Below are 141,752 nucleotides of genomic sequence, written 5' to 3'. Positions count from 1 at the left end.
GCCTGTAGCTTCTCTAGCATTCTCTCTGTCAGCTCCCTGGGAACAGCCTCAGATGCATTAGCAGTACCCTTCTGGTTCCTTCCAAATTATGAATATTACAAACACAGTAGCTCACTGTTTCCTGGAATAGCTTCACTATCTGAAATTTCCACTGTTTCAAGTTAGAGAATTCTGAGTCTTTTTTCCTCTGAATGCCAGACCCTGTTTATTGACTAATATTCAGCTGTTCTCAAAGGGGAATGGGAAAAACTCAGGTTTATGATGCTGTCACCTGAATGACTGCAGAGCTTAACACAGTGCAAAATCTGAATTAGATATTCCAAATTACTAAATTCACTTCCAGTGACTCACTGGAAGTATTGGAGCTTTAAAATCTTCATTTGGTAGTAAAACATTGGCACCCAAGTGTTTCCACGAAGCTGACAAGGGAGGCTTTTGAACATGGGCCAAACAAATTAATTTTGGAATTTGAAATAACATCCATAAGGATTTTTTCCTATTTGTTCAGTTCTGGTCACTGTTTCTTACTGACATACCTTCTGACTTGAAGTAGAAGTGAAGACTCTTTAAAATGTCTCACAATTATTCATTTATGAAGTGTGGGACGGAGCACTGAAAATTGAGATTTTTGCCTTAAAAATGTCAGTGCAGGTGTCTTGACATTCTCCATTCCCTGCCATGTATCCCAGGAGCAGGGGTTTGCTCTGCCTCCTCTCCATGGAGGGCTCAGCCTTGGAAACTCCAAGCACTCAAGTGTCAGGACACTCAATCCTTCTGCAGCTCCCAAAGAAATTATTCCGTGTACAGACCAACCAAAACCAATAACCACCATATTCCCAATACTTGCCTTTTGCTATATATGGCTCACATGGTTTTAAGCATTTTCCTGTAGCTTGCAGTTCCACAAACTTTTAATTCCAAAAGCACCACAAGATCCCTTGATTCCAGGAGACTTTAGGGGAAAAAACTCCATAAGCAGCAAGGAAATCCAAACCATTCCCAACAGCACTGGAGTGTGTCCTTTACATTTCACAGCATCATCAGGGATTTATGTGCCTTTTTCCAATCAAGAGAAAAAGCACATTTACTTTGGGCAAAGTCACTTCTGACAGCCTTTTGCCACAAAGCAAAGATGATTAAACAAAACCTTCTTCGGAGATGGTTCCTAACAGGGCACCCTGCTTGCTTGTCATGGCAGGAACATGCCAGAAAACACAGGCTTATGCTTAGCAAGTAATCTTGGATTTCACAGCTCTAAATGCAATTTTATGCCAGATTTTTGTCACCCAGCCTTCCATTAAAGCTCAGATATTAGCAGTGTCAGATGCCAGGCGACCTCCCGCGACCCCTTGGGAAGTGATTGCCACTAAGCAAACAGTTTGATTTCTTTGGCAGCCTCACAAGTGATTCCCATGGGGATGGGGCTGCTCTGAGTTCATCCACAGCAGCTCCAAACCACCAAAGGCCAGCGAGGAATCATCCATACAGCCCTAATTTTGTACAGGAACCTATAAAAGCACCATGAACTGAGCACAGCTTAGCTATAAATTCTCTTGCAGCCTGGCTTTTGTGTGTGGGTGTCTCAGGTTGGGAGTGTGTATTCTATTTCCATCAGTTAGACATGGGGCAGTTATTTTCTGTTCATTGGGCAGCTTTCTTTATCTCTTGCACAACCAATCCTCCCTCCAGGAGATCTCTTCTGTTAATTGAGTGTCCCTGCATGGCTGATAAAATTCCATCATCCAATGGGGAGATGCTCCGCCCAGGGGAGGCGCCAAGCATTCCTGCCTGGATACAATCTGAGGTTTGGGACACCACAGAAGCCTTCCCCACGGAATTCTCAGAGAAAAACCAGGCCCATCTACATCCCCCCTGGAGCTTCAGAGGAAAACTCCCCCCTTGTGCAGGATCCCTGCTCCAGCAGAACCACAGCTGGCACTGCAGGACGGCTGAGCCACCATGGGATGGGACTGTGCCACCACCCTGACACACAGGCTGTCACCTCCTATTCTGACTCTGGCAGTGTTTTCTTTTTTGGGTTTTTTTTTTGGGGGGGGGGGGAGTTTGTTTTGTTTGTTTGTACTATTGCATTTGTATTTTAATTTTGCTAGTAACGAACTGTTATTCCTATTCCCATCTCTTTGACTGAGAGCCCCTTAATTTCAAAATCCTCATAATTCGGAGGGAGGAGGTTTACATTTTCCATTTCAACGAAGGCTCCTGCCTTGAAATGTCCTGAAATGGCTTCCTTTCAAGGAAGGCACCTGTCTTTTCAAACCAAGACACTGGAGAAGATTTCAGCCCCCCACAGCTGCCAAGGCAGAGGTGGGCAGCCCAAAGGAGCTCGGTCTGTGGGCACCCCTCCTTTCTTCAGGTGTGTTTCCAACAATGAAGTTGCTGCACCAATCCTCCTGCAAATATTTTGGCCTTTGGCTCACTTTCCCCACACACCCCCTTCAAGTGCCACTAAGTTAGAGGTGAAAAATAGGACTTGGAGAGCACATTTAACGTAAGTAAAGAGATTAAGGGGTTTATCTGTCAACACTGGATTCCAGATGTTTTTAAATTAAAAGAAAAAACAGGAGACTAAGAGAGATGTTAATTATAAGCTCTTTTCTTTCTTTTAAAATGCTTTAAAATATTGCTTAAAATACCTAACTTTTTCTGTAGGTTTTGGAGAGGATTTAAAAAAAATATCAGCATACATTTCAGACTAAACTTCAGTGTCTGCACTGAAGCTTGAATATGTTTCTCCTCATACATAAAACCAGAGTTTCTTTGCATAACCAACATTCAAAGAAGAGTTATTTCATAGAAATCCCTACGTATGACTTTACTAGTGCCAAAGCTCAGGTTCAGAAAAATATTGAATTCCACTGGTTTTCATCCTTGACTCTCAATTTCCTAGTCCACTAGGAAATCCCTAGTCCAGTTCTAGGAGCAATGAAATCATGGACCTACAGCTGGACCTACAGCAAGCTCCTGTGACACAGTGAATAAGTTTTAAAAAATAATCTGGAAAGGGGATGGGACTAATTTAAAGACAAGCAAATCCTAATCATGGTTAAATTCAGAATTAAACCCATTATAAAAAGAGGAGCATACCTCTTCTGTTTTCCCCATCTTCCATGTGGAGGACATCTAATTTAATGTTCCTTGGGGCTGTACAAGTGGCTTCTGGGATTTACTTGATCAGTTTGTGCTGAATTCTTACTGCCAATTTCTCCAAGAGGAAATCTTTATTAATGTCCCATATCTAATACAGGTTTTGCTCCTGCAGGCTTCATATCCTCTGAAAGGCAGAACAGAAGACAGGACTGAGAGGTTCCTTCACTGCGATTTCCTTGTGGAGATCCCTGTGTCAGGCACATCAGATGGCACTTTCCACCCTCCTCTTGGACATGAGTGCCATCAATTATCCTGATGAAAATGGTGGGGAAAGCTTGTGCCAGCTGAGCATTTCATAGCATTTCATTTCTGATGCTGCAGCACTGGGACAGATGGCTTTGGATAAAAATAAAAGAGCTCAAACCAGTGGTTCTTGTAGCACAGTAATTCCACTGAGACTGGGTGTTCTGGCAGAGCAATCATTAATTCTCTGACAATACCAAGCAATTTTGAGCAGTTAATGGCCTGATACAAAGGAGCTGAGAAGTTAATGTTTTCGGGGCTTTTTATTGCAATGATTAATTTTAACAGGAAAGAGCCCATTTTATTTCCTAACTCTAGATTTGGCTGGTAATCCCCAAATTTGGGGTGTGTAAAGAGAGATAAAAGCTGATTCATTATAACATTCTGCAGGGATTGTATGGAAGACAAAGACATAACCCCTGATCTATGTTCCCTATGAACACATGCCTTGAAAAATTTGGGGGTTTCCCACAGGATTTTAGGATGTTTTCTAGATTTCTACCTACACAAGTCAATCCTGTTAGCCAGGCCAGAACACTGAAAAAGCATAACATTTCCAAATGCTGGGCCAGCCTGATGATGGAGGGCCTGAATCCTGCCCCTGATGCACAGTTCACTGGGTCAATGCTGCAGTGAGCTTTCCTAAACCAAGTCAATTTTACTGACTGCAGCCCCACAGATGGTTTATTTTATCCAAATTAGTGATGTTTATTGGAAAAGGCCTCACCATCTCTCTTTCTACCAGAGAATTAGCAACATTGCCTGAATTTGGGATATATTTCTTCATACATTTAATATAAACCCTGCTGGCTCTGCTACTTGTTCCAGAATCACAAATTCTTGGAAAACTTAACTGCATTCTGAGTCCTTTCCTCTTACCTTTGGATCTCCTTCTTGGTCCCATATTATTTTCCACAAACCAAGTAACTCTACCCCTCTCCTTGGCCAGGAACAGTTGTTGAGTCTCTCTGTGAGCAGCAGCACAGACAAAGGTTTGATCAGAAAATCTGACCAGCAGGAGTGATGAGAGGAGGCTGCAGAGAGCCCCCAAACCCTTCCCTGGAAGTCCTAAGCAATTCATAGATATTTCAGAATTCAGGATTCATTCTCTCATAAAAGAGAGAATTTAGAGAAGACAACCAATGTATCTTCTCACTGTTGATGGTATCCCAAACCAAACCTGCACCATCTCTCTTGTGTCCCCTAATGAAATACCTTTCACTGGGCCAAAATCCAATTTATTTTTTTTACACAAAGCCAGCTGACATCTTGAGTTCATATGAGGCACGCTGTGTTTTCTCTGGCATATCCCTGAGCCCTGACTTCATTACTTTATATTTATGTGACAGCAAAAAAAAAGCTTATGCCATATGGATGCATTGGGGCAGGAAAAAGCAACCAAACTCTGCTGAAATCAATGGAGTTAACTGGAAAAAAGCACTGTGTATGAAGCTGTGGAGCACTCTAGGAAGATGAACTCACAGTGAAGACTCAGAGCTGTGCAAACTAAACTGCTTTATGAGGAGCTTTGGATGGAGTACAAGCACCTCTCTGTGTGTTCTCATGCCTGATAAATCTGTAAGTGGATCTGCCTCTCACACATGTACAGCTGGAAGAACACTCAGTTTTTAAATCTTCACTTATTACAAAGCATGGTGATCCTTCTTGCGGTCCCTAAACACGTCCATATGCTACAGCAATTTCAAACTGAACTGAAGGAAGATGTTTTTCTCCTCAAGAGCTCAAGCTAGAATGAGAAATGGGAGGGTCTTTGTGTTTGAGAGTGAAGCCTCAAGTTCAAGTCAAGTCATTGTGTTGGCTGCTGCCCTTTTCAGCCAGATGCACTAAAACAAAACTGACCCCAAAACTGGAGCCATGTCCCCTGGACAAAGAACATCCTGTGAGCTGGAGGCACAGCACATCTGGGGGCCTCATGCTGCTGCTGAGTAATGTATGACCTGGGGACACTGTCATTTTGTGCTTAACAAGTCTCCAGGGGGAAAGCTGACATTTGAAAGGGAACCAAAAAGCTTCTTCATGTGATGCCAAGGCACCCTCTCCTGTTTCACTGGGAAGCGGGAGCATGTGAGCTGCACAGACATGAGCTCGTGTAGCTGGGCTGATGCACAGCCTCCCAGCCCCAGTGCCAAAAGCCTGTGCCAAGACACGTGGCATCTCACAGCACCTTTCATTTCTAGTTCTGTCCCGCCCAGATCTCCATCAAGTTATGGATTGAAATAGTAATCAAGGTGGAGGGACAATCAGAGACGCATCACAGTCACTGCTTGGATTAGTTCATTAGTCTCACAAACTCATGGTGCACTCAGGTGAACTCATTAACTCATTTTTTAATTAGGAATTTCCCTATAAGCCATTCTTTGCAATCTACTCACCAAGAGGTTTCTTGAACATTTCCAGGGATGATGACTCCATCACTTCCAGGGAAGCCTGTTCCAATGCCTCACCACCCTTTCAGTGAAGAAATTAAATTGCCTGAGGCTGAAAGCAGAGAAAACCTGTCCCCTCAATACCCAAGGGAGGGCACACAGAGACTGTGTGGGATGCTCCATTAACACCAGAATTCCTTCACATCTCCCTTAAAACTATCTTGTGCATCTTTGGGAACGTTCTAGATCACTGAAACCCTTCTTTCCAGCTCTGCACAGTGGAAGATGTCCAAGCAGATGTTCAGACCTGGATTTTGTCAGAACTGCTCTCAGTTTGTGGCATCCACAGAGAGTGACCTAATTACTACCAGACCCCTTCAGGAAGGCAGCCTTGGCTGCTTGCATGCAGAACTGAAAAACTTTCCAGAGCAGAGAAACCATCCCCAAGACAGCTAAAGTTGTTTTCTGTCCCTGCCACTTCCAGATGAAGCACTTCTAAGAAGAGGTTTCACTTTTTAAAAGGAAGCATGTTCTCAACATGGTTTTTATAAATGAAACCACATCACTCCTTCAAAAGATGACAAAGGAACTCGCATGCATGATTGATGAAATATCCAAACACTCTTACAGGGGAAAATGTAACAAACACCCGGGCAGATCATAAGCAACACGTCCCAGAACAAGGCCTGACAAACAGCACACAGCAGTAATTCACATTTAGAACCTGACACTGGATATTTACTTAATACGTGTTTATTTTAATTGGAAATAAAGGAAAATTGGTAATGAGTCTTTAGGTAGTGGTACAGACATTTCCAAGTGTCACACAGGCTGGGGCAAGCTAATTATTATTTGGTGCGAGGCATGAGACCTCCCTGGATGTGACAGTGGAGGAGGAGAGCCATTGCTTTGGGTACAAAACTCATTTTGATGACACAGTCAGGTTTTCAGCAGTGCTGTGCAGACTCCCTGTGTGTCACAGTCAAAGCTGTGAGGTGGTTTGCTCCCTGAGAGGGTGGGAGGCTGCCAATCTTACAAAAATAATTTTTGTTATTTGCAAACGCAAAAAAATTGCTTTAGGCTGGCTGGACATGCCAAAGCCTTGATCAAAATCATGTCCCTTTCATGGGGACAAAAACATATGTTCACATTATCCCAAAAAGAAACAAGGGGGCATGGGGGGAGAACGGGGAGGGAATCTTTTTATCTTGGTTTAGCATGAAAATACCATGCATGGCTGCCAGTTGTTTATCGGCTTTTTCAGATCAACAATATGTTCTTCCTTAAGGCCTTTCATTGAAGAGCTTTCTGTTAGTCTAACTTGTATTAAATAACCAAAACCAAATGGGGAACAGTCTCAGGCTCTGCACTTGTCACATGACACTGCTGTTTAAGGAGCTTTTTTGGTCACCAACTCACAGCAAGAGCATTCTGGAGAATCTAATTCATAAATTCTCACTGGTTTTGCTTTGAGGTACTTCCCATGTGATTCGCTTTTTCTTCTTTTCCTGTGCCAGAGGAAGGAGCACAATTTTTTGCTTGGGTCAGTCATCTCCACTTCTCCACTGGGTAGTTCTGCTGCTGGGCCCTCTTTGGTCCCTTCTTTACATTGTGTGCCCAAAAAGTAAATAAAAAATTATTAAAAAAAAAAAAAAAAGCCATAATGGGGAATTTCAAGTCATGCCAAGAAAATCTGATCTTGAGGGAAGAAGCACCAGGGAGAGGGAGAGATCAGGGAGAGAGTCAGGGTCTGGAGTCAGGGAAAACAGCCAAGCAAAGAAAAACAAGGTGTGCTTATCTTCTGAAAAACACACCTATCCTTCAGCTTCAGAAGATCTGCTGTGAACAAATACCATGAAGGAAAAGATAGCAGTTTGCACAGGGAGAAGAATGAATCAAAACAGGGGTTTAACAACTCTCTCCTGTGTTCCAGTGAGGGCAGAAAGCAGTGAATGCAAACACCCAGGATGTATCCCAGGACAGGAAAGCACACAGGATATCTATCAGCTGGTGTGACTGTGATCACAGGGCTCTGTCAATCATTAAGGCAAAGCATCAGGTGTTCCTTCCTGCCCAGGTGAGTTCTCACACTGCCTTGTGGCAGATGGATGAGCCCCGAATGGCCACAGGCACAGGAAGCCATCGATGCTGTTAAACTGATGCTGAGATGGAGCAGGATAAGGCTGTGAAGGGCCAGCATTATAGTGACAACAGCAATCAGGACACTAAAAAAGGAGAAAGCCATCAGTCTTCTCTGTTTTCCTCATCTTCCAGGTGGTCCCGAGCTTTAGGCATCTTTATAATTTAAGGGTCACCAGAATGTGTTCTTTGATACTCTCCATCCTTATGGCAGGGGCTGCACCTGATAACAGGCACAGATAAGAGGGGCAAAGCGCCTCCAGTTCCTGCCAGCACCTGCTCCCTGTGCACAGGGAGGTGTCACAGCTCCAGGCAGGGCTGGTTTGGGCACTGTCAGCACCTGCAGGGCTCAGCCCTGACTCTCTGCTGCTCTCAGATACAGAAGTTTTATGTCCTGTGGCCACTTCCAGGGTGCTGGACTTTGCTGGATGGGGACATTTATTCACCAGACTTACCCCAGCACATTCTGACCAGCCGGCAATCCAGCTACATTACACATTACACATTATTATATATCATTTACATGAGGTTTGAAACTGTCCATAGTCCCCCTCAGGTATTTTGCCAAAATGGTTAATTGAGAAAAATATTATCTGCAATACCTCCTGACAAAAATGACTGGAAATTGACAGTGTTCAATTAACCTGAAAGAAACAAACCACGCTGAATTACAGCAAGTGAGGAAGTTAGTTCATGTTTTGAGCTCCTTTTGTCTTTATTACCAGAGCTGTGGCTTTTTTGTCCTAAGAGCTGTCTGTCAGCAGTGCTCCAACAGAGGGCTCTCCCTTGAATTTCCATTGAATATTCTCTTTCTTGAGAGAATTTGAAATACATTATTTAAAAATAAATAGCCAAGACATAGTTAGAGTCAGTGCAATTGAAATGAGCGCACATAAATTAAGAATTATGGAGACACTCATGTTTTAAAAAGGAAGATTTACCACATGTCTTAGAAAAAAGATGTAAGCCAAAGGACCTGCAGTTCTTACTCTGCATTTCTCACTCCCCCTGCCTTCCCCAGTGTTTCTATGCCCAAGTACCTGCTAGCAGAGTGAAGAGCTTTTCTTTTTTGGGCCTTCCTCAGCTTTGAACTTGGCTCTCGGGTCTGCTGGTGAGAATATGAGCATCATAACTCCTATTTAGGACAGAAATTGTATCTAGTGAAACTATGGGACAGTTCAAGATATTTAAAGGCATCACACCCAGTTATTTCTCTGTCATTTCATCAAACACCAGCATGGAGGGGAAGTGTAAACAGTCTCCATAAGGAGCAGGATGGATGGACACTTCATAACTCTCATTTCCAGCTCAAGTCACAACAGTGAAGAGTTAGAGATGTTTTCCAGCAGAGCAATAATCCAACTCCTTTAGTATCAGGTGTAGAGACAGTATTCAGTTCTCATCAAGGGAACTGAGGGAAGGATAGAATAAATGGATATTTGCCCTCTGTCCCTGTACAAGGCTATAAAGAGAAGCATCAGAGAAGGATGAGCAATAAAGCTGTTGAACAACAACAACAACAAAGGATGCCCAGTTTAGCAACGTTTCTTACCCTAGAAGCAGCCTGGAATGCTCCAGAGAAATTATCTCCTCAATTCATGGATGGTGGCTGACATTCTGGCCTCCATTCCTGCAGCACTTCTGGGCAGATCATCAGCCTTATCTCTGAGCTTCCTGCCTCGAGTCACAGCCCTGCTGTTATTCAAACACAGTTTTGTATTTAATTTAATTTCCTTGTTTTTGTTTAGCTTTGATAAAGGAAAGGAAATCTTTTCTAATCGGCTCAAAACAAGAGCATTGACTCAAGAGCAAGTTCAATGAGCTATCAGGGGCAACAGGATGCTAATGGCTAATGCAAAAGTCTGAGAAAGAGCCATGGGAACAAAAGCCACTGGAGAGAGAACAACTTGTCCTTTAAATCCATGGAGGGGAAGTGGGATGTGGAGAAAAGTTCTGAGCTGAAAAACCACTGCAGGAGGGGCTGTGACAGAGCTTGAGCAAGGAGCCAGGGTGAGCCGAGAGGGAAATCACAATGCAGTGAGCTTTGGGGAATCACAATGCAGTGAGCTTTGGGAAATCACAATGCAATGGGCTGAGCTTTTTGTGCAGGTATGAAAATATATACACATGGGATAAATACATAAATACACCTGATAAGGGTTTGGTTTTTTGTTTGGTGTTTTGCTTTGGTGTTGGTTTTTTTTTTTTGGTTTGGTTTGGTTTGGCTTGGTTGGATTGGGTTGGGTTGGGTTTGGTTGGGTTTGGTTTGGTTTGGTTTTTTTGCTAGGCAAGGGTACTGGAAAGGAAGACTCACCTACACAATCACAGCACATCAAGGAATTTAGCCCAAAGTATTTCTTGAGTTGGAAAATGTCTCCATTATCTCCCCCCTAAGATGTAGTCACACATTTTCTCAGGACACCAAACAATCCCTTAATGTTGGTTTGATTGCACATCAATGTAGAATAAAAAGGTTTGAGAAATTGAAAATATAAAGGGGTCAGTCCTAGCAATCTAGGTCAGCATCTAGAGTTTGAACGTGGCAGAGAATGGTGGATACCTTCAGAGCTGACAAACAGCCACATGACAGAGCCTCATCCACAAGTGTTTCCAGGAGCTTCAGGGAGCTTTGGCTCACATCCCAGAATCCCTGCAATTTCCAGGCTAGCTGAGGACAGAAGTGCTCCCACAAGTGAGCTGCATAAAGAGTAAGTCCAAGTCATAAAAATATTGTGCTAGCAGTTGAGAAGGTTAGAATACAAACGCAAGTGGAGAAACAGATTAAGGTCAAACAGTCATATCAGAATTACCCCAGTGTGGTGCATTTACAGCTCCTTATCTCCAGCTGGGACAATTTTTTATGTAAGAATTCACATAAAAACCAAAGCTGCAGCCATCAGAACCCTTCTAATAATCACCAACCCCACTTCCAGCCAGATTGCTTCCTTTCACAGTTCTTGGTTCAATAGTTCTAACTCTCTTAGATCTTCCCAAGCAGATTTGCCCTCATTTTCTCACCTCCACTCATGTCTAATATTTGGGTCAGGTCTACCTTCTGACCTCCTCCATGCAAAATTCCCATTGCACTTTAACTGCATCATATCTGCCATTACAGAAACCCTGTTATGACATCCAGCTTTTAATGCAGTGCTAGTTACTTATTTACTACCTCTACAGGCTCAAAAATTCCCTGGCTCTTCCCATGGCTTGCTAAGACTGTCAAGGATATTATTTTATTTTTTTTTCCATTAGGGCATTTTTTTTCTCCATTGTTGCTAATTCGCATTAAAGGCCCTTGGTCATGCTCAGTCATGCTGTCTCTTTGATCAGCACCCAGGTCAAATACCATGAGAACAGCCTTCCAAGAGATGCTTGGCTGCTCTGCCTTCCATCATCTCTGCCAGCACGCTGGCCAGGGATTTCATTACCTTTACTATAATAGGTTCTTTACAGACTTCAAGCTCATCATTATTAAATCTTCTCCGCACATTTTCCCCTACATTCTCCCAGGGCTGTGTTCAGGTTATTCAGTGACCATTCTTCCATCTAAGTAGAGATCCATCAGCTTGAAGCTCTTCAAGGTCTCTCTCACTCTTTTGGACCTAAATGTTACCTGCAGAAAAAATAACATCATTATCACTCTTAACAAGCCTTGATTTCCTCTGAGGTGTTCAAACCCTTTAACATCAACATAACCTAGAGTATTTACTGACTCCCAGAAAATCATTCCCAATATGATCTTAAGCTAAAAACTGGGCTTTATTTCATTCAAATTTAAGCACTGTTTGGAGTTTGGTTTTTTATTTGCAGTACCTTCTGGTCTACAGCTCTCCTCTGAGCTGTATTTCTTCTCTCTCACGACAGTTAACTCACCACAATGGTCAAAAAGGAAATGTAAACCATTCAAATTCACACCATTCTGAGAATTTCACAATGAGTGTATTAATCCCACCCAGTCATATGAAAAGTTATAGAAATGATGCTTAAGCATCTCTCTGACTTAACTTTTCACTGAGGTCAAACAGAGCAGAATGTGCAATGCTAGCCATTACAATCAATTCATATTTGCACCTTTCTTATTAGTTTTTCAAGCTGTGCCAGACTCCTTTTCTAATTGAAGTCAATTTATGACAAATACACAATATTTCTTATACCTCCCTAAAAGCTAGAGAGCAAACATACTCGCAGATTAAAAAAAAAATTTAAAAAAATACATCTATATATCCTGATCACATTTCTGGCATCTCCTGAGCTCTTAATGGATGAAGTCTCTCTGTGAACAAAAAGAGGGTTTTTTATAAAGCAATTTGGACATATTAGGCTGTACAAAGAAGGGAAAATACTGCAACATTTCTTCCATTCTGGTTTCTCTCTTCTAGAGAATTGGGCATATTCACTTGGAAGTTATTCAAGCTTCCAAACCAAATCAGTTTCAAAAGCCTTTGAGTCTGTGTAGGCCCTCCTGTTTTCAATAATGCAGCAGGAACACTATCAGCCCCTGGTGCTTTATTGGTCCTGAGAATTGTAATTGTCTCTCAAAGCTCCTCAAAATGTGGTATTTCTACAAAACAGCTGAGCTCTCTGGATTACAGCCAGTGTCTCTTTTTTCCACCTCACTGTTGAAGAGATCACAGTGTTTTCTCCATTTCTTTAAAGTTACACTGTAATTTCCACTTTCATCCTCAGTCCTGCTCACTCATTTCTCCACACATGGATATTCTTGTAAAGTGCATTCCCATTATTAATCCCTCTCTTCTTCCCTGTCATCTCTATTGTGTTTTATTATCTGATGTGTCATTTAGCTCGTCCTCCACTTGTAATTCTCAGCATAAGGTGCCTTCTCATTCTGAGACAAACAATTGTCTTTGTATCAGCCCTCTCAGCCTCTTTACACAATGTTTCAGCTGTAAGTTTCCTTTCTATGTTTCTTTAAAAAATCTCTCATTCTCTATCAACAGATTTCTAAAACCTCAGACCTGATCTCAGGTAAGATCAGCAACATCTGAAGTTTCTGGATATGTCAATTATTTTGTCTTGAATTTTGTGATATTGTTTGCTTCAGAAACAGTCCCACGCTTCTTTGGATATCACCTTGTCCTTTGAGTAAATAAAAGTGTCAGACTGGCACTTTTATTTACTTAAATGGACACCAGCTCCATTTAATTTTACAAATGTCCTACTGCTCTTCACAACTGTTAGATATTGTAGAACTAACTCACCTCTAGTATTTAACAACATTAGAAGAGCACCCAGAATTCTTTCAAATTCCACATGGCATGCAGTTTTAATTTCATCAGAAGGCAACTATTTCTAATGTAACTTCATACAAATCATTATGAGCAAAGCAAACTTTGTGTTTCATCCTTATATTCTGGAAAAAAAAAAAAGAGACATTCATTGATAGCTTCAACACCAAGAACTTCTGAATCCTGTCCCTCATGACAAAAACTTTAGTCATTTGCCAGAAACACACCAAGATTCCTTTATTCTCCCACAGTGGAAAAGGCACAGGTCTGCATGAGTATCCCACAAGAAAGAGAGGAGATGTTTCAGAACACTTTATACATTTATATACTTTATGCATTTATTTATATATATATATATGTATATGTATATATCTGGGTTTAGAAACACCACTACAATGAACAACAAGTGCTCAGCTGAATGCAGGCAGACCAGTTCATTTCAGTATCATAATAGATCCCTTAATGTTCATTGCTGAAGTGGCTGTTTCTGTTTCACGGGACAAATTCCTACAGTTTCAAAGACAGGAGTTTAATCCTGGCATTGAGAAGTTCAAAACATTATTTTTGAACCTGTCCATTTTCTTAGTACGATCATGTTTTGGCCAATGAAAAACATATGAAATCCTACAGTTTATTTCCTTTCCTTTATAGGATTATTATTTTTTTGCTGTCCTGGTGCTTCAAATGAGACAACTTCTGTGAACCTTGTTTGGAAAGAGACACTATGTGCTTACACATCCCAGGAGTCCAAATTGTTCTGATGCTACACTTAATATTCTTCATTAAAAACAGCTGAACACAAATGTAAGAGATTAACATCTTTGTTCCTTAATTATTTGATCAATATCTGTGTATAGCTGAGATTATTTAAGTGGGGAAAAGTCAATAACCTTTTTAAATTATAAAAATGCTTTTAGGATTAAATCCATGTAAGCAGAGAGGCTCACAAACTAGTTTGAATCGCTTTGAATCGCTTCTGCTTATAGTTGGTGACACTTCTTATTTCCTGGGTTTTGGGAAAGCAGCACTTTCCCAAAACCGGAGCAAGACTGTATGGTGCAAAGTTGACTTATATATTTTTAGGGGTGCCAGAGCAAGGCTGTATAATGAAAAATTTACTTATAAAAGTGTCATTCAACAGGTCTGTATGCACAGTTGTGGTCAATGCTAAGCCCTTGACAAAGACAGAACTGAAATTCTGTGGATGCTTTGTGCCTACAACCAGTAGTTTTCTTTAAAAGTTGTTTTTATTCAGAAGAGTAGTCAGGAGCAAAAGGGAGGCTGAGAAAAGTTGCAGTGATTGCTTGAATAGAGAAGTGGCTTTTTCTTCTAGAAAGATCCAAAACAACATTTTCATAAAGAGTTGCAGTGTCTATTAAAAGAACTTTAGAGAGCAATTACAGTGCCTATGCAATTACAATGCCTATACAATTTGCAATTACAAATGCCTATAAAGGTTCTATGTTCTTGTTCAAAATCTATCTGGCTAGATTTGAGGGATTCTGGGACACCTCTTGCTCTCCTCAAGTTTTCATCCCCAGGCTTGCTAAGGATGGCTTTGTCCTGCCCAAAGCCCTTTCTCTGTTCGGCCATCCAGCCTCCGTTTGCCTCTGCAAGCATCATTTTCCCATTAGAAATGATGTTTTTATTTCTCTCCTATCATGCTGAGCAGTGGGGGATATTCCTCCTCCAGCAGCTGCAGTGCAAGGCCTCTTGCCCTGTGGGGATTTGGCAAACCAGTTGCAAACCCAGTGGAGCAGGGAGTGAGATGTGCAGAGAGGACGCCTTGACTGTAATAGCACACAGATCGCTCCATTCCTGCAGAACCAAAACCAGGCCACTGTTTTGCTTTTTAACAGACAATAGGCCTCTTTCTCCCCCTCCTCCCAAACAGGCCAGGCACAATAGCTCCAAAATGAAAACCTTTTGTGAGTGCATATTATTTGGTTTCAAGCTGCCTGGAGTATAATGATGATTTTTTCAGCTCCTTGCAGCAGCTGCCAGCATTTCTGTGCAAGGAGGTGGGAGTACTGAATATCTTTGTGTTTGTTATTTGCTATTATTTTTAATTTAATAAAAAAAAAAAAAAACTTTCAAAAGGCTGTTTAGGAAATTGCTGCCAGCCCTCCTGGTAACCCCAATGCATTTTCCTTATGGAAGGAAGTTCAGCAAGGAAAGCACCACTTAGATTTAGAGAACACTGACCTATTCTGTGCTACCACAGAAACTTGCAAAGCCTGGGGAGAAAAATGAGAAGTGGGAAAAAAGCCTCTCAGAAACAATAGAAAGACTCTTCTCAGACTCATACAAGAAATATTGTTATTCAGAAAAGAGTAAAACCCACAATCAATTTGTCTTCCTCTCATCCTTTCCCCCATCTCAGTCCTTTTCTGGCCTTTCCTGGAACTCACCTTTCATGCATTCCTTGGATGGGGTTATAGCCAAGTGTGAGTAAGCTCTAGTGCAGCTCCAGGTATCTGATTGCATAAGTGGTTCTGAAAGGTTTAAATTACTTTTTTGGGGGGTAAGGGGAGCAGTGTCAGTCCTCTTTTGACATCTTCAGTAAGGAAAAAATAGAACACAGTGGTTTTCTTTTGCTGTTGTTTATTTTTATTTGTTTTTTTTTCATTGTACCACATTTCTATAGAGATTTTTTCTAATAATTGAATCACTTCAATCCCAGACAGAACAGAGCAGAGCAGGGACCTCACTGGCTTGCTTTCCTGCCATGCCAGGTGTGATTTTGGTTTCTGGTCAAAGAATAGAGATCTGCCTTACAGGCTGCTGACCACTGAACCCAAGGGCTGCCACAAACCATATTTGCAAAGGCTGAATAAAAATCCCTCAGTATTCAATACTTTTGAATAAACTGTCTCACTTGACTACCAAAAAATAACTTTACAGCAAAACTAATGCCATACTTACAGCATGGAATAGAGATCAGAACTCTGCCTTGAGGTAAGGCTGACCCAGGCTGATGATGGAGTGCACCTCTGGAAAACACACAGCTGTGCTTTTTTGGCACTGATATTTATGGTTTGCCCTGCAAATATGGTTTATAAACCTGTTGCCTCAATTTGGTGCATGAAAGTGAAGCAGAACTGGTTCATTCTGGGGAAAGGAAGAAGATGCTTGCAAAGGAGTTTTAGTTCTAGGTTTATCCTGCTTGGAGAGGAAAAAGGAGAGAATGCAAACCCAGAGTGTTGCAATTCCCATCTTTCACAGCAAATATGGGATTTGAGGGGGTTCTTCACTCAAAACTCCTCAGGGCACTGCAGGGAAACTCTCCCAGCCTGGTCAGGTCCCAGCTGTGGTGGATTTTACCTCAAGCCATTCCCAGTGCTGGCAAGCAAGGGAGCAGGGCTGCCACCATTCACTGTCACAGCCTCAGCCAGGGGCCTCCTGCCTTGCGATGGCTGATTTCAGTTCATTTCTCTGATTTACAGTTTCCTGATTTGCAGGTTGTTAAAATACTTGTAAAAAACACTGGTCTGGAAAATGTTCCTGAATAATTACGTTGATGACTAAAAATCAAGCTTTAAGTCATAGCAGCTTATGCAACAAGGGAGATTTAGGGAGAGCTTTTATTCTCCACTAATATTTTTAATCTTTCATTCATGTTCATATCCTGCACTACAGACCCCAAAGTGAGTTTATATGGCTAAACTCTCATTCTACAGTCAGGAATTATTTCATTCTCTGGAAAAGCTTTCTTATGGAAGTAACTTTTTGTGTCTGAAGGTTAGTGCTGTGTTTATGTCCTGGAGGGCTTGTGAGGAATTAGAGTATTTTCCCCTTTGGAAGGGGATTGTGGGAATTGAAAGGTTGGTGTTTAAACAGGGAATCCAAGCACCAGTGAGAAACTGAGGGGAAATTTATGCAAATAAATGTCACCACTGAGGCTGTGCTCAGGGATTTGTGCAGTACAGCCTGACACATCCTGGATCTGCAAATGTGCAAGACACAGCCAGGAATACTTTGAGTTTTACCTTTGGTGTTGAGAGGAGAGAGATCTGTTGCCATTAATGTTTGGGCCTGCAGTGGTGTCATCTCAAGTTTCTTGTTTAACCAATCCCAGCTGTGTGAAATTCTTCCTGCAGCAGAGCTGGAAGTTGGAATTAACCATAGAACCTCCCAAAATGTATGACTGATTTGCTTTATTGTAAGGACTGGTTAGGACCATTCTGACATGTCTTCTGCTGGAAAATGTCTTTGTTAAAACTCTCCAGAAATGCATCTGTTACTTAATACCAAGACAACTCAGAATATTCTGAGTGAGGCCTGGCCAGGATGGAAGATGGGCTTTACCACATCCCAGGGGAATAAGTTCAGGGTATTGTGAGCTGTTTCTGGTTTTGTAATGACTCCCAGCAGGGGAAAAGCTTGAGATCCACAATTTTTTGCCAATGAGATAAACATTCTCTGCCTCAACTCTGTTTGCAAGGCTTACACTATTTAAAGGCCTCAAAGAAGTTGACACCAGAACATGACTACATTCACACAAGCTTCTTAGGAGGGATGGAGCAATTTCTGCATTTGGGGAACGTGGATTACAGGAGTTTGCCCATGAGGTAACAAACATCTCCATGCAGCTTTGCAGGCCAAGCTGTTCCTGAGCTCCCAACAAGTGCACAAGGTGCCAGAGACTCAGGTGAGAATTCACTCATTTGGAGAGAAACAGAACTTCTGGAAGCCTTCTAGTACAGAATTCCTAAAAGTTTGGAACTTGTTTAGCAGCCTAATGTATTAACAGAAGCATTTAAAAAAAAGGCCTTGGTTAGTTAGTGCAGGTGCCTGGTCTGCAAAGAGGCAGCTCTGAGGGAGCTGAGCTGATTTCAGCTGAAAGCAATTACCTTGATGAGTGAGGCAAGGAGAGCTGTGAAAACACTGTCCCCTGGTGTATTGGAAATTTGGGGGTGCCCAGCATCTGTCAGGACAGAGCTAAATGACATGAGCTGCTGTGACTTGCCAGACTCCTCTTTGTAGGACGGAGCATCCTCCTTGTCCTGCTCCCAGGAAACGTTTGTCAGGCAAAATTTGCTTTGCTCCATCCTTTTACATCTCATCACACCTTCTTGTGCACAAAAAGGACCTTCTAGAATATTGTGTTAGCCATCAGGAAAATGGCACATGCAAGGAATGTCCTTTAGCACTCTATTCCCTTACTACAACTCTCTAGTGTGTTTTCTTACTAAGAAAAAAACATTTCATCTACTAGAGATGAAAGAAGAAAGAAGAATCAACATCTTGATCAAAAGTTATCATTGAATTTTAGAATGTAGGACAGTAAAATGGTGGAAGGTGACCTAGGTTGGAGAATGGAGAAAGGATGTTTTAGGAATTGCCATGTCATGGCCTCATGATTATTATGGCTGCAGAATGGAAGGAAGAGAAGAGCAACAGCTTACCTTTAACTCAAGGTGAATTTGCAACATAGATGCACACATTTCCAAAGGACAGGCATATAACATGATATCTGTAGTGCCAAATAAACTGATCAAACACTCTGAGATCAGCACATTGTGCCCTCTCCTTTAGCAACTTCCACAGCAGCAAGCTTGCAATTATCTCCTTGTGTCACTTTAATTTACAGTTATCTCCTTGTGTGAAAGGATGAGAATATGGAACCAGTCAGTTTTAGGATGGAGGTGAGGGTCCTGCCAGTGGAGAAGAGAAGTCTACTCCAGTCTACCACAATTTTTGCCACTTATATCCCTTAAGGGAGCCCTTAAGGAACTCCCAAGGATACAGCACAGATGGAGGTAGAGAGTTTTTAAAAGCCATTTCCACTTAGTTAATAACGTGTGTGAATATTGGATTTTATTATTTCCTCTTTGATTTTATGACTATTGCAGATTATTGAAAAAAGCAAACTGAAAAAGCCATTTATTGCCTGGGTTTGTTTTGTTTTTTAAACCTGTTACACTTTAAAGCATCATGAAGAGTTCCAGATCACACTCATAACAACAAGAATGCTTTATGAATTAAAATAACTTGACTGCAAGTCTGAACACCACTATAAATGGAGAGCTGGGAGTCCATGTGGAGCTGTAAGGCCCAAGAACTGAGTGAAATTGTGCTGAAACTCCTGAGTGAAGCACCTCAAGGGTCTGCCAGCTTTGCTGTGGCTGCCTGCCCTCTCCAAATGACCTCCCATAACTGGACTGGTGATCTCCTGATAAAAAGATATCAGGGTAATATCTTCCTGATATTTTGGGTATTGCTAGAAAACAGACGTTCTTGGAGTACCTGACAGTCTCATTTTGAACACTGGCAGGAAATAGATATTGGAGAACACAGAAATAAGAAACTTTTTTTTTTTAATTGCACCTGATCTTTCTCAAGCCATGATACTGGGGACTAAGATTTCAGCAGGGATCCAAACTGCATCTTCCTCATCAAATCCATTCTCCTGTCCCCACATGCACATTAAGGTGAGCATTAAGTCTGATGTTTCAGTTTTAAATCTCAATTCCCTTGCTTAGGTTCTGGGCCAAACATTTCCTGGGGGAGAAACAGGCACAGAGGACGAGAATTTTTCTTCCAGGGCACTTGGTTCCACTAAATGTGTGATGAAATTACAGATTAAATTACTGAGTGGTTCTGGCTGTTTTGTCCAAGACACCCGCTAATTAAGCTGAAACATGTCCCCGCCTTAACCAAGGTTTTTGTACAGCAATCTTTACTAAATGCTGCCAAAGTGCAGGTGGCACCATGACCTAAAATTACTGCCTACATCACCTGCATTTCAGACAGCCTTTTCTTCAGGTCACAGACTAGGTCTAGTTAAGTCACCATTTCTCTTCCCTCATGGCTCTCCAGTTTAATTTAAACCAAAGAGTTTAATATCAAAATTTACTGTAGATATTTAAGCACTTTTCCCCCTGCCATGCTCCTCTAAACAACCCTATTGAGCTTTTCCACCCAGAGGCAACTGCATTTGGCTTCTTACGTGATATTTGACAACTTAAAATGCACCTTTTGTGTTGGTTTTCCAGTCCAGTGGCTGCCAAGGCAGCTTTTTGTGACTTCAAGCATCATCTTATCAATGAAAGGGGAAAAAAAGACAGTTAAGTACACATATCATAGTAACTTCAGATAAATGTGATTTGAGTAACTGTGAAGCTGCCAATCAAACAGATTACACCTGTTTCAGGCTAGCAAATATTCTTTTAAAAGACTATTTTTAAAACATGATTCTTCTGGACCTGAAAGAATTGTTAATCTATAGGCATTCACATCTCTGCCATTGACCACTTCTATATGAACTGAACACACAATCCAAACAAGGATTAGATTTGCCAGTCAGGTAGTGGCAGTAAAATTCTGAAGTACTTCCAATGTGTCAGGCCACTCCTGCAATGGGAATTCTGCATAAATCATGGCAGTGCTCTGTGTCAAATAAAAGCCAGACTAAGTAGTAAGTGACTTAAATAAGGCTACTGGCTTGTTTCAAATTATTCCAAATTAAGTCATTTTTGAACTTAAAACCTTTGGCTTAAAATAAACCAGAGAGCCATCAGGGAAGACAAACCTGAGTGCCATGAAAAGCGAGCTCTGAGTTCATGGATATGATTCATTTTCTCCTTTTCCTTTCCATCCACTCAGGGACCAGCCAAATGCATCTCTTACCTGGCCTCTCTTTATCCTGAAACTCAGAGTAATGGGAGGAACAGAGGAGCTGATGTGGCAGGATGTTTGTAGAAGGTTCTACTGTGAAAATTTAGACATATAGATATAGATATAGATATTCACATTATATATATTTATACAGGTATAGTGTAGTGATAGAAACCTGGGCTTAAACAAGATATCTGGGTGGTATTAATATGGGATTTGCACAAAATCACATCTCTCCATTTATTCTAAGCTGGGGATGGAGAGATCCCTCACACACACATCCACACCACCCTCCCAGGGTATGGCACGAACATCTGAAGCCCCCACGACTGCAATGCCTGTTGTTGATGCTCACTTTCATCACATCTAATATTTGCCCTGAGCTGGCTGCTCCTGAGAACATCACTCTTCACAACGTGCATGGATATTAATCTTCCAAAGAGGAATTCAAAGGGCAGAGTGGACCCTTCAGGCTAACACAGGGGAGGTGGTGCCCTGTCTGTTTTTAATTAGAGCCAGCTTGTTTAATGAGGTAATGTTCTGTGGGGCTGGGTTATCTCCTGGAGGACAGGGCAGCAGGCAGGCTGCTGGGGAGGGACACTTGAAAACCATCCCAGGCAGGCTGTTTAATGTTAGCACCATCATTCATCACCGGGGCTCTGTGCAGAGCCTGACAGGCAGAGCACGTCCTGGGGGGACTCCATCAGCCTCTGGCGTGCTGCTTAATGCAATTTAGCCAGATGTATCAAAGCAGCAGGCAGGACCCTGCTATTTGGACAGCATTTACAGCATCCTGGGCAAACAGTCAGGAAATGTTCAATAATGTGCCTTGCACAAGTGTGGCAAGAAGCAGATTCTTGGAGCGACGGGTTGCCAAGAGAAATCCTGGCAGTGCCTCGCTCCAGCTTTCGGTCACATGCTGGTTTTGTTGTTATTGTTTGAGGGCTTATTTCTGTAAGGGCTCTCTCAGCCTGAGGTTTCCAAAGGCTGGATTTAAGGTGTCTTGAACACACCCACCTGGCGGTTCCTGATCCAGAGGATGAATGTGAGCAGCAGGATCATCCCTGGAGCGCTCCTGGATCGGGGCCTGCTGGAGGCCGGGGCACCCTCCCAGCACTCAGGGCTGGGCTCTGCAGCAGCCCAAACACTCTGCTCCCCGTGCAAAAGGGATCAGGGTGTTTGGGCAGTCACAGAGCCAATGTTGCAGACACCTTTTCATTAAAATCCTTCCCTTAGGATTTTTTCCTCCTGAGAAGCTGTGAGGCCTCAGGGACAAAATGCAAACAATGGTTATCTGCTGCTGTGAAATGCAACAGGTGCATCTGGGATTGGTCTCATGTGCTTGTTTGTAATTAATGGCCAATCACAGTCAGATGGCTTGGACTCTCTGTCCAAGACACAAACCTTTGTTATTCATTCCTTTCTATTCTTAGCCAGCCTTCTGAGGAGAACCTTTTTTTCTATTCTTTTAGTGTAGTTTTAATATAATATATATCATAAAATAATAAATCAAGCCTTCTGAAATATGGAGTCAAATCCTCATCTCTTTCTTGAACATAAGACCCCTGTGACCATGATCACACCAGTACAGACAGGGAATTTAGTGGGGCCTCTGGCCACATCTCCAGGCCACAGAATCCAGCCTGGTGTGCTGACAGCCTCTGTTTTAGAATCTAAGAGGGGTTCTGCAGGGTATAGTTTAAGTGCACCTAACTGTTTAAAACTGAAATAATAATAATTCCCAAATTTTGCCATATGGGCCTCTTCCCAAAAACTTGAATATGCCCACAGACCTGCCTTTGGTTCTCAGTGTGGATTATTGTGTCTGTGAGATCTCTCCATCAGCTACACAACTGGAGGACTGCTCCCTCAGGAGAGCAGAGCCTGCAGTGGGGACAGCAGGGGAAAATGGGTTTCTGCTCCATGTCCTGCTGCCACCAGCTGCCAGAGAAACCTTTGCCATGATTCCTGTGGCTGCTGAAAGCAGATGGGGTTTGTGGCACTGCTGGTTTGCTATTTAAGCCTACAGCTTCTTTGCCAGCAAAGGAAGAAGAGAGCATGGTTAATGCACTGCCCCACAGGCTGCTGGCAGGAGATGTTTAACTTCTAGAGGGGGAAAAGTTCCAGTGGGCCTGGAAAAGGAATAGTTGTGATGTGTATTTTCAGCCTGAAAGCCAAAGCCTCATTAAACTCCCAACGTAGAAGCAAAGCTGTCCCTTGCACCAATTATTATTACTACTACTACTACTATTATTATTATTATTATTATTATTATTATTATTATTGTTGTTGTTGTTGTTGTTGTTGTTGTTGTTGTTGTTGTTGTTGTTGTTATTGTGCCCAATACCACTTTTCTGATGGGACTCCCCCACTTCTCCCAGGAGCCAGAACTGCAGCTGGGCTGAGGGACCGACACTCAGCCCAGACACCTCCCCATGTGCTGTGGTGTCAGCTTCACCTGTAAATTCAGCTTTGGCTCAGGGCTGGTGCATAAAGATGTAAAATCCATCTGGGCCCTGCAGTCTTGGAAAGCTCTTTGATGATGTTTCCAGCAACAGAAATGTAGCATGTGCAGAGCCTCGCATCCTGTTGCTAATAATTCTGCTTTTACACCGCTCTGCTACACTTATTAACTTTCATTTACATATTTTTCCAATAGTCTTTTAAACAAGTGACTAGATGACCATAAATCCTGGGGAGTGAGGAGTGCAGGGTATGTTGGAGGAACAAGTGCTTGGGGCTCAGTTTAACCCTTCAGTCCCCACTAGAAAAGCCAGGGTCAGAGCAGCAGTGTCCTGCCATGTGCCCAGCAGAGAAGGTTGGCAGGGAATGGTAAATGCCTCAAAAGGGACAGAATTTCTTCTCGTGCTCTCCCAAAAAAAATACAAAATCAGGTGCTGCTGCCAAGCCCCAAAATGACAATTAATGCAGAAGGGGGAGTTTGAAATGTTTTTCTAGCAAGTACACACTGTGGTTCTGCATGGATGTTCAGCTGTTGATGAAATCTCATCCTGGATTTAGCAACCAGGTTCACTAAACCAAAAGGCCTTCCCTAGTTGATGATATAGGATGAGACAGAGGAAATCTGGTGTGGCTTTTTAAGGCAGGAAAGAATAGGGATGGCTGGGTGGAGTGTGTCAAACAACAACACTATCCAGAGCCACAGACTCCTATGACAAAATAGGGGATTATTGGGGTGGGAGGGTACCAACTCTGAATTTCTAGGTTTGAGTTCTTCCCTCTACTACCTCTGGAACTCACCCTCCTCACTGAGAGAATCAGGGACAGCTTGAAAGATTGTCCAATATATATTATTATTATTTTTTATTCATATATACACATAGTTGTTTCCAATTACCCAGGAATAACTGTTTCCTCTACTGAGCCAGCTGCAGAGATGGTTTGAACAATCTGTCTGTTCAAACACACTTCAGTCAACTCTCTCTAGCTGATTTGGCAAGAATTTTTCTTCCTACGACTGGATCTCCTCCAGTAACAACTTAGACAGCCTTTTGACTTTGGGTCATGGCTGCAGGACACTGAATCCTTTCATTTGTCTCTCTGCAAGTTATGATGGGGAAGCCAAAGCACTGCCATGCCCCTGGCTGAGAAAGTTTAATTCTTTGTGCCACAAAGAATTGTGGTTTTACACCACAAAGCAGGAGGAATTGTCTCCAAAACAGGGATTTGGACTGGCACTCAGAGGTTCAAGCTCTGACACGTGTGCTGGGTGATCACCTATTTTTGCATCTGCATGTATGGAAGTAACTTCTCACCCCAATAGGTTTCTGTAAGGGATGATATGCTATATTGACTGGAGGTTTCAGTGTAATGATGAGCATCATGGGAAGAAATCTCTTCCCAGGCAACCAAGAAAGATCTGGAAAAAGAGCTGCCAGCAGCAGTGAGGGTGAGCAGGAAGGGACAGTGCTGTCATCAGGCTGTTCCACCTTTCCGAGTCCCTCTCTTTTGTGAAAGTTCCCCATCTTTTGTGACAGTTCTACTTGGGCTGTGGTTGTAAAAGCTTCTATAGGCTATGAAAACTTCTAGGCAGGTCACAGCACATGCATTTTACTTGTGCAAATTTACCGTGCTCTCTGTAAAAACTCAGCTTGGAATGACAACCATTCATAAATACTTCACATGCCCCAACTGAGAGGCTAGAAGAGAATGTGGCCTTGATTAGCAGCTGTTAATCAATTTCCCTTTCAATTAACTCGTGTTGTTCCAAATGCAGAGTGAGACCACTCAGTTTGTAATGTTCCCAAACCTCATGTTGCTGCTTGGCATGAGGAAACCAAACCCAGCCTCCAAGGCTGTCATCCTAGGAACTTCCACAAACAGTGAAATGCTGTTTTGGCAAAATCAGCACTTTTCTGCAGCCATTTCCCTGATGACTTAGGGCAATCTGCTGGGACTGAGTTTGGTAAGGGCCCCTGATCTCAGTAATGCAGCTTAATCTCCAAAAGCTGGGTTTCAGCACTACCTAATCACATTGGGCTCCTCTGCCTTTGCCAATCCATTATGTTGCTGCAGGCTTCAAAGATTTTGGTGGCATAATGACATCTTCAGATCTACCTTTATGTGTTTCCAAAATTCCCATCCAATCCCCTGTGCCAGAGCATATCATATTATTTTAATTGCCAACTCGCTACTTTAGGGGCACCTTCCTCCATAACTTCTGCTCTGCTTGTAATGATGAGATCTCTTGCAGATGTAGTTAATCAAAAAGATTACAATCACCCCAGAAACACCTGCATTGGAAATAAGTCTGGCTTTTATTACCATGAATTCCTACTGCTGACAAGCTCTGGGAGGAGAGAATGGGGGGGGAAAACCCGAGATCCCTCTGCACAGCTGGAATATAAATGTGAAATTTTCTTTCCATTTATTTTTCTTCTGTAAACGGTTTAGCTGCTATTGATCAAGATTACCACCAAATAAAAATCAGAATCTACTAGCTCGTGGTGTTTTGTGTAACACACTCATAAAACAAATTTATGCCTTCACCACTGGAACAGGCCCTGCTTTTTGCTAAGATATGTACAGAACTGGAAATAGTGTTCATTGTCAGGGCTCAGCAAACAGACATTCAGGAGCAGGAAGGATCCTGTGTTGGGATTCCACATTGCATATGGAGGACAAAATATTTTAGTTGTTCCCACAGCCTGCATCCTCTTTACCCTTATGAAATTAAGGATAAATATAAAAGAGTAATTGTAGTGGGTAGGTACAACAGGAAGCAGAGAATTCAGAACTATTAAGGGAGCAGAACAAAGATGTGTAATTCACTTCAGGGTAAAAAGGCATTCTTAAAACTGTGGCAAACTCTTCAAGTAATATCTCTATTACTGTTCTCTCAATTAATATCCCTATTACTGTGAATCTCTTCTCTCTAACTGTTGGGTAGGTGCCAGAACAGTTTTTCTGAGATATAGAAATTTTCAACCTTTACCCCAAAGTGGTAAAGGTGACACAGTATTTCAAAATTCCAAGCTTCAGATAATCAAAGGTCTTGGGATCCTGAAAACTGGCAAAACAAGAAATAAAATGCCATTTCTTGCAGGAAGTGGAAGGGCAACCATGTCCACCAAGGATAGAATGGCAACAGTCTAAGAAACAGCTCAAGGCACATTTATTAATGAAGGCTAATTTATTGAAATCTGCAATAGTGCCAGGCTCTGGACACAGAACTTTTTAAAAATTAAATATTGCATTTAAAAGCCATAGAGGATGTTCACACTTTTTCTAGGGTTTTTAAAGTAGCTGCTAAGTGCTTCTTCTTCAGTAATGTACTAGCACAGGAAAAAGAAAAATCAGTGTGTCCTCCTGTCTCAGGACTGAATTTTCACTGCACACAGATTCAGTATGAAATGGTTTGAATCCACAGCATCCTGCTCTCTCTCACTGGATCACAGCTCAAACCCAACATATGCTCAAAGGAATGATTTAGTGGGGATAGTCTGTCCCACTGCTTCTGCAAGAGTTACAGGAAAGAATCTCTAACACAAAAGCAGAAAATGTAGCCTCTTTACTGGCTCTTTATAATTTTTTTTTCACCTTCTGTAGGTTCTTACCTTAGCTACCTTTTCAGATTCATAAACCATCAGAGGCTGTGCTGGCACAGTTACTGACTGATTTTAAATGGATGCATTTGCCATGCATATCCGTGTAACTTCATTTAAACAGCCTTGAATTGGTAGCAGACAACTAAGAAAAGTAATGGCCCTATCAGAGAAGATGCTCCATTAATATCTAGGTGACACTTCGTATTTTGAGCAGAAGAAATATTTAGGGCCAGATCCAGCAAACCACTTAGCTACCTACAGTTCAGGCTGGATGTGTTTAAGATATCAGAGTCCAAGAAGACAAGACACAAACTCTGTGTAACCCGACAGTTTCTGAAATTTGCATTAAAGACGCACAAAATAAAATATGCATCGAGTTTTAAGACCACTGGAAAACAAGGGAATGCTTTCTGTGACAGGAGCAATGTTACTTCTGGTCCTGGCAGCTTCAGGAGAGCTGAAGGAGAGCTGAACTCATCCTAAGTTGTCTTCCAGTACGAAATTGGAAGAGGTGGATCAGAAGGGCTACAGGAGGATTAAAGAAGGTTTAACCCTGGGCAAAAGAAGGTTTAAAGTGCCCCTCTCCCACTTCATCAGGTTTTACCCTTGCTCCCAGAGGAGCTGTCCCTGCTGTGACCCCTTGGCCAAAGGAGCAGAGAGCACCAGGGCACTCTGGTCTGTGTGTGGAGCAGCTCAGCAAGCTGGGTAAATCCAGCCTGCAGGAACCCTCAGTAATCTGAACTAACAAGGGAAATATTTCCTTTCCTCCCTGCCATTTCTCCTGGCAGCCCCTCAGAGCTGAGGTCAGTGCTGGGGCTGAGTGACCAGCTCTTGTCTCAGCCGTAACTCAGTGTCCCACACACACTAGAAATGGCAACACAGGGGTAATCACTGCATTGATAAATGTTCAGCTGTCACAAATAACCACTCATCCACTCACAACCAAGCTCCATTGCTTCTTTCCAGAGTGCTGTCACAGTTGCATTACTGAGGGGTGTCTAAAGACGGGCTGCAGGAGCAGAAGGACTTTGCCTAACAGGACATAGGAGGCCACTGAAGCAACAGTCATTGCTGACTTCAGTGTACTTAAGTCAGTCTTAGCCTGTGGTTAAATATACAAGTCCTTTGCCCTTTAAGGCTTTAAATAATTTTGCCTCAAACTACTGCATTGGCTTACATTACAAGATAAATTATGAAAAATAAGTTGGCCTCAAAGCATAGTTTTGCTTAGCTGCTCTGGGCATGAACAGTTTCACTTGGCCTCTGTTTTCCAGACCACCTATGTCCCTCACCAGGAGGATGAAGAGAAAATAATCAAGAGGGGCTGGAGCCTATTTAGACAACTGGTCAGCTCCTTGCAGAGGGCTCCATCTCGGGTAGGAGACAGAAGATCCACCACAGAGGCAAAACAAAGCCTGCTAGAGGCTGATCCTGGTGCTGATTGACTGCTCTGGTGTTACTGGACAGAAAGGACCAGGTGCATGGGTTTGTCCAGGAGCACAGCATATGGTCAGGGTCTGTGCCTCCCTGTTCCCTCTCTTCCTCCTCTTCCTCTCTTCCCCTGGCTCTCACCTTGCCTTCTCCCTCATCTTTACTACTACATTTCTGAACACACACAGCGTCGTGCACACTACAACCCTCATCACACCAATCACTTGGCAGTGATGATCCCAGCACCCTTTCTGAGATCTGTAACCAATTACAGCCGAAATCAATATGAATCCATCAATATAAAGCTCTTAAGCTTTACAACCATGGAACAGTGACAGGCACGGCCTGCATCTTTTCTAATAACACGACCTAGCTGACTCAAAAGGGGATCTGTATTAAAATACAGTGCTGCTACAGTATGTCACATATAAAATGTCATATATAACATGTCATATGTAACAAGAGGGAACGAGCAAACTACAAAGACACCTCTGTAAAGGCATTATTGCACTGCTATTGAACGGTGCCTTTCAACAGCAAATCCATCACCAGCTCCCTTAAATGTACTTAGCTGCGGAATTACTGCGTTTCTAATTTCTATTCCCAATGTTGGCCCAGGATTGTGCTGCCTTCCCAAGCTTTATGTCAGCCTTGCAGAGGTGACCCTCTCCTCCTGATCTCAGCATCAAACCTGCAGTGGCTGCCTTGCTGCTGCCTCTGTTGGTGGATCCAGGCAGCTCTGGAACAGCAGGCAGGGCTGACTGCACCTCGCTCACATTTCATGTGTGCCCTGCACTGGGCTCATGCCTGGACTTGAACCATGGAAAAAAAAAAAAAAAAAAAAGAAAAATTAAAAAAGAATTTATGATCTCAGAGAACCTTCATAGCAGAGGCCCTTGAGCATCTTGTGAATGACAGCAGCGCTCCTAAGTCTGGATCCCAGCCCACGTTTTCCATCCAAGAGGACTGAGCGATGTTTGGAATTACATAGCGAGGAATCTAAACTAAACCAGGTGTCTTCCCAGTTTTGCCAAAAAAATAGTTTGACACATACTAGCTTATAAATAGATGGTTCTGCCAGATCAAACAATGATATATTACGCTGACCACTCAAACAGCCCAACAATGAAGCAATTTTCATGAGGATGCGATACTTTTTTACTTTTTTAAATTGAAAATAATAAACAGATTGGTTTGTATTATCATGAAAAATGTGCTAAAGGGTAAGGTCTGTGAAGAAAAATCTGACAAGTCATAGGTCATAAAAGTTTCAGTTCAAGCTTGTTCATATTATAGTGAAATAAATTATTGCTGAAAACTTCTTTCAAAGAGTTCCTTTTTGATTGGGTCTTGGTTTTAAGATGAGCAAGCACTTTAAATGTGAGCTATTTCCATTGTTTGTGAGCAATAAATGTCAGGCTGAATAGAAAAGCAGAGACCAGAAGTTATTCCCACTGGTGTAAAAGAAAAGCTGCACAGTGTTTCATTCCAACCACAGAAAACCCTTTAGCTTTTATCTAACTATGATTATCTAACTATGATTATCCAGATCACCTGTCCACACACGGGCACCTGGGCTGGGAGTTCTCAGCATCACACAAGGCTTTTCTTTCTCCTGCAGGTACAACCCATAAACCCAGCTGGCACTTGGGAAAATTCAATTCTGATGTGACTGACTCCAGCACAACCTGACTCCATTTCTAAGATGTAATTCCTTTTGCTGGAACTGTTTGCCATTTAATACTCATTTTGCTCTCTCTGGAATGAGACTGTTTAAATCGTGATGAGCAGTGTCTCGCTCAGGATAAATGAGATTTTGAGGGCAGATGTGGTGTAGAACAGCGGAGCTGCACAGGACCAGATGATGTCTTGCAGAGATGGTGTCTGCAGCAGAATTGCTCAGTGTAAATGATTCATGGAGAAGCCTCTTTTTGCTGCTAGGCTCTGGAGGGATGCCTGGATACAGTGATAAGGAGCTGACAGGGAACCAGCCATGCTCAAATGCCTTTCAGTTCATCTAAAGCTGCAGAGAAAAATCTCCTCCCACCTTTAAGTCTTTGGGACCCTTCCAGTCGTGTCTTTCCCTTCTGACAGTCTTCCAGCTCCCTGGGACTTTCTGGCCCTCCTCAGCATCCTCTTTTGTCTTCTCCTGCTCCCCCAAGGACAGTTCTGTTCTTTTTTCAGCTCATTCCACTTCCACACAGGAACTTCCTGGGATTCCTCCACAGGTGGAGCAGCCTGTGCTGGGACAAGCTGCCATCAGCTGTCCCTTGTCCTCACCCAGGACCCTCTGGATCCTTTCAGAACAAGGTTTAGACCTTTTAGAACCAGGTTTAACCCAGCGCAGCAGACTCAGCTCTCCCCCAGTGTTGGTTTCTAGCAGAGTTCTGTGCTCCAGCACGTGAAGGTGCTCTAACACACATCACATATTTTTCCAGTCTCCACCGCAGGGTCAGGCTTAATGAAACACTTAATTATCAGACCTCAGAATTTGAGATTCCCCAGCCAGACAAATGCATCTGGGCCTGGCTGTGCAATCCTTCCTCTGCCCAGCACTTGCTCCTGGGGACAGGTGAAGCCAACAGGCTGAGAAACAAAGGGGCTGCATGGCTGTAGACAGGAATGAGCTCATGATCGTGGTGGAACCTTGTTCTGCCAGCCTAAGGAAAGCTGGTTACAAGATCCAAATAGCTGCTTGGCACCTGAGAAGCAAGGAGCTAAATCAGAGGCCAGACACCTGAACATTAGCCCAAGGGTTAGAGTAGGAAATGCCAAAATCATTGCATTCCTTGACTGAAGTGGTCTTGCCTACAAAAGGCAGATCTAGCTGGAAGGGGACAGTCTGGTGCAATGGGACACGAGCAAAGGATGGAGACAAGGGGACACCACTGAAATGACCCTGCTGAACCTTCGGCTTTTGTCCTTATTTCCTCTTTCAGAGCAGCTCAATGGAGTCCACCACCAGCTCTACCCTAGCCCTGAGACACGGCACCAGCACTCTAAACTCTCAGGTACCACAAAAATTTGCATTTTTTTGGGCCAAAGGACAAACATTTCCAACTGTAGTGGCAGCATGAAGGCGTCACAGCACCCACATTGCAGAGAAGCACAGGGGCTTCTGCAGCACAGATAATTTGTTTTGTACTGAGCACAACAACTCACCCAGGAGGAGTTTCTCCCTCCCAGCCTGCCAGGCACAAAATACTCACCAGCTTCCTTTTCCATTACAAATTTAAGATTTACCTTCAAAATACAAAAAGCCTGCAGCATGACAAACACGCGGAGTAAGAGGAAGAGAGCTTTTGTCTGTAAATCTCTTTGGTAGCTGGGAGCTGTGAGGTGGCAGGATTTCAGCACTGATCAGCTGTTATCTGACATGGATTGTATGGCTCTCTGGGATATTTTTTTTTGTCAAATTTGTAAAGCCACTGAAACAATAGTTCTGGTTGTAAGAACTCTTTCAGGGTGGAGTGAAAAACAAGAATCCATTGCTGGAGAGTGTCTGGTGTTGATCACAAAGAGAATAAGCACTATTTGCCCAGAGAAAACAAGATTTTTTTTTTCACTAACCTCTTATTTTGCTTTCTCAGCAATTTTTTCTGTTTTCTCTATTCTGCAGCCCTTCTGTAGCCAGTAAATTCAATATCTTGTGAGATCTAGAGAGAACAAAGTGAGCGCTAGGCAGACAAACAAGGAAGGGGTCAATTATTGTATTAAAATCCCCAAGTACATTGTTCTAGCACAAATTTCACATTTGCTTGTGCATGCTTTTAACTGATTCCTTACTTTGTACCTTTTAAATGGGCACCAGATGCCAGAGAGAATGATCAAAATTGCAGCGAAACTCGAGATCAAATACGTTTTTCCCTAAATTAAACCTATTTTTGAGATACCCTACATGCTTTTCCCTCCAAATATTTACCAAGAAAAAGAAGAAAAAGAGCATTTTCTCCAAGAGAAAATCCAAGAGATTTTCTCCAAGAGGTTGCACTTTACAAGATCCACCTTTCATGTCGAAACCTGGGGAGAATTAGGCAACTTTTTAAGTTAAATAATTCTCCAATCGATGTTCTTCTGTTGTTTGCTTTTTTTTTCCTTCTTGAAAACTTCTCCTTTTTTCAATTTTTTAATTAGAAACACCTTATTTCTCTCCTTTTAAAACCCTCCTGGATTGAGTTAGGTCAAAGAACAGCGAGTTCTGTACAAGTAAGATCATGTTAAGTTACTGAATCTTTCTGTGAACTAGCTGGCTGCCTGAAGTGTGGCCAGAATATTTTTTTCCCAGCATATGAACAGAAGAGAAACTGCAAACCTTTCATCAGACACTGCCTTTCAAGAAAAAAAGTCCTTTTAGATATAACCTGTTGCCTCAGATTTACTTCATGCTCCTTCAAAGTGTATTCTTATCTATGTTTTTAAACTTTTGGGATGTTAGAACCAATTTTCTTCTCTGAGGGAGGCTGAGCCTGTCCCAAGCAAGGTCTACACAGATTTCTAAAACGTGCCACCTCTGTCTTGCTGTAAAGCAAAGAGACACAGGTTTGTCCTCCCTAGAATGTTGTGGGAGTTTCCTTTCCCACACCTTGAACCTTAAAAACTTTAAAATCCTCTGATTTTTCTCCCCAGTGTAGTAGGAATTTTACAGCTCACTAATTATAAACTTTAAACCAGATGTGGCAGTTTCAGAACCTGCATTAGTTTGGCAGATCATAAGGACATCTTCCAGCTGTGACCCTCTTTGAAGCACAGGAGCATCCAGTGGTTGGGTGAGCATCCATCCAACCCTTATGGACATGAGCAAAAGCTCCAAATTGCACATTGTGCTATTCCAAGCTGAGAGAACGTGCAGGAAACCACCACCATGGGTCTTGTTCCCTTAGGAAAATGGGATAAATCTCATCTTCATCAGTCAGGAAAACAGGAAGAAGAAATGGCACATGGGCATCAAACTTACAATTTCAGTACTGGCCTGTGACAGAAATCTGCCCTCCTTTCTGTAAGGGAAAAATTAATTGAAAGGAAGGAACAGGAGAATCAAGAGAAGTTAGAGGAGATGGAAATTGCTGTATCTCAGAATTCTCACTCAGAAATCATGAGTGATTGCAACAAACCACCACAGAGCAGCTTCCCTCAGTGCACATCACACTCATGTTCCTGGGGAGCCTTTTTTTCAAATATGGGGTGGCTTTCTCACGAGTTACAGACTAAAACACTAAATCTAATTGTTTGCCATTTATTGTGGACTGTCACAGGGTCAGAATACATCAACAGCAATTACTACTGGGCAGCTGACAGATGCTTACTCCTGTGTCAAACCCTTTAGACCAGAAGCTGAGCTGAGTCCTGCTCCTTTTTAAGTGCACAGAACTTCTCTGAGATCTTTCACTCTGTACTACCTAACACTGCTCCTTATGGCTGCTGTGAAACACCAGGGACTGCCTAAATCAGACTCCTGGCTCTATATGGATTTCAAGTGGGATGCTTAATGCCTTTGGAAAGCCTGCTCCACGTTTTTCCATATATTTTGCTAGTGCAGAAGCGCAGGGAGGAAGTTTGGAAAGTCATTTGTGTGGTCTCTCACTAAAACTCCAAAGTAGTGTTCAATAATCCAGCCTTTTGGAAATGTTTGCATGCTGCTTACAGGACACTAATCATTCTTTTGGCATAAATAGGAAAAGTTTTTTAGCATCAAAGCTTGATAAGTTGGAAATTTTCTTCTTTCTCCACATAATGCAGAATAACTTCTAGAGGTGAAGTTGCTGTGGAAACTCTATCAGTGGGAGCTTTGCCATTTGCTTTATTAAAACCCCAGTGTGGGCCTACAGAAACAGTATATTCTTTATAAGTGCAATTTGAATTCAGCGTTGTTGCATAAAATATTCTCTCTTCAACTGGCACCACCAGAGAGCTTTGCCCTCTGCTGCACCTCAATATTTGTGCTCTGCATGAAAGTCCTTCAGGCCACACTGCCTTTGTCAGCCCACAACTGGGCTCAGCCCAGAAAGTTTGCCAGCCCACAGTTTTGCAGGTGAGAGTGACGAATTTACCACTCAGTCTTAGCAAACATTTGAACTCCACCCCCTGTTGAAAGACCTCTTTATTCTCCTCCTTTAGGTTTTGGAGAGGTCCTCAGCAGGATCAAACTCCTCCAGCACTTTGATGGCTGTTAATGGTGTGCACCATCAGAAGCTGGATTTAGCATGGAAAATGTCCTTGGATGACCCAGCAGCAAGAGGTCATCACTGTTTGGAGAGCACTCAATCCAACACTACACCTCCCATATGCCTTGAACTTGGCATTTCACTTGGCTGCGTAAAATGCTCGGACTCCCTGGAATTCAGACCATCCTACTTCAAAGTCCAGGCTCTTTTGGCTGCTGGTGGGTCTCACTGAGTCACCCTGTTTACTGCTCAGCTGTCTGCTCCATATCCTGTTTTCTGGGATGTTTATAAGCACTCTTGGGATGCTGATTGTGTCTCCTCCATTCAGACAGAACATCTTCAGTTCTGGCCCTTCCTGGGCTGACACACTGGGACCCAAGGGCTGAAGCACCTCTCCTGTGGAGACAGACTGAGTTGTTCAGCCAGGAGAAGAGAAGGTTCTAGGAGACCTTAGAGCCCTCTCCAGTGCCTTGAGGGGGTCCAAGAGAAGTGGAGAGGGACTTTGGACAAAGGCCTGGAATGACAAGACAAGGGGGAATGGCTTTGAAGTGACAGAGAACAGGTTTAGATTGGATATTAGTAAGAAATTCTTGGCTGTGAGGGTGGACAGACACTGGCACTGCCCAGAGAATGTGTGGATGCCCCATCTCTGAAGTGTTCAAGGCCAGGATGGAGCCCTGAGCAAGCTGGGACAGTGGAAGGTGTCCCTGCCCATGGCAGCAGGTTGGGATGAGATCATCTGGAAGGTCCCTGTCAACCCAACCATGATTCCATGTTTTGGAAGCTGGACAATATCTCATTACAGCTCTGTGGATGCGCTTTAAACTCCCTGATGGCCAAAATATTGTAGATTAATTGTCACTGACCAGGTTTTTGGTGAGGATTTTACTACATGCTTAACCCCCACAGTTCCACAGCTGGACTTCTCCAACCCCAGATTTGTCCTCCTGAAGCTACTCCCAGGATATCTGCAGCCACAGCCCAACCCTGGCTGCTGCCACATCTTGCTGTGGTTGGATCAGCCCAGACTATAACCCTGGTGCAAATAATTTCGTTCTCCAGTTAACCACAGCACCCCACTGGTGTTTATAACCAAGCCCAGTGGAGGCATTGGCAAGCAGGCAGGTCCCTGTGGCAGCTCTCCTCTGAAGGGCAGCATAATAATCTTTGCTTCTCCCTGTGGCTTAATTTATGGAGCCCTGGAAAGCCAGGCTGCTGGGAAAAGGGAAGGGATAAAGCCATTCTGCAATGGCATTTTGAATGGATTGGAAGGAGGGAGGGAGAAAGGGGTCTGAGCTGCCGGAGGCAAGGAAGCTGCAGGGCTCGGATGAGTGAGTCCTGGACAAAGGTAACCACCAGGAACAGTTAATAATAATCCAACACACACAAGGGCATGTCGGAGGCAAGCACTCCCACCAGAAATCCTGCTCACAGAAATCTGCAAACGAGCTGACACTAATGAAAACAAGGGGCTTGGAAGCTGCATGGCGGCGGGAGGAAAGGAGAGGCTGTTGTATAACTTGCCCTTCCTGCCCAGACCTGCCAATGCAGCTGGATTCTGACTTGCAGCATCATCACTTTTCCTGCCTTGGCCTCCTGAACCTGCGAGCAGCCCCTCGCACTGACCTGCCAAACCTCTGCTATCCAAACTTGTCTCCCTTTGAACAGCTTGATAAGGGGCCAACCTGTGCAGTAGCTTCACACTCTGCCCCGAAGGGAGAATACAATGAGGCCCAAAAAGCCAATTGCACTTGTTACCCGAGGCAGTTTTTGAACTCTGCAAGGAGAGGCTGGAATGCCCCCTTCCACTGAGCAGAACAAAGGGCAGCCAACCTGCAGGGGTTTAAATCTGAAAGTTAAACATGAATGTGATTAATGTGCGGCTTTGAATTTCATGTATTATTGAATTGTATACATTACTCCAGGCTCGGAGGTTTTTCCCCTTTTATTCTGCAACACAATTGTAAGTTCTGTTTGGGAGAGGTGCAGAGCAGAGAACACCAGGCAAAAGTATTTCCATATGTATATTCCACAAATTCTCTGCCTGAAGGACTTGAGCAAGCTGGGATTTATACTGTGTTCCACTGACCCCGAAAAAAACAGCTTGAAACAGATTTACAGAAGATGCACTGGAGCTCATTGCAATTGAAACACTGGATACTGATTTGACAGTCTCCAGGAACCCTTCCAGGTCCACCCTTTCCTGTGAATCTGCTAAAGCCCTGGAAGATTATCCGAGTTAAGCGAATGTGCGGGATGCCGGGTTTTAGGAGATGGGTTGCCTCTCTTAAGACCCATAAAAATGATCATCTCATGTAACCAGTGCTCCCACTCCAAAGTCTGAGTCCTTGATCCCATTTAAGCCATAATCTGCTGATAGGAGCCAGAAAGCTGGACCACACCACTCCTGTGTGATCCTGCTGGCTTTGGGGGAATGCTGCGCGACCAGAGCAGCGCCCCAGCTCTCACTGCTGGGGAAACCTTCAGCACATTTTTAGAAACAGTTAATTAACCCCATTTGTTGCATACAAGGGGCGACTGCAAAGCACACCACTTTCAGTTTAGATTTTTTTGTTCTCTGTATGGCTCCTGGGCAAGTTTCCTCACTGCACCACAACAGAACACAAGGCTAACAAAGGTCCCGAGAAAACCTTGAAAGTTTTATTTTAGGGAATACAACTCTTCTTTGATTGGAGGGTTTCCCTGGGGAGATCTTAAATAGAGTGTCAAATGGTCAGTATCTGACAGGCACTACTTGCCTCCCTGTGGCAGTAGATGGATGTTCTTCTGCAGATCCTGTGCATTTCCACCCACCCGTCCAGTCCGTGCTGTGCTGGGTGCAGCTCTCATTGCACTGGTGATTCCATATGGAATTGAACAACACACCTGCATAAATAATGAACCTACACAATTCCTTGGCCTGGCACTGCCACTCAGTTTGATCATTTTGATGTCCTGAGAAGCACCTTCAGCTTTGCCTCAAGTTCAAGGCACTGGTTTCTCTCCCAATATCTAACTTGGCCAAACTCTGTTGAACTCATCCAGTGCAACCACAGGCCCCGGCATGATGAATTTGTGGAGAATATTCTGCAGCACCCAGACAGGTCTTCAGAGGACTGTTTTCCCTTGGATAAGACCATCCAAAAGAGGGATTTTCTGTTCTATCCCACACCACCGCTCAGCTCACCATGATTACTTCTACAAGGAGCACCATTAAAACACGCAGTGAGCCTGCCCTCCATGGCACGCCTCTCACACTGGTCTGGGCAGGGAGGATCTGGAAGAAATGAGAGATTATGTGAAGAGTTCCCATTTTCAAAGCTCACATCCAGATGGCTTCTCATCATTTTCCATGCCAATTTGCATCTGGAACTTCCTTTGCTTGTGGAATGGAGCATGACTACTGCAGCAGGAGGAGTCTCTCTCCAGGAGCAATTTCTGGATCAGAAGAATGACTGACCTTTGTTTTGGACAGGAATATGAACTCTCTTGCTGTTAAATCTTTGTCTCCTATGCTTTAGCCATTACTTTAGCCTATAACTAGCCAGGACATGGATATAATTTCTCCTAAGAGCACTAATAATTTCCCTGGCTTGCCAAGCTTGTTACAGAGTAATGCTCCTTTAATTCTTTACTTCCCAACCAAAAGGTCCAGACAGTGGATATGGGAATTGCAGCAGTGATGCTTAGACCTGATATATGTCCAGTCCTAAGTTTCCTAGAGTCTCTTTGAAGTACATATAGAAAAATTACTGACCACTGAGGACACTTTGGGAGCAGGGAAGCCAGAATATTTACCATTATCCATAGCCAGAGACCTGCCCTGCACTTCATCCCTAGTCTGAAATTTGGAAATGCTGTGCACTTTCACTTGCGTGGAGTTTACCGAATCCAACTGCAGTTCTGAGCTCTGAATTACAAATATTAAACCTTCTTCTTCTCCTGCTCATCTTGGTGCAGTACAGAAACAAACCAGACAAAACACAATGACCACGTTTCTGTCAAATGCATGAAAATTCAATTAATGCTTGGATTGCAAGAGGAAAGAAGTTTTGAGTAGGGGGCTGGACAGGAATGCTCTTACAGTTCTGTGATTGTCAAACAGGCCATAAAGCACATACCAATGTATCAGTCAATAATAGCAAAAAATATCTAATACCTTTTGGGACAGCCCTCTGAAACAAAATTTTTAAATCTTTATATCTCCTCTGCAAAATTGTATTTTTTCAACCCTCACATCCTGCTCCCAGCCCAGAGAGCTGCAGGTTTGCTGGGCATACCTGCATCACTTCTGCTATTGTCTGGCAGCAAGGCCTGACCCACATCTGAACTCATCCAATATTTCAGTAAATTTGCAATTTCCCTTAAAGTCCAAAAGCCCTTGGTTAGGACACCCCTGCCCTGTGCAAAATACACCAATTCTCCCCATTTTCTTTTGGCACGGCTGGTCCTCCTCCAGTCCCTTAATTAACACAATAATTAAAAATAGGGAGCTTGATGAGCCCCACCAGTGGCCTTTCCCTGTGTGCTCATGTGTCTCCATTCCTGGGGCTGACCCAGGGCACAGCTCTGCTCCCCTACATGTATTTTCCAGTGCAAGCATTTCTCCTTTCCTTCCTTGGGTTTATTCAGACTCCAAACTCCAAATTCATCACAACTGTCACGAGCCATTTGCAGGATGGGAAGATATTGTGGGCCCAATCAGCGTGGGTGTCACAAACAATTATCCACTGTGGAATGATCCCAATTAGTAAACACCCTGCTAACAGGCCACCTCCCCAAGGACACTGATTGCCTGTGACAGTGTATTTTCAGGATGTCTACTGGAAAACTGCTACCCAAGCCTTTGTGGCCTGGCTCCTGGCAAATTCCTTGTTAACCCTACAAAAGAATCTACACATGAATAATTAAAAATAGATTGGAGTAGAAATTTAAATTGCATTTAGCTTTGTCACCCAACCCCCTTTATAACAAGACCTACTTCTCATCTGGAATAAAGTGGGAATTCTATTCCCTGTCTTGGCTTGCATGAGGCACTCTGTGTTTTGATGCTTTGCTCTAGGCTCTTGGATTTAAATAAAGATTTCAATATAAACACTCCCTACCACTTTCTCCTTTCTTCTCTCCTTTTCCTTTGGTGCAAAAATTCTCAAAGAGTTGCCTGAAGGACCAGCTCAGTTGTTTGAAACCCAGCTGCTTACTCCTTGCTTAACAAATGCAGCCTTCAACAACCTGATAGTTGTTTTCAGGGGACGAAATCACAAAGACAGGAACAAAATAAAGATACAAAACTAAGTATTTTCAAAAGTCGCCTTCTGACCACCGAATTACCTCCTGGAATGGACTGGCTGTGATGCTGGGATGAGGTGGGAAGGCAGATTTGGTGAGCCAGGCTGCCTCCCAGCCCTCTTGCTCCCAAGGAATGGGCTTTAGTGCCATACTCCACTTCCATTCAAGTGTGCCAAGTCTTCCCACACTGCTCAGTGATGCTCTCACACCTCAGAGATTTTGGCAGGCTCCTGCACAGCCTCTCTCCTTCTCCTCTCGCCTGCAATAAGCAGGCTCCAGTCTTTAATATGTGGGGGCAAGGAGATTTATTTAACTCGTCCCTCATGCTTTCAGCTCTGATTTCAAACCAGTTGATTTGGTAATTTCTTGTCAGTAAATTCTAGCCCAGCTGTATCTTCAGCAGGGATAAACTGCCAAATCTCTGTGATTTCCATGGAGCTGTGCCACTTTTCCCAGTCCCAGTCCAGCCCAATAGCCTGGCTCCACTTATCTTGCTGCCAGTCTGTCACACGCACCCAAGGGGTCCCTTTGCTGTCTCTCACACTGAAGCTTTAAGGGCTCCTCCTTCCTAAAGAATTTTGCTTTCAGATGTTTCTCTCATACAGAAAAACTACTTTTCCTCCTCTAGCATTCCATCACTTTCCCACCAAAATGACCAAACCTCCTGGTTTCTGCCATGCTTCACTACAAGGTCCTCAGTAATGTTTGAAAAACATCGCACCTAAAACTGTCATTAAAATGCTCTTTGCTGCTTTGCTAATGCACAGGAGGAGCCCTCAGTGAAATGGATGAATCAAAAACTTTCATCAGTCACATTGATGGAAAATCTGCATGGCCAGAGCCATGTATCATTTGTCATTTCTGCTAATCCCCAGGACTGAGTTCCTATTCAAAACAAGCCAAACAACCTCAGAGGGAGGGCAAGATCTTGTAAGACCCCATCTCAAATGCTCTACCAGGCTCCAACTGCAATATATCTAAGGCAATCCCTTTGTCCAGCGCTTTGCCTCTGCATGATTGAGGGTGAAATTGCATAACCATTCCCTCCCTGTCTCCCTCAGGCACAGCACCCTGTGGTTTGGAGCAATTTAAGTCTTAGTCCAAAAATTTGTCTCACTTTTCTCCCAACTTGGTGGTCCACACTAAGTCCCAGCTCTTTCTCCTTTGCTTTCTTATTCATTTTTTCCTGACCTGTTATGGTCCCAGCATCCAGACCTTCACCATTCCTTCCCTTCACCTCCAAACTGCAAAGTCACAGGGACAAAATGTGAGAAAAGATCTCTGGTATCACCAACTCAGTTCACAAAAACCTCGACATTGGCACTACTGCTGTCCTATCCACCACCCTCTTTCCAAAAGAGGTTGAGAAATACTCCAAATTCCTGTTGAAGAGACTGTTCAGCCCCCTGTAAAACTGCAAGAGGTGTGGACACTTGTGAATTTGGGAGAAAAAAGAAGGCTGGCTCCCTCCCAGGGGAAAGGCTTTACACATCAAGATGCAGACAGAGAATCTGGCCCAGCTTTAAAGAGGAGGGACACAGTTCTATTTCTAGCAGGGACACTGTGTGAGCAACTCCCTCCGAAGCCAAAGGATTTTTGCCCTCAGATATCCAAGGGCAGAAACCAGGAGCCAGAGTCAGCCCTGGTGCCAGCTGATGGAACAAGCACCCTCCAGCTGTAGAAAAATAGCTCCCAACACTAGGATAAAGCTGGAGCCACTGGAAGCGTCCTTGCAGACACAAACAGATTTATGACCCAAAAATCCAAGCAGAAATTATCATTGCAACCACTGCTAATGCCAGGAGACATCCATTGCCTGCCTATCCATCCTGCTTGGCTCACAGATCCCCGTGGTCCTCCCTAGGACAGCCACACAATCTGTGTGAAAGCACTTGGCTTCTGGGGATGCCGTGAATTTTCTGCATTCCCTACCCCACACACTCGCCAAGCAAGTCTTGATTTAGCTGCAGTAATCTCTGGTGCCTGTTCCCACAAAGAGAACTGTTTATTTTATAGGATCTCCAATGGGTGGGAATAAACTGCCTGCCTGTGCATCAGAACAAGGTCACTGACCCAATCTGCTGCCCAGCAGATGTGGATGAATCCAGCATGCCCCAGGGCTGCAGGGAGAGCCAAGCTTGCCCCATCACCCGGGCTGCCTTGTGTTGGACAGAAAAATCCTGGCCTCTAAACGTGGCTTGGGAGAGGATGGGACATCAGGGAGTCAATCACACCCTTGGAAGCACAGCAGGCCCTAAATGAGATCCCATATAAGCTACACAACCCAAAGGGAAAGATTTCACAGCAGCAGCTTCCAGAGCTTTGGAGCAGCATCAGCACGCTGGGCTAAGAGGGAAGTACCCATCCATGAGCATCCAAGGCACCTCTCCTTGACAGGAAAAGGGCACCGACTCCGTGGGGCAATGCAGACCAGCTTGAGGAGCAGGAATGCTCTGGAGGGACTTTCAGACCAGGACACTTCCAGGCCAGAGGACTCTGATGAGTGCCTGAGTTGGTCTTGAAGTGTTTTGTCACCAATGGCCACTTTTACATCCCCACACATGCATAAACTGGCAGGTTTTACAGGAGGGCTTGTGGTCCTTCCAAAGCCAGCAGCTTCCCAAAGCCCCACATCCAGCCAGCCAACAATCTGGGATGTGGCCACTGTGCCTTCAGCAGCAGCTTCCTGACCACACAATCCTGAGATCTTTGGGGCTCTGCTGTGGGACTGTGGTCTCTCATCTCTGCCCACTTAGCCAGAACACAAAACTTTTGCCCAGTTTTATGGGCCTGCATCACAAAGGAGGCAGGTGACACCTGGCCCAGCATAAATCCCACCACTAACAAGGGAGTCTTCCAGGATGGTCTGAACCAGCAGAGAGAGCTGATACCAAACCAGCATGATCCCTCGTGTGGCTGCAGTGCTTTGGATCCACTACTAAAACCCTAAAGACAGTTTTATGGTATCTCTGTGTGAGGACTCTGTTTGAACTCCTCTGGTTTGAGCCTTGATTTAGGCTAATGCATAATTCATAATGGGGATGATAACAGATGGCAACTTGTGAAGCCACAGGAACTCAATCAGTTGTGATCACATGACAACACCCTAAATAATTTAAATCACATCTTACTGCCAGAGCTGCTCTGCTGGGGCCCTGTCACAGAGATGCTGATGCCACACTGTGGGAATCATCCTGCAAGGCAGGATCTGTTACCAAATCTCCATGAAAGCAGATCCCTGGTGTCCTCCTGCTCCTCTGCCCCAGATCCCAGCCATGAGGCCCTGGCCTCTCCTTCTCTGTACATTGCGCATGTTTACAAAGATATCTGCAAAAGGTCAATTCAGACAAAAAGCATCACTTTAAAAAACAGCCTGTCTTCCACAGCGTGGTTTCTAACTCCAAGAAAACTCTCCAGAGAAGTTTATCCTCAGAGCAGACACTCTCCTGTCAGAATACCTATTTCTTCTTTAACTGCAGGAGGAAACTGCCTTTCCAACACATGGCCTAAACCTCAGTGACATGGAGACCCTTCAGTGTCTCTGTGAGAGCCAGGAGGCCCTGCCAAGCACCTTGGCCACTTCAGGATGCAATGTGGGATGCAGGGAAGCAGGGGGGCTTCTCTTAGGGGTTTCAGCACCTTCGTTTTCTTCCCATCAATTTTCAGGTAGCCACATGCACATGAAATCTGGGGTTTTGCAGGAAAGTTTCACTCCCAGTGACTTGAAACAGTTTTCTGAGTAAAAACACTCTTTAGGAAAGAAATGTTCTAGGAATAATCCAACGTGCTCTGGATTACAGAAATGCTTCTACTGTCACAAGGGAGAAAGCACCATAAAGAAAATAAAACTTTAATGAATTGTTATCATCATCTCAGCATACTTTGAGAAGACACACTGAGTTTGAGCCTTCTCTGGAATTCCAATCAATCATGATCAGCACAGTCAGTCCCTGCTGAAGCACTGGCTGCTCACCATAAGCATAATTAACAGAGACTGCTGCCTCCCTCCTCCTGACATACTGCTGGGGAATAGGGAACACTGCCTACACATCCTCAAACATCACTTGACTGCCAGACCATTTTTACTCTTCATTTCTAAAATCACCTTCCTTTTTTTAAAACACTTCAAGTATAAAAGCAATGATGAGCTGAAATTCTCCTAGAGTAAGGGTTGTGGGCACTTTCTGAAGAGAAAGGAAACAGAAAGGAAACTGACACCTGAAAACACTTCCCAGTGGTGCTTGAAGCCCTGTTGGTCTATGCACAAGGCATGGAGTTCTTCAGCATGCTGGTTCTCACCAAAGCACAGCTATGGATTTTCTCTCTGGTGCAATATTTGTACTTAGCAAAGGTGTTTGGAGAAACATCACTACATAAAACAAAGCCCTGTGTGTACAAGATGGACCAGATTCCCAGGTGGACTAAAGTCTCAATTCAAGGCAACTATGCCAAGTGACATGAGCAGAGATACAGAATTATATTTCCTCTAAAGCTGTGTGTTAGCAGTGAAAGACAGAACAGTGGATGATGGCAACACTGTCCTGATCTTCAGGCAACAATGCAGATCAGGAGATATCTCATGCCTTGGGGGATCCTAGGTAAAAAGGAACATCCTTTCCAAAATTATAATAATCCCAAAACTTCTTACAGACCAAGCAGTTTTACACTCAGAATGAGGTCTCTGTGCTGCCTGGAGTGGGGACAATGCTCTATCACTTTGCTAGGTGACTCCAAAGGCCAGGAGTAGCTGCAGCCAGGGGCAGGTCCCAAGCAAAGTTCCAACCACATGTTTAACTGTAGAGACTCAAGAGTTGTTTTGTGTATTTGAGTTTGGACCTAAGGAAGCCCTGCCTCTGTAAGAAGCAAAATCCATTTTTGCCACCATGAGTGACCAGACAGGGATCACAGGCTCTCCTCCATCCCCTTCTCCCCAGGGCTGCCTGTATGAGAGCCAGCACAGACAAACTGCTCTCCTGGGATGGGGTGCTGAGAGAAAACTCTTCCCAGCAGCAATGGATGCTGCCCTCCCTAAGTGACCTTCCCTGAGAGGAGCCACTTAACACACAAATTACCCAACCTGCTTTTCTCAGAAGGAGGAGAGCCACAGGACTCACATACCCACCTGCTCAGGCTCCTTAAGCAATGCCTCTTTCCATCTGAAAAAGCAATCTGACACCTCTTTTTTATTATTATTTATTTCAAGCAAGTAAGGACATGTCAGTCTTATTGCACAAACCATTAAGGCACTAACTTCAAAAGCAATGAACCTTACACTTCATGCTTATTACAGGGAATAGAATTATAGGATTTTGGGGGGTTTTTTTAACAGGGAGAACCGGAGTGGTCTGAACCCAGACTGAACTTAATCTCCTAAACAGGCCCATACCCAAATCTCTGCTCTGAGTGCTTCCAAGCTTCAGGGCAGGTTGTGTCTGGGTTATGTCTCTTGGTCCCGGGCGTGCCAAGCGCTGCAGCTCCGAGCAGCTCCTTGACACACTCCCAGCAAAGTGGGGACTTGGCTACCTGCCCCTGGGGACAGAGACAGAGCAGAGAACCACACACTGCCACACGGTGACCTTGGGAGATAAAACTGCCGGGGGAAAATGGATGGCGGGGGCTGCAGGGAGCAGCTCCGGAGGGAGCAGAGCCAGGGCGAGGAGTGCCAAGGACAGAGCGCTCAGCAGGCGGAGTGCCGGATGGTGAAGCTGAGACCAACCTGACGGGGAAGCGATGCTTCCCTGCCGGGAAGGATCCATAGGCTATCCAAGAGTGTCCTCTGGTGGCAGCAGCCACGGCAGCCGCGGTGGCAGGGCTCCGACCGGGAGCGCACCTTCCCTTATCTCCCCATCACTGACTCATGGGAGTGAACAAACAACCGCTGCTAAGGAATTTTGATCTTGCCCGCAGCTACAAGGTCAGGGAATGGGTTTGGTCGAGCTGAGGCGTGAGAATGCGAATCAAATTGTGTGGACTTGCCCGAGGTCACCTGGGGCTTGTCCAGGCTGGCAACCACAGCTGGAGATGCACAAGCCCATCCTCTGCAGGGAGGATGTTACAGGGTCCCCTGGCAGCAGCATCACAAGCTGGCTTCAAACCCTGCCTGGTGGCACCGGGAAAAAGAATAAAAATAAAATAAAAATAAAATAAAATAAAATAAAATAAAATAAAATAAAATAAAATGTAAAATAAAGTAAAATAAAATTTAAAATAAAGTAAAATAAAGTAAATAAATAAAATAAGGAAAGGAAAAAGAAAAGGAAAAGAAAAAGGAAAAGAGAAAAAGAGAAAAAGAGAAATAAAAAGAGAAAGGAAAAGGGAAAGAAAAAGGAGAAAGAAAAAGAAAAAGGAAAAGAAAAAGGGAAAAGGAAAAGGAAAAAGGAAAAGGAAAAGGGAAAGGAAAAGGAAAAGAACCCTCACACCTCTTCGAATGTTTTTCCTTTTCATTACAATTTTAAATAAAAAGGTTCAAAGGCCTGACCTCAGAAATTGTCAATCACTAAAAAGATACCAAGGGAGATTTGGAATAACCTGAGTTCTGGTGTCCACAGGCCGAGAGTGCCAGGTGTAGGTCCTGGTTTAAGAGAACCTGCAGGCTGCCAGAGGAAAAGGCAGACTCCAGAAAGGGGCATGGGTGCTCCTGCTCTCCTGCTCCTGCTCTCCTGCTCCCCAAACCCACGTGCCAAGGGTGTCACCAGTCTGAGTGCCCCGTGTTCCCCAGCACCATGGAGGCAAGTGCCACATGAGCCCTGTCAGCCAGCACAGGTGTTCCCTCCTAATTCTGTGGTTTAGCTGACACAGGACAACAAGACTGGGTCAGGTAACCAGTTCCATATTAACCCAGTGTCTCTCTGCACCTACCAACCCCCCAAGATTACCAGAAAACAAGATTAAGCACTTCAGGCCCATCTGTAAAATTAGAATTTTGTGCACTGTGGGGGGACCTGATCCCATGAGCAAGGCAGGCGAGAGAGATGAGATATTTGGGATCACAGTTTTGTTCTTTTTTATTTTTTAAGAACCAGCCCTGTGGCTCCATGTGAATATGGAGATATCCATCAACCAATGGCTGTTCTGAGACACTGTGACCCAAGCACTGCCTGTTTCCAGCTCCTGCTCCTCCAAGGGAATGTGCTGTGAGTACATGCACTTCTAAGGCACAGAGACTTCTCTTGCTGACAGTAATTCTTTTGATAAGAGATAAAACATAAGAACACAATCATGCTGGAAAACAGCTGACTTTTCCTCCCCCTCACCTCCATGTTGCTGTAATGTGAAATTTCAGTAATCTAAAAGAGAGATAGAGAATGTTAATGAGGTCAGTGTTAATGTCAGACTCTGCCAGGACAACACAACCCACGCAAGGGCAGGAAGAAGAACAAGATGTAGCAGAAATGAAAAAATGTGGCACCATTACATCCCAGTTGTCAGAATACCTGTATGGAGCAGTGCAGAGCTCAGCCTGACACTGGATCACAGCACCAGGGACAGGCTCTGAGTGAGCAAAACCTCAAAAGGGGTGAAGTCAGAGACATCTCTTTCAAACAATTCTCTGTTCCCAGATTGCTCCCACATCTCCATTACATCTGGAAGTACAAATTCTCTGACAAGTCTATGTCATAATTATGATTTTCTAACATTTACATAAAACTCTCATTTACAAGTGAAACCAGATGAAAGTCTCCCATTGCACGCTCAGGAATCAGCCTAGCAGATTTCTGTGGTTTCTTACATCACTTTCTTGCACAGAACGATAAAATCACTCCTAAGCTATTTTTCTCACAGTTGATTTCACACAGTGCTGAAGCTTCTCATAAATCTTGCCACGAACTCCTGGAGAGAATGTTGGAATCACCTACAAAGTCTGCCCCTCTGACTAAGTATATAAATCACAGCACAAAGCAGGTTCCAGTGACCTTCCTGGGCCCAGGGATGCTCAGGAAAGGCAGGTTCCCATCCCAGGGATGCTCAGGAAAGGCAGGTTCCCCAGCCCAGGGATGCTCAGGAAAGGCAGGTTCCCCATCCCAGGGATGCTCAGGAAAGGCAGGTTCCCATCCCAGGGATGCTCAGGAAAGGCAGGTTCCCAGCCCAGGGATGCTCAGGAAAGGCAGGTTCCCATCCCAGGGATGCTCAGGAAAGGCAGGTTCCCATCCCAGGGATGCTCAGGAAAGGCAGGTTCCCCATCCCAGGGATGCTCAGGAAAGGCAGGTTCCCATCCCAGGGATGCTCAGGAAAGGCAGGTTCCCCATCCCAGGGATGCTCAGGAAAGGCAGGTTCCCCATCCCAGGGATGCTCAGGAAAGGCAGTTTCCCCAGCCCAGATCCACAGCCCATCCATGGCCAATGGAGGGCAGTGTGTCCTGCAGATCCAGCCAGCAGCCCAGGAGCTCTCAGGGAAAAAATCTCATTTTCTGAACACAGTCACATCACATTAACCTTCTTACAGCTGTTGGGATGCACCCCTGTCTGTGTGTTCCTACCTGAGCATTTTGAGGTGCAGACCTCAAAGGTGGATAATTCTCCTGAGTTACAGAAAATAACAGAATATTCTGAATTGGAAGCTCCTGAGTTTACTAAAGTTTCACATCAAACTGATGTTAACAGGGAAACTTTATAACAGGTATGAAAGCAATTTTTTTTTCTGGAAATAACATTAATCAGCATCCTTAAGCTGAATGCAAGATATTTCCGAACAAGTTTATCAACACCACAAACTTCACAAACAACACCTGGGAGTCAGGAAGAAGAATCATGTTCCCACTCAGGACAGGCTGAGAAGCTTCTCTGTTATTAGTCACCAACAAGTCTTCATGTGGAAAGGTAGAAGACAATCAGATGCATTAACAATCCTGCTACATTAATCTTGCTCTTCAGGCAATTGCATGCTTTAAAGGGTGAGGTCATTTGCAGCTTGCAGGAGAGGAATAATGGAAGCAAATGGCTGTATCTGCTGTCAGAAGAATTTTTGAGAAGTACAGACACAAATTCCTGTGTGCCTGTGACTGGACTGCTCCAGGAAAAGGGCCATTCCCTCCTGAAACCCAGGCTGAATCTGCTCCAGAAAGGAAAAGCAGAAGTGAGTGAAGGCTAAGGTTGGATGCAGCCCAGGAGAGAGCTGAGTGCACTTGCTGTGTAGAGGAGCAGAGAACAGGAGAGGGGGCTGTGCAGCAGGAAAAGTGCTTCTCTCTGCCCTGGAGATGGGAGATCACACTGGAGCACACACAGCTAGTGTGGAAACAACATGCTGCTTCTCCATTTCCTCACCTGCCCCCAGAAATCCCCCTCATCCCACAGGCAGCCCTGAGGCTCACAAGGGGTGGATTATTTCCAGCTCTGCCCCTAACCTCCTTTGCAGTGCTGGACAGATTCTCCCCTCCTGGTGAGGATTACTCTTAAATCACAGCACAAGCTAGAGGTGTGGAATCTCTCTGCACATTTATAAATAGCTCACCTACATATTTCACAGGAGGGCAAATACCAATAAGCAGCTTTAATGGCAGCCCAGACAGTGACAATGGCAGCAGCAAAAACACCGCCACCTTTCTCCAGCATGACCTTTCTTCCCACATCCATCACATTAATAGGGACAATTAAAACCTGGGAGAAGCCCCAGGACACTGACAATCAGTGACTGTAGGCCTGGCCTGAAACATAGTCAAGGATCAGTAGTCACAAGTCTGTGAAACAGGCTGGGCAAGTCCTGAACTGAGCACACAAATGACACCTCAGGTCCTGGCCTCATGCTCCCCACATCTCACACATTTTCTGGCCCTTCTCCTGCCCACGCAGCAGGCACAGCTTCTCACTTGCCAAACAGTTTGGCACAGCTCACAGCATGGGGGGAGGAGAGGTTTCAAGGCACAAACAGAACAAGCCCAGCATGGGCAGTGGAAGGAGAGGATTCATCACTGAAATCACACGGGGACCAGCACACCACAGGCAGGACTCGAGTTTGGGATGTGCTGCAGATCAGGGCTGGGCCACTTGGCTGGACCCCACTAGCAGACAAACAGCCACAGCCTTCCCTATGCATGAGCTAGTGCAGCCAACACTCCTGTCAGTCCATCTGTCTGTCTGTCCTCCACCCCACGGCACAGCCAAGGCCCACCCCAGAGCGCAGGGACAGGACCAGTTTTGGTGGATCAATGATCTGCAACCACATCAGCAGGAGCTGGCTGCTCAGAAGGCTCTCTGAGGAATGTGCTTGTTATGCTGGAGTTTCTGTCCCAAACCCTACAAGCCAGCAAGGTCATCTGATAAGCAGAACCTGCAGAACCATCTCCAGCAGAACCAGCTCAGGTGCAGCTACTGCTTTCTTCCACAATTACTATGAATTTAGCTGATTTTAAGCAAATACATTTTGAATTATTGTGTGTCTCTGCACTTGCCCATTTGCCACTCTCAAAAAAAAAAAAAAAATTCAACTGTAAAACACAGAAAGCTCTTTCAGTCCTTCAGCACACAGAGCACCTTTCTTCCCACTTGGTTCTCCAGCTTTGACAGAATCAGCCTCAAATTAAACTAGATGCAGCCTGGCCAGAAAAAAAGGGACTTACATTAGGATTTACAGACTGGTCAGAGCTCACAGCACCAGGTGCTGTAAGGATGAAGTAAAGAGCCTCTGCTCCATAAGTTTTTAAAAGCAGCAGCTAAATGCAGCAGGGAAAAGCAAGGGAATAATTAACCATATCATTACAGTGCTATGTAGTGTCTGATGGAAATTGCCATCTTGAGGCAAAGTGATTTCCACCATGATTGAAGGCTGAGGGTAATAAGAGTTTTATTTCACGCTCTCAAGAAAAAGCCTGGATGTACTTGTGAGAGCAGAGTGCGGGCAGCAGAGATTGCAGCATTTGGGGAGGGCTGATGGCCCTGCACAGTGTAATGAAGCATTAAAAAAAAAACAAGAAAAGCTGTTGGTGCAGTTCGGAAACAGATCAAAGGCCGGGAGCACCCCAGGAGTGAAAGGAGTAGCTGATAACAGGGTACAGTAACAGGGCTGATACATGGGTGCGACTCAGCCTCGGAGCACCTTGCTGGTGCAGATAGCGAGCCTGGGAATGAGTCACTGACACATCAATGCCTTGTAAATGGGACAGCAGGGCTGTGCGTGCCAGCAGGCAGAAGAGGCAGGAGAAATCCAAGGCTTAAGGCTCTCACAGCCTTGAAGAACCTCTTCCTCCTTCTGAAAAATTAAGCCTTGTGATGGAAGCAAAAATATTCAGGTTTGATGCAAGTCCCACCTGCAGGTCCTGAAGCTCTGTGCTGAGCCTCTGGCTGCACGGGGCAGCTGCTGCTCCCACCCAGAGCTGAGTTCCAGCTGCCCTTCGGCCAGCACTTCATAATCTGCATGAAATGTCAGAATCTGCCTGCAGGAGAAATGGAGAAATCCTGTGAAAACGCAGCCGAAGCAATGGTAATGTTAAAAACATTCCAGAAGGGAAAGAGGTTCTTCCATCGCAGCCCCTCTGCATAAATACCTCCAGATTTTCAGTCAGGATAATGGGTTTCACCTCTCTCACCTCCAAACTCCTGCTGGTGCCAAGCAGCTGCAGTGTTCTAGTACAAAACCCTGGCAGCAGGAGCACAACTTTGGGTTTCCAAATCACTGAGGGCAAACAAGGTGGTATTTTGATCAGAAGTGCCCTTTAACAGCAGGAGAGGGTTAGGGACCAGCCTTTAATATCAACCTTTTTTTTGGTGCTGATTTAAGCCCAGCACCACACAGGCCTATACTGTTGTGGAATGGAGTAAAATAAAAAATAAAAGGTGCCAGATCTGTAAAATGGTTTCCATTTGGTGATTCTCTCCCTCAGACTCCTTCCAACCTATTATGTGTTTCACTAATTGGAGCTTTAAAAAAAAAATCCTGCAGCTTCACAGTCTTGTTTCTCAAGCTCCAGTGCAGCATTTAAACAATGAGAAACTGAAGAAGCAGGTCTTGCTTTAAAGGTCAGCACCTAATTCAGAAGGAATCTGCAGAGGGCAAGAAGCCAGCAAGGAGTTCCCTTTTACTCTATTACATTGCACCATGTTCCAGTGCACACCAGGAAACACCAACTGCTATCAGATACACACACACACCACGTGTCACTACAGGCTCTGTCACCACACCACACACCCTTAGCCAGACTGAGGGAGACTTTGAGTATATCCTATCTCAGTTGGATTTGCTGTGCTGTTTTCTGTCTGAGGGAGTCTTTGAGTATATCCCATCTCAGATGGATTTGCTGTGCTGCTTTCTAGCTGTTTACAGTCTCTGTGCTGTTCCCCACCACAGTCAATGTATGTTTGCAGTGATTTCCTGCTCCTATTCACAGCTTACTGACTATAACATTAAAGTCTGTAAGTGTTGATCTGGTATCACAACAGCCAGGACATTCACAGTGTCACAGGTCCCCCTACAGCAGTGTGTTAACCTCACTGGCTCTGTGACAGCATTGAGGGATCCCTGCAAGGGGACCTGCAAGTGAGGCTGGGACAACTCAGCACAAAACAAAAGCACCCAAAAGCCACCCTGTGCTTCACAGACTTGTTTTGTGCAAGAAGTTTCCATTTCAGATCGTTTCCATTCTAAAATGTCACTGCCTGAGCTCGTCCCTGCACAAACTGGGCTCCACACTCAACTATTATGTCAAGTTTACTCAGCAAACTTGGCTGCAGGAGACAGTGAGCATTCAAGGGCCTGCCCCTGGGTGGGTCTCTCAGGGTGCTGCTGCAGCTTGACACTGAATATCCTGTTTGTATCATTTCTCCCCTTCACCAGCAGCTCAGCCAGAGCCTCTCCAGCATCAGAAACACTTCTGTCCTTGCAGTCCATCTGTAACTGAGCTCACGTGTCAACACATCATTTATCTAAAATGACGGTAAAGAGCCGTAACCAATACAGCGAGAGAAATGATCTTTTAAAGAAGTGATTTTACCTACAACCACACACATTAAAAACGGATTAGTCATAACTGCAGGTTTTTTTCAGGGCTCTGCTCCAAATCTGACTCTATTGAATGGCTTCACTCTGCACTTCTGCATCTGAGTACTTCCAGCTTGTTTTGAAGTTCAGCCTTAGCTTTCATTTCCCACAGGCTGCGAAGCTTGTTTCAGGAAGAAGGAACAACCTCCCTGCAGTTGTTTCATTTTCCAGCCCAGAGCTGTGGAGCTGTGCTGTGAGACCCACAAGATGTTCTGAGCTGAAAACAAACCCACCCAGTGAAGCAGAGAGCGCAGATCTGCTCGGCCCCTGGAGTCAGCTGCTCTCTCCTTTCAGTCCTGTTTCCCTTAACATACTGTTCCACTCTTTCCACGCTCACGTCATGCTGTTTCCATTCAAGGGACACAGTATGAAACTTCATCTTTGTATTCAGGAGGCCAGCGGGTACCCAGCTTCTGCTGCACAAAAACACTCGTGGTTCAGCTCCTGTTCCCTTTGGAATAACAACAGGGACAGACTTGCTGCAGGAGCAACACAACAAGATCTGTTCACCTTCTTTTTCTTTTCAGCCCCACGAAGGTTTGTAGCTGTTGCAAAAATTAATACATGTTGAGGAGCTAATGGTATCTCTCCATCCCCCAAAAGGCTTGTTAGATACCCATCTTAAAAGCACTGAGTTTGAGCTAAATATTGTAATTATGATTACTAGTGTGCATGAGTCCCAGCTTGAGACCACAGGAAGCTGCCCTGTGCAAATCATTGCTGACAGCAGGCAAAGCCTTGGCGGCTGCCCCAGCTCAAATCTCCTTTCTTGATGGACAAAAGGCAGCAAAATTTCCTACCACAGACCAAGTCCAGAAGTGTATTGCAGGAATCTGTCAGCTGGTGCTTGTGACCAGACTCGCACACTTCCTGTGGTTGCTAAAATCTGTTTTGAGTGAGGCTGCACAGCTACCTGAGGAGTCAAAAGCATCTGTGCATCTACTTTATTATTTTGCCATTGCAACTCTGCCTTGGAGGAGGGTTATTATTTTTTTTCTCTACACTAACACTTTGAACCTCTCTGCTAAAGGCAACCAAACACATTTCATCAATATGTATATATAAGAAATGTGACTTTCAATAATGCAGGGAGATTTTCACTATCTAGTTCCCAAGGCACTTGCTTAAAATCCACCTATTACATTAAGCTATAATTACACTAGAAACAGGAAACTGGAAGAGACTGGGTGGGACAAGGAATACAAGGAAGGAAGGAAGGAAAGATAACATCATTCAGAAAATCTAAATTAATACTTTGCAATACTATACAAATACTTGGTTCTGCAATATCCCAGATACTCTTTTTTCATATAGTAAAGATATCCTTTGCCCCAACAGGCAGCTACACTAAACAGCAAGTGCCTTGGCCACCCAAAAGACAAGATTAGGGAGATGTGCCCCATAGAGAATCACTCACTGTTCCCTTTCGTTGTTCTCAGACAAGTTTGCTCTGCTTCTCCCTGCAACTTTTCTAGACAAGACAATACAAAAACATTTGCAAACTGGGACTTCCAGGCTGAATAATGTCTAGAAAAGGATGCGCCCATTCCTTCACTAAGCTGGAATGTGTGATCTTGTCTTTCAAGCAGTCTCAAGAGAGGTGCTGTCAGTGAAGCCTGTAAAAAATGCTGTGAGGACCAGCACCCCTCACTGTCAATTATGTTGAGCTGCTGTGTCCTAGTGTTATTCTCACCTAGTGGTAAATTCAAATTCCCCCAAACTTCTCTCAGGACAGCTGGACTACAGGGCATGAGTAATTTAATGGCAAAGCATCCTCTTCTTCCTTTGCCACATGGGATTACAATTAGCTCCTCCATCACTTGTGTAGTTTTCATTAATTAACTCAGCACAAATTTACAGGAACACTTCCTTGAAATAATTCTAAAAGCAATAATGGCATCTAAAAAATTTCTTACTTTTTCCTACCAACTTTTTTTTGCATTAGTAGGGGGAAATTATGCCAACTGACTTCATCAGGCTGTGAGGATTAAACCATCATTTATAATACCCTTTAAAAATGAGAAAGTGTCATTTAAATGTTAGTCACATGAGTAAGCAGTGAGTCAATATTCTGCATATTAACTGAATGCATTTGAAGTGCTGGAGTTTTTCTCAAGCCTGCCAAGATCAAGCCATAACAATTTCTTTTGTAGCTGGAGATCAGCCTGAATAAAAGACCTTCCTAAGATCCAGAAGGCAAAGATGAGAGTCATATCCACATTATCTCCATTCCACTGAATGCCATCTTAGAGGAAAAAAAACAAACTTAGAGGGGATTGAGCAAGAAGAAGGAGCTGTGATTACTTTTCAGGAAAGTAAATAAGGAAAATGAGATCACTGGTGCCATACTGCAATCTAAAAATTAATCCAAAATCTGCCAGTCCAAAACTGATCTATCAGTTTGTCTCTTTCAAAGACCTACACCGAGCTCTGAAAGTTCATGTTAGAGACCTAAATACTGCTTGTGTCCCCTACAATTGAAACTTTCCTTTATGCTGAATGTGATTCGTATCTGAGACATCAGACAGGGGTTTCTGCATTCCTAACCCCAGAGTCAGTCACTGCTAATACAAAATAGCTTGCCTGAAAACATGAGCCTCCAAACCCAAATGTTTATATGCAGATACCAGCACTGATCTTGACAAATCTTCAATCTGTTTCCTCCTTCCTCCTCTTCTCTGGACACAGAAAATACATTGTTACAATGAGGTAATAAATTTACCCTCAGAGAGTGTAAATCTCCCTGGAGAGTGCCAGGAGATCCAGATCTGCTGACTTCTGTGCAGTACAAGAGCTAATCGAGTGTGTTTAAGGAATACATACAACTTTCTCTCTGCTTTGGGCACTAGAATTTTTATTTTCAGAGATTGTACTCCGAGATTTTATTTTAAGAGATTGTACTCTGCTTCATTGTGTGTATACAGAATGGTTTGGGTTGGAAGGTACTTTAAAGATCATTCATGATCCACCCCCTGCCATGGGCAGGGACACCTTCCACTGTCCCGGGTTGCTCCAAGCCCCGTCCCCCACGGCCGATTCCAGGGATGGGGCAGCCACAGCTTCTTTGGGCATCCTCTGCCAGGGCCTCCCCACCCTCACAGGGCTGAATTTCCTCCTAATATCATTTACTTCAAGAATGTAGTTCCTGTAACTCCACGATGTGCTACCGGGAGCCAAAGCATCCTCCCACCCGTCCCTCCAGGGCCGGGAGCTGCCGGCAGGGCCCGGGGGCTCGCTGGGCCGCAGCACCGACCCCATTCCCTCAGCCCAGGGCAGGGCTGCCCCGCCGGCGCCGCCGCTCGCTCCGGCCCCCAGGCTCCCCCCGGCTGCGCTTGGGCCCCTCGGGCTCCGCCGTGGCCGCACTGGCCGTGCCGCACCGGCACTGCCCACGGACAGCAGCCCTCATCACCGGCGGCACCACCGGCAGCGGCAGCGCCGGGACCGGGCCTGGTATCCTGTGCCGAGCCGCCCACCTCTGATACCCCATCCCGCGCTGCCCACCCCCGGCAGGCCGTGAGACACCGCCAGGTCCCGCCGCCGGTCCCCGCCCCGATCCCGACCGCCGCCCCGGTCCCCATCCCCATCCCTATCTTGGGTCCTAACCCTGGTCCACATCCTCGTCCCAGTCCCCACCCCCGGTCCCGATCCACATCGTCGTCCCGGTCCCATCTCCGCTCCTATTACCATCACCATCTCCGCTCCCGTTCCCGTTCCCATCCCGGTCTCGGTCCCGGCGCCCATCCCCATCCCGGTGCCCATCCCGGTCCCGATCCCCATCCCGATCCCCATCCCGATCCCCATCCTCATCCCCGTCCTCATCTCCGTCCCCTGTCCCTGGTCCCGGTCCCGTCCCCTGTCCCTGGTCCCGGTCCCGGTCCCGGTCCCGGTCCCGGTCCCGGTCCCCTCACAACGCCGCCCGCCCTCACGCGCTCCTCGACCCCGCCCCCTTCCTACGCCCGTCCATTCATCCCCATCCTCCCCGGTCACGTGACGCGGGCGCTCCCCTGCCACGGCTTCGCCGTCACTTCCGGGCCGGGCCGTGGGCGGGGCTGGGGCGGGGCCGGGGCGCGCGCGGGGGGCGGGGCCGGGGCGGGGCGGGGCGGCCGCCGCGGCGGCGGCGGCGGGAGGGGAGCGGCGCTCCCGGCAACATGGCGGCGCGCGGGGCGGGCAGCTCCTGAGCCCGGCGCCTCTCGGTCCGCGGGGCTTTCCCCCCGGCCCCGGCCTTCTCTTCTTCCTTCTCCTCCTCCTCCTCCTCCTCCTCCCTTCTCCTCCTCGTCCTGCCCCTGCCCTGCCCCGCTCCCCGGCGCGACCATGGAGAGCGAGGAGGAGCAGCACATGACCACGCTGCTCTGCATGGGCTTCTCGGACGCGGCCGCCATCCGCAAGGCCCTGCGCCTGGCCAAGAACGACATCAACGAGGCCGTGGCGCTGCTCACCAACGAGCGGCCCGGCCTCCACTACGGCGGCTACGAGCCCATGGAGAGCGGGCAGGGCCCGCCGGGCGGGCACGGCTCCCCCGCCGGCGGGCAGGGCCCCCGCGGCGGCGACGGGGACGGCGGAGGCGGCGGGGGCGGCTTCGACCCGCCGCCCGCCTACCACGAAGTGGTGGAGACCGAGGTGAGCTGCGGGCGGGCGCTCCCGGGGCGGTGGGAGCCCCCCGGGGGTCGGCCCGGGCGTGGGGCCGGCGGGAGGTGCCCGGGACCCTCCGCCGCTCCCGGGGCTCCTCATGGCCCCGCATTCCGCCCGCCCGGCGCGCTCCACAGCCCGTTCCCTGCCATCGCTGCAAGGTGAAGCGCACCCGGGGTTTTCCTTGGCATTCCAGGAATGTGTGGCTACCGTAGGGCTCTGCTTTTCGCTCCCCCTCTTGTGCCTTCTTGCATAATTCCGGTGACTAAGGGCTGTCTATTTTTTTGAAAGTGTTTGCACAATGTGAAGGAAAGCGCAGGGTGGGTATGACTTTACGTTCGGTTTTATTTGGGTAAGCTGAGCGTAAGTTCTGAAATAGGAACCCAGTGAGGTCAAATGTTTTTTCAGAGCAGAGCTTTAACTCATGACTTAGGGCTGTGGTGTAGATAGAAGTGCTGGAGAATGTCAACCCTTTCCAGGTTCTCTCCTTCCTCCTTGTTTGTCTTTCTCTCTATCATCCTCTTCCAGAACTCTGCACTCTTCAACCAGCAGATACACTCAGGGTGCTCTCCTTGCTGTCTGGAACAATCTTGTAGTGCTTTCCTATAAAGTCTTCTCCTCCTCTTGGTCTTTTTCCCAAAACTTCACAGGGTGCTCATAAGAAAAGTGCTAATTAGTAGTGTCCAGACTGTGGGACTCCTAGGGGTGAGAACAGCAGAAAGCCCCTCATGTGATACCAAAGGGCCACCTTGCACAGCCTCTGTCTCAAGAACTGCTCAAGAGCAGATGCTTAAGCTCGTGAATAAAACCAGGGAACCTCGTGTACCCTCCCAGGCTCCAGTGATGAGTATCCTGAGGGTTTTGTGTGCCAGAAAAGTGCTCCCTTTCTGTGCATGCATGTGTGTGTGTCCATAAATAAATTTGTGAGGAATCCACGGGCGTATCTGGTGCGTAACTACACTTGCACAGATCATCCGTATCCGTAGCCTCGGCGTGCTGACGTCCAGCCCTGCGGAATAAAGATAGGTGATCCTGCTCCCTGAATTAACTGGGTTAGGTCCTGAGCTGCTCTAAGCTGCTGATGTGTGCTTGTGGGGTAAGGTGATCCCTGGCATGGCACGTGTGCCCTGCAGAAACGGAGCTGCTCCTCGACTTCCCTGGCTGAAGCGCCAGGGAACCGCTTCCCAACCTTCCCTGTGGAGGATTGAGGGTGAACGAGAGTTCTTGTTGGCATTTGGGTTGGATGTGGTTAGAGCTGGGACAGCCTGGCTTGTCAGTGTGACATTTCAAGTGAAGCTGTCAGTGTAAACTTCAGAGCAGCGCTTTTTTTCCCCGCTCTTGTTCCCGTTACAAATGGCACTTTGACAACTCTCTGAGGATTCTCCCACCTCCCATTATTTCATCCTGTATTTCTGATCAAATTTACTTATGCTTTATAATAGTTTCTATGCTACTCACCTTCTTGTTTGCTCTGACTTGTGTTCTTTTTAACCCACAGGAGGGAAGTCAAAACATTTCATTGTAGGTAAATCACTGCACAGAGCAGGCATTTCAGAAGCATTGAGGTGTCTTGCTGCATGAAATTTTATATAAATTCATGCCTCAATTTAGTAATTGGATTCATTTGCAGATGAGCATCTGTCAATTCCTGCACATGTATGCAAAACAGTATTTTTGTAATAAAAGAGTTACAGCTATAAAAGTCCTGAGACTGGAATTGTTGCCTGTGCATATTTGTCTAACACTGCAGTACAATTTAACAGCTTTTGACATACATTTTATGAAAGGGGGAAAGTGATATATCATCAGTTCTTGGGGTTTTTTTATTTCGTCAGCTGTAATCTAGCATTACATTTAATAAGATACAGCTATTCTTTAAGTGGTTAATCAGTAATTAATCAGGTTAATCAGTAGTTTTCCATTCAGCAGAAGCTTATGGCATATGAAGCTGTAGAGAAAGCCATTGCAGAAGCAGCTATATTATTCATTGTAGTCATACACATTATGGTGAAACATATTGTACCCCATGCTGTCTTGTGGTAATTCAGATGTTATTTCTGGTTTTCTTCCTCTCAGTATCATCTCTCTTTCTAACAGCTCTTCGAGTTTGTATTCTTCCTGCTCTTCATAATGCCAATTTTAACTTTTATTCAGTGGGGAGGAAGTGGTGTGTTAGATTTTTGGATTTTATATATCAGCAATAGGAGATAAAGAGAAGATAAATCACAGGAGAAGAATTCTTAGAAATTTTCCCCCAAGTAAAATGTTCCAATCTAATGCTTCATGAACAAAAGTTAGGATTAGATTTATAATTTAAAAATAACAAGATTGCTTCAGTCATTCTTCAAAACGTGTATAACAGGTCTGTACTTTGAATTTATGTGCTTTTTTTGGCTGAGCACACTTTAGCATGCATATAAGAATAGGTCTATGAATGATTAAACACTTTACATTTTCCCTAATCAGTAATGAATCCATTATGTTTGCATATGCTTATTTGGTCTCTATTACATAATGTTAGAATCTGTTCAGCATTCATGTGGATCAAAGAAAGGCTTGTCTAGTGGTTTTCTTTGAGAGGAGCACAGCAACCAGATACATATCATACTGGTTAAAACACATTTTCTTTAGATAGGGTTTTAAAAATCAGTGTGAATCTTTTTTCAGTGGTCCAGGCTGCTGGTCTTCAGGGCTGTCTGCAAGTGTTAAAGAAGCCTGAATTTGGAGTAACTGGCCCAGAAGCAAGATATCTGCTGTGAGCTGGCCCAGCATATGCCCTGTGTTTTTTCTCTATGAGACTTGAGTGAAGGTGTGCGTAAATTTCAATTTCATGAGGTTAAAACCTCAGTTTCTGCAGGCTGTGTTTCCCAGTTGCTTCAGTTTTGGGTTAATAGCTGTGGTGTGCCTTTGGCATTGATGCTGGTAGCATGACCACACTTAACTCATCAAAAGGAAAAGGCCAGACAAACTTGGGGGCTTCAGTTCATTTGCGCAGTCTTCCGAAAACCACGGGAAGTTCACCTTGAGGTTTACAGCTGCTTGGAAGTTTTGCCCTTTGTAGCAGCAAACCACCCTTGATAGACTGAGGTCACCTGCTTTTCCAAGAGGCAACTTTGTGTGTTTGACATAACTTCTGTGTTTATGTCTGTTGTCAGAAGCAAATCTTGCAGTTTGGCAGGAATGTGGGGTTTCTGTGTTTATTCCTCAGGCAGCATGCAGATTGTCACGGTGTGATTCTGTGCCGAGGGAGGCGGGTGAAGGATGCTGTGCTCATCTCTTCATCTGACTGACAGATAAGCTGCTTTATCAACTGCTGCTAAATCCTTATAATTTAAGACAAGACTATAAATGAGTGTGATGACAACGTCTGTCAGTGTGTCCATGAATTGCCACAAGTGCCACAATTGCTGGCTTCCATGAGTTTGAGAGGAACGGGGTGGAGAAGAGCAGGCTAAACAAATGTGAGGATTGAAATTGTGGGGAGGGACAGGTGAAAATATTAAACATACACCAATCGTTTGTATAACCTTCACTAAAACAACCTTAATTTGCTTTTAAAACAGCTTCTGAGAGCCATTACTATGACCTTTTAGCTAAATTGTGATGAACAGATTATATTACCCCCTGGCTATTCCTGTCCCCTTCAGCATGTGCTCTTGTGATTTATGTTTTTTCAGTTGAACTGGATCAAAAGCTCATACATGCCAGATTTTACTAGGTAAGGTTTATAATAAAACTTGTCCAAGGTTGCTTTTGAGGTGCTGTTTGGCTGCAAGAGAAGAGATTTTGTGAAAAAAACAGGCCGGCAAACCGTAGTGAGTGCCAGTGCCAGGAACATTCTCACTAGTCATGCTGCAGAACTGTGGTGTTCAAACCCTACCTCTCCTCATTATTAAAGCTCGGGACTGAAAGCACTTCTGCCACAGATGTGCTTTAGCTTTTAATGTGTAAAATGAGGATAATGGGGTGTGCTTTATTAAGGAGAACCATGGACGTTAGGCTTGTGAAGTTCTTTGATCTTTGAAAGGAAGGAGCTGTATTTATTTAAAGACAAAGAAGGTATTTAGCCTTCAAGCAAATGAGATGGATTTCACGCTACAATTTTGCACATTTAAAGTCAGTCTTCTCTCTTGTAAGTAGTCTTGAGCTTTGCAAAAGTGAGTATTTCTTGCATTCTCATGTGGAAGTTTTACAGAGTGGCTTGTCTACGAATTGGCCTTGTAAAACAATTAAGCAATCCAATAAAGCTCTGTGGTGGATTCTGGCATCGAGTCCCTGGCTGGATGCCATCAGAATGTCAAGTGGAATTAGTATTTTAGCACTCCTGGTTTTCAGCATCACTGTTTTCAAAAATGAGTGGCCCTGGTGTGGAACCTCTTTCTATATTCTGATTCCATTAACACTTCCTTGAAAGCATTTGAAAGAAAACACTCTTGAGTTTCATTCTTGATAAAACACAGACTAACAGAGATGCTACGTGAAATTAGGGAAGTAGGGGTGATACTGAGAGATGCAGCTGGTTAATTTTAAATGTATGCTTTGTTTTGAATAACTCACAAAGTCATTATCATGTAATGTGATCGTTAGAGTAATTGCTGGATTGAGAGGAGCACTCTGTAATTACTGGTTCATTGGTGAAGGTGATGCCTGCAGGGTCAGTGAAGGTGGGAGACAGCTCTGTACAGCCAAATTCTCAGCTGGGCAGGAAGTGTTTCTGGTATAATGTCCTCTGGAAGCATTTTTTGGTCATCTTCCCAGTTTACAGTGCTATTCTGTGGCAGCTGTTTAATAAGGAAGTGAAATACTGAGGAAGAATGAGAATAAAAACAAATTAGCCAGTGTTAGAAGTTAATTCCAGCAAATCATTTGGATTGCTTTTGGATTAAGGAACAGTAGCTCTTTGTATGAGGAGGGCAAAGAGGAAGTGCCTGTTTCTTTTGTAAGCTTTTATTTTGAAAAAAACACGTATTTGTGCTGCTGTAGGAATAGCCTTTGGTATATATGTTTCAGGGGCCAAATTAAAAATTAATTTTAAAAGCTGATCTTCCCAGTGTTTCTTGCCACTTGATCTTCCTGCCACTGGCTTTTCAAGAACGATCTTGAGAGACATTTAAAGATTTTTTTTTTTTTATTAGTTAGTCACAATTTTGGCATTACACACTGTGAAAATCATCTGCTTTGTCAGTTCTGGTTTCTGTCTCACTATACATCAGTAGAACAGAAGTATAGATGGGTGTTTAGTAGCATTATTGAATTAATTTTCCTTCCCAGAGCCTGACCTTTGGTCACTAAAATGTTCCAGTAAATACTTTATGTGGTGGTTCTGCAGCACTTCTCTATTAATTCCTGGTGTTTTGGCAAATGGAGATACAAGCATTGACTTAATTTTAAGTACTGAAATGTTAAGCACTTGTGATTCATTGTTTTATTGTTTAAAAGCACAATGTTTATCTGATATCACACTAAGTTATTCTGAGTTATGTGGAACAAGCATGAGGTTTTGTGCTTATGAAAACTCCAGGGTTGGGAGGGATAATGGTGTTGACTCCAACTCTGGCTGTTTGTAGTTACACAAATGGAGTAAGTTTTTAAATATAGCCACAGACAGTAGTGAAAACACATGGAAGATAAGTGTTTTCCTTGCTTCCTTATGAATGGCATTCCTAACAGTGCTTTCCATGACCTCTCCCTCACCTACAACTTATCAGACTCCGAAACACCTTGCCAAAAGTGGTTGTAGTGAATCTCTGCCTCAGATTTCACTGAATGCTGTGGTGATGGCAACATAAAAGGGCAAAGAAGCTCCTTGTATTTTTGAAGTTAAATGGAGATTTTAATTCAAGTGCTATTTTTACACAAACCCAGTTGTTTTGTTTTGCTGTGATGCTCAGGACTATGTTCATCTTTGAACAAGCAGGCAAGAACATCAGGGAGTATTGCCTGGTAACATCACACCATCACCCTGGAAATCAGGGAGAGAGTACAAGCCATGTTTTCAGAAACTCTGAGTTAATTCTCAGCTTTGCTGAATTTATTTTTATTTTTTAATTTATATCTTGTTGTTATTCCCAGTCTTACACAGTTCTTGGTTGTGAGAGATGGGGGGCAGAGGGAAGGTGGAGCCATAAGGTTTTTCTGGTTATAATTTGTTATAATCCTTTACAGCTACTAAGGGTTTAGTCTAAACCCTTAGTAGCTGTAAAGGATTATAACAAATTATATATATACATGCATCTTTGATGGTGTCCTAGTGCAACTCTCAGTTAAGGTCAGTGTCTGAAACCTTCTGTGAGAAAGTTCACTAAATAAATTGGGTTTTTCTTAGGACATCTCTATGATGGAATGAGAGCCCAGATCAACTTCAGTTAGGTAGAGTCTGTAAAATAGGATTTCTTTTCCTTTAGTAGTAGACTGGTATCATCCTTTTATATTGGCATGACAAAATACTGGTATTTTTTTCTTGTGGCAAGACTGTATTTGTTTGTGTAAAGTAGTCCATAGTAGAAATTTCAAGTGCTTCCTTTCCGTGAAAAAAGAACAAAACAAAACATCTGTGTATCTCCCCAACAAGCTTATGTTCTCTTAGCAAAACATAAACAACAATAAACATTCCTATCTGTTGCTGCACTTAAAATTTTTGCATCCCAATATGTTTCTCTGGATGAAAATTCAAGGATTTAAGAGATGCTGTATCTCTTAAAACAGTTTAAAACTGTGACAATGCTTTGCAAGTAAATGTCTGTTTGTCAGTAGAACATTCAGGAAATCACAGTGGGTTTTCTTATTGCCAGATAAGAAACATAACGTGGAAATTCCATACATGACATCATTTTTTGAGTCTTACTAATATTGACATAATCACAAGGGGATCCCAAGCTTGCTCTTAGCAGTGTGGGTCCAGTGGGTTCAATCTGAGTGTAGGAACAGGCAGCTAGGAAATACTCTCCAATTTTGTTCCCACATCTGCCACTTAACAAGAGTTGAAAGTTCTTTAACCATCTGAAATACCAGTTTATAAAAAGCAAATAGGTTACACGTATGAAAATGTGACAATTTTTTTAAACATTCAGGATCTTGTTCTTAGTGTTTATGTGTAAGTGCAAGGTAGTATCTTTGAGATATTTGAAAGGCTTTGAATTCTTACCCTTGTGTTTGAGTTCTAGGTAACAGAATATCTCCTTTTAGGAGTTAATTAACAGAAAGAAAGGTTTGACATCCAGGCGTGAAACTAAAAACCGCTTTAATCAATAGTCTGGCAGGTGGAGGGACTGTCAGGTCATGACTGCAAGATTCATAGCTTCTCCCACAAATTGATGGGCACAGTACATCAGAGCAGAGAAATGCTCTGTTTTTATGGGTATTTGATGTATTTCTCTCACCTTGCCTCCACCTGAGCACTGCAGTGCTCTGCAAACACTTGTGAGTGGTACAGCAGTGCTGTGCAGAGGGGAGCATCCCTGCTGACACTTGGCAGCTGGAAAAGCTGTACCATTGGAAAATTGATTTCTTTATGCTATCTATGTCTGTGATTAAAATCTGAAGGTGGACTTAAAATTTTTGGCTGCTAGTTCTGGCTTTATGCATTTTTTTCGTTACTGCTTTTCAGAGCAGTTAAACTTTGTCCTGTTTGTAGATACATAGTAACAAGGTTTTGTGGTTGTTTTCTGTTTAACAATTCAATGAAACTTCAAAAATCTCGGGTTTTGGCTATAAAATTATGGTTATTTTGTGAAAATGACTTATTAGAGAGGCATGAGGTGGAGGTAGCTGCTTGGTCTGCTGGTGTCTTAGAAAGTCTGATCCTGTTGCTTGTTGAAAGAAGCAAGACTTTGGGGTTTTGTTTCCTAAGTTATACTGGATTCACAAGCACATAATGTGATTTGGTTATGGTGATAATAGATTCTGTTGGTAGCCTCTTATCTAAATCAAATTAACTAATTTAAATTATGATTTGACTGTAATTTCATTACTAAGGCTGCCAATTAGAATCAAAACAAGTCTTAAACTCATTGTTATTGTATGTAAAGGGACTGGTATGGGAACTGTCAGTGGCTTTAGTTAAACACTGTTTGATGAGTTAATTAGCTGAATACTGCATGAGTACATTTTAAAGCTTTAAACTGTGGCCTTTTGGCAATTAAAGTTAAATCATATTTCAGTTCTTGTGCTAATCTTTGTTCTTTGTTACTCTTGAGTGGAAGGTTTTATGCTACAGATTTAAGCAATGCTTTATTGATCAGATGTTGAACAATTTTTGTTTATTCAGCCTAGCAAGCAAATCTGGGAGGTGCCAGCTCCCCAGAGAGGGAATCTTGAATCAGTGCTTGAGCCCGTTCCTGTGAGGGTATTTCTCCTGGGAGCCTGTGTGTGTGTTTGGCCATAACTGCATTTTCACACCTTGAAAATAAGCCAGAAGAGCCAAGACTGTTAGAGCGAGGGGATCTTCAGGGCTTTTGTGCAATAGGATATACATCAGAAGGCATGGAAAACTGTGTTAAAGGTTTGTCAGCAGAAGTTTGTTGGTGTCACTATTTCAGCTGCAGACATAGCCACAGATTTATGATGTGCACTATGACTTCCTACTGCAGAAAAGAGTGATTGTAATGGCCTTTTAGACAGTTTATCTTTGACCCATTGGTTACCAGGAGTAGGGCTGGGGGCTTTTTTTGCTCTTTGCTATTTTATGGAAGAACATCTGTACAAATCCTTACCATGTTGGGGGCCAGTCCAGTGCTGTCTGTTCAGCCAGAATTGCAGAGTCCTGATACAGATCATCATCAACTGGCAGACACCTTTCTGAAGTCACCTATTTGAGGGGAGGGAGCTAGCTCTTTATATATATTTATTTAAAAACAGACAAACAAACCCATGTAATTCCCCAAAGCCAAGATTGACAAAATCACTTTTTGGATGGCTGTCATGGCCTTGGATCTATTTACTTTTGCATGTACCATAATTTTTGTTCAAAATCTTTGTCAGTAGAGTTCGCAGTGACAGTTCCTGAGCTCCTCAGTTACAGAGCATTAATTGTGGTGTTCAGGGCTGTGTTGCATTTGTGAGTGTCAGCAGAGAAGTGAATTCTGCAGGCTGTGTTGGAGTGTGAGATCTGTGTGCAGATCTCCAGCCAGCATAAGATGATGCAAGAACTGAGCTGATGTTTCACCTTGCTGCAGCAGCTGCTGCTAATAAATCTCTCACTTTAAAGAGCAGTGCCAAAATCAATTTAAAAATTGGGTGGGTGAACAGTTTGTGTGCAGAAAGACACTAATTATGAAAGAGCAGCAGTAAGTCTTTAAAGAGACTGTTTCTTGTCGTGGATTTGTTTAAGAAACACAACTCAGTCTGCACTAATATAATGTGAACATAGCTGTAATCTCCCAGAAATGCAGAGTGTTCAATTTATTAATGGTTTGGAGGGGAATTTGGGTTTTAAACTGCCTGGGTGTGTGCTTGAGACTGTCACAGGTTTCACAGTCGCTGTGGAGCTATGTGGATGTGATGTGTTCTAAAATTAATACATGAACTTGATACTTTCTGCACATGGTTTTAGTAGCAGAGCACTGTCAAGCAAGAAGCCTCATTGCCTCTAATTCCTGGAAAGTGCCAAAAGCATGCTCCTTCAATGCAAACAGCTCCCATTACTAGAGGGCAATATTCCAAATACCACACTCGTTTTTTGTGTAAAACCCTCTTTTCACTGCTCTGTTGGTAGACTCAATCTAGCAATAGTCCAGATGTGTTCTAAGCATAATTTAGGATAATGTGGGAGCTGAATGCACTGCGAAGAACATGTATTATTTCACTTTTCATGTGAATTTCTGTGTCGCGGACCCTGGCAATCACTTGTGTGGAAACAGGCAACTAATGAGCAGCATTGCTGGGATGCAGATGGGAAAGCAGAGCAAGAAGTGGAGTTTTTCATTTATAGTTGAAGGGGTCTGCATTGCTGTTCTGCACCTCTTTAGATGCCAGTTGCTGTCGCAGCGTTTATTTAATGTGGATGCTTTCCTCCAGGGAATGAAGCAACTGTTGCTCTGCGTCTGTAACATTTGTTGAAATGTTGCTTTCCTTGGCTACAAGTGGAGGCTGAACGGTAGTCCTTGAACACCCAGCAATTGGGTGTTTAAGTTATACTGAGTCTGCTTTTTTTATACTAAAAGTTCATTCCTGCTCTGTTACTGTGAGCACTTTCTTTATAACTGCACACTTGTTTTTCTGTAGGAAATGGTTTTGTTTTCTGTATGTGTTCTTTACAGAAGCTGTATAATTAACAGTTTAATTTCTAAAAAATGCTTCTAGATAATTTCAGTGTCTTTTCATGTAGACCTTCAAACAACCCTTCTCCAGAACCTGAAGTATTTAAACAGGGTGTGATTTGCTAGATGGGAATTATATCAGGCATCCATAATCAGTGCTGGATCAGGTGACCACAGTTTCTGAAGCTGATATTCAGGTCTGCTAAAGTACAACCTCCCATAAAGACAAACTGGGCACAAAGTGTTTAGTAGGGGGTTACAGAAAGGCAGCACTTTATTTCCCAAGCACCAATATGTGTTTTTTTCTGAGCAGTGTTCTGCTCCTATAAATTGTCCTGCTGCTCTGCAGAACGTTAGCAAGTCCAGCCCACGTGCTGTCCATGAACTTTAAAGGTTAAGCTCTGCACAATTGCTGTTCCCTTGGCTTAATAGTTTTGAACCATTATGAAAGTGAATGACACATTTACTTTTTAAAAACAGGTCTAATCCTACAAATAGCAAAGAGCAGTGAGAGAGCTGGAAGCACGCTTGTGTGCATACATTGATTTTGTTCTTGGTATACCATCTCCTCCAGAGTTCAGTTCTTTTAGTTCATTCCTTTCTAGTTGTTCCATTCACTGTCTGGTTTTTAGTTTGGAATGTGTTTCCTGCTTGTCCTTCCTCCCTCCATGTCCCTGGCTTCTTTCTCAGTGGGATCTTGTTACCATCACTTGTTTTCCACTGTCTCTGACAGTGGCTCCTGCTCACTGCCAGGCCTGACCCAGACATTCTGTCCTTTCTCCTGCTGGCTTTGCCTGCTCTTGTGGAGGCAGGGAAAGGCAGTCCATGTGAACTCTTTGACACATTGGGTACCTGGCATCTATGCCAGGTTAAAAAATAAACAAAAGAAAATAAATGAATAACTTGTCTACTCTTTCTTTGGCGCTGCTGGGGCAGTTACCTCATATGGCACTTGGAGGAGAGCAGGGGGTAATTCTGTGTCCTGTACACAGAAATAGCTGCTCTTTAGTGCCCCTAGCAAGGAAACCTGTAAAGCTTAGCTGCAGTCACCTGCTTGCCTTTTCCCTCTTACCTTCCAGAATATTTGCCAGTAACTCATTATGACTTCAGGAGAAGGATAATTGCATTACCTTGTTGGACAACTATATTTGATGTAGGTTTTACTTTAGTAAAAGAAAATCTTGATGTACTGAAACAGTATCCTGTATTTCTAGTGTGATGGAGTGAAATGGATTTACCTTAGAATAAACTATTCCCATATTCTACAGGAGTTGTTGAACAGAGGATTAATGTGCAGATCTATGGAGATCAAAATTTGTACTTTACAGCCTCCCAGGGACTGGAAGTACTTATCACCTGGCTCTAGGATCTGATATGCTATGGAACAAGATTTGCTGCTTAAATTGGCAATTAGTTAGCAATTAGTTATGTAAACATGGTACTTATCACCTCCATGAAATACATCCAGGTATGTAATCCCTTCAATTCAAATTGAAATATTCAATTCTGCTTTGAAAAACACAAGCAGCCTCAGGGTTGAGAATTTGACATGCTTGTTACAAGCACAGCTGCCTTTTCTAAACCCTTTAATGTGTTTAGGAAACTGTTTCGCTTGAACTTTATTTTTTTCACCTGCAGAAAAATGATGAAAATGGGAATTGCTCTGGTGAAGGGATTGAGTTTCCAACAACCAACTTGTATGAGCTGGAGAGCAGAGTTTTGACAGATCACTGGTCCATACCCTACAAGAGGGAGGAGTCTCTAGGCAAGTGCCTAATTGCATCCACCTACCTGGCCAGACTGGGTAAGTTCCCTTTCACAATTGCACAGATTATCTGTTCAGAGGGTGTTGGGCAGTTGTGTCTTTCACTTTAATCTTGCTGCTGTTTTCTTGCACCCTGCACAACAATCACATCTCTGGGAAAGTGTTTAACAGTGAACTGTTCTACCCAATGCTGTAAAAATATCATTGATCTCTTTTCTTTCTCTCTAAAGTAATCTGTTTGCTTAACTTTTTTTTCAAAAAGTGGCACACATGTTTCTTTATGTTCTAATAATTGTGGGAATTACATCTTTTCAGAGCTAAATTACTGACACTTTTTTTTTCCTTGTGCTGGGTGTTTTCCATTCATAAAAGCAAGCTGTCATTTCAGTCCCTGCTGTACCATTCTTGTATAAGTGGTTGCTTTTCACTTTGTATGAGTGAAGTGCTTATATTGCATTACATCTGAATTTGACTCTTCTTATTCAGTACTTTGGCTGGGGTTAAGAGTGTTAGGGAGGCACCACACCCAACAACTGGTGTATAATGAGAGTACAAGATAGATTTTCAGCCATGCCTGATGGCAGACTAAAGGAATGTTGTAATCTCTGGGAAGAATAGAAGTTGTTAAGTGGTGCTGGTTTTTGCTTCTCTGTTAGCAATCTGTGCTAAAAGGCTGTGCTTTAATTTGCTGTTGGTGGGAGGCTGTGAAGCATCAGTAATGTATGAATTGTAAACTCTGAAGTTTACAAGTTACTTATGGTGCTAATAATGCTTGAAAAACCTGTAAAAGGTATTGGGAAATTAATTCTTAGTTCTGAAAGGCAGGTTCTCTCAAATCATGCTTTTTGTGGCTTTAAAAGCATGCTAGTTATGAAGGAACAGTAGCACTTTTGCTACTGCTAATTTGGGTTGGTGTTCCCTCAAATTTGCCACAAGGTCTCTGAGGTCATCTTAAAAAGTAATTTTTTTAAAGTACTGTTAAAAAGAACTCTCTTTTCTGTAAAGGTCTTTCTGATTCTGATGAGAATTGCAAGAGGTTCATGGACAGATGCATGCCTGAAGCATTTAAAAAGGTAAGTAGGTACAGTAGGCCAATTCAGTGTTTCTCTGTGTTGTTCATGGTGGAAATAGTCTTTTGTAATCCACACTTCAGGCAACTACTGAATGGGTTCTTAGATTAAAATCACACTCAAAATATTTTCCTAGATTAAAATCATAGAAATTTAAATTTAAGTCTACAGGGTGCCAGTTCTGTAACTCTGACCAACTTTAGTACTCTGCTTTTTTTCTTTTTTTTTTTTTTTCTCTTAAATGAAGAGCCTCGTAGTAATTACCAGAGCCCAAAGAGAGGTTTGTTCTCAATGCCCTGTGTTTCTCTGGGCTGTTTTGAATTTGCTTTATATAGTTCCCCAAACTAATTGACTTCCCACTAGTCCATCCACTTTAGGTACTGCCTGAATTTCCTGCCCAGAATTTAGTCCATATGTACAAAAACACATACATATCCTTTAAAAAGTTACTTTGTCCTAGTGTTAAAATACTGAGAATATAATTTCATTTAAGGAAGGCAGAAATTAAAGGGAAAAGTTCTTTTCCATTTAATTATCAGGGTACTAATCTTACATACAATTGTTTAACATCACTTGGTGTTTTTTGCATATGAAATAAACAGTGTAGATTGTTCTTCCAAAAGGATAATCTGTAGAAATCTAAGTTCAGGATGTGCTGAATTACAATTTGCTGAAATATTTACAAGAAACTCTATTAATGTTACAAAAAGTGATTGTATTTAAGCTATTAATTTTATCTGCTTCTGTTCAGACACAGCAGAAATTAAATGAATTTGCAGATGGCAGCCAGGTGTCCTTTATAAACAACCATGAAACCAGATTTAAAGAACATGTTTCAGTAGGTGGGAGCAGCATTAAATACCTCTTTCTCCTGCTGCATGTGCTTTGTTTTCCAATAGAAGCTGCTCAAAAAGTGTGAATTGGTAAATGGTTACCTCAGCTGAATCAGTGCAGCTTTATGGCTGCCTGTTTCAAGATTTAATAGTTGTGTGTTCAATCTGCAGACAGAGTCATTTCATAGTGGTTGTTCTTTGCAAAGGTTATAATCTCTCCTAGTGCATGCAAATGGAAAACACTTTGATAGATTTTATTTTCTTTCATAAACTGTGATTTAAGGTGTTCTTCTGCAAAATTACAAATTGAGTTAACTCTTAAGCCATTAGTGCAGAAAGAACATCTGAGAACCACACCAGATAGTGATGAGTGCATTCCAAGGAAACATTTATTCTGAAAAAAGAGTCATTGGAGGTGATAAATTTGTCCTTATTTGTGATTGTGCTCCAACTTTAAAAAAATTGCCCTTTTTTTGCTTGTTAGCTGTTGACATCCAGTGCTGTTCACAAGTGGGGAACTGAAATCCATGAAGGAATCTACAACATGCTCATGCTGCTGGTGGACCTCGTTGCAGAGAGAGTAAAACAAGATCCCATCCCCGTGGGCCTGCTTGGTGTGCTTACAATGGTATTTGACCCTCTGATGCTGTTTTAATATCTGGGTATTTGGCATTTTGTATTTATGCAGCTGATGCTTTTTCCAGCTGTTTAAGTTGTAGCTCATTGTCTTAAAATCTGCAGCCGTTGCTTGCTGCAGGTATTTTACATCCAGTATGCAATTCAGAGGAGTGGGTGCTGTTCAAAACTCCTGAAAACCAGCAGTTTAAAAAAAACATATCACTTTTTTGTCATTTTGCTGTTTGTTTTTTAAGACTGATGCTTTGAGTTCAGTTCTCTGTATGGACCTCTGGCTCACGTGGTTATTTGATATATAAAGGTTTCAAAATGCTTTATATGTTGAGAACTGAGAGGCAGGAGCAGGGGGCTTGTATCCAGCTTTATTTTTTGCTAGATCTTTAACTGTCAGCCAGGAGAATGCTCAGCTAAAACAATTATCAAGATAAGTTTTGAAAGTGGCATAAGGCACCTGTTCATTGCCATGGGCTTTTCTTTGAAGGCATTCAATCCCGACAATGAATATCATTTCAAGAACCGAATGAAGGTGTGCCAGAGAAACTGGGCAGAAGTCTTTGGGGAGGGCAACATGCATGCTGTCTCACCCATATCCACCTTTCAGAAGGTAAGCATAGCCATGCCCTAAAAACTAATTGTAGGGTGGATGTCTTTGTCTCAGACAAGATTATTTGTTTAGTAGGTATTTGTAAGACAAAGTTTAAATATGTCACCACGAATTACTGCAAATAGATGTGGAGTGTGTGTTTGTCTGTAGACATTAATTTGTGCTCTCAAGTTGTTCCAATTCTCTGTTAGAGGCTGCATTTAGAAATGGGTGAACTTTCATGTCTAAAGTAGCACAACAATCTGTGTTTTGCTTTAGACATGAAGCACACAACGGGTGGGTCTGTGTATTTAAGGACTGACATCTGTTTGGTTGTTGAGTGTGAAATGACCAGGATAACTCCAAGTGTTCAGTTCTAGTAGAGAATTCAGGCTTTTCTGACAGCCAAGGATAAAATATCTTCAACTCAAACACACTGGCAAGGAGGCAGTTTTTGAGGTTTGTACTATCTTGTCACAGTTGTTCCAGATGGGTGGGACAAAACAGCATCATGGAGTTGATTTCTCCTTCAGGAAACAAGTTTGTGGCCGTAGAAAGAAAATTCTACATCTGCTGCTTTGGGGAAGTAATGTTCTACAGTGCTATAAATACAGTTGCTTGTGAGTCAGCAGCCACAATGTGATCTGTTGCCACAGCACATGGGCAGTGATGTCAGGCAGAGTCCAAAACAGGATGATGCTCATGAGAGCCAACCAGAGCTCCAGCTACACTTAATACAGGAGCTGTTACAAACCCTGCTTTATTTGTGTAATAGTGCATCCATTTGAGGCGTGGGTTGATGTGCTGAACATGTGTCCAAATGTCTGTTTCAGAAGACAAATGTTTAGCATTGATGTTGCAGCTGCTAATTTGTTCCTATTCTTATTGTTCAAGGAGCCTCATGGGTGGCTGGTGGATCTGGTAAACAGGGTAGGTAAATGTAAACCAGAGTTGTTGTTTGTCACTTGAATTCATTGGTCTTCAGGGGTAATTTCTTCTCCCCACCATTACCTTCCCCTTGTTTTTTCACTCATCACTTTTCTGACAACCACAAAAAAAAATAGTGTGAGATTTTAATCCTGCCTTGTAAAATGTAGCTTGTTGAGTTGCTGCCTTCTCTCCTGAGCACCTTTACCCTAATGTGGTATCTATGACTAGAGGAATTTGAGAGCCCAGCTGAGGCTGCAATCAAAGGTTCCCCAAGGCAAAACTGCCAGTCCAGTCAGCTGTTGCTGTGTGTGGTCTACCTTTCTTCCCTCTGTCCATTTTTACTCAAGACAGAGTTTCTAGCTTGATGCTTACCCTGCTATCATGAATAATTACATTGCATTCCCCAGTGTGTCCCTGCATTCCCATGAAAATATAAAGCTTTGTTTGGATGGGATGTTCCATGGTAAAGGACACTTGTTGGCATCTCAGGAACTGTCAGTGGAATATTTTCTATAATCTTTTATTTAAAAGATAAAATACTGTAATTCACTGTGTAACGCTGATTATTTTATTTCAGTTTGCGGAGTTGGGTGGATTTTCAGCAATTCAGTCCAAACTCAATTCTGAAGATATTGAACTTGGGGTAAGTCCATCTTCTGTCATGACACTTCTCCCTTTCCATTTTACCTTTCATGTCCCTTTTGGCAGTGCTTTTACCTTTTTATTTGGTACCAGAGCAGCACTCCCACAGAGTCCTGGGGAAGTGCTGTCAGGCTGGAGGTCAGGTGAGGTTGTACATAAGAATTCTGACTGAAGAGCAATTAAGACTTCACAGAGAAGAGGAGAAATTAGTGTACCTTGCTGCTAGCATTCAGCCTTCTGGTTAGACATCAATCAAAGTAGTTTTGTTGTATGCTCACCAGTATGTCCCTGGTTTTCTGTTTACTGTACCCATAGCTGCATTTAGCTGCAAGAGAATTGACTTCTGTCATTTATTATAGAAATCACTGTTAAGGAAAAAATCCTTAGGAAGACAGACAGTGTCTAATCCTAAACAACTTTTCAAGAGCAGTGTCTTAAAACTGACTGGTTCAGCAGAGCTAAGCTATTTTTGGTGATGAAGTCTAACTTGGTTAGTTTTAGCTTCCTAACCTATATTCAGGAGACTTCCAATTCTTTCAAGCTTTGGAGAATGAGGAGGCTAAAGGAAAACTATGTCATCTGCAACCTTGTCCCCCAGTATAAAATCAGTCTGCTTCCAGTGACATGCCACTTGGAGGGAATTCAACTTCTTTTCTTGGGGTATTGATATTTTCTGCTTTGTATTGAGATAGATTCATATGTGAGCTTGACAGAAGAGTAAGGAAAACCTTGATATACATGCCAGTTCTGTAATAGAAACTTTGACTTGACTTTGTTTAATGATTAATAATTGCTTGCTTAGGAAGGAAATCTGGGTCAACATCATTAATCTGGGCCTTGGATTGCATTGCTGCACACTCAGTTCCACAATTCTTGATCCAGTGTGAAAAGAAACTGATTTTGATATTATTTATTGGCAAACAAATGCTTTTATACATTTAATTTCTTGACGATAGATACCACTTTAAAATCATGCATTGAAGAGATCTTGACATGTATATGACACATTTACAAAAGCTTTCTCCCACGTATTGCTTTGGGAAAGAAATTTGCCATATGGCTTTAACCTTAAATTTTGCATTCACACTTTTGATTGCTGTAGAGAGCAAGCAAAATGTGATATGTTCCTTTCCGTCTGTTTATTTCTGTGACTGAAACAGGATCTGTCAGAGAACACTGAACAGAGTGATGAGAGGACCAAGATTAGTGAAAACTGGGAAGGCATTTTTTATTTCAGACAAAAATATGTAACACATACTGTATGCCATATATAATACATAGCACATACTCTGCTGCGTGCCATAGAGTAAATCTTTCTGAAACCATGTGTTGTTGTAAAAGACTTGCACACCAAAAACAATCATAGCAAGTGACTGGAAATACATAATATAAATTATACTTGTTCACCTTTATTTGATTTTTAAGCTATAGATTACTAACTATGAAAAGTTTCCTTAAATATGCATCTCAATACTTGCTGTCTTGTTTTCAGGCAATCTCTGCATTAGTTCAACCATTTGGAGTTTGTGCAGAATATCTTAACTCTTCAGTAGTACAGGTAAAATGTCTTTGTTATGACTTGTAAGAGGACTGAAAATTAATTTCCGACTGTGTTGGTGTGAAACTGGTGACTAATTTGAAAAGCCTTCAAACCTCACGTTGCAGAAAGTACAAGAACCATTTTGAGCACGCTGAGGTGATGAGTAAAGGGCTCAGGCAATGTTCAGATTCGTTTTCCAAGCAATTATCTGTAGTCATGTATCTACATCTGCAGCAGTGAGAGGCTTTACCACTGCTATTAGTAAGCTTCAGCAGTAGAAGCCATGTGGGGAAAGAATCCAGCCTGAAGGATGAATTTTGCTTTCAGTTTAACTTTCTGGCTGAGATGAAGGACATGGATATGAGAGTTTACACTGCAAAAATTGTGGTACAGGAAAAAAATTCACCAGGATCTCTTTGTATGTGCAGATGTACTCCAGGCTTCACTCCTGCCCTCACCACCAAGAACTGTTGACTTAAGTGACTGAAAGACTTTATTTGAAGAGGATGTAGTTTAGAAGCCCCTGGGAGTAAGAGAGGCACATGCAGCTAATATCTGATGTGTTTTTAGAGGTCAATTGGTGTATCTGTATTTGCAAATCTGCATTACAGTGGTCTGAAATGGGTTCTTACTCTAATTGCTTTTTATTTTCCTGGACATAGCTACCAGGATAGCTTTATCTTTGTTGTAGGTGTTGCTTTATCTCTAAGGCAGTAGTGAGCTTTCAGCTAAGTATTTCCTTTTGCTGCAGTCACGTCTTTTGAGTAATGCAATTGATTTCAGGAAGCATTAAAATGATTGTCATGTCTTTTCTCACGTTCTTTAGCCCATGCTGGATCCAGTCATTCATAAAATGATTAAATATGTACAGAATGTAGAAGAGAAGGACTTGAAAGACAAGGTAATGTTTTACATATTAAATATTTAGGAATAACTTCCTGCGTGTCTTGGAAATGCTGTCAGTGTAAATTAGAACAATAGCTTTCTTCTCACTGGCAGCAATACAGCTTGTTCTGAATTCTGACTGACTTAGTGAAAATGCATTTATCCAATTCCATTCAATACCCTTTTCAGTAACTATCCGGTTTATGACCCTTTCTTAAATATTTTTCTGCTGTTGCTAACAATTTTTTTGTTTTGTTTGTCCCCTTGTGCAGCAGCTTCTCTGACTCAAAGATATTTACGGACCTGCAGTCTGTTAAATTCATATTACTGTTGCAATAGCTTCTGAGAATTTGGTAGCAAAATGTCTTGTGTAACTTATGGCTACTTCCTGCATTACCCTGAATTTGGCATTCAGTTCTGTTAAATTGTGTTGGCTTTTTGCTTAGTTATAAATAGTTAATTTTAAACAAGAAAGTATCCATAGAATGTTGAACCAAAGGAGAGCAATTTACCAAATCTAAAGCTTTAACCAGAGGTTTCATTATCTTAAAATTTCTACTGTACAAGCAATACTTTCATTTCTACCAGGTATTGTGTTTTGATTAACCAGTCTGTTTGGTTAATTAGCTTGGTTATTCTTTGTGAGTCACTGACACCCGTAGCAGAATAGCAAAAATACCAATGGCTCTGTTTGTCCCTTTTTTGTTTTTTTTGTTTCAAACAGAGGCTGGTGAGTATCCCTGAGCTCCTGTCTGGGATCAAACTGCTGTGTATGCGCTTCCAGCCTGACCTGGTCACGGCGGTCGATGACTTGCGGCTGGACATTCTGCTGCGCATGTTGAAATCCCCCCACTTCAGTGCAAAAATGAACTCCCTCAAAGAGGTAGGTCGGCTTTTTGTCTGGCTCTGTGTGTGCACATGAGCATGGGTTTGGGTAGGATGGGTTGTTAATAAGCCACTGAAACCACAGCCTTAAGTAAAGAGCTGGTGCAATATCTCCTTGCAAGTTGTGTTGCCTTAGCAAAAGCTCGGTTCAAAATAAACACCAAAACAAGTTAATGTAACAGGAGTTGTTTATAGCATCAGTAGCCACTGCAAGGCCTCCCAGTTAGACACAGTTTGAGAAGTGCACTATTCTAAGAAATGTAATTTTGGATTGATTTATGAGCAGTGGTCTATGCTATTCACTGAATATTCACTCTGGGATAATGCTGAGCATCCTGAGGTATATTCCATTTTTCTTCTTTCACTGAGAGGAAACAGAAAAAAAACCAAATGGGACTTACAACCTGTATTGATGTTTCAGTCCACTCATATCATGTCATTACACTACATAATTGTACTATTTTATATTGTATTTTTTATTACAGTGGACACTGTAGTGTTTCAGAGCCCATCTTTGCTGCTTTTTTCCTTCTCTACTTATGAGACTATTGAGATGTTAAACTCATTGCTGTTTGGTTCTTAATCATAAATGCTGTGTATCTGTGGTGAATTTATAAAAGTGCAGCTTTTGAAGATTTTAGCAGAAATGTGCTTTTTCTCCCTCGAGTGAGGAGCCTGTATCAGTTCAGTATTGGATAAAAAGTAGGACACTGATTTGAGTGTAACAAGCAGAAGCCTGAGATAACCTACTTCTGGCATATCTGTAGAAAGATACCTGGCAGCACAGGCCAGCTTTTCTGTGTCAGACTGAGAATAAGATTCTGCTGCATCAGAGACTGATGACATGGTGTTTCTGGTTAGGAATTTGCCTTTAAAGAACTTATTAAAAAACAAAAAGTTAAAAAGCCAACACCCTGCAAAAAACAACCAACCTAAAAAATCCCAAACACCTTCTGTACTCAAAATATTGCAGGATTCACACTTCATCATGAGCCTTTTTGAATAGATTTCGCTGTATGTGTGTGATGCAGGTGGGAATTCTCTGTTAAAATCTTACATTTTGCAATTTTTAGGTAACAAAATTAATAGAAGACAGCACTGTGTCCAAGTCAGTGAAGAATGCAATAGACACAGACCGACTGCTGAATTGGCTTGTGGAGAATTCAGTCCTGTCAATTGCTCTGGAAGGTAAGAACTCTCCCAATGCCTTTTGGCACATGCTTTAAATGACTTAAATTTTAAAAACTCATCTCTCCCTTTCAATACACTTTAATGAGCATTATTAACCAGAATTCAAGGGTTTTGTTGTCTCCAAAATAAAGTAAAATCCTGCAAATTCTGTAACTATCATCTTGTCCTCTGTTTGACATCTGTGCAGATGTCTTCTGCTGTACTTGGGGTTTTTTACTCAAAGTTTTTCTATGGTTAGCCTCTAAAAAAGACAGAAAAGAGGTGTTTTTCTCCTCAAGTAGTAACATTCTGTAGGAGTACTATCAGATGTATGAAGCAAAACAAAATAAAAATGGAAACAGCCTTGTTCTTTTTCTTTGTACTGAGACTTATCTGTAACAGTAAAGAAAGACCTTCCAAATGAAGATAGCTTTGTTCTCTCTTCTAAAATAATTAGTTCTTTTCTATAAAATTAATGTATTTAATATTGTTTGAAATGCATTTATTGAGTTGCCTTTCTTTGTTTCACAGGTAATATAGACCAAGCACAATACTGTGATCGTATAAAGGGAATTATTGAACTGCTGGGCAGCAAATTATCTTTAGATGAGCTCACTAAAATTTGGAAAATTCAGGTAAGCAGTCAAGACTAGGCAAGTGCTTTTAGACTGCCCTACAAACAAACATTCAAATTAAGGGATTTTTAAAAATAATCTATACATCTCTATTGCAGTGTGGAGATGTTGAAATTTTAGCAGTATAATTAATGCAAAGATTTCCTTCTACTTCTTCCTTTACCATGTAAAATCTATTATTCTGGAAATTTCTTGTATCACAGCTGCTGAATCCTGTGATGAAGTTCAGTTCTTTGCAACAAGTGTTAAGGGACTCCAAAAGTATTTGACTTGGCATAAAGAGGTTGTCAGAGGTTTCACACCTGAAACAGGTGACAGGAATATTTGTCTAGACCAAACTAAGATATTAATGTTTGTGGCTGGAGGTATGGACTTAAAGTCAGAGTGTGACTTTAAAGAGAGTGGGCTCCATTCTCATTTACCTTCCTGTACAGACATATAATTGACTGACAAGTCATCTTTTGGCCTTCACTTTAAGGATATTCAGTTTATTTCTGTGTGGGGAAGGTGGTTTGAGTGTTTATGTAAGTGACCCATGGAAACTTTGACAAGAAACTTATCTTCCACTGCAGGAAATGGTTTTCTTCTCTGTGCAAATGTTGATATTTTAGACTAAACTCATTGAACACTGTCAGGTCTGCAGTTTGTGTGGCATGGTAGCAAGCCTTTCATGCTTAGCAAAGTTGAAATGTGATTCTAGCTCCCTCACTTTTATTCTTTAATAAAAAGCAATACTTCCTCCCCCTCTCTGGCTGTTGTTACCATGGTGCTCCCATGTGTGTGGGAGGAGATTTTGTATTGCTCATTTTTGAGTAAAGCCTGGAAGAGTTTCAAAGATTCAACACCTCACACGTGAACCTCACCAAGCAATAGAAAAGGTGATGTTTGTACTGCTGCCACTGCAGCAGCTTAAAGCTGCTGTAATGATGGCAGACTTGTAGTTTCCTGCTTTAGAATTAATTCCAAAGACTTCTCAGCCAGGGAAATGAGGAGCACAGACAGTTTACTCTGAACTTTTATGTTTCTACCATGTCAAAAGCTGCTATTCTCACTCATTAGTGTGAATAATGCTAGGATAATGCTTACATGAAGGTTTTTCTCTGGCTTGTTTGGGTTGAAGACCTACCTTCTTGTGTTTTCCTCCTTTTCAGTCAGGACAGTCCTCCACTGTGATTGAGAACATACACACCATTATTGCTGCAGCTGCTGTGAAGTTTAGCTCTGACCAGCTCAATCATTTATTTGTTCTAATCCAAAAGGTAAGTTTTCACATGAATTTACCTTCCTTAGGAAGAGAATTGATGAGATGTGCTTGTGCATCCAGCCTACTGAAAGACAGATACCTTGAATACATTTGTATTTTCTATATAAATGTAACATTTGCTATTAAAAAACACTTAACTTTTATGTTAACCCAGAAGCCTTATCTGCTACTGTTTTGCTAATTGACTTGGATTTTAAGCACATTAGATAGCCAGTCCTAAGGGACTTAAAGTGAGATTTTATTATTATATTTAATCCCTAATGGAATTTAAAAAAGAGTTGAGCAAATTAGTGCTGTAACTCCCAGCAACAGAAATAAGGAAATACTTACGGTAGAAACATACTTGTTTGTATTTTGATTTTCCTGCAGTAAAGCAATTGTGGGTTATATTTTTGTGTACACTTGAGATGTAACACCTGATAAGATGCTCTAACCTTGATTTCTCTGCTGTGCAGAGCTGGGAGACAGAGAGTGACCGAGTGAGGCAGAAGCTGCTGAGCCTCATTGGGCGCATTGGCCGAGAAGCACGAGTGGAAACAACCACTGGCAAGGCAAGGGGATGGTTTTCCTTTGATTTGTTAAATGTAGAGTAGCCTCTGTACTCCCTAGGTCCTGGCTATCCTTGCCCTTCTTCCTGCAGGTTCTGGAGGTACTTTGGGAGCTGGCTCATCTTCCAACGTTACCGTGTAGTCTTATCCAGCAGGCCTTGGAGGAACACCTGACAATCCTCAGTGATGCTTATGCAGTGAAAGAGGCAATCAAAAGGAGCTACATCATCAAATGCATAGAGGATATCAAGAGGGTTGGTTTATTATTTTATCTTTTCCAAAATGAAATTTTATCTAGCCTCGATGTTGCCCTTTTCTTTCAAGATGCACAAATTGTGTGTCCCATCTGTAAGTTCTTACCTTGGGGAGTCCTCGAGAGGGGTAGGCTTTGTGTGAGCCACTTTGTTGATCCTGAGACTCATAGTAAGTCTCTTGCCTTTGTTTTAAGCAAATTTTCAGCACAAGGAGTGATCAGTTTATGGGAAACTACCGGGATGGGCCCAAGGTTAGAATTTGCAAATGGAACCACTGTAAAGGTATGTCAGTATTTTAACTGTCCCTTTCATGTGAAAGCCTAGATTAGTTTATTTTGAGTAAAGCATGTGTTCTGGCATGACCATTAAGTCTCAAAATGCAAATCAATATTTCAATTGTAGTAGTTTTGTATTTTAGTAAAATACTTAACTCTTTTCCTGTAACATAAAGAAGCCATTCCCAGAGCTGCCTGTACTGTTTCCTGGCAGCAGCAGAGATGTGCATGGCTTAAAAGACTGCATATATTCCCTCCTGCACTGTTCACATAGCAGGCAGTTTTTCTTCAGGCCTGCAGGAATGCTCTTGTCTTCTTTTTTCAGCTTGAAGTATGCTGTAAATAAAGGAAAAGGCTTGTACTTTAATGTTCATTTCTTTAATGATAAATTAGGTTTTGTCTGTGTTGCAGCATCTGTAGGGGATTTTAGATGTTTAGGAGGTATAGTATGTTGGTTCTTGATATTGATCACACTTCTGTGTGTGTTCATGAATATGAATTTCAAATCTTGGGTTCTCAATATCTGAAAGTTGTACTTTTTTTTTTTTTCTTTTGGATCTTCTCTTATGCTTTCTTAATCTTATTCCTTTTAATTATATTCTGGCAAGGGCTTTTACATAGGTGCTGCAGTGGGAAACATTAACAAAAGCTGTGATTGTAAACTAGAAGGAATTGGGGTAAATATACAGCAGACTTTCAAGATGCATGGTGTTCTTATTTCCCTTTATTAGGGAAATGAAGACATAAACTAGGAGGGAACATAATGTCAAGGCAGCTTTCTCAAATTTGTGAGGGAGTCTTCAGTGGAGAGCTCTGTTATGGTTAGGTTCCTTCAGCCTCTCTGAGTATGTAGGTGGTATTTGGGTGTTGTCAGTGTTTAAACCAGACACCACTTCTCTGAACAAGCAACCTCAGTGCTGGTCTGTGTGGTCAAACTTTACAGAAAATGAAGCCTCCCAGAAAAGTGATGAGCAGTTCTAAAAATGAGGTAGGAGGGTTATTCTTTGTAGGTTCTCTTTCAAAATGCAGCTTAAGTATCCTTTGCTTCCTATCAGGGAGCTGCTTGCAGCACCAATCAGAAATTTCTTGTCTCTTAAGCCTCAGTAGTATTTGAAATGCTTTCTTCTATTGCTCTTCCTTTAGCAGTGACACCATTTGGCTGGATTTGCCCTTTTATGCCCTTTTAGACCTGTTTAATCTCCCATAATTGAGGAAGGTGGTGGTTATCATCTCTCCCTGGTGCAGCTGAGCTCTTTTTGGCTACTTAATTTGCATGTTCTCTAGCGAGGAGCTGGCACTTTGGGCTTAATAATAGGGATAGCAAAATGGCATATGTGTTTATCAAGGGACTTCTTGTAGAAAGTGAAGAAGGGCACTTTGAGTGTGTTTGAAAAGAGAGGAGGAACAAGTATCTGAAGCCAGCAGATGTGGTAGCTGTTCTTTGGAAACAGCAGCCTTAACAGATATCATTAGGCTTCCAGGAGTCTGAGAGAAAGGTTAATCTGTTGTTGAGCACATACCAGATGTGTAATTGTTTTTACCTTTCCTGCTGCCAGTCGTCCCAGCACAATAATCCCCAGTTTGTGTGGGTGGTGCCAGCCCTGCGTCAGCTCCACGAAATCACGCGGTCGTTTATTAAGCAAACTTACCAAAAACAAGACAAGGTAAGGCTATATGCTGGCAAGATTGTTGAAACTTTTGTTGTGTCTGTGTAGCTCGGCCAAACATGGAAGTTTGAATTTAGGAAAAAAAAATAATTAGCTAATAAACATTTTAAAAGTAGTTTAGTGATGTAACATAAACAAGCTGTTGGAGTAGAGGTGCTGTGCTGTCCCTTTGTGAGTGTGTGTTAGTGCATGTATAAATCTGTTTGCTGTGTCAGGACTAATTTGTTTTATTCTCAGCTTTTTGTAGAATAATTAACAGGCATGTTTGTGTTAAGAAATGAACAATGGCTAATGTTTAGACCAACTGCTTTGTAATTGAATTGACATTGACTCTTGGAAAACAGACTAAACTACCAGCAGTCATGTGTGCTGTAGAGTGGCTGTGTGGAGGTGTGGGACTCTGCAATTTGCAGCACTTGTGTTTCAGCACAAGCTGAAAACACCAGCATCAGGGGGGTTGGGTGCTTGGAGGGGGAACAGCTGACTCTGAGTGGGGGTACATGACTCCTTCTGGTAAGAGATGTGCGTCTGTAGAAGAGCAAATTGCTGTATGCACATCCCTGTTTAACCATCGCTTTAAAACCATCTTTCCTCTCTTTTCTTTTATTGCCAAGAGCATTATTCAAGATTTAAAGAAAAACTTTGAAATAGTGAAGCTGGTGACAGGAAGCTTGATATCCTGTCACCGTTTGGCTGCATCTGTGGCAGGCCCAGGAGGGCTGGTGGGAGCAACACTGGTGGATGGACGATACACCTACCGGGAGGTACCGCATTTCTTTACCTTCTTACTTCATTTTTGAAATTCACTAGTGAATAATTAATCTAGTTTTTATTTATAGTTCTACTACTTTTATATGAAGGCTTGTTGTACCCTTGTTATTATATAGAATAAAGTTCTGTAAACATGACACAAAATTACAAAATTCCTTAGCAAAATTTCTACCTGGTGAAAAGTAGATCTCGCCATCCTATGATCTGTTGTTGCCAAGCCTGTGCAGTTTCCAGCTTCTTCACCAGCTTCAGTTGCTGGTAGAGGTGATACCCTTGAGTGTGTTGTGAAGCTTTTAATACCTGCAACAGATTTGCTAATTAGCACATAGAAGCCACACACAAAAATAGCAGATTTTTGCTAATCCTTTGATAATTATTTTTTTCACGCTAGTTTTGATTTAGCATCAAATAATATCACCACCAGCAAAGTAAGAGCAAATCCAAGGAGACTTCAGTGTTTGCTTTTAGAAGCAAAGCCACAAAGTATGTTTAAAATAGAAATAAATCTCACAAACAGTTTCTGTTTCTAGGCTTTTCAAAGTGTGCTCTTGTTTGACAGCTAAATTTGCAAAAACAAAAAAAGATAGAATGTTCAGATTACTTGTTTCAGAGAGAAAAGTCTTAAGCTTGAGTTTTTGTTTCCTCTTTCTCAGTATTTGGAGGCACATCTAAAATTTTTGGCATTTTTTCTGCAAGAAGCCACCCTTTATTTGGGCTGGAATCGTGCCAGGGAGATCTGGGAATGCCTTGTAACTGGCCAGGATGTTTGTGAGTTGGACCGAGAGGTAAGAAAAACTTGAAAAGTTGGTTTCTGTGGTTGCAGAAGGAATTTTAATGGATCATGAGCAGCATGTGTGTTTGTTGAGACATGTGGAGTGTGAGTAGCAAACACATACTAGTCATGCATTTTATGCTTTGTGTAGGCTACAGAAGCCTCTATAACATGTGAGGTTACCATGAGATAAGATCTGAACCTCTTGCTGTAGATAAAACTTCTTCAAGATGAGTTACTGTGGTATCTGACATAGTTTGCTGTATAAAAATAAAATATTTGATGTGACAATGGGGTAAAATTATGTCTGCGTTTCGTTCACAGATGTGCTTTGAGTGGTTTACAAAAGGGCAGCATGATCTGGAGAGTGATGTGCAGCAACAGCTCTTCAAAGAGAAAATTCTTAAACTGGAATCATATGAAATTACTATGAATGGTAAGAAAATGGATTTGGTGAACAGATTTGGGGTTGAAATATATACCAGAAATTTGCTTCCTAAGCCTTCAAATCAAACATCTAACCAGTTCTACAAATCAATGCAGTAAAGGGATCTATCATTTTGAGCTTTTAGATGGAAAAGTTCATCTCCTGTATTTGATAACTGCTTTTTAAACAAAGAAACTGAGCCTGACCAGCATAAAAAATCTGCACCTTTTTTCACTTTCAGGTTTTAGTTTATTTAAAACATTCTTTGAAAATGTGAACTTGTGTGACCATCGGCTGAAGAGGCAAGGAACTCAGCTGGTGAGTTTGTTCTGGCAAGTTTGTTCCTGTGTCCTACCTGTGTCCTCTTAGGGACAGGAGGAGGTGAGACAAGGATTGAGTAGCAGCTGTTTGACATGGTCATATTTGTATTAAGGACCAGAATGTCCTTGTAGCATTAACATTGTTAAATTCTGAAGCTAAAATCTTGACAGTTCAGCAATTGAAAGCTGGTTTGTAGCTTGTAAAACTTTGCAGGAGGAAGGGTGAACTATTTTTTGAAAATAATCATGGATTCTAGTCTGTAATTTTTTTTCTTGTTCCTAGCAGTGAAAATCTTTTTTTTAATTATTTTTTATTTTTCTTCTTTGCATGGGAGTTAGATTTATCATATTTAAATTCTAACCTACTATAATTTTTTACTCTGAGCCTTCAGTGGTTTTGTTAAATTAATGGTTATATGTTAAGGAGTTTTCTGTAGGCATTTTAGATCTTTATCACAGAGAGCTTACTTCAAATGCAGGATTTTTTTGCCAAGTATCACAGCAGGTTTTGTGGTGGTTTGTTATGTGGTTAAGTTACCATGTTGACTTTTTTGAAACTAATTCCATTCTAGATTAAATTTCTCCATGCTTTTAAATTTTTTAATTTTTCAGTTGGCTTGACTGAGATTGTTCTTTGGAACTTGTTTATCTATCAGTAAACAATTTTTTTTCCTTGTATAAATACACAAATGTGCAGCAGTTGGTTTAACTTTGCACAGTGCCAAAGTTTGGCAGCATGTTGGAAAAGAAAATCTTTAAGTTTTAATCAAAATGTGCTTTTCCAACACTTTTGTCCCTCTGGTTCTTTTGTAAGAAATCCAGTCGTGTTTTACTGTTGTTCTTCCTTGTGTAGAGCGTAGAAAAACTGGAATTAATAGGAATGGATTTCATTTGGAAGATTGCAATGGAGTCACCAGATGAAGAAATTGCCAATGAAGCCATTCAACTGATAATAAATTACAGCTATATTAATCTAACTCCCAGATTGAAAAAGGTAGGCATATGTACATAAATGTCCTTTGACATTCATAAAGTCCTGATACTCTGCATGTTCAGCTGTGTGATTTGTTGGGTTCTGTCAGTTTATGGGTGGGTAACTCCCGTGATTTTAGTGTAAGTTCTAATTAATTTGTACACTTTATCTTTAGGATTCAGTTTCACTGCACAAGAAATTCATTGCTGATTGCTACACACGATTAGAGGTAAAGGACAAATTTTAATTATTCTAGTGCCTACATCCTTTTGATTATGTTTCTTAGAATAAGAATACTTGTCTATGATAATTCCATTTAAAGAAAAATATTCTTTCCACAAATATTTTTTGTCCTCTGAGCTTTCCAGGCCATCCTGACTGTCTCTTGCTCTGCTCTGTGTTGCAGGCAGCCAGCTCTGCACTCGGTGGTCCAACATTAACACACGCTGTCACCAGAGCTACAAAAATGCTCACAGCAACTGCCATGCCTACTGTGGCAACATCAGTTCAGTCTCCTTACAGGTAGGCCAGCCTCTCAAGGAATAAAGAACAAAATAGACATTTGCTCCCAGCTGCTTCCTACAAGATTTTGAGTGCTAATTAAAAATCTCAGTAATTGGTAGTTGTAAATTCTGGTGGTTCTTCAACTGAATATTCCAATTGCTATGCAATGGGAGTTCCAGAGATTTTGGAAAAAACTGTGTTTAAAAACAAAACAACAGGGAAACAAAGAAAACCAAAGCTAAATAGATATTAAAAAACCCCAAAACAATGGGTCAAAACCAAAAAAAAACCTTGCCTCCAGCCCCCCAAAAACCAAAACCAACCAACCAAAACAAAACAAAAAACCCTACAGGTTATTACCAGCCTATTAATCATGTAATATTTCTGAGGCAGTGGGTGTGGTTCTTCTTAAATTAGGAGAGAAAAGGTTGTTTTTTCAACCTCAAGCTTAATTTAGTTATACCTGAATATGTGTAACTTAAATATAGGAGCATAGGGTGGGACCTTTAGAAACATGAATCTTCCTTTGGAGCTGGCAACATCTCAAGCAGTACAACATGAGCCTCTTTTCCTAGTTCATTTCTGCTGAATTAACTCCAAGTTTCAGGAGGTGCCTTTAAAACCAGACAATTCAGGGTAGTTACCCATGGGTGTTGGAAATGAATCTGCAAGACAAGTTACTCTTGTTTTCAATGTTTATCTTTAGGTCAACTAAACTTGTAATAATTGAGAGGCTGCTGCTGTTGGCAGAGCGTTATGTGATAACAATAGAGGTAAGATGTTTCATTTCCTATAAGGCAATGCTAAGAACACAACTTCCAATTTTATTAAAAACCAGTAAAAGTTATTTAAACATGCAATCCTAGTTACCCACCATCACAGAAATGGCTTTGTTTTCAAGAGTGATGTTTACTGTCATCCTTCTCTTCCTGCAGGACCTTTACTCTGTTCCCAGAACTATTCTACCTCATGGTGCCTCTTTCCATGGACATCTTTTAACCCTTAATGTTACATATGAGTCTACCAAAGATACCTTCACCATAGAGGTAGGTGTGCCATGAACTGTTGGTTATGTAGCCACTCTTGGTGGGTTTTATGCCTGGACTGAATAGAGTAACATGGTTATAAAGATTCCAGTCAGCTTGAAAACTCTTCTTGAATATGTTAAAAATATGTACATGGAAGTGTCTGTGGACCAAATGTATTTTGATCATTAAATTCCAGGATGGGAAAAATGAGTTTTTTTGCTCACTGTGGGTGTTGGAGCATTTCTGTGCTGTCCTACCCTGACACTCTTACAAAAAATACTTTTACCACCCTGTGCAGGAAGACTCTTTCAGAAGATTTTAATTTTTCTTGGCATTTACTGCTCAAGCAGACTTACTGAACCAGTGTTGTTTAATTTCACAGGCTCATAGCAATGAAACTGTAGGAAGTGTCAGGTGGAAGATAGCAAAGATGTTGAATTCACCTGTGGAAAATATACAGATATTTGCCAATGACAGCCTGGTATGTTAACCACAAAGAATTCCCATTCTTGATGAAATTGAGTATTTTTTCCAGAACTAAATAAATACTTTCTTGCAGCTAACAGTAAACAAAGATCAGAAACTACTGCATCAGCTGGGCTTCTCTGATGAACAAATCCTTACAGTAAAAACATCAGGAAGTGGGACTCCATCAGGGAGCTCTGCAGATTCCTCAACCAGCTCCAGCAACAGCAGCAGTGTATTTAGTTCTTCCTATGCAATGGAACAGGTACAATATGACCTGAAGCCTTCCCTCAGATTTTTCCTGAAGCAGGGATAGATGGGGGAGAGAGTAGGAGCTCCAGTAACATCCTCCAATCTTTAGTAATCTGGTTTTGCTTTCAAACTGCAATTGAAACAGATAATCTAAATACAAAACTGCCTTGAGCATGCAGGTTGGATTTTATAATCTGTACTCTGTCACCTATGGTAGCCTGCTTGGTGTTTATTCATCTCTGCAGGGACTTTTAAACAAATAGGACCCATCTGGTTTAATTTTGAGATTGTGTTTGTTGAGGGTAGAGATTTCCACATTTTCACTACTAAAAAGCTGCAGTAAAAGTGAAAGTAAAGTAAACTAAGAAGCATCAACTGGCATGTTCAGAGCACTCTTGATCTGCTTTGTATTTTGCTTTTCATAACAGCTGACTTCAAAAATAGACTGTTAAAAGGGAAATGAAATTATCTAAATATTGTCTCAGCCTAGAAAGTAGCTGGGATTTTTGTGGGTCAGGTTGGCATCTGGGCCACTTGCTTCAGTGAAGAGCTTTGTTAAATTTACATGTAACAGAGAAGGGAGAAAAAGACCTTTGTACTTCTGCTCAATTCTCAGGAGAAATCCCTCCCTGGAGTCGTCATGGCTCTCGTGTGCAATGTGTTTGATATGCTTTACCAGCTTGCCAACCTGGAGGAGCCAAGGTAAGCAGATTAAATGGTTACTAAATATTAAAGAACTGCTCTCAGTGCCCACTTTGAATATTCCACTGTGTGCAGGCACCAGGCCAGTGTGGCTGAGCCCTTGTTTTGTGCCTGTAACTTGGGATTTCTTTTCAGGATAACGCTGCGAGTGAGGAAACTTCTGCTCCTGATTCCCACTGACCCAGCTATTCAGGAAGCTCTTGATCAGCTTGATTCCCTGGGAAGGAAGGTATGGATTTAATAATTGATCATGGTGAGCTACACAAAGAGGATTTTACTACCAGCTTCCTTAAATTCCCCGTCAGATTATTGTACACAGAGAGTTTGAAACTTACAGCAAAATAATATTCATGTTAAGTCAATGCTTATTATTGACTTATTTCCAAGCAGCCAGAGGTGAGAGGGTCATTATAGGGGTTGTAGGAAATGGATTCCCAATTGCAGCAAAACAGAGGAGTCTCAAAATATTTCTTCTGTGGCTTTTTCTTCCTAGAAAACACTGCTTTCAGAATCCAGTTCTCAGTCCTCAAAATCCCCATCCTTGTCTTCAAAACACCAACATCAGCCCAGTGCCAGTTCAATACTAGAAAGTCTTTTCAGATCTTTTGCTCCAGGCATGTCCACGTTCAGAGTGCTCTACAATTTAGAGGTAAGAAAACAAATTTGCTGCGTTCTGTGTTTCTGAGCAGTAAGAGTTAAGTATTTCTAGGTGTTTTGGGCAGGAGTCCACTGTGATGGGGTCATTATGAAAAATGCAAATATTGTGACATAGTCTGCTTTTCTACATGTGGTAAATTTTACACAATAAAAGGGACAGAAAATTTCCTTTCAGAGACTTTACTGAGAAACCAGGCCCTTTGTGTGATTTGCAATGTGGAAGAAGTGGAGAGGAGCAAAGAAACATCAAATTCTTATTGGATTGGATAAAATTCCTGCTTGAATCTCTAGATTTCTGAATATGCAATTTATAGTGTGTGTATATATAAAATATATATATTTTTTAAAGTTGGCCTTTAGAAATTAATGGGAGCTATTTTAAGTTGGATTGGTTTTGTTTGATTAAATTTGTCAGAAACTTCTGTACTGTGTAAGTCTCCCATTTTCTGTCTAAGTAGGCGTGTTTCTCCAAAGCATTCAGTTGGGAGGAGTTTTCACTATCCAAACATGCAGAGCTTTTGCCAAGAGGCCTCTGGCCTGTTTTGGCTGCACAGGTAGAGTGGAATACATAGAATACATAGAAATCTTTTACACCTAAGCATTCTCCTACATTCTTTAGCCAAAGTCCTGGATAGAGCCCTGTAAAGATTTTTTAAGGATTACAGGAGTTCAGCTGGTGTTGCTGGTAGGACACAGTAACCTGCACACTAAAAGCTGGACACTGTTTAGCTCTACTTGCAGGTCCTACTCTTTATAAGGACCCATGACAAATGTGATTTGAGCAACTTGAGGTTGGAGGACCAATTGCCAACTGCTTGCAGAACATTAGACAAAATTATTCTCTTCCTTCATGGTGTGTGCCAAGATTACTGTAGGAATTTTCTTGTGGTTGCTTCCTTTTAGGTTTCCACAGTCTAATGTTAGCTCTTCATCTTCCTACACTGTCATCACACTCCTGCCTTAGGATTCCCCCTTTTCTGTACAGCTGGAGTGAAAGATACTTGATTATGTCTTTGAAATATGTTGACAAGTTCTACAACTCAAAGCAAATGGTTTAGGGTGTCTTGTTGAGCTGACAGGTTATATAGCAGTAGGATGGGACAGTTATCTGCTATTTCTGTGCCAGAGAAAATAATGAAAGCAAGTAATAAACTGCTTGCTTTTCTGGCAAGGGATGAGAAGTCATAAATTGGATTAGATGTGGAGATTATATGAGTGGACTTGTTCCTCAACACCAGTCAAGCCAAATAGAAGATGGTTTTTCTCAGGAAAAGGAGTATATGCTTTTTTATCCCCTCAGCTGGTGATCTGGTGAAAAGATGGGAACCAGTCTGAGCTGCTTTCTGAAAAAAATGTGCACAGGAAATTTGCAGAACATATGAAAGAGATGAAAATTGAATGTTGCAGATGTCCAGGGCGTGATAAGATTTCATGCCTGGAACTCTGTAAAACATTCTTCTGATCTGGGAACCTGGAGGGAGATGTATTTTGTTTGCAGCATTTTTGGCTGTACATGCCAAGGAGACTTCTCAAGAAAGTGAATAATATCTGGGGTTTTTCTGGGATTTTGGGAGGGCACAGGGTTTCTTTGGTTGATGGTTTTGGGGTTTCTGTGGGGGGTTTTTTGGTGGCTTGGTTTGTTTGGGTGTTGGGTTTTTTTAATGTCAAGTGAAACAGATTATAAGAAGATTATAAATAAGAACTGACCCACAGAGACCACAGACTTCCTTCTGGCCATGTTTCTGAGTGTATTTGCACTCTGAAATGTCATGCTGATTTAAAACAGGAGTGATGATAGAGAGGTATCTAGAGGCCTGATGTTCATAAGGCCTCTAGAATTACCTGAGCCATGTTTTACAAAGAAACACCAGAATAATAGTGGTACAATTATATTTCAGAAGGTGTGACTATTAAGTAAGCCATTTGTACAATGTTTTATGGGATAATGTGAATTGAAAATCCAGAAAATCCAAGAAGAATTTGGGCTCCTAAGAAGCGCCAAATGAACCAAAATATGACATTCCATGTACTTAATCTGTTCCCTTAACATATAAACTGCAGTGACAATAGAATGCTTTGATTCAGAATAAACATCTGTAGGTGCCATGGTTATTCTAAATATTTGAGATTTATTGAGTATATGAGATTTCTCACTGACTACAGTTTTGTGTAAGTGTATTAATAATTGCTTCATTTGTAGTGGTTTTTTTTTCTGTTAAACCTTCAAACTTCAACAGGTAAAGAACACTAAGAGGGGTGGTAGTTTACATCTGCTCATTTATTTTATTGTAGGTGCTGAGCTCCAAGCTGATGCCAACTGCAGATGATGAAATGGCAAGAAACTGTGCCAAGTCTTTCTGTGAAAACTTCCTCAGAGCAGGAGGTTTGAGGTTAGATTTCAAAACCTTGACTCAATTTGTAGCACTTCATTTAGTTAGCAGTGTGGGTTTCCTATTTCCACACTGTAGCAGACTAATACACCTGTCAGCTTCTTCTTCTGAGAAAAAAAATCCACCCAAGGCTGTTTCACCACTGTCCAGTAGCTGTCATATTTAAGAGAGTACATGTTGTTAAATCTCAAAATGAAGTTAGGCACAAATAAGCTTGTGGAATGTAGCTTGTACTAAAGTAGTTGATACTTGGATAGTTTGTGACATTTAAGTATTTCAATTCAAATTTTCAAGTGCACACATTGCTCTCTTCTGTGTGGACACCAGTGGACATTTTCAGTAGTCACAGTATGGCTCATGCAGTAGGAACTAAATTGAATTTGTAATTAGTCTTGAAAATTCAGACTCCTCATTTAAGAGTTGAGGCACAGTGTGAGTGGTTTGGAAGACCTGACAATACTGATTGTGTGAGATTTATCAAGTATACTTTGCTCTTAGTAACTCTATCCATGACACTCCTCTGCCCGAGAGATCTTGAAGCATTTTCCAACAGGAGCAGAAAGCTTCCATCTGTAGACATAAAGGAGAAAATGAAGATGTTGGCCTCCAAAGAAGTCAGTTTGAACTGGAACTCAGCTGAGTGGATAGGAGGAAGGAAGGATAGAGACAAATTAATTGAAACATTTCCAAATGGAGTCTGTCTTATCGATTTGTTTTTAAGTTTGGTGGTGAATGTGATGCAGAGAGATTCCATCCCATCAGAGGTGGACTATGAAACAAGACAAGGAGTCTATTCCATCTGCCTGCAGCTTGCAAGGTATGTAACTGCTGCTCATTAGAGAAAGTGCTGCTTTCTTGGCTTTTAGCATGCAGCTTTTAATATTTAAGATTATTGGCACTTTGAGTTCTGTTCCATTCACTCTGCAAGCATTCAAATACAAGGCTGATGTTTTTACTCTGTGCATGCAGGTTCTTGCTGCTTGGGCAGACAATGCCCATGATGTTTTCATTCTGTGCATGCAGGTTCTTGCTGCTTGGGCAGACAATACCCATGCTGTTTTTACTCTGAATGCAGGTTCTTGCTGCTTGGGCAGACAATGCCCATGATGTTTTTACAAGTTCTTGCTGCTTGGGCAGACAATGCCCATGATGTTTCTACTCTGAATGCAGATTCTGGGTGCTTGGGCAGACAATGCCCATGATGTTTTTACTCTGTGCATGCAGGTTCTTGCTGCTTGGGCAGACAATACCCATGAAGTTTTTTCTCTGTGAATGCAGGTTTTTGCTGGTTGGGCAGACAATGCCCACCCTGCTGGATGAGGATTTCATCAAGGATGGGGTGGAAGCTCTGTCCTCGCGGCCCTTCCGCAACGTGAGCCGGCAGGCCAGCAGGCAGATGTCCATCTGTGGCACTCCTGAGAAGTCCTCCTACCGCCAGCTCTCCGTGTCTGACAGATCCTCCATCAGGGTAGAAGAAATCATCCCAGCTGCAAGAGTTGCCATACAAGTAAGGAAGTGTTGGATGGTTCTGATGTAGCGGTGTCATCTCCAATGACAGCTGTATAACTCTGAGATTTTTAATCAGTCTTTTATGCAAGTTTTTGCCCTGGCTCCATTTAAAAGTCCCTGAAAATCTTGTCTCTTCCAATCTTGATCTGAATTTTAACATATTTTCATAACTTATTTTGGCACTACAAAGGGAAGCAGTACCCCAAAACTGCTTACAAGAAATAGATGTACACAGAAGTCTTACTTGTGATTTGTCTTCAGTCACACTTAACTCTTAAGATCTTACTCTTGTTAATTCTCTGAATTGAAAGGAGAAGGTTCCTGCGTGAACTTGTGGCTTTATAATCCATGATACTTTGAATTAGAAAGAGTTGGACAAGCTTTTTCCAAATAGCTCATTAAAAATTAAATTTGCTTGATGGTACTGTGGAGAAAAAGGATTTTTTTAAATTTATTTTCAGTACCTTAAAAAAATGTTGTTTGAAAGCCCATTGAGTCCAGTTGAAAGAAACTTCATAGTTAATGTGACAAGTATGCTGTGTTAGGTTGTTGGGCTTCCCAAATGGATTGAACGATTGAAGTCAGCATGCCTGCCTCCAGATAGGTGGCAAGGGTATCTATCCTCGTGGTGAATTAAAAAATTAATTACATCTCCTAAGATAGCAATACCAATCTCTCATTGGGAACAAAGACACTCTTGAATCCTTGAACCTGTATAGAGAAGAAAGTGGAAAACAAATGTAAATGTCAATTTGACCTGATCTAAAAGATACATTCCTCTCATCCCTGTGATTAACAAGCATTGTTGAATATCACAGAAGTGACTGCTGTTTCTTGTTCCTCCAGACCATGGAGGTGAATGATTTCACCTCCACAGTGGCTTGTTTCATGCGCCTCTCGTGGGCTGCTGCTGCAGGACGCCTGGACCTCGTGGGAAGCAGTCAGCCCATCAAAGAGAGCAACACTCTCTTCCCTGCTGGGATTAGAAACAGACTTAGCAGCTCAGGTGGGTTAACTGGGTCCCTAAACCAGTCTAAAAGCATTTGGTTTAATCTTAATTGAACACTTCAGGAGTTTGAAACTGAATTCATTCAATGTTCATCCTCTTGGATCTCCCCCAGCCTGGGACGTTATACAACTAAATTACAAAAAATCTGAGCAAATTTATGTACATTCGTCAAGGATTCAGAGAAATTTTTGAATTGCAGAGAACTGTCCAAAAGCTGAAAACATCTGAGTAAAATTTAATAAATTACAGGACTTGTTCTTTGTTTTTTAATGCAGGAAGTAACTGCAGTTCAGGAAGCGAAGGGGAGCCCACGGCGCTGCACGCTGGGATCTGTGTGAGGCAGCAGTCTGTGTCCACCAAAGATGCTCTCATTGCTGGGGAAGCCTTGTCTCTCTTAGTAACCTGCCTTCAGCTACGTAGTCAGCAGCTAGGTATGGAAAAAAATTGGATTATTCAGTATTTGGAGTATAAGCCAGGTGGAAGGAGGCTTTTGGATACAGTCAACTGAAAAAAAAATAATTCGAAACTTGTAGCTTTGTTAGCTGAGACAGCTCAAGCAAAAATACAACATTTCATTAAAAATTGCAGGGATTTTTTTTCCAGGACTGAAATAAGGCATGTAGTGGTATGCTTCAGTAAAATGTTTTGGGAAAGCTGACTTACTGCCAGAATATAAATATTTGCACTGCTTTTGAAGTCTGTAATTCTGTAAGTGCTGCTGTTAGCATAGCTCCTGTTTAGTACTTGAGTCTTTGTGTACAGGAAGTGTAAACACTGGTGGTGCAGGAAGGCAAGGAAAATGCTGTTATATCATGGTGGCAGCCTCTGCTGAGGGAAGGAAATCAGGAAATAGCCTTTACTGCTTTTCAGTATTGATGTCCTCTAGGTCCTGTGTTATTTTAATGCAAGACCGTAACTGACTTATTTTAAAATATTATTTTTAATAAGATAGCCTGGTACTCTTCTGTTCCAGGATCTTTTTACAATTTGCCTTGTGTTGCTGATTTCATCATTGATATTCTGCTTGGATCACCAAGTGCTGAGGTGAGAGTCTTCCTCTAAATGCTCCTTCTGAAATGTGTATGTTTTGATAATTTCATATGGTCTGAACATAAAATTGTTTATTGCAAGTATTCCCACAGATTACTATTTGAATAAATAACCTTTGTATAATTGTTGGTAATTCCAGTATCTGGTGATGGGTTGATAGAAAATGCTGTAGTATTACATTTTCTAGGCTTGTTTCATCCATGAGATGCACAGGACTGTGCTGTGACTGGTCTAAAGAAAATGTCTCATTTTGGTGACACAAATTCTGTAAAACTAGTACCTTCCCTAAAGTTTCAAGTAACTTTGATTTGAGTAAAATTTGATGGATACTTCTGAACTTTTGAAAATTTATTCCAAGTGTTGGAACCCTCCTAAAACTCATTCTTTTTGATATAAGATTATCTTGGATATTCTAAAATCTATTGACTTTTATGCTTACCTCATTTCATCATGTGTCATCTATTTATTTTGCATGAAGTCATTGCATCTCACCCTTTATCTGTATTTACAATTTGTGTTTCTCAGAGCTTTTCCCTCAGGGACGACCAGGGTTTGTTACATTCCTAGAAACCCTGGCTGATGGGTGCAGAGCTCATACCTGGTTTGCACCATTGCAATGCGCATCTTTTCTGTTAGATTTCTAACTTAACAGGAGTGTGGGGGATTTTTGCAGCCCTTGAGTAACTGCTGGCAATGACAATGACCCCGTTGCAGATTCGTCGCGTTGCCTGTGACCAGCTGTACACCCTGAGCCAGACAGACACATCAGCTCACCCAGATGTGCAAAAGCCAAACCAGTTCCTCCTGAGTGTTGTTCTTGGGGCACAGCTGCCTCTCTGGTCACCAACCAGCATCATGAGAGGAATCAACCAGAGGTAAGTCACATGTGTGTTTATGGAGGAAGAAAATCTGACACATTTTGAAATGAGCAGCACTGTGGAAGCTCTGAGGAAAAAGGGATTGCACTTGGCAAGTGTTGGAGGTAAATATCCTGCAATTTCTAGAGGAGTAACTGAGAAGTTAAAGCATGTTTTTATTTTATTGTCAACTGACAACTAACTACAATTGCCATGAGGTGAGGGAAGAAATGAGGATTCAATATAATTGCTAACATTCAGAAGTAGCTGTTGGAAAGGATTTTTTTTTAAGCTGCAACATGCAGAAGCACACCTAAATGCTGCTTTGGGTTAGATGGACAGAGCACACACACTTTAAAGACAACTGGTTAGAGAAAATTTGATTTTAATTAAACCTTTTTTCTATGTATATCTGTTTCAGACTTTTGTCCCAGTGTACAGAATACTTTGACCTGAGATGTCAATTACTGGATGACCTGACATGTAAGTATGTGCAGACACCTGATTCCTTCATTCTGATGGCAGCTTCCAAGCTGTAGAAAAGAAGTAGAATTGCCTGCAGAAGAGGGCTACTACACCTTGAACTCAGAGTGACCTATCAGTGCGCTGCCTGGCATGGTCTGTTCTTGGCACTGGGTAGCTGCAGGCAACTCATTCCTTGTGGAAAGTGAACTGAGCTCCCTGGTGGAAGGTTTACTTGATACACATGAGGGCAAAACTAGACCGTTACCAAACTGTTTGAAATTCTTTGTATTTACATTCTACATTTCCAAAGCTGCTATTTTTTACTGTGTTCCTTTTTTTATTTTCCTTGAAGCATCAGAAATGGAGCAGCTGAAGATCAGCCCAGCTGCCATGTTAGAAGATGAGATCACTTGGCTGGACAATTTTGAGCCGAACCGCACGGCGGAGTGTGAGACCAGTGAGGCTGACAACATCCTGTTAGCAGGACACTTGAGGCTCATCAAGACTCTCCTCTCACTCTGTGGGGCAGAGAAGGAAATGGTTGGTGAGTATTCCCCTTTAAATTGACTAGACTGCTGTGAATTCTGCATTAACACATGACTGGACAGTCATGTGAAGACATCAGTAGAAGTGATACAGAGCTATAAGGACTGGGTTTAGCAGTACCTTTAATATTTGATAAAGCATTTGTTGTTGTGGTGCTATGAAGTGGTTTTGTTGTTATGAAACACCTTTTTGGCATTTGCAATGATAATGTAAATGTTTAACAGTAGATTGCTGTGTTTCAGGTTCATCTTTGATTAAGCCATTGTTGGATGATTTCCTGTTCCGAGCATCCAGGATTATTCTGAACAGCCATTCCCCAGCAGGCAGTGCTGCAATCAGCCAGCAAGACTTCCATCCAAAGTAAAAACGATCTTTTTTTTTTTTCATTTTATGTTGAGTTTTGTCTTCAATGTCATAAATGCAAATGTCAGAATTAAACCCTACAGATAGCAGGATTTAATACCAGTGGTGGAGCATTTCTCCTGTTTTCTACATTTCCTACATAAATGCCCAAATAGCATTTTATACATTTTTGTGTGATCCAATATCCTTGCATTTCTGTACTTCAAAGTCTGTGCTTTGTTAGATCAATGATGAACTTCAGGCACAACTGAGTGCTGATTTCATGAGTCCAAAGAATATTCCTTTAGCTTGTTACTGCTTGGAAAGTTGGCTAAATTGGAGCATGAGCAGGAAATTAATTTCCCAAGCTCCTTGTAAAAGAGAATCTCAAAAGTTCCAGTTCTTTCTTTTTCCCTTCTCCCTACCTATTTTGTAAAAAAGTTAACACCAAGCAAGTCTCCTTGCACCTGAGAAAGCTGATGGAGCCCAGAATAGATCAACTGGAGAAAAAAGAGTGGGCTTTCTCCTTCCTGTCACAGCTTTTATGGCCATACAATATCTGAAGGGGTGGGTGTAAATTAGCTCATGTGGATTTCTGAGCTAATGCAGCTGGATTGTTTGTGTTGCACTGAGTAGTTGGTGTTAGATCAGGCATATCCTCATTACCTTGCCACAAACCCACAAGAAGTTTCCAGTGAATCATTTAAGAACCCCTGAAATGAATGGGACTTGATCTACCTTGGTGTTTGGTCCAGCTTTGTTCCACTGCAGTTCATCCCAAGCATGCTCTTTTTTTTTTGCCTAGTGTAAATAAAGCCTTTGGCCTTCAGAAGAAAGGGCTGCTGTGCTGAATGACTGCTGAAAAGAGCTGAGTTGGGAGGGTTTTGGTCTAGCTCAGGTCTAAGCTCATCTGTTGTAGCAAGGATGTTGTCTGGTCTAGTTCTTCCCAAGTTTCCCTCCCTGTAAAAAAGTCATTTTGTCTCCATCAGTGTTACATGATGGAAAGTGTCTGTTTGTCCTCAAACATGCAACCAATTCTGTCTCCTTTTAGAGCACTTCCTTTTCCTTCTACTGAATGTTAGCAAGTGTATCCATGTCAGTAAAGGAGGCTTGTTTAAAGGAGTATTCTTCTTGCCACTTTTCTCATTGGATTCTTCCCCATTCTCCTACCCCAGGAAAATTTTAAAAAAAGCACTCTGCAGTCCCTCAGGAGTGTTTAATCACTCAAAGTGTTCTTTAGAACATTAATTGTTGCCTGTTCTGAGTAATACAGCTTTCTGGAATTAGAAATAATTGAGTCATCTAGCCAGTAGCTCTCAGCTGTGGTTTTCTTTGCAGGTGCAGCACAGCAGACAGCAGATTAGCTGCTTATGAGGTGCTGGTAATGCTGGCTGATAGCTCACCCTCCAATCTCCAGCTTATTACAAAGGAGCTGCTTTCCATGCACCACCAGTGTGACCCTGCACTCAACAAGGAGTTTGATGTAAGCAAGAAGCTTTTTTTATTTGTGTCAGCATGGTTTGGAGTGCTGGGCATGGTTCACTTTGTTGCTTGTTTCATGAGGTTTCCATGATCTTCAGTTTAAAATGCCACAATGCAGCTAAGGGGAAATGCAGATACATTTGATCTTCCTCAGAAGCAGATACTCCAGTGTGTCTTTGTTATTATCTGAGTAAGAAAGAATTTCCTAAATATCACAGATTTTCTTTATTATTACATTTTAGGCCATTTTCAACAGTGTTGTGCAATGTGTTAAATATTTAAATGACTGCATACAGCAGTCTTGCAGTTTTTCAGAATTTATTCCTGGTTTTCCATTAAATTGTTCTTAACAGCTCACATACAAGGGGGAGAGGTTTTAAACTGAAAGAGGGTCGTTTTAGGTTACATATCAGGAAGAAACTGTTCCCTGTGAGGGTGGGAAGGCCCTGGCACAGGTTGCCCAGAGAAGCTGTGGCTGCCCCATCCCTGGAAGTGTCCAAGGCAGGATGGATGAGGTTTGGAGCAACCTGGCGTAGTGGAAGGGGTGGAGCTGGATTAAGGTCCCTTCCTACTCATACCATTCTGTTTTTCTACAATACAAAGGTGGTTATAAAAGCTATAGAATGTTGTTGGAGTCTCATATTTTTTATAAGTTTTTGGGACAAAAAATGTGTTTGTCGTTCCAGTACCTTCCACCTGTGGACAGTCGCTCCATTTCTGGATTTGTGGGACTGAAGAATGGTGGTGCTACTTGTTACATGAATGCTGTTTTCCAGCAGCTGTACATGCAGCCTGGTCTTCCAGAGGTAATTAGTTCAGCATCCAATAAAATCCTCTTTTTGGAATTACTTTCACTTGAACCACTTCATCTTAGCACCATTTGTAAATAAGTTGCAAAATGAAAAGTCAACTGTGTGCGTATAAATATGCACAATAAATACATAAATTTTAAGTTGTAGTGCTGTGGGCCATGACAGCTTATAGTAATGATTTTTCCAAAATAAATTTAATAAGGTTATTTGTTTCCTTGCAGGCCTTGCTTTCCATTGATGATGATACTGACAATCCTGATGACAATGTGTTCTATCAAGTTCAATCTCTTTTTGGTCATTTGATGGAAAGCAAGCTACAGTATTATGTACCTGAGAACTTTTGGAAGGTATTGCCTCTTTTTGTTTAGAATCTATAGCTTTTCTGCTTAAAAAGTAATCATTTATTCAGCCTTTATCAATTGCAGAATTTATTAAGTAAGCTCTAATTCAAAAACCAAAACATGCTGGAATAAATTTATATTAAAAATGCTTTTCTTAGTGATATATATATGAAACAACTACCTTTCAACATATATTTATATTTTATATAGATTTTCAAGATGTGGAATAAGGAACTTTATGTTAGAGAGCAACAGGATGCTTATGAGTTCTTCACCAGTCTTATAGATCAAATGGATGAGTACCTCAAGGTAAAAACCTCAGCAATTTCTTTTCTGTTTCATATGCATATCCTTGGTACCTTTTTTCTCTTTTTGCTTTGATGTCTAGAAAAGAGGCAGAGAGCCATTTAGCTTATGTTATAATCTGCACAGTATTCAGGAGTTTAAAATTCCTACTGATTTCTTGGTCTTCCACCCTGCAATATATCACACTGATGTCTAACTTTACATCTCCAACAGAAAATAGGAAGAGACCAAATATTTAAGAATACTTTTCAAGGAATCTTCTCTGATCAGAAGATCTGCAAGGACTGTCCTCACAGGTAATGTCACATTCAGTGCATCAGTTACCAAGTTATGTGTTCCCAGAACTATTAAAATATGTATGTCAAAGTAGCACTGGAAAGTAGAGAAATGCCCCTGTGAGCATCACAGCTTTGATAACTGTGGGGCAAATGCAACATTCTTTCCTAAACATCTGTCTTGTTCCTGCCAGCTGGTAAATCCTAATCTGTTTTTCTTCTTGAATTTAGGTATGAGCGTGAGGAAGCCTTCATGGCTCTCAACCTTGGTGTGACTTCATGTCAAAGCCTGGAAATATCACTGGATCAGTTTGTTAGAGGAGAGGTTCTGGAAGGAAGCAATGCATACTACTGTGAAAAGTGCAAAGAAAAGGTATTGATTCTTAATTTTTGTGAAAGAAGATTCATGTGCAGTTTGATTTTTTTTCTAAGCTTTACATAGTCGTGGAAAACATGCTTAGATGTTGCTCACTCTTGCTGCATTGAAGACAAAGGTTCAGTGCCTCTAAAAGTTTAAAATAAACTAAAAGTTTAGAGGGATGGCAGGATGGTAAAGTTTTGTGTAATGAATTGAGATGTACCCCAGTATGGATACATATCCCTATAGACACCCTGGCTTCTGTGGACACCTATGACTCCCCATGGCTGGATTTTCACTGTGACTCTCTAGAAGGATGCTGCACATGGCCTGGGGTGTCAGATAGAGGTGATATTCTTGTTTCTTTTCAAGAGAACTACAGTGAAGCGCACCTGCATTAAGGTTTTGCCCAGCCTGCTGGTGATTCACCTGATGAGATTTGGCTTTGATTGGGAGAGTGGCCGTTCTATTAAATACGATGAACAAATAAGGGTAAGAAAAGTTTGCTTTATGGTGCCTTCCCCAGCTACTTTGTGTAGTGGACTCTCATTCTTCCTGTTCATTTTTCCTTTTTTCCCCCACATTTTGATGCAGGGATTTTATAACATGGTAGTGCTACAGAAAAGAAGTGTTTTTCCTTTGAGCTTTCCTTGTTTTCAACATTCTTGGGGTCCTTTTGGAAAGCAAGGCAAAAAACCTCCTTAAAGAGAGTTTGTTATTTAACATCTGTGTAAGAAGCATAAGAAGTTGAAGTTCCATGTTTTCCTTTGGTGTTCCCGATGTGGGAAGTATTGATACCATTCTCATAAAATTACACAAAGCAATACACACTGCAATGTCTTGATTAATCCAAAGTATCTCTTCAAACAGTTTCCCTGGATGCTGAACATGGAACCTTACACTGTGTCAGGGATGGCTCGTCAGGACTCGTCCTCAGAAGTGGGGGAAAACGGCAGGAGCACAGAGCAGGGAGGAGGAGGCTCCCCAAGGAAGAAGGTTGCCCCTACAGAGAACTACGAGCTCGTTGGTGTGATTGTCCACAGTGGCCAGGCTCATGCAGGGCACTACTACTCCTTCATCAAGGACAGGAGGTAACGGGCAAGAAGGTTCGTGGGGGAGGTTTCAGAGCTGTCTAAAGGCTTCTTGTTCTGGGAAGGTGCATGGATCCATCCAGAGCTCTTCTGGAACCACTCTTCCCTTTCTCAGCACCTGTCATGAGGCAATGACACAGTGATGTGGGACATCACAGAGTAAAATTCTCATTAATTCTTATGTACCTTGTATTGCAGTTTGAGGGCTCCCTGTGACACTGACTTGCAGGTGGTGTGTTTCTCATAGTTTTAATCAAGGTTATTTTTTAAAATGAAACCTTGACATCAGTTGAACTAAGCTTTCTTCTAACTGTCAAAACAAATGTGAGTTCAGGCTTGTCACTTCTAGGCTGTTCTGGGTGATTTGTTTTTTTACTGAGACAATCAACTAACTTTGTTTCTGTTGTGTTTCTGTTCTGTTTTGATCACAGAGGATGTGGAAAAGGAAAGTGGTATAAGTTTAATGACACCGTTGTTGAAGAATTTGATTTGACTGATGAAACCCTGGAATATGAATGTTTTGGTGGAGAATATAGACCTAAAGTCTATGATCAATGTAAGCAGAAGTACAGACAGTAGATTCAATTTCATACTGATTTCAGTAACTCAAAGTACCTATAATGGACTGAGTAGAGCTTAGTCCATTATAGGTACTTTGAGTTACTTGGACTAATACTCCTTCTGAACCATATTTTCCCCTAAAGTCTTCCCTTTACTGAAGAACAGAACAGCTTGTGTATGGTCTAATAGGAATTAAGCCATATTCACTGTGATTCAGCACTTTGTAGACTTAATAGTAGAGATTGAAAAACACAATGGCACCTTGTTAATATAGTTTAAAAAAAGTCTCCCAACCAAACATAAACCAGCCCTTATTTTAGGCTAGTGAGAATGACTTCATGGAACACTTTGTGGCATCATATTGTTGAACTTTTCAATGCTTTAAGGAATTTATTCCAAGCACATTTCCAATATTCCCCTGTTTCATAATTCAGACACTTTTAATCACTGATGTTTTTATCTGACAAATTTATCCTGCTGCAGTTCACATTACTTGTACCCCCAGTTTTGCTTCCATACAGGAATGGGAAAGGTACTAAACCTTCAAGGGCCTTCATGAGCTGCCTTTTATCCCCACAGCAAACCCCTACCCCGACGTGCGCCGACGCTACTGGAACGCCTACATGCTGTTCTACCAGAGAGTGTCCGACCAGAACTCCCCTGTGCTGCCAAAGAAAAGCAGAGTCAGTGTCGTCAGGCAGGAAGCTGAGGACCTCTCCTTGTAAGTCCCCCTTGTATCCAGAAAGGTTTCTCTGATATTGATATCTAGACTTCTCTCTGTTGGAATATCAGGCTCCAAGGTCAGGGCCAATAAAACTCAGGAGATGTTGGGTTTGAAGTCTCACTCTGAAGTTTATTATCCTTATCTATTACAAACTCATGAGATGTGAGCTCTTTCTAAGTTGAGAAAGTGAGCTAAAATTGTATCTATTCAAGGCTATTTAAGTCTCAATTATCTAATAAACAGCTGAAATTGTATTATTTATACTTCTAACCCTGTTATGGTCACCCAAAACCCACAACACAGACATCTTTTGCCCAGTTATAGAAGACCACCCATATCCAGGAAGAGGAAGGTGCAAAAAAGACAACTAACCCACACCCAAAATTCACAATCTTGTCTCCCATATATCACCATATATACTAAAATCCCAAATCTGAGTTTTTTTCACCCTGTGAGATCACACAATACCATCCAAACTACACACACAGTGTTTTGTGCTATTACTCAATTTTTGAAGCCTTTTCCAAGGTCTCAGGTCAAATTAGGTGTTTACTTGAGGGTTGGCAACCTTAAATTCAGAAAGCTCAAAGTTTTCAGCTGTCAGAGTTCCAACATCTCTCCACAACTAAGAGTTGAGTCATTCTTGTCCAGCAAAGCAATGTATTGACCCTTCTGTTGTTTTGGTTTGGTTTTTAAGCTGCTTGTTTATTACCATTATTGCATCAAGTTCCAGCTGACTGACAGCCTCAAGAAATACTTAGGCTGTCTTCAAAATTGCCATAAGTTCACTCTGGCTGCAATGGTATTTTATACCTAAACTGTAGATTTGTTGTAGGATTTCTTTATTCACCTTCAGCTTGTTTATATTTCAGATCTGCTCCCTCTTCACCAGAAATTTCACCTCAGTCATCACCTCGACCCCACAGGCCCAACAGTGACCGTCTGTCCATCTTGACCAAGCTGGTTCGAAAAGGAGAAAAAAAGGGGCTCTTTGTAGAGAAAATGCCTGTGAGGATTTATCAGGTAGAGCACACTGAAAGTGACAACTAAACTCTGCTCACATAAAATTTGCGCACATAGTGAGAGAAACGTGGTAACTTTTAAAGGTTACCTTGAAGTAATTCCCTTGTAGGAAAACTAAAAGCAGCTCTGGATTCTGACATAAAGTTACTAACAAGCTATTTAGTGACACTTATTTTAAGTTTCACTGTACTTTCTCAAGAAAAAGGCCCATCAGTTCTTTGCTTTGAAGAAACTGCAGGCAGATAAATCAAACATGAGATCTGGCAGCAGTCAGCATACAGGCAGGGAGAGACAACAGCAGAGAAGGCGCTTCATGTGGAGTACACTTGAGGAGCAGTGGAGATGGTGGCAAATTACAGTGATCCTCAGGTTCTTGAGTTCACAAGAGTGTAGAAAGAGGAGGAGCAGTGAGGAGAGCCTGCATCACACACACAGGGAAAATAAACTCTGCAGGATGAGTCTGGCCCTCCACATGGGCTGTTTCAGGGCATTAACAGCCGCTTTGGGCATTCTTGTATCTGGGATTGTGTTATTACAATGAACAGAGCTTGGCTCAAATTTATTGAGAGTCTTTCAGCAAAATCTCATTTGATAAAAGAAGGGCTTGGCATTTAAATACCTTATTGTGGGGCTGCAGCTTGTAATTACACCAGGACTCCTTGCTCTCTGCATCTAAATTCGTTAGGCAAGCCTTTCTGGTTTGAGGGGTATTCTCTTGGCCTGTTTATTAAATACAAGCAAAAAATAGAACTTATCTGCAATTTCTTCCTTTTTTCCCTTAATGGCTAAATTATTATGTCCCTCATCTGCTGTTTTGTAATATCTTTGAAAGAAAATCACTGGTTTTATACCAGATCTTCTAAATCTCCTGTATGCATTTTCCCTCTGCTGAAGTAGTGATTCATAAGGAAACAGAGTAAGTTTGACTCTGATTTTTAAACACCACACATTTACATAAAAGATGAAGTTTTAGTTAGAGAAGTGTATTTTGACAACATCTTTAATTTTTTTTTGCCTTCTTTTACTATTACAGATGGTGAGAGATGAAAACTTGAAATTTATGAAGAACAGAGATGTATACAGTAGTGACTACTTCAGTTTTGTTTTGTCATTAGCTTCCCTGAATGCTGTAAGTACCTGGATTTTAATCTTGGAGTGTTCAAATTATTTTGGATAAAATGGCCACAAAAGCTATTTGGGTCAAACCAGGAAAACTGGAAGAGAAGAGGTGACATGATTTTTCTTTTCCAGACAAGCTATTCCTTGCCTCCAGTAATTTTGGATGCTGATGACAACATCTGCCTCAAAAGCAAACTCCAGCCTCCTTTTCTAGTACTGGGAGAAACATCATTTTGCCCCAGTAAAATTTATTTAATAATCCATATCTTTTGTAATGATGCAAACTGAGCCTCTAGAGGGACAGAAAATCCCTTTCCATATGGAAGGTCCAATAGTTGGTTTTAATTACTTCAAAGTTGATAGAGTTTAATTGGTAATAGTTTCTTAATTAAGTTTTTCTAAATGGAGTCCTAAACAAACAGCATTTATTATTTTGAAATCCACAGATCTAGTTGGCCTTACAGCAAGTTTGCTCCTCTTTTAGCATATTTATTAAGTAGCAAAGTCAGCACTGGAGACTGACTTAGCACAGAAAAATGCTGTGGCTTGTTTTTTCCAAGTGAAGCAAATAACTTGAATAGAACACGTTGATGTGTTTAAGAGACATCATGTGTGCTGCAAGCATCCTTTTGCTCTGGAATAATTTGATATTTCTTTCAGACTAAGGTAAAGCATCCCTATTATCCCTGCATGGCAAAGGTGAGCTTACAGCTGGCAGTCCAATTCCTCTTCCAAACCTATCTCCGAACCAAGAAGAAACTCAGGTAAGGCAAACAAGAAACATGGTTTAATTCTGGGGAGGTGTTGTTGCTCCTGGATTACTGACAGTTGCCCCTGTTTTGTTGAAGGGCTGATACAGAAGAATGGATTGCCACCATAGATGCACTGCTCTCCAAAAGCATCGATGCTTGTCAGTGGTTGGTGGAGTATTTTGTTGGGCCAGAGGGCCGGGAGCTTGTGAAGTAAGTCCTGGTGATTCTGTCTGAGATGTTTTGTGTCTCAAGTGTGGATAAACCTTCCTCATAACATGATCTGCCCTAAACTGATGTATTCCTAAAGAGTTGACTGTGGACATTCTTTAAACAGACACTTTAGATAATTACTTGGAGTTTTGTTTCTAGTATTTTCTCTGTGGAGCTTTCTGAGAATGTTGAAAATCAAATTAGATAGTGCAGTGTGCATGGAGGAGGATGAGATGATGAATTCAGTGAAGGGACTTGGAATGTGCTTAAGTTTGTGTGGTCAGCTCTACAAGTGGTGAGGAAGGAGAACAGGGTGAAATGTGTTGGGGGTAAGGTAAGTTAAATACTTACCTGACAAGGATCACAGATGAACTGGAAAGACTTTCTTCTAGCCAAGCTAAGGATCAGCTAATAGGTGCTTTGAAAACAAATTATTGGAGATCTGACATGCTCAAAGAAGTGTGTCAGTGTAAAGAACATGTTATCTTTTAATTTGAGTTGAAAAACAACATGTTATGAGAGCTTTTAGAGCTTTTTTTATTTAAATGAATAAATATAGTAATAGGAATATTATAAATATAATAATAGAAATATTACAGGCCTTACTACAAGCAGGAGTGTGTGAATGTAAATTAAAGCTTACCCACAGAAGTACAGTACAAAATGTATCTGGACTGTTAAAATAACAAACACTAAACACCACATTTAATCACAGCAGCTGCTGTGTGTACATGTTGATTCCAGCTCTCTTTGCAGCTTCACCTTTTCTCTTCCAGGACCTTCCTCCTGGAATGCAGCGTGAGGGAGGTGCGAGTTGCTGTGGCCACAATCCTTGAAAAAACCCTCGACAGTGCCTTGCTTTATCAGGAGAAGGTCAGTGGGTGCCACCTCCTCTCCAGACATCCCCTGGCTGGGCTCTCCCTGGTGCCTCTTGCTCTGTTTGCAGGCAGAGCTCTGTGAGCTCATCCTCCCCCTTAATTTCTAGGTTAATGCTCATCTCTTCCTGCCCAGGGGGTATTTGAAACACGTTGGGTTTTTAAGCAGTAGGCAGCTCTTTGCCTTCAAAATATTTTTCTTTTCACAGTTAAAAACTGTACATCAGTTACTGGAGGTGCTACTTGCTCTACTGGATAAAGATGTACCTGAAAACTGTAAAAACTGTGCTCAGTACTTTTTGCTATTCAATAACTTTGTACAGAAGGTAAGAAAACATTTTTTTCTCATGGCTATTTAACTTTAAGAAGACATTAATAAAGCAGCTAGTGATCCTTATTCATAGAAGGATTGGCAGTAGAGTGAAACTCAAAACTTTTATTAGGAGTAATCGGGTTTATTTTGTTTTGTTTTTTAAATAAATGGCTTTGAATAATGGAGTAGGATAAAATCACAAAAGTATACCAGTGGAAGATGTTATTTCCAGCATATGAATTTTGGTTCTCTGTTTTGAAGGGTTGTATAGAGTTGTTCTTTAAAAAAAAAATATATATGTATATATATTAAAAAATCAAGCATTCAGGATTTTTATTCCATGGAGAGCAGAATAACGGACCGAATTTACTATTTCTATTTCTCTATTCTTTTTGCCTTCTTTATTTCTTGTAAGATATTTATTGTGCATCTGCTGATTCTGTTCTGGTTTGTGTAATGTGCTGTGTACAATGAGACTCTTTAGGACTTTATCTTATTGATCTGTGTTGGGATATTTTGGGGATTTCAGAGTGGGAAATGCAGGTTTTAGCCTGTGCATTTTACTTTTGTTCTCTTGAGCACTAATTCTTCACCTGCACAGGAAGGTAATTTGTGGTTTTTGTCTTCACAGCAGGGAATAAGGGCTAGCAGTCTTCTCCTCAGGCACTCTGCCCTGAGGCACATGGTCAACTTTCTCCTTGGCCCCAACCGGCAGAGCAATCAGGTACAGGCCATCCCCACGTTTTTTATGATGTTTAAATTATTAATAAATACTTTTCATATGATAGAATAGACAAATCCTTCAATTATTCTGCAAACCTCGTGCAAGTGTAAGCCCACCTATGTGTAGTTAGCATGGAAATAACTGTTTTGGCAGAAGTGAGCATGATGTTTTTGATAATAATAAAATTTTTACCCACTCCAAAGTATTAGAAAATGGTAGTGGACTGTAAGAACATTATTTTGGCTAAACAAAGTTGATTAAATAAACCAAAGGTAATTAAATCTGTCTTTGACTCAAGCAGAACCGCAGGTGGAGTTCAGCACAGGCCCGTGAGTTTGGATATCTTCACAACACTGTAGCACTGCTTGTCTTGCACTCTGATGTCTCCTCACAAAGAAATGTTGGTAAGAATTGTGGTTTTGTCTTTTGGTGCCTTGGCATTTCAGTTACATTGATTTGGAGTAACTTAATATTAGTGAGGAAAATAGAGTGATTTTGAATTTAAGGCAGAAGTGGTTAATACAAGTTTGATTACTTCTGATTTTGCTGTAAATGTATTAAGTGTTAAACAGTATTTTGAGGGGATGAAAGTCTTGATGCTAACAGTTTTGTACCTTCTTCCCTTTCCCATGTGCCTAAAAGGTATTTCCTCATGTGAGTGAATTGAGCTGTGTTGTTGGCTGGACAGACTCACAGGCTGTATTTTGTTTAGACTTGTGTTGTCTTTTGCTAATCTAAAGGGGAGTATTTAGACTAAGCTACTGAATAACAAGCAAGTAAACACTCTCCTAGTTACTTGTTATGAGAGGCAGAAACATCCAAATAAAGATAATAAAGGAATAAGTTAAAATTTTCAATTTCCTGAAGGAGGAATTTGATGTTGTCTTTTAAAAGAATAACTTTATTTCTGTCTGAGGTTGAAAGCAGTCAAAAATCAGAAGGTAATAGGAGAATTATAAATATTCTGGATATGATGAATGTGCAAGAGGGATTGGGAGTAAAACTAAAGCTCAAAGTACTGATAGTCTGTGGACATTTTGCTTTGACCTTCCTACAGTTCTTTTGTCTGCTGTCACTAAAATAAGTGACACTTCAGGGTGTCACAGGAGAGGTAGCACACGAGCTATAAACTAGTTGAGATGAGTGTCATGAGGGATTTCATGGTGCCAAATGAGCAGCAGTGTCTTCAAGGTGTGTTAGAACAAACTAATCTATGAGTGGATTGTTTTTGTATTTGCTGTTATAGCTCCTGGTCTCTTTAAGCAGCGTCCACCTCTCAGCATCACCGCTTCAGGGCCACTTCTGGCACTCCATGAAGAAGTGGAAGCCTTGCTATTCCTGTCTGAGGGAAAACCCTACTTAATGGAGGTATCTGCTCTAAATTCTGCCCTGCTTGAACCTAAAAACTTATGTGATGAATTCCTTTGACAAATCCTTTTGTGAAAAACACCAAATATCCAACACCAGTGGCTATTTTTAGGCCTAAACAAAAAGGCACCTTTAGTTTCTTGTCCTCTTCATATTCCAGTATATCCCTAAGCTTTGGGGCCTGGTTTTATGCACAGTCTGGTTTGATGCACATTTTGCAAGGGCCTTTGCAGCTTTCTACCATGTCAAATTCAGGTGCTACCTTGAGTTGGTCTGACTCAATGGATGATGCTCGACCCTTGGCGGTGAGCATCAGGAGCTGAAGGAGTGCTGTGAGGGCAGGAGTTCAGCCTCCAGGGCCATGCAGGCACTGGGGAAAAGAGCTGCATCCTTCCTGGGGAGGGCAAACACCGTGTTCCAGCCTTGTTTTCTGGGAGGCAGCTGTGTGTGAAGGGAGTGCTGTGCCCGCAGGTGATGCACGCGCTGCGGGAGCTGACGGGGTCGCTGTCGGTGCTCATGGAGATGGTGGTGTACTGCTGCTTCTGCAACGAGCACTTCTCCTTCACTGTGCTGCACTTCATCAAGGTACACACAAAGCCAGCACAAACCTGTCCCATGGGTGTTTCTCCCAGCCTTTGGTCATCCTGTGTCTTGTGCCATCACCACAGACCAATCCACTTTGCTGGATTTGGAGGGGGTGTTGGGGTTTAGGTTTTCTTAGGCCTTTACTGTTTAAATTAATAAATTTTCTTGAAATTCTTTGCTTAATCAGCTTATTTTGCTATCTAAGTAACTTTTTCTTACACGTAGACTCAACTGGAAACTGCTCCTCCTCACGAACTGAAAAACATATTCCAGTTACTCCATGAGATCCTGGTAGGTGAAGGGTAAAACTTGTACAGGATAGATTTTTGTATTGATGTGTAATGAAAAAAGGTGGAACTGCATTGGTAATTTCAACATCCACACATATTTTAATCCTTCAGTCTGAAGTTTTATTACTTCCTAAAATCTTTCTTGATAATCCAGTGGCACATGAAACTTCAGTCTTACTTGTTTTGCATGTGGGGGTGGGTAAAATCATTGCATAGAATAGATACATCATACAACTTACCTAAGTTGATGTTTTTCTTTCCTAACAGGTTATTGAGGACCCATTGCAAGTAGAGCGCATCAAATTTGCCTTTGAAACTGAAAATGGATTAATAGGCAAGTAAGCCAGTGGGGGAACACTCCTGTCTCCTACTGACCCTCATGGTGGTAGAGGTTCACTCCATCTCCTGCTTCCTAATCCTCCTAAACTCTTCTACTTCTCAGGGAAAAAAACTTGACATATTTTATCTAGCCCCTGTCACTCCAAAAATGCTCTAAGAAAATCCAAACTAAGCTTTGGAATGTTATAGTGACAGCAAACTAGAAAGGAGTTGAACAGGAAAGAGAGCTAACTTAATAAAATAAGGGGCAGATCAGGGTCTATGTGTAATGGGGGGGAAGAAAAGTACCTCTGATTACCATAATAGAGGAACTGTTTGAATCCTGTAACCTTAACATTAATTTTTATTTCCTCCATATCTCGAGAAGCTGCCAGTCTTTTTGTTTTGTCAGCATCCTGATTACCATACAAAGAACCTGGTTCACCCAGCAGGATGCTTGCCCTGCTGACCGCAGCGGAGCCCCACAGTGGGACAGGTGGCTCCCACCTGTTGCTGCTCATACAAAGTGTTGTCTCTCCATTAGATACAAAACTTTACTGAACTGAGGTTACTGAAGCATTCAAAGAGAAAAAAACTCAGACGCAATAAGATATATAAAGAAATAACCTATTTCATGTGCATCAGGAGAAGCAGCTTTGGTGTGTAAATGAAATGTGGGCTTACACAGAGAGCCCCTCTGATGGGTTAGTGCAGCTGGAGCAGTTCTTTCATGGCTGTTTGGGTGAGGAGCTGCTTCAGATTGTGGCTTTCACCTTCAGTTATTTCGTATTCTGATTTAGTGAGAAAGAATATTTAGCTTTGTTCTTCATTTCTCTCATCAGTGCTCCCCTGTTTAGTATTTCCATGTGTGGCTGATGGCAGAGAAGGAAATATGCAGCAGTGTAAGAGAATAGCTAAGTGATTATTTTAATTTCTGGATAAATTGGTCCCAGTTGGACCAATTCTGTGCTCTAACTTGAGCAATACATGACCTTTTTTCCTCTGCAGAGGAGAAGTGCAAGTGTTCAATTGGATTTTTATGTTGAAGGCTTTGAGAACTGCCCTGAGGTTTGGGAGTAAAAGTTGTAGTTTTGCCTTCAAGTTTCCTCACAACAGCATTGAACAGCATCCCTCACACTGACTGGTTTTAATCCAGGAAAGGGAAATCAGCACATAATAGGTTTTGGTGCTCCTTAATAGGATGTTTGTGCATAATTTGTAGTACAGCACTGCTGTAATTTTTATCATCTGCTCTGCTTCAACAGTATTAAAACTGGCAATTTGCAGTTCCCAAACAATTTTTGCCAGCTTTGGAGGTTTCACTGCAGTGTTCTTTGCTGACTGCTATGGACAGAGCAACTCTTGAGTAGCAAATCTGATTGGGGAAATCTTTGTGCTTCTTCTCAGTCAGAGAATTTTGTTCAAGAGGTGGGAATTCATGGTAGAGAAAACTTGCTGGTAGGAATGGCCTGGGGTTTTGCCTGAGTCTCCCATGGAACAGTTTCATGGCTGTTGACTTCTGCTATGCTTGTTTATGTGGAGAAGCTTTAAACATTCCTCTGGCTTTGCAAACTTTGATCCAGGTGGAAGCTGGTGATCTGGTTCATTTATGGGGGTTTCAGACAAATATTTTTTTTTCCTTCAGACAAATGTAACCATAGTGATTATCTAACATAGAATGGATTATAGGGGAAGAATAACTGCATTAGGGCTGTTTAAAATTCAGGTACTGCATTTGAAAGATCAAAGTGAAAATGCAGCAGTTCTATTTTTAATCCAGTAGAGTTGTGGAAGATTCAAGACTACCAGCACTTAGAGCAGTGTGTTTAACACAAATACTCATGCTCACATCTGTAGAAACAAAATCTATTCCCTAACTTAAAATTTTAGCTTCATCTTTGCTTCCAGACTGGCTGGTGGATGGAAATCTGGGTTGTGGTTTCTAATCCATGTGTTTCTCCCCACAGCCTTGATGCACCACAGCAACCACGTGGACAGCAGCCGTTGCTACCAGTGTGTCAAGTTCCTGGTTACCCTGGCTCAGAAGTGAGTAGTGAAGGTCTCAGGCTTTAACCTCATCCCTGCCTTAGCTCCCTCTGTGACTGTTATCAAACCTACTACTCCTGGTTTTGATCAGTTTTTTAGCCTTTGTTACTGTGCAAGGTCTTGGTAGCACACGTGCCAGTGTGAAGTGAAATCTTTACTGGTTGGTACCTGAAGGGATTTCTCAGGTAACAAATGGTAATTGGTGTTTATAAAGAAAAAGGCCATTCTGCACAGCAGGAGTCTGACATTAACACCAGATAAACATAGGGAAGCTGTTCCAGGTTTTTGAAATGTTATGAGTCCTAAATTATCTTTGTTTAGGACTTGGCTTATGTCCCAATAAAGCGTAATTCTGAAATTCGTGAACCTGTGGGGTAGACTGATTTGAGTATATTTTACTAAAATTATTGCTTTTGCTAATTCAATTATCAACAGGGCTGTAGAGTTTAAGTCAGTTTGCAGTGATAACAGTGCACACAGAGGGCAGCAGTGCAAAGACAGAAAAGTCTTTGTATTTTTTTTGTAATTTTTTTTAGTGTTGTCCAGAATGCCTTGTTCCTGACTAATGAATATAATTTCAATTCCCAAGGTGCCCTACTGCAAAAGATTACTTCAAGGAGAATTCACACCACTGGAGTTGGGCTGTGCAGTGGCTACAGAAAAAGGTAATTTGGCTGTAACAGGGAAATTGTCACTCATTTACAACAATGATCGTGGATGGATAATCTCCATCCTCTGCATGGCTCTCTGAGATGGCTCTAAAGACAAAATATTTCATTTTTTTACAAGGAGTACTTGGATGCAGCTAATCTGATGCAATGCCAAATTTCAGTAGCCCCCCACATGTTTCAGGCATAAATGCATTTACAGTGAATAAAACCAAGTGTGAATGGTTGCAGTGATTATTCTTTGCTATGTGGGAAGCTTTCAGTGCCACTGTATATTCGTGTTGGGAGGCTTCAGCTTTTTTAAAGAAGCAGTTTTCCATTGCCTGTGTGTTGATGCAGGAGAATGTTTAAATGATTGGATTTCTTACAGAATCATCACAGCTTTGCACAAAGCACAGCTGCCGACTGATAGAGCTTTTCCTCCCACACATGTAGTGTTTGTTCTTCCCTTTAAATTCAACATAGTTTGGCCAACATGTCTTTCATAAATACCCAAGGACACTCTGGAAACTGGGAGCTCAGCAGAAGTAGGGTGCTGGTTTGCAGCTGAGGGACAGTAACCTTTGTGTGGCTGCATTTAAAGTGTCTGAGCTCCAGATCTGCAGCTCACTGCCAGAGGATTCAGGAAGCTTTTTCCAGTCTTGGTTCACCCACTATCACATGTGGTTGAGGCTTTACACAAGTAAAAATCAAATGGCAAATTTTATGGCTTTCTTGACTTTTTATGCAGATGTCTGAACATTACTGGGCTCCTCAGAGTAACGTGTCCAATGAAACATCCACTGCAAAAACCTTCCAGCGCACTATTTCAGCACAGGTATGTGTCATCCTGGCAGAGGATGTTAAACTTGCTCACTTCTTTTCTTGGAAGCATCTTGGGGTTTGGGAACTTTACTCACCATCCTTGGAAATGTTCAGAAAATATGTGGATACAGCACTTGAGGCCGTGGTTTAGTGATGAGCATGGTGGTGGTGCTGGTTTGGCAGTTGGACTTGATGATCTTAAAAAATCTTTTCCAGCCTTAATGGTTCTGTGATATTTCAGTGCACTTCAGGCTGGTTTTCCTTCAGAAGCTCAGCCCCTGTGGTTGTTCCTGGAGAAAATTAACCCTTGAGTGGTATTAGTGAATACTCACTAATGAGTATTCGCTCATTAGTGGTAACTCAGCTGTCTCACCACTTGGCTGTGATAACTCAGCTGTCTCACTAGAGCAGCTATTATTGTTTTAAAACAATAATAATAAAACAATAAAAATGTAAAAAAAATGTGAAATTATCACCATGCCTCCTGACACGCTCTTGGACTGTTTGCAACTCAGGACACTCTGGCCTATGCCACAGCCCTGCTGAATGAGAAGGATCAGTCTGGAAGCAGCAATGGGTCCGAAAGCAGCCCTGCCAATGAGAATGGAGAGAGGCACCTGCAGCAGGTAAAATGAGGGCAGATTTACCCCCTTACACCCCTGGTGTGTGCCTCTGTGGGGCAGCTGCTCCCTTGGGGTCAGGTCAGAACCATCCCTGACCATACTGTGAACAACTGTGCATTTACAGAAGTGACTGTGTCCTTCTCTCCCTGTCCCCTGTGTGTTTGAAAGGGCTCAGAGTCTCCTATGATGATTGGGGAGCCTAAAAGTGACCTTGATGACGTTGACCCTTAGAGGAGACCCCTGTGAACACAAGAACCAGCTCAAACATTCAATGCCTGGTCCCTGCTGGAACTGGAGTCGTGTTGCTGATGCCGTTGGGAGTCTGGGGGAGCAGTGGCTGCACAGGACCAGAGGAGATGCTGGAGGAGGTTGTTTCCCTGCAAGATAAAAGCATTTTTATAGCCACAAAGGCTTCAGATCAACAAATGCTCTAGAAAACTGCATCCTCACCTGCAGTAGCTTGTGACAGTCCAAAAAACACCGAAACCAAGTTTGTCAAGAAGATTTTATCAGATACACAAACGCTAGTGGTTGAATTTTTATGTGAACATTAAATGAGTGAATGTAAAACTGTTGCTTTTCTGTGATGCTGCAAAAAAAAAAAAATTCTTTTGGTTTTTATACAGGGAAAAAAAAAAAAGAAACAGACTGCCCTTAGGTATGGAGGGCAAATTTTTAATCTTTCTGATAATATTGAATAGGAATATTCAAATTTCTGTAAAGATGTGTGATGACATACATTTCATTGTAAAATATTAGTTAAAGAATGGGTTTACATAAGGACTTCTGTATTTAATATGTCTCCCTGCTAATTTGTAAAGCTCTTGATGAGAAAGATCAGCAGGATTGCTCTGTGCGAAGAGTGATTCCTTATGGAATGAGTTGGTAAAGGAGCTCTGGAATGAGTCATCTTTCCCTCCCAAAAACCCTTCAGACAGCTGGGAAGGGCAGTAAAAGAAAAGCTTTGTTCTCTAGGTATGCAAGCATTTATTATTCAAGGATGTTGGTGAATTAAAAAGGAAAAAAAAAGAAAAAGTTAATGAGTAGTTTAAAAGAAAAAAGCACTTTAAGAAGGAATTCTGTTGCAGTTTTACTCATTACATTTTTTTAACCTTTGGAGACATATTGAATAAAATGTAGTCTCAGTCATGGATCTGCAATCACTTGCTTATGCTTTGAAATAACTGAGAAAGTTGGTATTGGTTGTATATGATGAATAATTCCTTGAGTGAGCTGGGAACACTGTTGTGCAGATTTTAGAGCAATTTTAACACGGGGAAAGAAAGAATTGGCTTTGTTTGCATTTTCACTTGACCAGGCAACGTTTAAAATATCACAGCTCTTTTAATTTGCTCACAAATAACTGGAAACCAGTTGGGATGATTTGAGCACAGTTTTGTTTTCTATGTCAAGTGCAGTTCAGTGATTTCTGGCTCTGGATTCAAGCTTCTTTTGTGCCAACTAACTTCATCTTTTGTACATTTTGTGTTTGTCACATTTTCTGCACTGCTTTTTGCCTTTATTTATGGATTCTGCCTTACTTTGAAAAAATTATATAAACAAACATGCACAGAAACGGGGGACATCTTAAGGAGTGCCTGGGTACCTCCAGAATAGATAAATTTGCCAAGTTAAAGGCACAACCAGCCAAAAAGTGCCTTTTTTTTGTTTCTTTTCACAGGCTGCTGCCAAAACACAGAGCAGCAGACAGCTTTTCACTGTTGTGCACTAATATTGAGAGTAACCAGTCATTTCACTGTTGGAAGGAGCCACGGCATGTGATGTCAGCTGTACAGCTTTGTAACTTATTGTGGGGTAGGATGGAGTGCAGGGGGGCACCACAGTGTCTTCACAGACACAGGGCAGAGCTAGCATTTTGTAAATGTTTCTGATGATGTGCTGGGACGTTTTAAATGTGACGCGTTTTAAATTAATTTCGAACTAATCATTTCTTACGGATGCCCCCCCTTCCTTCCCTCCTTCCCCCACCCCCAAATGCTTTGGTAATGGGCCATGAATCTTCCCAAGGAGTCAGACAGCGGTGATGGGAGAAGCTGGTCATGTTCCCATGGGTTGGCACCACTTGTCACTTCAGGTTCCTGTTATTTCCTATGGAAACAACATCCTCGCTAGCTGCAGGCCCAGGGAAGCCTTGGTGGGAATTGCATCAGGATGGCTCATCACCACTGTCTACCTGAAACCAATACAAACTTTTTCACCCTTCTGCTCACGCTTGTACAAAGTCAGTGGTTATAATTTGCAATAAGATGATACTTGGTCACTTATTTTTGTTTCCAGCTGCTGTCATTCGAACCTGCTGAAGATTATTTTTTGGAAAATAGAGTTCGGCAAAAAAAAAAAAGGAAAAAAAAAACCAAACTAGTTTTTGTGTAAATTGTGATGCATTTATATGTTGTAATTTTTACTGCCAATCTTTTTGGATGAAAATGTTTTTATACAGCTTACAAAATGTTCAGTGAGGAGCAGCCACAGCCTGCCTGTGAGCGCTCGGGGAGATATTGTCCAATTAATGCATAGACATTTGGCACTGGAAAAATAGGCAGTCTTGGGATTCCTGGTCAATGGAATAAAGTTATTCCTTTCACAGAAAACTAGTGTAATCTTTAGACTGTGCACACGCTGTTATACTCTTCTCTTGTTGATCCTCTTACCCTGACCCTCCTTAGACCAGCCCTGCAGGTGCTGAGCTCCTCATGGGTGCCCTGAGTGCTGCTCTGGCTCCTGTCCAGAGTCAGTGGAAGCAGCTGAGTGGCCCTGGGGCTGCCCTGCTGTATTTCCTTATGCCACAGCATGTGCTGGGGCTCTGTCACATCTGCACCTCTGCGCAGCTCCTCGTGCCCTCAGCAGAGTGATTTACCCTGGCCACGCTCACAGGGGCGGATTAGAGCTGATTTTGTGTGTCAGATCTGAGATTTGTGGGCGAGCTGGGTGTGAATTCATCCTGCCTCCCACAGGGGTGAGGGCCAGAGGGGTGCACACACAGCTGGTGTTCCATCACTCGCTTGTTTGGGAGCCAGGAGCTGCAGCTGGGGCTGCCATCCCCCCTCTGCCTTTGTCCCCTGCTCTAAGGACAAGGACTTGACTTTACCAGCCTCTGCTCTCCCCTGTTGGTCCTGGCAGCATGGGCTGGGCATTGCCAAGTGCTGCCAGGACTGGGATCAGCACCCCTGGGATCAGCCCTGCTCTCCTGACTGAGAGGCTTTTCCACCTACTCACATACAAGGCACAAAGCAAGGGCTAATCTTTTAATATTGTTTCCTTCCACCAGGCTTATGAAGGCTTGAGCTGAGCTGGGGAAGCTCTGTCTGGCTTATCAGGCGTGGAACATGCTCTCACCTTGTGCTGGATCCTCCCCTCTGGCAGGGCAGGCAGCAGAGCTGAAATCCTGGTGTGTGTTTTGAGAGGTGACAGCCCCAGGAGCCTGCCGAGAAATCACCCTCGGTGTCAGAGCTGTCCAGGAGCTCTCAGGATGACAGCCCTTTTTCTTTTCTGCCTCTTTGTGCAGAATTCAGGTTCCAGCTGAATGGAATTATGGGCTGTAATTATGTCCATGTTATATAATTACATGTTTAGATTAGGGTTGGGCTTTTGCCAGCTTTAGTTAACAAGTAAGAATTAGTTTCAACCTTTCAAAGTGGCGTTTTGTGCTGGGTTTGTCTTCTCTAGCCAATTAAAGCCGGAGTAACAGAGCTGCAGGGGGCTTTTGGATGGGGAAAAACACCCAACTGACAGGTTAACCTGGAGCTTGTGGTATCAGACTGTGGGGTTTTTTTCATCTATCCTCAGATAACACCACAAAAATTATATATTGTAGTACCAGGAGGCTGCTAAACAGAAGTGAGACCCAGCTTTGGGGGCTGCTGGTGCTTCTCAGCCTTTCCCTGCTCTGGGCCAAGCTTTGTCTCCTTCCCGGGGCTCCAGCCCTTCCCAAGTGAAGGAACAGCTGCAACCCAAGTTCAAGGGCACATTCCCAAAGCTGGCCCGTGTTTGTTTCCATAACTAGCAGCGTTTCCCTTGCACCACTGTTGTTAAAACAAACTCCTGGTCTTGTGTGTGGGGGGACAACAGAGTCCCAGAGCACAGCCCAGCTGTGGGCAAGGATGTCTGTGCCAACTTCCAAAGGTGCCAGCTGCCATCCAGGAGCACCCTGGATCCCAGGCAGGGATCAGATCCCACTGACAAAGCAGAATCCCCCTTCCCTCTTCCAGACCAGCTCCCCAGGGGGATGTCTGTGAAGCCAGACAAAGGACCACAAGAGCACAGGTCTGTGAATTTTATTTTAAAAAGACATTTATAAAATGCTCCTTTATAAAACTCCAAGTAAATATTTAAGGTACAAATGTAAAAACTAAGGTGCTATGAAAGATTTTTCTTCATTCTGGGGTTTTTTAAAAGGAATTGCAGCTTCCTACAGTTCTATGTGTCTTGGGAAGACCTGAAACTGTTAACACATAACACCAGCAGATCATTAACTTTGACTCAACAACAAAAAAAGCACTAATGAAGCAGTAGCTGACTGTAGCAATGCAGATAAAAATCTAATTAACCAAGCAGACTGTTTAAACTAAAGCCCTTACACTTGACTCAAAAGTAAAGAAATCTCCTAGGAATACCATTAGGCAATTATAAAACTGCCCCAAAATGGCTAAACTAAGATTTTCCAGGTGCTAAGCAGCATTAGCTGACAACTAATGAGCAACTAAGCAGGAAAGGAAGGAGTGATCCTCACAACATTTTTTCTTTAAAAAGTGGTGGATTTTTCCTGTGTTGGGTGACAACTCGACAGCTTGTTCTGTCAAGGTGGTTATAGGAAGACCCAGTGCACGGCAGGGAAAGGACTCTGGGATGACTCCAGTGATGGGACAGGCCTCCAGCTGCATGGGGGATGCTTGGAGAGCTCTTGCAGAGCCGCCCTGGATCCTCACCCCACCGTGTGCGAGGGGCAGATGAGTCCGGTCATCAGCTGCATGTCGGAGCATGGATTGTTCTGGAAACCCTGGGAAGGCACCGAGCCAGGGCCACACAGGTACAGCAAGGCCCCCATCCCTGCTGTGCCCCAGGAGCCTCCCCCAGCTCAGTCTGTCCCTACTGCCGGCTCCGGCAGCAGATGGCAATGGCCATGGCCGAGCTGCTGCCAGGGCCAGTGGTGGCCACGCAGGAATTGTCCTCAATGTGGGCTCCCACGGAGCTCTGGGACAGGGTGTTACAGCCTGTCAGCGTCCAGCCATCCTCACAGGACACTGTCACCTAACAGAGAGCAGAGGTCACCATCCATGGGTCAGCACAGGGCTGCCCATCCCCGATGGCCCCACAGCTCAGGGAGATGTGGCTGCTGTCACCCATCCCATCACAGCTGGGGACAGCACCGAGGGCTGGGTTGGGACAGCCACACCCAAAAGCCATCAGGGTGGCAGAAGGACATGCAGACAAAACAGCAGGACAGAGGAGCATGACCCATCCCTACCTTGTCCTCGTGTTCCAGGGCTGTGTGCTCCTTCAGCTGGCACTCGAGGCTGGCCCTGGGGCAGCACAGGGCGTGTGCCACCGCCTCTGTCCTGCTGGCACAGCGGCTGAGCCCCCTCCCCAGCCCCTCCACGGGCCTGCCCCCAGCACCCAGCACCACGGATGGGGAGAGGAAACTGCACCCTGCCCAGGGGAGAGGGGACATGGGCACAGGGCAGCCATGGCAGCATCCCAGCGCACACACTGTGGTGTCAAGGATGTCCCCAGAGAGCCCTGAGCCTTCCCCACCCCTGGCACACAGCACATGCACCCTTTTACCCCAAATCCCAGAGCGCATCTGGTAGGAACACCTTTGTCCATCAGGCCCAAAGGTCTGACCCCGTGTGTTGGGCGTTACCTGTCAGCACTTGTTCTCCTGGGGAGCACTGGGCCCCCTCATCCCCCGGGGACCCGGCCTTGATCCGGCACCCAGCCCTGGGCCATGTGCAGCACCTGGCGACGGCATAAACGCCCTGGCCCCGGCTGTGGGCCACACACTGCTTCTGCCCGTGCTTGTCCTGTGCATGGGGCACACGATGTCACCTCGGGGTCGGGGACAGCCCTCGGGGGCCGGGGACACCCTCCGAGCCCAGCGGGCCTCCAGGGCAGCAGATCTCTCTGCTCTGCTCCGCTCACCTCCATGTGCTCTCCCAGCCGGCCGCCGCTGCGGGAGAAGCTGGAGCAGCTGAGCATCTCCTCGGTGCTGGCACAGCGAGCCACGGCCCTGGAGCGCCGGGACAGCCCCGAGCTCGCCGACCACACCGAGCGGCAGAGCAGGCGCTGCTCCTCTGCAACGGGGCCGGGGCGTCAGCTGCGGGGGACACCCGCAGTGACACCCAGAGGGACCCACACACCCATAGTGTCATCCAGAGTGCCACCCACAGTGTCACCCACACACCCTCAGTGTCACCCAGTGCCCACGGCACCGACCAGGCCTCCATCTCGCCCATTCCTGCCAGCAGCCAGGCCCAGCCGTTCCGGCACAGCTCGGGGGACATTCCCTGCCGTGCTTCCACCTCTTTCCCGCTCAGGGCAGAGCTGTGCGGGCAGCGAGCCCCTCACCTGCCGCCAGCCGTGCGGGCAGCCCCGCTACGCTGTTGGGCGTCTGCGGGCGCTGCTCCTGCGGGATCCAGGCCGCGTCCAGGCCGCCCTTGGTGGAGAAGCGCAGGAGGCGCTGGCGGAGCTCGGCCCGGCCCAGCCGGGGCTCGGCGCTGAGCAGCACGGCCGCGATGCCTGCAAGAGCCCAGCAGTGACAACCAGAGGGGACAGAGCCGCCCACGCGGCGCTCCCATGGGCGGCAGGGCTCCAGAGACACGACAGAGCATCTCCGCAGCCCATCGGGAGCGCTGTGCAGCTGCAGCGCCCCAACGAGACACACCAACCCCGTAAATCAGGGAGCACAAAGATGGCCCCAGCCCAGCTCGGGCATGCCCGGAGCCCTGTGCCAGCACCAGCCCTCCCTCCCCTCAGGGCACAGCTCGCCTGCCACATGCGCGGCCGCCTGCGAGGTGCCGCTCCGCGCCGTGAAACACGTGCTGCACTCGCTGGAGGCGCCGACGATGTCGTCCCCAGGGGCAAACAGGTCCACGCAGCGGCCAAAGTTGGTGCCCAGGGTGCCGATGGAGGCAGGCTGGTCCTGGCTGTCGGTGGCACCCACCGTGATGACCTGGCAGTGACAGGGAACACGGCAGGGGTGGCACGCCCAGCCCGGTGACCCAGGGGATGGCCTGCAGGGATGAGGGGGCACCCAAGCCCCAGGGTCCCCCTCAGCCGTACCTCCGGCTCGGATGCAGGCGAGTAGAGGCAGGCATCGTCCCTGTAGTTGCCGGCAGCCGCCACCATGACCGCCCCGGCCCGTGCCAGCCGCCGGCAGCCCGCGTTCAGCGCGGGGCTCAGCGCCCCGGCCAGCGGCAGCAGCACCACCCGCGGCCGAGCCCCCGGCGCCCTCCCGATGGACTCCAGGGCTGCGAGCGACAAAACACCATCGCAGGGAGCTCCGGGAGGGACCCTGCTCCCCTCGAGGCACGGGGTCACTCACCCATGAGCGTGCTGCTGACGGCGCCCTTGCCCTGGCAGTTCAGCACCCGGAGGCTGCGGATGTTGGCGCCCCTGGCCACGCCGGCGTCGCGCCCGCTCAGCACCGCGGCCACGTGTGTCCCGTGGCTGTCACACTGGCCAGCCTGGCACGGGCACCGCAGATCCATGCCCCAGCCCATTGCAACAGAGCAGGTTTGCAATCCCACAGTCTCCCCATTCTCTCTTACCCGACACACACCCATGCTACCCTAGAACACTTTCCTAGAAAGAAGCCCTGCCCGACTCAGCCACATCTCCAAACACACCACCTTGCGGGTCCCAATATCCCCCAGGACCACAGCTCTTGTTGCCCATCCTGCCCAGCAAGTGTCTCCCTTGTCCTGGAAAGCCTCACAAGCTCAGCCAGGATGTGGTGGATGCAGGGGGATTGCTCTGGCCAGGATGCAGCACGTGGCAGCTCGGGACTCACCTGCCTGTGGAGGTGGGTGCCATCCTCCTCGGGGATGCTCTCGAAGCCAGTCACAGTCACCTTGCCCTCGATCTCCCGGTGGCTGCTCTGCACGCTGCTGTCCAGCAGGTAAATCTCGGCCAGGTCACCTTTATCTGCCAGGGATGCAGCAGGGGAGAAAGGCAACCTCCATCACAGGGGGTGTGTGGTCATCAACCTTCAGCACAGGCCACCTGGGCTGCTCCCAAAATGCAGCTCCAGACCCGCAGCACCATGAGGCAGAGGAATATTCCCATCCCTCAAGGTAAGGAGAGGGGACCTGACTCTTCCTCAAAGCCTCCCTCACACACCCCAGCGCTTACTGGGAGGGCTGTAGGAGCCCGAGCTGGGCTGTGGCCGCAGGATCCTGCCCAGGTTCCAGGGAATGCTCTGGGCAAAGACGTAGGCATCCTCCTCAATGTACTTCACATACGGCAGCTTCAGCGCCTGCGGGGAGGACACAAAGCTCCTGTTCCCCCCAAGGCTGGCGCTGCCACTACCACCAGGGCCCAGCGCAGCTGCTGTCCCCTGCCACCACTCTGTCCTACCGTGTCCAGGACGTCGCTGCTCATCCTCACCAGGAAGGCGGGCAGCAGGTGGAAGATGTGCAGCAGCTCGGCCCGGTGTCCCCGCCGAGCCGCCCGGGCCTGCAGCCGCCGGGCCGTGCCCCGCAGCTCGGCCGCGCTGCCCGCCCGCAGCATCACCACGTAGCGCCCGGGCAGCCGCCACGAGGCCTGCGGGGACACCGGGACGGCGTTCGGGACACACAGACAGACACATAGACACACACACAGGAGCGTGGCTGTCCCCCCCTCCCCGCGCTCCTCACCTTGGCAGCGCGATGGAAAGCAGCGGGTCCCGGAGGGGCGGCCCCGACGGCGGCTTCGCCCTGCCCGGCCGCCCGCAGGGCCGGACCCAGCTCCGCCAGCGCCAGCAGCAGCGCCAGCGCCCGCGGGGACATCCCGCACGCCTCGGCAGCGCCGGGACCCGCGGGGATGGCACCGGCGGGGACCCCCTGCGCCACCGCCGAGGGGCCGGAGCGTACCCGAGGGGCAGCAGCGCAGTCGAAGGGCTGGAGAGGGGCCGGGGAGCTGGAGAGGGGCCGAGGGGCCGGAAAGGAGCCGAGGTCCCGGAGCGCACCCGCGGAACGCCCCCTCGTAGGTCCCGGAGCGCACCCGCGGATTTGAGATCCCGGAGCGCACCCGCGGATGGCAGGTCCCGGAGCGCACACGCGGATCTGGGATCCCGGAGCGCACACGCGGGTCTGAGATCACGGAGCGCACCCGCGGATCTCGGGTCCCGGAGCGCACACGCGGCCGCGGCTCGGTCTGGCCGGCGCTCAGCGCGGGGGGCGCGGATCACGCCGGGCGGGTTCAGCATTAACGGGGCCGCGGGGAGGGGGCGATCGATGGGGCCGCTGCTCACCCCGAGTCCCGGCGGATCGCTGGGGGCTCTGGCGAGCGAAGCGCAGCCGCTCAAGGACTGCTTGGAGAAAGGGCTGAAAGCTTTAATGTGCCTCCTACTGCCTCACTCCACGAATAATTTCCCGTGAAATCCGCTAATCCTGTTTGGGCATTTTTTGCAGAGTCGTCACACATGGCAGATGCCCTTTTTGCGGGATGATTTCGGTGATTTCCGTGGGTCTCCACGCCGCTTCCCACCTCTGCCCTCCCGCAGCATCGGCATCCCACACTGCCCCACATCCCCAGTGACCTCCGGCAAACCCCATCCCTGCTCCCGGCTTCTCAGGGAAATAGGAATTTGTGGTTTTGGCTGGTTATTTATCAGCTCCTCAGAGGTTAAATGTTTATACGGATGCACACATTTTACACAGATGTGAATGGTTTGTATGAATATATGTTTTACACGGTGTACATGTTACAATTATGTATATGGTTTGTATGCACATATATGTTTTATATGGATCTGTGTGGTTTGCACGCAACAATGTTTTAAATAAATGAGCATCTTTTATAATTATGGGTTGTTTATAATTATACATGTGATACTTATAATTATAATTAATTAAAATTAATTTTATAATTAATGGCTTGCATGGACTTTAATGCTTTATATAGGTGTGCATGTTTTACAAGGATGTGCAGCATTTATATGGATGGGTGTGTTTAATATGGATATGAGCAGTTTTCAGGGGAAATGTTGATTTTTTTAAATGAGAACTCAAGCCTGAACTCTGGTTTGGGTGACTGCAGGGACACCAGACCCAGCTTGGCACCCCTGTGCTGCACAGAGCTGACACTGCAAGGGGTCAGGACACTGATCATGGGGTCAAGCTTCACTCCGGTTTTTGGCTCAGCTTCCTCGGTGCTGCAAAGTCCCACAAGGCACAACTGGGGCCTCTGGAGGCTTCTGAGACAGCTGAGCACGGGGAGACCCTGTCTCAAGGGGGACAGTCCCCCTATCCCTGCCGCCTTTCCCTTTTGCATAGGGGACAATCTGTGTCCCAGGGGACAATCTGTGTCCCAGGGAAGGATGGAAGGAGCCCGAAGAGGAGGGAGGGGGTGGCAGAAATCTCCCAGTTCCACGTGCATCCCCACGTGCTGAAAAACCCATGGAGATCTTGGAACCCTGGCAAGGGATCCGGCCCAGCTCTCACACTCCAGGAGTGGGTATCTGCAGAAAGGCTATATTTTTTAAAATTGGGAATTATTCAGAAATAGCCCAAAATTTCCACCTGGTGCGGAAGAGCTCTGTTTCAGTCCTAGCTCCCTGTGAAGCTTCCAGCGAGCGCGTCTGTGTAAAGATGGGGAGGAAGGAGAGAGCAGAGGGGGCATCGGGGAAGATCTCAACAAGGGGGAAGGACTCCTAAATCCCTGCTGCCGACCCTTCGCAGGGAGAGACGGAGCATCCCGTCAGTTAAAAGGAAGGCTTCCCACAGCTTTTGCGGCACTTCTGCGAGTCTGAGCATCTAATAACATCGCCGTGCCATAATTCCGAGCAGGTCGTACAGCATAGGCCGAGCTGCACCAGCCGGGAATCGAACCCGGGTCGCAAGAATGGGAATCTTGCATGATACCACTACACCACTGGTGCGCTGATCCAGCTTTTCCCCGTATGGGGCCAACCCTCGGGCCCGTCCCGCGTGGGTGGCACCGTCAGCCCTTCCCGTCGCTCTGTCCCCATCCCTGCAGGGTGACACGCGTGGGCAGCGGGCGGTGCCCCCCGCTCGGGCCGAGCCGGGCCCGGGGCTGCGGGCCCCGCTTAATGCCATGCAGGAATGTCCCGGCTCCCACAATGTTTAACCTGGGCCGGCGCGGAGTCCTTGGGCTCAAGGATGCTGTTCTGGATGGGGGATGCACTCTCAGCTGCGGGAGAGGGTCCAGGCTCTGTGTCAGCCCCCTCCCCTGCCTCTGCCTGGAGAAATGCTTCTGAAAAACAGATTTGTTTTGCCAGAAGTGAAAGTGAGTGCCAAGCCATGAGGCAGGAATCTCTTCTGTGAGGAAATTCTGGGAAAGTGCTCAGCCTGGAGAAGAGAAGGCTCCAGAGAGACCTTAGAGCCCTTTCCAACACAAAGACTACAGGAGAGCCAGGAGGGACTTTGGACTGTGTAAAACGCTGACACAGTTTTCCCAGGAATGTGTCCAGGGGTGTCCCATCCTTGGACACATTCAAGGCCAGGTTGGATGGGCCTTGGAGCAACTTGGTCGGGTGGAAGGTGTCCCTTGGAACACGATGATCTTTAAGGTCCTTTCCCAGCCTGTGCTTCTATGGGTAAAAGCTCCTGGGTCTCACCAGGTTGCCACCCTCCACAGGAGCAGTGATACAGTGACACCCTGCCCTGGGCACCCTCTGAAACTCAGTGACATGTGGCTCCATCCAAACAGCATTCCCAGAGCCACCACCGTGCTCCCCCAGCCTGGGAGGGACAGGCAGGAGCTGGGCCCATGCAATCCACCTGGCAATGCTTCCCCTGGAGAGCAGCTCACAGACCTGTGCCAATGTTTAGCCAACACTGCACCCTCATTCCCCACCCTCCTGTTGGCCATAAACACCCGGTGCTTCCTGCCCTTCTACCTGGCTGTTTTGGTGACACCAGGGTGAGCCAAGGCTGCAGGAGTGTCACAGAGTGTGACACCAAGGTGTGCCAGAGTGCAGGAGTGTCACAGGGTGTGACACCTCAGGCACAGCCTTTCCTTGCACACCCTGTCCTGCAGGGCTCTGTGCCCCAGGACAGCTTTCCCCCACTTTTCCACCTGGGGATTTGGAGCTGCAGGGTTTTTTGGCTCCCTTCCAGCTCAGTTCTGTGATTCTATGGGATTTGCTGAAGTCTTCTCTGCCAGCAGATGTGTGCTCCCAATTCTCCTGGGACCATGCCAGGCTCAGGGAGACCCAGCGCAGCTTTCCCAAAACAGAGCAAGGGACTGTCACAGCATCCCTGTGCTGTTGGATGCATTGATCCAGACCCCAAACAGAGCAAGGGACTCTCAGCATCTCCGTGCTGTTGGGTGCTTTGATGCAGCCCCAGCTGCCCTGGGGAGGCTCAGCCCCACCCTGCAGTCCTGAGCAGCCAAAGGTTGTGGTTCCCAGCAGCTCTGCCATCTCTGTGTGCTGGGGACAGGTTTGGAGAGCCCCTGTGCTGTCCCTGGCGGTGGTGACAAACAGGCTGAGATCCACCCTCGTGGTTTGGGACAAACACTTTTTATTCACAGGAGGTTTGGGGATGGTGGGTGCCAGCCTGCAAAGCCACCTGCAGCTGATGGCACCGACCCAGCAGAGTGGGCAAAGCCGCCACCTCGAGTGCCATCACCGGGGTTTTGGCTCAGCTGTGTCCTCCCCCTGTGCCCCCAGGAGTGCTGGGAGTGGTCCTTGTGCAGGAGACAGGGGACAGCACCATCTGTCACCTCCATCACTCCTCTCCCAGCCTGGCTGCCTGCTGCAGGAGACTCTGGAATGAATTTTGATTTCAGCAGAGCTTGGGTAAATGGGAAAAAGACTTTGAGGACATCTCTGCCTGATAAAACCCACCTGCCCTGAGCAGGTTTTACCCACCTGAACCTGATCCTGTTCCAAACAGCACAGCCAATCCTTTACCTTCCCAAGCACAGCCTTTAGCCCAGATCCAGCCCAGCTTCTCTGTGCCCTACCAAATGGCTCTGGTGAGGATGCTTTGTCCCATATTCTGTTGAATTCAGGAGCTGGGTGTTCCCCCTTTGGCTCTGGGAGCCTCCTGAGTGGCTGGGTTTGCACAAGGTGTGCAGCACAGCACAGGGACAGGCAGGATCCTGGGGCCACTGCACTTTGGGGGACAGGCCCCTTTCCCCCGAGCTGTGACCTGTGCATCCCCTCCATGGGATGAGTCCATTCCGAGTGGCCATTCCAAGTGGGTCCATGGGGTGAGCCCATGCCGAGTGGCCATTCTCCCCAGGAAATCAGTTCTCAGGCTCGGACAGGCCGTCGCTCTCCTTGAGCAGATCATCCGGCTCCTCCTGGAGCCCGTAGTAGAGCTCCTCCTCCCTGCCGGTGCCTTTCCGGGGGGCTCGGGGCCGCTCTCCCCGCTCCGGGCGGCCGGGGTGGCTGGAGCAGGGCAGGCTGCGGCTCTGCGGCGCGGGGCTGCCGGGCACGGAGCCCTCCAGCGACGGCGTGTCCATCTCCTCCAGCAGGGATGCCAGCGGAGCATCCCCCGGCGCGGGGCTGCGGGGACACCGAACGCGGCTGGGCAGGAGCGGCCGCCCCCGGAGCGCTGCCCTGCAGCATCCCGGCTGCACCAGCACCACCAGCGCCCTGCTGGAGGCACCTGGGGTGTCTGTGCCTACCCTGCTTTTTTGGGGACAGCTGCCTGCCAGGTTCCTGCTGCCCAGGAGGTGGAATAATGGTTGTGCTAACATTTCCTGAACCTGCAGCTGGGATGGGAAAACACTGCACCCATCCCAGCTGCAGCTACATTCTGGCAGGTGCCTGTTGGGAGAGTTGCTAAGAATTGGAAAAGTACAAGGCTGTAGATCATTCCAAGTCTTGCACCTATGCTCAAGGACACTGTCCTTGAGCATAGCTGTGTTACCATAACAAAGTGCTGTGGTTGAGAGACTAGAAACTTGAGAAAAGAGAGATGTAACCCCTAAGGAATGGGGAAGAGCTAATGTTGCAGTGTGGCCAATAGATAGTTTAAATTACAGAATATTCATGAGATTATTACTTGCTGTATAAGTGTCTGATGCTCTCTTCAATAAACAGAGCTTGCTGAACACTCATATTGAAAGTCTCGAACCTTCCCTGCACCGAGACAAATGGCCTTCTGCAACAGGTGCCCAAGTCCTATACCCTGAACAGTGACCCCCATCACCTGCAGAGCCCTCTGGGACCTCCCTAACCAATGCTTGGGCATCATATGTGGCATCTGGTGCGAGGGTGACGTGCTGTGCATTTCATTCCTATCAAAGCCTGACCAGGAACTTTGGGGTTATTCTTGTGAGGGACGCTGCTATATTGATAAAGTGAAATAAAATAAAATAAAATAAAATAAAATAAAATAAAATAAAATAAAATAAAATAAAATAAAATAATAAAATAAAATATAATAATAAAATAAAATAAAGTAAAATAAAATAAAATAAAATGTGAAAATGCAAACATCAAAATGCAAATTACAACCAAAGGCCATCTGAATTTCCTGCTGGGAAATAATTTGGTTCGGAGAGTCCTCGTGGGTTGAGACTCCATCCCCAGCATTCAGCAGGGCCAAGGGTGTGGAGGCTCAGTGCTGTGACAGCAGTCAAAACCCCTCTGTATCCTCTCCCCCCGCCAATCCTGCGGGTCTGATGCCCCCATTTTCACCCCACATCCCAGCCGTGCCCCCCAACCCTCAGGCATCACCTACCAGCTGCCAGGTGCTGTTTCCCGGCGGGACGGCAGCTCCTGGAGGGGCTCCCCAGCCCCGTGCTGCAGCTCCCGGTGGATCTCCGCCGTGGCCTGCAGGGATGGCTGGGAGCAGCTGCGGGGCCGGGGGAGCTGTGCCCGGGCTGGGGCCGGGCCCGAGCTCCCCTCCTGCCGCTGGACCTGCTCGTAGGAGGGCAGGCTCTTCTCGTAGGGGCTGCTGGCCTCTGGGCTGGGGCACGGGGAAACCAAGCTGCAGGCAGAGGGATAACGGGGTGCTGAGCAGAGCTGGACCCCATGGGGCTGGGAGATGCTCAGGCACATGCACACAGGGCTCCGTCAGCTGAGGGAGTGGCTTTAGAGGCCACCAGGGCCGTGTCACTGCCCACACCAGCAGCAGAGCCAGGGGATGCCTGCAGGAGCAGCCCTGGACGCTCTGCATCCCTCAGCGTCGCTCAGGCTCAGCCTCCCCCAGCCTGATCCCTGCCTGGCATTGTGTGCTGTACCAGGTGCAGCTGTGCCGGTGTCAGAGCTGCCCCCAGGGCACACACCACCCTGCTGTGGGACCCACCCTGTGTCCTTGTGGGGCAGCACCGTGGCTTTGTGGTCCAGGAACCGCTCGGCCTCGAGATCCGCAGGGACGAACGTAATCTGGGGAAAAGAGAGGCAGAGCCCAGGGCTGTGCTGGGCAGCACAGGGACCCCGGCCCCCAGAGTGGGGACAGGGCCAGAGTGTCCCTTCAGCTGGGCTTAGGGTCTTTTCCCACCATATTTGGACGTTTTCCTTGGAAATGTCACTTTTGAGGGCAATCAGTAAGGAATGAATGAGTCCGGCACAGCCCTGCTCTCTGTGCCTTTCACACGTGTCCCCAAGCCCAGAGGGAGTCCCAAGGCCCACACAGGACGTCCGTGTGGGTGTCCCTTCCTTGAGCCTCCAGCACGGTGGCAAAGCCACATCTCCCTCCTGGCTGGGGCTGAGCTCAGCTTTGAGGGGAGTTTCTGCTCCACCCCAATCCCACAGAACACGGCCGCTGCTTCCAGAGGTCCCAGCTGGTCCTGGGTCCCGAGGTGGCTCCCCCACACTCTGGAGGGCAGCCAGGTTGTTGATGGGCCACGCAGCAGTCCCAGATCAGTCCTACAGATGCCCTCTCCTGGAAAAAGCCCATTTCTGCCAGAGTCATTCCCGGGGCGGGGACGCGTGGCTGCGCTCCTGCCGGCTGTGCCCTCTGCCAAGGAGAATGCCAGCCGAGGGACCCCTTGACTTCCACAGCCCCTTCCTGGCAGCCCTGGGAGCCTGCCAAGCCCCAGAGCCCAGGGAAGGGCTGTGTGGGAGAGATGAGCACAAGTTTATTTCCTTGGGATTATTCCCTGCTGCCTGTTTGAGAGCAAAGCCCCAGGCTCAGGGGTGAAGGAGATGGGGCACATCCTGCAGGCATCAGCAGGGCACAAACCTCCCAAAATAATTCCCCTTCCAGATTGCTGCAGCGGGCTTCCCCTGGGGAAACTGAGGCTGCACATCCACAGCAGCCAAAGCCCCCAAATCCAGCCCTTGAGCCCCCCAAAGTTCCCAGCAGCATTGGGAAGGATCCTACCTTTGGGTAGCACTGGCACATGCTCCATGTGATGCCCACAGCCACCAGCAGCACGCCCAGGACACAGAAGGTGATGTAGTATTGGGGCTTTTCCATGCTCATGATGAACATGCCCAGCATCACCAGGAAGAAGCCCAGGATGATGAAGCCGTAGCGAAAGGTCTTCTCCTCTGCCATGGGAGAGATTTTGGGAAGCCTGTGTCCACCTGAGGCTGCTGAGCACACCTGCAGCGCCAGGCAAGGAGTGGTTTCTCTCTCCAGAGGCTGCCAGGAGCTGCACGTCGAGCTGGTCCTGCCCAGGGCTGAGCCAGCCAGTTTTTAATGGGTTTGTAATGAATGCAAACACTGCCCCGCCGTTCACACTCCAGTGGAGCCACCCGGCACGTGGCCGGGTAACCTTCCCTGCAGGCACCCTCAGCCAGCCTCACACCTGGGGAAATGACAGGGATAACCTTCCCTGCAGACCCCACACCTTGGGGACAGGGATAACCTTCCCTGCAGGCAGGATCAGCCAGCCCCATACCTTGGGAAGGGGCAGGGATAACCTTCCCTGCAGACCCCACACCTTGGGAAGGGGCAGGGATAACCTTCCCCAGCCAAACCCACACCTGGGGAAAGGACAGGGATAACCTTCCCTGCAGACCCCACACCTGGGGAAAGGACAGGGATAACCTTCCCTGCAGCCCCACACCTTGGGAAGGCACAGGGAAGCACGGCTGCAGGGATGGGGACCCAGAGATCAGCTGGGATTTTCCCAGCCCTGGGCACTGGAGCTGGACTCAGCCATAAATCAGAGCTGGCACAGCCCCAGATGAGGGGGATGCCAGGGCCCAGCGTGTTCTCAAGGGCTGTGGGAACAGGAAAAGAGGGAGAACTCTGGGGTGGTTTTGAAGGTTGGGGGGTTTGGGGCAGACCCTGCCTTGCTCTGGCTGAGTGCTAAGGCTGCCTCACTGGGCTGTGAAGGAGGAAATAAAGCCAGAAAAGGATGGAGTGGAGTTAGTCCACCCAGGGAGAGTAAAGACAAAGTGTCCCTGTGCCCTGTGTACACTTAGGTTGGAGCTGGGGGTTAAAAGGTGTCTCCTTCCCACCACACATCCACAGCCAGACAATGTTTTATTCCCTTGATTTATTCCCTTGATACACCTGGTTTATGGCAAATAATTCGATTACAAACAGCGTGTTAGACGTGGCTGTGGCTCCTCAGCCACTCTGCAGCCCTGCAGGGCCACAGGGCAGCGCTGATTTGTGGTGGGATGCAGGAGCTGGCAGCAGCCCTGCCACAGCTCTGGGCAAGGCTGCACAGCAGGGCAGGGGGGCTGTGCCACTCAGGATGGCATTTCCAGGAGGCTGCTGACATGCCAAGTGCACTGGGATGCTCTGAGCACAGCACGACCCACTGAGCACGGCCAGCACCAAGTGAGGCGTGGGCAGTCAGCATTCAGGGAAACAAGGTGGAAGGGATGGAGACAGGGCTGGAAGGGGCACTCACAGGGACGTGAGTGGTGCAGACAGAGCTGGGCTTTCTCTGCCCAGATTACTCAGTATGCTGCACATTTATTATTATTGAGTGGGCAGGCCTGACAGGAGCTCCCCAGGGTGAGCAGGGAATGCAAAGCCACTGAAACCAGCAGTGCTTTTATTAAAAATACTAAAGCTTTCAAACATGCCAGCTACCCCCGATGCTCTGAACACATCTCCCAGCACCAGAGAGCCGGGAGAGCCGGGCTGAGCCTCCCCAGTGCTCGCCCACCCTCCTGTGCCCCATCCCGGGGTTCGGGGCTCCGTGTACAGCTGGGGGGCCGGGCAGCCCCGGCAGAGTCCCGGCCGGGCAGGCGGGCTCAGAGCCCCCGCACGGTGCTGTTCCCGATGCTGTTCTCGATGGTGTTCCCGATGCTGTTCCCGATGCTGTTCTCGATGGTGTTCCCGATGCTGTTCTCGGTGCTGTTCCCGATGCTGTTCTCGGTGGTGTTCCCGATGCTGTTCTCGATGGTGTTCCCGATGCTGTTCCCGATGCTGTTCCCGATGCTGCTCCCGATGCTGCTCTCGATGATGTTCTCGTAGCTGGGGGGCGGCGTTCCCTGCGGCTCCGGGGGCTGCGCCGGCTCCAGCCAGGACGGGCTGGGGCGGAACAGGGCGCTGTCCGAGGAGCTGCGCCGCCGCCCGCCCTGCCAGCCCTCCTCCTCCTCCTCCTCCTCCTCCAGGTAGCGGTACAGGGGCGGCGTGGGCTCCTCCTTCCGCCCCGGCGGCTGCACAAAGGCCGGGGCAGCCTGGGCTGGCCTGCAGGTCAGGGCTTCTTCATAGGTGGGGATGGCGCTGGAGTCCCAGGAGCTGCCAGGGGAGAGGGGGAAACTCAGCAGTGCACACCATCAACATCCCAGCTGGATGCACACCATCAACATCCCAGCGCCCAACTGGGGCATCCCAGAACTCCTGGAACATCCCATCACCCAACTGGATCATCCCATCACCCAACTGGAGCATCCCAATGCCCCATTAACTGGAGCACCCCAACATCCATCAACCCCATTGTCTGGAGCATCCCTGAGCACGATGAGCGCTTGTACTGGGGACAGACATGGGCAGGTTTGCTGAAGTGTCATGGGGTGACCATGTCAGCTGCTTCCTGGCATCCATGAGGTTTTCAAGAGGGTCCCAGGGGCAGAGGAGCATCCTCACCATGCTCAGCCCCTAATTCACCCCATGCAGGACAGAGGCTGCTGACAGCTGAGGGGGGAATTTGGCACAAGGACCAGGACAAGCAGCAGCACCCCAGGTCCCCGTGGTCACCCCCTGCTCCCAGGGCAGCCAGAGCCCTCCCTGCCCTGGCCAAGCCTGCAGCCGCTTCAGCAGAGCTTTCCTGAGCAAACACAGCTTGGGAAAACCTCTGACAGCCTCTGCCCTGCTCCTGGCCCTGCTTGCTGGGCATGCTGTGAAACAACTCATCCCTGCAGGTGGGAGCCAGCCCAGTGTGCTGGGGAGCAGCAGGCAGGGGAGGGCACAGCTGGCCCAAAGGAAAAGCCATGGGCTCACAGGGATGGCCCAAAGGAAAAGCCATGGGCTCACAGGGATGGCCCAAAGGAAAAGCCATGGGCTCACAGGGATGGCCCAAAGGAAAAGCCATGGGCTCACAGGGATGGCCCAAAGCCATGGGCTCACAGGGATGGCCCAAAGGAAAAGCCATGGGCTCACAGGGATGGCCCAAAGCCATGGGCTCACAGGGATGCCTCCATGCTGACCTTGGCAGATCCCTGTCCCAGACACACCATCCAGGCTTCTCTGACAAGGATTTTGCCAAGCAGCTCAGCTTGCACAGGAATGTCACCTTGGAAATGTGGAGAGGGGGATTTCTCCAGCACAGGGTGCTTTGCTGGAGCTGGAGGAGCTGCTGCAGCTCCAGCACTGCCAGGGAGCTGCATCCCATCCATCCAGGGAGCTCAGGGAAAGGGACATTCCCCACAGGGGCACAGCAAAGGAGCTCCCTCCAGACACCCAGACCTGCTCACAAGCTCACAGATACCCAGAGATGGGCTCTGAAACCCCTGGAGAACCAGGAACGTGCTTCCCACTCCAGCTGTGTTTTATGGTTTAATGTTCCGAAGGGTTTCTCTTAGTGCTGCTTTTCCAGAGAGCCCTATTTATGGCAGGGCAAGGAGTCCTTCTATACCCTGAAATGGGCTTCATAAAGGACCTGCTGCCTACATTCTTATCTTGATGCCATCCCAAGGACTATTTTCCTTATTTTTTTCTCCATTTAACTCCCGGGTAAGCCAGACTTTGCTTCCATTAAAGAACTTATAAACACCCTCATCCTCACAGAGCATCGCAGAGCTGCCAGACCAGGACTGGAGCTCTGAGTGACCCCACATCCAAACCTTCTGCCAGAAAACCAATGTATTCTTCTGCTTGGTGGCCCTGCTAAGGAGATGTGTCCCTCCTGATGGCCCTGCAGGGCAAGGAGAGGTGGAGCAGGGCAAGGAGGGGGTGAGCAAGGAGAGATGGGTGAAGGGCAAGGAGAGCTGGATGTAAGGCAAGGAGAGATGGGTGTAGGGCACAGAGAGGTGGATGAAGGGTAAGAAGACGTGGGTGCAGGGCAAGGAGAGATGGGTGTAAGGCAAGGAGAGCTGGATGTAAGGCAAGGAGAGATGGGTGTAGGGCAAGGAGAGCTGGATGTAGGGCAAGGAGAAAGTGGGCAAGGAGGGAGTGGGCAGGGAGGGTTGACATTAATGAGCAGGAGCATCTGCTCGGGGGGCAGGAGGAGAGCACAGAGCAGTGCTGCTGTCCCTGTGAGCTCAGCAGCCAGCAAGGTTTGGCTCAGGCACAGCCAGACCCATCCTCCTCCCGCCGTGCCCAGCCAGGCGCTGGCAGGGACGAGTTCCCACCTGCAGTTCCACTTCTCCGCGGGCTCGGCCGTGAAGTACTGCAGGTCCCGGGGGAAATGGTACTGGTAGCGCCGCGACACCACCCTGGCGTTGGCCTTGACGGACCACAGGAGGCCGAAGATGAGCAGGATGCCGCCGATGCCGCAGCAGAAGAAGCTGACGGAGCGCAGCAGGGCGCTGGACGAGGAGGAGGAGGAGGAGGAGGGCACGGCCTCGGCATCCCGGGGCGGCAGCAGCCGAGCCCCGCCGGCCGAGCCCACCTCGCCGTCGCTCCACCAGGCGAAGCAGAGCGTGCCCGTGACCAGCAGCATGGCGCCCGCGATGGTCAGCCCGTAGCGGAACGAGGCCGCGGCCATCCTGCGGGAGCAGCGGCTACCGGGGCACAGCAGCGAGGCGAGGCATGAGAGAGCCTGCGAGACAAGGGACGGGCAAGGGCTGAGAGGGAGAGGCTCATGGAAGAACTGCCAGAGGAGAGAATGACTGGGCGAGGAGGTCTCCGGGGCTTGCAGACCCTTTAGCCATCATCATCATCATCATCATCATCATCATCATCATCATCATCATCATCATCATTTTACTATTTTATTTTATCATTATTAATTATATTATCATTTTAGTATTCTAATATATTATTTTCTTTCATTTATTATTATTAATAATATTATTAACAATATCACGAATAATATTAATACTAATTTTTACTTTTACTATTTTATTTATTATTCTCAATAATATTAATGATATTAATATTATTAATATTAATGCTATAATTTTACTATTTTTATTTTATTTTATCATTATTAATTATATAATTATTTTATTATTTTTATCATCTTTATTTCATTTTATTTTATTTTATTTTAAATTTTGATTAATAATATTGATATTAATATTAACATTACTGTGAATATTAATATTATATTTTTATTTTTACTATTTTTACTATTTTTACTATTTTTACTATTTTTACTATTTTTACTATTTAAAAATTTATTATTATTATTATTATTATTATTATTATTATTATTATCTTCATCATCATCATCATCATCCTCCATCAGAAAGGGCATTTCCACCATCTCAGCTAGAAAGCCCTTGAGAAGAGCAAAGTGAGCACCAGGTTGGACCCATAAACTTCCTTGTAAAAACACCCCAATTTTCAAGGAATAGCACAAAGGCAGGATGGACATCCCAGCTCCAGGCTCTCTCATAGCTCTTCTCTTTGGGTTTTATTCCAAATTTCCTCCCAGACTTGGGGGAATGCCAGCTGGGTTTCCTGGGCTTTCAAAGCATGGCTTATGGAAGAGGTTGGAAAGAGGAACATAAATTTAAGATGTCATCACTTCCAAATTATCAATGTGCCTGTTTTCTCCTCCAGAACTGATGACATTGGAAAAATCTGCTCAATCTCCATCCACATGAAGTTTGGCACACAAAACCTTGCTCGCCTGGGTCAGCTCCAGAGCGAACTTTCTCAAGTTCCTGTCAAGATTGATCCTGCAGGTGTTACCACCAGCTTCACCCTCCCTATCAGGGTGGTTTGGGGTTGGTTTGACAACCAAACACCTGAGGTAGTGCCACAAGTTCCTGCTGGGTGGCTCTTCTCAGCTATATGTCATATGCAGAGAGCTTCCCTGGTGCTGGAAAACTTGGGGAGGGGGAGCTGGTTCCTGATCTCAGTGCCCATTGCTTTCCCCAGCAAACAGCAGGCATCTGCTCCCTGAGCTTGTGCATCCTCAGCTCCCAAATAACCAAATAACCAACTAACCAGGGAGGCAGAGACGTCCCCCCCATCCTCTCTGCTCACTGCCCAGCCAGCAGATGCAGGTCCAGCTCCCACTTCTCAATGGACAAAAAGCTTTGGACCATGTGGGAATGAAGCACCAACATCCCCAAAGAGATGCAGTCCTGGGTGGCTGCACTGGGAAGGTTTGTCATGGTGGCAGTGCCAGGGAGAGCCTGCACATCAGGGATGGCCAGGACAGAGGAGGAGCTCAGGCAGAGCTTGGTGGGCAGGTGGGTGACCCACACCCAGCTTTGCCTCCATCACTTTGCCTGTGTGCCAGCAGCAGGACCACAATGTGGTGGCTTTGGTCCCCATTCCTCCAGGCAGGGCTCATCTCCTACAGAGGGGTCCTAAATTGCACCCTGAGGTCTGAAAGGGCAGAGCCAGAGCCAGGCAGGGAGCAGAAGCCCAGCAAGGACCTGGCCATCAAGGTCAGGGGGAATTATGTTATTTCAAGGTGTTATTTATCAGATGGGCCCACTAAATGGAAAGGCAAATTACCCTGTAGTGAAAGAGGCACTGATCTAATCAACATTTAATGAAGGAATCTGATGAGAAGGGAGATTTGGGAAAGCTGCAGGAGTGGGAGCCCCAACAGCTCAGTCCAGCTTTTGTCCCAGGGTCACAAGCCCAAAATGCCACCTGGGCTGGCTGTGGCCAGTGGGCATCAGCTGGGAGGGCAGTCCTGCTCCTGGGCTGGGAAAAGGCAGAGCTTGCTCTGTAATGGGGGCATGTTTGGATGCTCCTTCCTGAAGGGCAGGGCCTTGGTTGAGCTGAGATGGAGAAGGGACTGCTGGAGATGGTGTTAGATGCTGTCAGGGGTCAGCATCCCCAAACCATCACTGTACATGAGCAGGACACAGCAGAGGAGCTGGACTCGGGTTGCCTTGCAGCAGGAGATGCTCAGGAGAGCACAAGGACCCCACTGACCTGGGAATGCAGCTCCTTTGGACAGCAATGCATTTTTATGTAGAAATTTCAGCATGTGGTTTAGAGAAAAATAAAAACAAGCATCACCCAAAACAAGCCCTACAGCAAATCTCTCAATCCTGCTGTGTGGAAATGTCAGGTCCAAACTGAGACACTGGGCTGAACCTGCACCAAGAGTTGGAATGTTCACCTCCTGCAACAAACACTCTCCTCATTCTGGGGTCAGACTGGTGAGGTCTGGGAGAGGCTCTGAATCCCCTGGTGAGGTCTGGGAGACGCTCTGAACTCCCTGGTGAGGTCTGGGAGACGCTCTGAACTCCCTGGTGAGCTTTGGGAGATGCTCTGAACTCCCTGGTGAGCTTTAGGAGATGCTGAGATTCCTCTGCCTGGGCACGGGGAATTTTGCATCCTCCAGCACCGAGCACATCTGGGAGAGCTGGCAGCGAGGGGGAGGAGGAGGGAAGGAGGAGAAGGAGCCTCTGGGAGGTGATGGATTGACAGCTCCAGAGAATAAACTCTTTTTCTCTCTCTCGACGAGCCCAGCGCGGCGCAGGGAGCTCCCCCAGCCTCCCCGCACGGTGACAGTGCCACCGCTGGGTGACAGTGACATTGCCACCGCTGGGTGACAATGCCTTTGCCAAGCCCCCTCTCGGGCTGCCACAGCTCTCCCGAGCCTCTCTGGAAGCCCCGCGGTGCTTTCTCAGCACACCAAGAGCTGGAAGAAGAGCCGGGAGCGAGGTGCGATGCTTGGGCAGCACTCCGGGCTCCCGCAGCCTCTCCCGGCTCCGCTCCCGGGGCACTCAGCATCTGCACAGCGCCAGATGTGGCTCTCCCTCCCCGCGAGCATTCCCAGCACAAGTTTTCACGGAGCCACAGCAATTGCCGGCTCTCAAACGCCCTTCTCCGCTCTCCGAGCCTTCCTGACATTTTGTTCTGCCCTTCTTCTCCTCTGACCCGCTCTGGAATAGTTTTCCGGGGAATAGATTTGCACGTTTCATGTACAAACAGATAATGTTGATAGTTTACACAGTTCCAGCGAGCCGCTGAGAATAGCAGCCCCCATATAAAGTTATGCAGATGGTGATTCATAGGGTCTACGAAGCATTACTCAGAAAAACGCTCTTTTCAAGCAACACGAGAAAAGAAAAGAGTTTTGAACCTCTCCCACCGCCATCAAGCAGAAATCCACCTCCACACCCATCCCTCCACGGCACTTACAGACCGTCCTTTGCTTCCGTGCGGGTCTGGAAACCTTTAACCACGGAAGAGGAACAGAGGAGATGCACAGAAGAGATGCACCAAACAAAGCGTGAGCGCGTCTTGAGGGAGATCCCTTCCTGCTTCACCCAAATTTGCTGTTTTGCTGTGACAATTACCAGCGGGGCTTTGCTCCCCATTCAAAGCAAAGGAACGGGGATGCCTTGGAAGAGCTTCCAACAACTCCGGCGCGCTCATCCTCCCGAGGCAGGTGCGGACAGAGGAGAGCCCGTGTGCGTCCCCCTTTGGGGCCGCGCCTGAGCCCCGCGTCCCCTCCCGGCTGTGCCCGTCCCCGAGGCACCGCGGGGTCTGTCGGGGGGTGCCCGTGTCCCCTCCCTGTCCCCCCGGTGTCCCCGCCGTGTACTCACCGCCGCCGGCAGCCCCGCTCCGGAGCGGCGGCTCCGCGGGGCGGGCGGGGCCGGGGGCGGGCGGGGGGCGGCGGCGCCTCGGGGCGGGCAGGGACCGGAGCTCCGGCTCGGCTCGGCACGGCACGGCACGGCACGGCACGGCACAGCCCGGCTCCTCGCAGCCCGCTCCCGTCCCGTCCCGTTCCGTCCCGTCGGGGCGCGGCGCTCCTGGGATGGAGCTTGGGATGCAGAGCCCCCGCTCCCTGCGGCTGGGACAGCACTGCTGTGTCCCATGCGTGGGACACCCACGACAGCACGGTCACTGCCCGAGCCTTGCTTTGTGACCACTTCAGTTCTCCTCAGCTCTAATGTTCTCCTTAGGGTCGCTGCCCCAGCCTTTCTTTGTGACCACATCAGTTCTCCTCAGCTCCGCATCAAATGCTAACATTGTCCCTTTTCCGTTCATTTGAAAGGACTTTTTAAAGGCGATATAGTCCAACCCCCCTGCAAGCAGCAGGGAAATCTTCAGCTAGATCAGGCTGCCCAGAGTCCCGTCTCACCTGGCTTTGAATGTTTCCGGGAATGGGGCATTCACCACTTCTCTGTGCCAGTGTTTCATCAACTTTACTGTAAAAAAACCCCAACTTTTTTCCTTTATAGCTAATCTAAATCAACCCTTTTTTAGTTTAAAACCT

At 44.7% G+C, this 141,752-nt stretch overlaps 4 protein-coding genes and 1 non-coding gene across 6 annotated transcripts; 1 reads left to right on the top strand and 4 right to left on the bottom strand.

Moving 5' to 3' along the window:
• Positions 1-56,956: 56,956 nt before the first annotated feature.
• Positions 56,957-118,268, top strand: USP24 (ubiquitin specific peptidase 24). The gene is made up of 67 exons (XM_054285606.1): positions 56,957-57,335; positions 69,239-69,404; positions 70,371-70,438; positions 71,753-71,896; positions 72,386-72,508; positions 73,382-73,417; positions 73,995-74,060; positions 75,552-75,617; positions 76,426-76,500; positions 77,209-77,367; positions 78,443-78,557; positions 79,071-79,174; positions 80,326-80,433; positions 80,894-80,989; positions 81,079-81,240; positions 83,072-83,179; positions 83,797-83,946; positions 84,607-84,738; positions 85,050-85,161; positions 85,394-85,470; positions 86,326-86,466; positions 86,621-86,674; positions 86,852-86,967; positions 87,656-87,722; positions 87,885-87,995; positions 88,360-88,458; positions 88,537-88,707; positions 89,311-89,396; positions 89,532-89,625; positions 89,890-90,045; positions 92,346-92,443; positions 93,165-93,260; positions 93,722-93,950; positions 94,799-94,958; positions 95,237-95,392; positions 95,935-96,005; positions 96,726-96,886; positions 97,290-97,351; positions 97,686-97,877; positions 98,122-98,239; positions 99,560-99,704; positions 100,390-100,509; positions 100,737-100,862; positions 101,067-101,165; positions 101,376-101,458; positions 101,669-101,810; positions 102,168-102,287; positions 102,666-102,886; positions 103,318-103,442; positions 104,027-104,168; positions 105,044-105,194; positions 106,228-106,323; positions 106,974-107,077; positions 107,162-107,275; positions 108,052-108,148; positions 108,360-108,476; positions 109,095-109,187; positions 109,489-109,591; positions 110,434-110,555; positions 111,027-111,140; positions 111,366-111,431; positions 111,698-111,764; positions 113,716-113,794; positions 114,384-114,459; positions 115,193-115,279; positions 115,782-115,892; positions 116,058-118,268. Exons 1-67 carry the CDS (start codon positions 57,030-57,032, stop codon positions 116,118-116,120), a joined length of 7,794 nt encoding a protein of 2,597 aa, XP_054141581.1. The 5' UTR covers positions 56,957-57,029; the 3' UTR covers positions 116,121-118,268.
• A 2,599-nt stretch (positions 118,269-120,867) lies between these two features.
• PCSK9 (proprotein convertase subtilisin/kexin type 9) lies at positions 120,868-124,599 on the bottom strand. Its single transcript, XM_054285743.1, has 11 exons — positions 124,485-124,599; positions 124,260-124,383; positions 123,919-124,052; positions 123,451-123,592; positions 123,189-123,376; positions 122,895-123,078; positions 122,475-122,645; positions 122,049-122,200; positions 121,771-121,930; positions 121,375-121,556; positions 120,868-121,157 (listed from the first exon to the last, which is right to left on the bottom strand). The coding sequence occupies exons 1-11, from the start codon at positions 124,506-124,508 to the stop codon at positions 120,996-120,998; spliced, it is 1,623 nt and encodes a 540-aa protein (XP_054141718.1). The 5' UTR covers positions 124,509-124,599; the 3' UTR covers positions 120,868-120,995.
• Positions 124,600-126,919: 2,320 nt separating this feature from the next.
• On the bottom strand, positions 126,920-126,990 carry TRNAG-CCC (transfer RNA glycine (anticodon CCC)). The gene has a single exon. It is a non-coding gene; the product is annotated as a tRNA-Gly (tRNA).
• Positions 126,991-129,326: 2,336 nt separating this feature from the next.
• Positions 129,327-132,535, bottom strand: BSND (barttin CLCNK type accessory subunit beta). Its single transcript, XM_054285512.1, has 4 exons — positions 132,359-132,535; positions 131,339-131,418; positions 130,772-131,020; positions 129,327-129,609 (listed from the first exon to the last, which is right to left on the bottom strand). The coding sequence occupies exons 1-4, from the start codon at positions 132,533-132,535 to the stop codon at positions 129,327-129,329; spliced, it is 789 nt and encodes a 262-aa protein (XP_054141487.1).
• Positions 132,536-133,672: 1,137 nt separating this feature from the next.
• TMEM61 (transmembrane protein 61) lies at positions 133,673-141,119 on the bottom strand. 2 transcript variants are annotated; one of them, XM_054285925.1, is made up of 4 exons: positions 141,079-141,106; positions 140,672-140,705; positions 136,738-137,147; positions 133,673-134,686 (listed from the first exon to the last, which is right to left on the bottom strand). In XM_054285925.1, the coding sequence occupies exons 3-4, from the start codon at positions 137,091-137,093 to the stop codon at positions 134,197-134,199; spliced, it is 846 nt and encodes a 281-aa protein (XP_054141900.1). In that variant the 5' UTR covers positions 137,094-137,147; positions 140,672-140,705; positions 141,079-141,106; the 3' UTR covers positions 133,673-134,196. The 2 variants fall into 2 exon arrangements, with proteins under 2 accessions (XP_054141900.1, XP_054141899.1); XM_054285924.1 differs by lacking the exon at positions 140,672-140,705 and having other exon boundaries at positions 141,079-141,119.
• Positions 141,120-141,752: the final 633 nt, after the last annotated feature.

This window comes from Melozone crissalis, unplaced genomic scaffold, assembly GCF_028551555.1.
Source record: "Melozone crissalis strain CALT ecotype California unplaced genomic scaffold, PUWL_Pcris_2 ptg000045l_1, whole genome shotgun sequence".
NCBI lineage: Eukaryota > Metazoa > Chordata > Aves > Passeriformes > Passerellidae > Melozone > Melozone crissalis.
Note: the sequence above shows the minus strand (reverse complement) of the source record. Positions and strands in the feature narration are given on the sequence as shown.

Coding starts and splice junctions, on each gene's coding strand:
- PCSK9 (XM_054285743.1), bottom strand. CDS start 124,508: ATGAGCAGCGACGTCCTGGACACG. Junction 124,384..124,484: donor GCAGCGACGTCCTGGACACG/GTAGGACAGAGT, acceptor TCCTCCCCGCAG/GCGCTGAAGCTGCCGTATGT. Junction 123,593..123,918: donor GCACCCACCTCCACAGGCAG/GTGAGTCCCGAG, acceptor TGCCCGTGCCAG/GCTGGCCAGTGTGACAGCCA.
- BSND (XM_054285512.1), bottom strand. CDS start 132,535: ATGGCAGAGGAGAAGACCTTTCGCTACGGCTTCATCATCCTGGGCTTC. Junction 131,419..132,358: donor TGTGCCAGTGCTACCCAAAG/GTAGGATCCTTC, acceptor TCTTTTCCCCAG/ATTACGTTCGTCCCTGCGGA. Junction 129,610..130,771: donor GAAACAGCACCTGGCAGCTG/GTAGGTGATGCC, acceptor GCTCCTGCCCAG/CCGCGTTCGGTGTCCCCGCA.
- USP24 (XM_054285606.1), top strand. CDS start 57,030: ATGGAGAGCGAGGAGGAGCAGCACATGACCACGCTGCTCTGCATGGGC. Junction 57,336..69,238: donor ACGAAGTGGTGGAGACCGAG/GTGAGCTGCGGG, acceptor TTTCACCTGCAG/AAAAATGATGAAAATGGGAA. Junction 75,618..76,425: donor TTAACTCTTCAGTAGTACAG/GTAAAATGTCTT, acceptor CACGTTCTTTAG/CCCATGCTGGATCCAGTCAT.
- TMEM61 (XM_054285924.1), bottom strand. CDS start 137,093: ATGGCCGCGGCCTCGTTCCGCTACGGGCTGACCATCGCGGGCGCCATG. Junction 134,687..136,737: donor GCGGAGAAGTGGAACTGCAG/GTGGGAACTCGT, acceptor CTCCCCTGGCAG/CTCCTGGGACTCCAGCGCCA.